This window comes from Drosophila pseudoobscura, chromosome 2 (genome assembly GCF_009870125.1).
Source record: "Drosophila pseudoobscura strain MV-25-SWS-2005 chromosome 2, UCI_Dpse_MV25, whole genome shotgun sequence".
Taxonomy (NCBI): Eukaryota; Metazoa; Arthropoda; class Insecta; order Diptera; family Drosophilidae; genus Drosophila; species Drosophila pseudoobscura.
In genome coordinates, this window is record NC_046679.1 from 324,200 (window position 1) to 445,948 (window position 121,749).

General features: G+C 49.1%; 7 protein-coding genes and 2 non-coding genes across 10 annotated transcripts; 5 read left to right on the forward strand and 4 right to left on the reverse strand.

The window, feature by feature from the left end:
- Positions 1-725: 725 nt before the first annotated feature.
- Positions 726-2,739, reverse strand: LOC4800401 (phenoloxidase-activating factor 1). The gene is made up of 4 exons (XM_001357647.4): positions 1,899-2,739; positions 1,740-1,836; positions 1,382-1,680; positions 726-1,317 (listed from the first exon to the last, which is right to left on the reverse strand). The coding sequence occupies exons 1-4, from the start codon at positions 2,407-2,409 to the stop codon at positions 968-970; spliced, it is 1,257 nt and encodes a 418-aa protein (XP_001357684.2). The 5' UTR covers positions 2,410-2,739; the 3' UTR covers positions 726-967.
- Positions 2,740-3,290: 551 nt separating this feature from the next.
- On the reverse strand, positions 3,291-13,784 carry LOC4800400 (serine protease 7). Of its 2 annotated transcripts, none has more exons than XM_015183276.2 (3): positions 13,730-13,784; positions 4,925-5,540; positions 3,291-4,039 (listed from the first exon to the last, which is right to left on the reverse strand). In XM_015183276.2, the coding sequence occupies exons 1-3, from the start codon at positions 13,767-13,769 to the stop codon at positions 3,445-3,447; spliced, it is 1,251 nt and encodes a 416-aa protein (XP_015038762.2). In that variant the 5' UTR covers positions 13,770-13,784; the 3' UTR covers positions 3,291-3,444. The 2 variants fall into 2 exon arrangements, with proteins under 2 accessions (XP_015038762.2, XP_001357683.2); XM_001357646.4 differs by lacking the exon at positions 13,730-13,784 and adding an exon at positions 5,892-6,018 and having other exon boundaries at positions 3,292-4,039.
- On the reverse strand, positions 7,257-7,336 carry TRNAL-UAG (transfer RNA leucine (anticodon UAG)). The gene has a single exon. It is a non-coding gene; the product is annotated as a tRNA-Leu (tRNA).
- On the reverse strand, positions 7,655-7,734 carry TRNAL-UAG (transfer RNA leucine (anticodon UAG)). Its single transcript has one exon. It is a non-coding gene; the product is annotated as a tRNA-Leu (tRNA).
- Positions 8,897-9,360, forward strand: LOC26533292 (uncharacterized). Its single transcript, XM_015183479.2, has 2 exons — positions 8,897-9,121; positions 9,186-9,360. Exons 1-2 carry the CDS (start codon positions 8,915-8,917, stop codon positions 9,321-9,323), a joined length of 345 nt encoding a protein of 114 aa, XP_015038965.2. The 5' UTR covers positions 8,897-8,914; the 3' UTR covers positions 9,324-9,360.
- LOC6896728 (uncharacterized) lies at positions 9,430-10,310 on the forward strand. Its single transcript, XM_002136905.3, has 3 exons — positions 9,430-9,564; positions 9,617-9,821; positions 9,872-10,310. The coding sequence occupies exons 1-3, from the start codon at positions 9,527-9,529 to the stop codon at positions 10,214-10,216; spliced, it is 588 nt and encodes a 195-aa protein (XP_002136941.3). The 5' UTR covers positions 9,430-9,526; the 3' UTR covers positions 10,217-10,310.
- LOC6896727 (circumsporozoite protein) lies at positions 10,808-12,087 on the forward strand. The gene is made up of 5 exons (XM_002136904.3): positions 10,808-10,926; positions 11,003-11,134; positions 11,197-11,247; positions 11,323-11,376; positions 11,441-12,087. Exons 1-5 carry the CDS (start codon positions 10,843-10,845, stop codon positions 11,978-11,980), a joined length of 861 nt encoding a protein of 286 aa, XP_002136940.2. The 5' UTR covers positions 10,808-10,842; the 3' UTR covers positions 11,981-12,087.
- On the forward strand, positions 12,391-13,381 carry LOC4800398 (uncharacterized). Its single transcript, XM_001357645.5, has 6 exons — positions 12,391-12,651; positions 12,711-12,818; positions 12,875-12,934; positions 13,004-13,036; positions 13,097-13,183; positions 13,269-13,381. The coding sequence occupies exons 1-6, from the start codon at positions 12,415-12,417 to the stop codon at positions 13,287-13,289; spliced, it is 546 nt and encodes a 181-aa protein (XP_001357682.4). The 5' UTR covers positions 12,391-12,414; the 3' UTR covers positions 13,290-13,381.
- A 23,619-nt stretch (positions 13,785-37,403) lies between the features above and the next one.
- Positions 37,404-120,422, forward strand: heca (hdc homolog, cell cycle regulator). The gene is given in 6 exon segments (XM_003736189.4): positions 37,404-39,691; positions 70,670-70,766; positions 116,655-116,843; positions 118,104-118,192; positions 118,275-118,374; positions 118,491-120,422. Coding segments are annotated over 6 exon segments (3,393 nt in total). The 5' UTR covers positions 37,404-38,363; the 3' UTR covers positions 120,081-120,422.
- Positions 120,423-121,749: the final 1,327 nt, after the last annotated feature.

The following is a 121,749-nucleotide window of genomic DNA, read 5'->3' on the forward strand; positions in this document are numbered from 1 at the left end:
GTCGCCGGCTGATAAACATCATGAATATTAATGCGGCATATCGCATATCGCACGCATCAACATCAACATCCACATCAGCATGGGTACTGGCATTAAATCAAATCCAACCCGTCCAAGAGTCAAGTTCACTTTCACTCCCGCCTACCATGACGCACGGATAAGATGAGCGGCGACTGACCACACAAGCTGCCCCCGCTCCTCCTGGCTCTGGCCGGCCAATTTTGGTCACTGGCACACAAATTGGCAGAGGGGGCTAAGCTTGAGCCCCACCTGCGCATCGCATACAAATGGATCGGTGGATCGTGTCTGGGGCTGGCTATTTTCGGCTCGAACGGAGGCCTGATGAATGGCCGGCATCGATTTGCATTCCGATTTGGTTTCGGTTTTGGCCTGGGAATCGGCTTGGATTGGCAGACATTGCATCATGGGCCCCATTGCCGCTGCTTTACGAGCTTCTTCGGCTACGTTTTTGAGTGCACGCGAATGTGGAGTGAAAGCAAAGTGTGGCAATCAATGACGACATCAAGACGAGACGGAGAAGAGACTGCATCGGCATCAGGTTTGACCAGCTGTTCAAAGAGAGGAGAAACAGCTGATGGCTCGCTGCAGAGGGGGCATCTGTCTCCAAGAGGGGCACTCATCAACTCAACAGATGAGTCATTCGCAATCTCTTATTCCAGCTTCAATGTTTCTGCCTCTCCGCTTCAATTGGAGTCAACGGAGTGTACATTTTTCAGTAGTTTATTTAAATAGAAACATGTTTTTCAGACTTCTGTTAGCGCACAGTCACAGTCACAGACACACACGCACACACTCACACTCGCACTCACATTCCAAGTAGCACTCACACTCATTCACTCCCACGCTTAGTCAAATAGTTGATATCTGTTAGATAATTAGCAAAATATGTACAAACAGATCTGGGCTGTCATTAGGCGCCAATTGTTGGAGCCCCCGAAATCTGACGTCAAGAGATCGCTGACTGCTGCTGCTGCTGCAAAACGCCAGCGATCCAATCCGTGTACTCGGCCACGTTCGTATAGACGGCGGGCTTTCCGGCCATGCCACACTGCGTGAATCCGTAGCTGACGACCCCATAGGCAACCCACCGCGAGTGCTGGCGATCAAAGTACATGAGTGGACCTCCAGAATCACCGGCACACGTGTCCTTGGCGTACTCTCCTCCAGCACACAGCTGCTTGGGGCCCAGACGCACCCCGAACATGTCCAAGATCTTGGTGCAGTTCTCGTTTGAGACGTAGGGGATACGTAACTTCAACTTTATGGGGCTGTGTATGTTGATGAAGTACTTGTTGACTGACGATGGAAGAAGTATAGATAAGATTGTGATCCATGCAGTGTAGGGATATTTAAAGCTTACAAAGATCCGTTCGGCCCCAGCCGGAGACGGAGAACATTTGGCCCTCTGCTAAGGGCAAAGGCGAAGTATTGTTCGGCAGACAGATGGGCATGACGAAGTGCGTAAAGGAGACTGGATGCTTCAGCCGGATGATGGCTATGTCGTTGAATTTGTAGTTAGAGTGCTCCTTGTACTCGGGATGCACATGAATCCGCTCGTATCCGATGTCCAGGGCAGCATCCGCACAGCTGAGATAATTGGGCTCCTCGATGCAGTCCGGTTCGGTCTTCACATTGAATTCCCCCAGACGAACGTGCTTTCTGAAAATAAAAATATGATGATAAAATGATCTGAGGACACGATCTATGCAACCACTCACAGGCCTTGCCGTTGACGCACTCCCTCGCCCTGGACACAGTGGGCGGCAGTCAGAATATGACGATCGTCGATCAGCGCTCCACTGCAACCGTAGTCATCTGTGGAAAATAAGAAAACGGGCTAACATCTGAAGTGTCTGGGAGTAGGATCAACGACTCACTTGAATTGTACACCAGGAGGGCCAGCCAGGGATACTCGTCCAGTTCGGCAATCTCTCCACCGTAAATGCGGTTCGTGACCTGCTTGCCACACTCGTTGAGCAGATTGAATCCCGTGCTGGGCTCCACCGTATGGATGCGCCGCTTCAGCTTCTTCCGCTTGAATCGGGCGGTGACGTCGAGAAAGCGGCGGTACTCGAACTTGGAGAACTGCAGCACCGGGAAGAGGTAGTCTTGCCCGTTAGCCGGGCAGCAGACGAGCGACTCATAGGATTCCTCCTCCCCGTGTATCTCCATTTCGCACTGCACCTTCTTCAGGAAGTTCACCTTCTCGGCGGGCAGATTGGTGACATTTCGCACCTGTAGATAGGCCGCGCACTGGCTCACCTGGACGCACACGCCTCGCTTCGTCTCATTGGGAATGTCGCAGGCCTGGCGCTCCGGCGCAGGGTGCTCCGCCTGCGTGGAACAGCAGCCGAGCACTGCCCACAGCGTGAGCGCTGCCCACTGCATCGGCAGTCAATCGATCGATCGATTGTTTATTGTTGACTGTTGACTTTGACTTGCGAAACCGCGTGGCGAGAGAGGTTTACTCTACGCAATCACAATCACAATCACTGTTACAATCGCAATCACTATCTCAATCCCAGTTCCAGTCCGCCGAGCCGAACGCATGCACAAATTGAATCCGCTCGCGTGAACGCTCAGCTGTGTATTGAATTTGAATGCGCAGAGCGACAGACCCAGTGCCAGTGGCAGTCCCATAGTCGCGGCCCCAACCGAAACCGAAACCGCTGAAGAGTCAGAGAAGTCGGAAGAGCCGAAGAGCTCAACCTAAAACTGAAGCTCAGGTGTCAACAAATGAGCCGTTAAACGGTATCGATGCTGCTGCTGCTGCTGCTGCTGTCGCCCCCGCTTCAGTCTCACACGAAAACGAGTCCAAAACTGCAGTCGGAAGGCGGCACTGAAACGGGAGCAGCAGCATCGCCCGATAACTGGTCCGGCTCGGCTCGGCTAGGTTATGCAATTCTTCAGCTGGTTTCACTTTCGTTCGGGCCACGACACGAGCGCCAGTTGGGAAGCGGCGAGGTAAAGCTTTGGCCCAGAAGTGTTGCCCACTTTTAGGAGGAGCTAATTGGCAGAAAGCTGTGGCTCACGCTTTGGCCAAAGTCCAAGCCGTTTGCAAACACCTGACACCGGAAGTTTTCTTGTGGTTTAGCCCATTAAAGCGCGGAGGCAATGTCAATGGCAGGCGCTTGCTTCGACCAACCGGCTGGCCTGGGAAATCCAAAGGTTTTTCAGAACAGTTCAATCACTTTTGGGGCGGAAAACAACACCATCGTTGAGGTTACCCTGTGATCAAAGGCACAATAGATATGAAATAGCAAACCAAACGCTTTTAACTCAGGGTTTATATTATTTGATTATAGTTTAAATATACTCGGATAATCTAAGTTAGGTTCTACATTAATCTTAGACAAAATAAGATCACATTTTGAGCTTTGAACTTATGCTAGCATCTGCTAGATACCCTATCCAGTAGGGGCTCTAAGCCCTCACATTCTGTCTGATCCAAATGTCGTAGGCAGTCACACTCGTATAAACTCCCGGCCAATCCTTGAGGCCGCACTTATAACCGAAGGAGACGATGCCCTCAAGGACCCAGGCATTATCGCGGAACCGCATCAATGGGCCACCGGAGTCACCGTCGCAGCTGTCTTGCCTAAAACGTCCGCCTGCACACATCTGGGTCGGCTCCACATTAATCTTAATCTGGGCGAACCTTTGCCGGCACCGCGCCGGCTCCACATAGTTCACGACCACCTTCTGCTTCACCGGACTCCTGGCCATCTTCAGGGTACGTCCCCAGCCTGCCACTGTGAACTCCTGACCTCCCTGCCGCGACTCCGGACCCACGACTCCAGGTAGGCATATGGGGCGAATACTGTCCGAGTAACGTACATTCCGCTCCAGGCGTACCAGGCCGATGTCGTGGATCTGGTTGGGCGACTTCTCGCTGTAGAGCTCGTGCACTCGGATCTCCTCGAAGCCCAGGCGCTGGGCCTCCGGAGAACAACCTCCTCCACCGCTGGGACAGTCAACCGCACTGCGCGTGTCGTGCTCGCCCAAACGAACCGAGGCGCTGTATCGAAAGAAAGATACACAGGAGAATGAGCATTTAAACGCTGATCATTAAACACTAGAATTAGTCTGCTAATTGGTGCTTGAGAACCAACCAAAATTAAGAGCGTAGCGTCAGAGTACCCCCCAGAACCCACTTTGGCGCCCTGCTCCATTCGATCGCTCCAGCTGATGGTGAATCATAACCAGCTAACAAGCAGCAAAACACTCCGGATCTGGTTTTCGGGCTAATTAATATTCTTAAAATTAGCTGAGAGTTGAACTAAAACAGCAATGCCTGCTTGGCAATGTCTTAGAGCTCTGGGGATCCCTTTGATCTTGATTATTACCCGGAGAAGGCATGTCGTTTCCCGGAATTAGCGCACAAACAATCGTGAATAAGCCACTTTCGCCCATTAACTGGAACTGGAACTGGATTGAACGGGAATAGTCATACGAGCATACATATATAGCAGGAGCTCGATTCAGCTTGATTCAGCAATAATTTGGTTGGAGTCGGGCTTTTCAACTACCACCCATTCATGAATCGGATCAATGGGTTTGTGTTGGATACTGAAATTCCCGCTTGGCAACGACCAAAATTCCAAAATTCACTTCGTCTGTTAAAATCATTAGAGTTCTTAAAACTGTTGACCAAAAGCGGCTAAAAGGTGGAAATCCCCTTTGGCCCTGCCTTAAAATTAGGAATCCCAAAAATAATTGCTAAAATCAAGCTTTACTTCAAATGCTAAGATCCTACGCATTTCGTAAACTTTCCTAGCTGAAAACCAGTCCAAGCTAGAGATCCCCTCTAAACCAATCAACAGAACTCTGGATTTACTTATGGAAACTACAACTTCATAGCAGGAATCCCCTCCTACAGGTTCATCTCCAAATGCACACTTACAGTGGTCCAATCTCCCTTTCGATGCGTCCCGTCAAGCAATGGGCTGCTGTCAAGACGTACCGCTGATTGATCAGCGATCCTGCGCAGCTGGTGGAGAGGCCGTTGCCGCTGCGTCTGCGGTACTCCATGAGCACCATCCAGGGAAACTCGTTGAGATCGGTGTCCTCGCCGTCGTAGATTCTGTTCTTTATGGCAACACCGCCGCAGGTGGGGGGCTGCGGCAAGAGGCTGGAGCCATCGCTGGTTATCGACTGTCCTCTCGGCTGTGTCTGAGCCGGAGTACTGTCAAATCGTTGGCCATTACCGCCAAAATTCCAGGAGCGGCGTGCTTCATTCGGAAATGCGAAATTGTTCGGCCTCTCCTCCCTCCAGTCCACACCAAATCCGTCATAGTCCGCAAAGGAAGGTGTGAGGCGCCTGTTTCTTGTGTAGCCCGTGTCCTGGGTGCAACAGACGAAAGGCCGGTTGTCAGTACCCATCCCACAAGCCGAGGCCTTGAGAAACTGCTTCTCCAGCGTCGAGAGGCTGGCCTGCTTCAAGACCGAGTAGAGGGTCTGGCACTCGTTGATGTGCACACAAAGACCGGCCCGCTGGTTCGGGTTCACACATCGGTCATCTGGAAGAGCAAGGGAAGAGAAAAGAGACACCATCAAAATCTTGTTCTTAGGGGAATCCCCTTGCGACATTCTTGTGGTCGACTGTCCAACTTGTACATTGATCATTTTAGAGGAGGGCCAATTCTGTGATTCAATCCAGCCATGCACATTTTGATCACTAAGCACTTCACTCTGGGCTGTACCCCACTTGAGCGTTGCGCGTGCACCGGCTTCGCCAACTGGTCCAACCGGCTCAATTAGAATTATTCACTACACTCTCTCGCACTTGTGCGATTCCCACTGATTTTGGGGTATTTCTAAAGCGATATCGCTATCCACAGACATTCCAACGAACTGGAGTTGACACTCACATTGGGCCCTTGCAGCTTTGGCAATCAGAATGCAGAGAAATACCGTCGCGAACACTTTCATTTTTGGGTAATAAATTGCACTTATTCACTTGGGATCGAACGATTCTACTTGACCCATAAAATGGACTGTGAGATTCCTGCATTTTACGCCAGCTTTTTATAGCCGCAGCATCAACTTCAGCTTCAGCAGCAGATCAAGCTTCGTTCAAGCCTCGTTTGTTCCGAAGCGCGGTTCTCGAGCAGAAGCCGAGGGCGCAGCGATCGGGTTTATCAATGAAGACCGTCTGTTCTCAGTTCTCTCCGGGGCGTAGTTTGCGGTTAAAGCATTTACTAGCATTCTGGTCAGTGACTAGCCATAGCCCGGAGAGATGCACGCCACTGGGCAACACTGAAGGTTTTCCATCGAGGCCGGACTACCGAAAAATTATGCTAAAGGGAAACATCCACAGAGGGAGCAATGAACTATACATATATAACCGATGACGTCTGCCCGGAATTCGAATCTCGTCACACATTGATTATAGAGGAAGTAGAGTTCCAAATAATATTTTTATAAACTATTTTCGTGGTACACTCATCACCCTGGCGTGCAATAAAAGTGTTCTACTATAAACTGCCGGTGCTAACGGCATCCCTTTAGGGATTTGCCCATTTGTCATGCATCATCTGCAATAGAATGTTTGTACACATTGTACACACATATATGCTCGAGCGATATCTCTAATGCAATTCGAGATCTTCTCAGTCATTCCCCTGTACGCAGTGTGATTTACCCGATCAACGGAGTGTTAAGTCTAACCAAGACTGGACTGCCCGTCGTAACGAGGTATCAGTCGCCGTCATCTTTTAAACCCGTTCCTAGTGCGTCGATTGGCCTGTGGTTCGGAAAAATTACACAAAATTTTCCATAACTATAAATACACTGTTAGTATTGAGCACAGCCGTACAGTTTCAGCGGCAAATCTTTCCCTTGCCATCATCCTGCCATTATTTGCGGTATCAAAGTCAGTGGGAGCTTAGAACTATCCACGGGGCTCGTCGGACATTTGATACTTTCATCTATTCCATTTCAAAGGTCTTTCCGCATCTGGGACCGCAAACCCTTTTAATTTCCTGACATTTCCCTTTCATTACGTTTCGGTCCGCACCGCGGGTTGTTAACGAGATCAACATGTTACCGCAAAAGGGTTTATGTTGAAAGCGGAGCACGCGGGAAATGTCAACGCCAGATAAACGTTGTCAGTGCCTGTAAGCGGGACCGGAGTCAGGGGTCTGACTCGTTTCGCGGTTGTTAATTAGGCGTGGAATATGGAAAATATAAAGCATCTCCTGCTGTTGCTCGAAGCAAAAAATCTCTTTCGTTTCTGACAGCGGTGGGATTCGAACCCACGCCCTTTCGGACTGGTGCCTAAAACCAGCGCCTTAGACCGCTCGGCCACGCTGCCGCCTGTCGCCGATCTGCCAGAGGATTGCTAACGCCTACGACAACAAATAGCTAGAACATTTTTCAAAGAATGAGAACAATTTTATCATCGCATCGCTGTTGATGTTTCTATTAAATTATACCAAAGTACAAGTCAAATAAGCAATCTGTGATATCTATGAACATTTCCATTTTTACCATATACGTGCGCATTCTTTCAACAATTTGAACTATATTAGTGAGCGTGATTTATTGTGACTGTAACTGTGTCTATAAATAGAAAGTGATAAAATAAAAAATGGAATTCAAAAAAGAAGAAAAAGAAATTACCACTCAGATGTGACAGCGGTGGGATTCGAACCCACGCCCTTTCGGACTGGTGCCTAAAACCAGCGCCTTAGACCGCTCGGCCACGCTGCCTCTGACCGTTGAGTGCCAAAAGCACTACTTAAGCGCACGGCAGAGCCCATACGGAATATGAATTCTGGCATAGTTTTGGGGATGATTTATGCAGCAGTGTTGCCAATGCTCTCACAGAAAAGTAGTAGAAAATAGTAGGAGGCATGCGCATGTAAATGGAATTCATTGAATAAAACGAATGTTTAAAAAATTTTTTTCGAGAACATAAGAATTAATGTCGCATTACTACATATGTACTATAGTGCGATAGTAAAAGCGGTAAAAGGAAAATACTTTACGACTGCCTTCGCCATCGAAGCGATTCTAATTCATTGACAAACGCATTTTGATTTGGCGATAATGAGAGTTGGGTTTGGAGTTACAGCAGGGCAGGACACCTTGGACTGTACTAACCCCTGTTCCTGTGCCCTTTCCAGATGTCGTAAACACCCCACGTGGTTGTTGGTTTACGATTTTAGCATTTCGCATTGCCGTAAAAAATGATTCTGTTGTTCCTGCTGTCACCGCTTTGTTTGGGTATAGTATACCCTAACAGCGGGTATTATAGTGTACAGATGGAATAATAATTTCATTAATTAAATCTAAAGTCAAGTCTATATGGCAAATATATTATTGTTTAATATGTCTAATAGAAATATTGATATATTCCTTTGGGCGATTAGCAAGATTTGATATTCCTATGTACTATTCCTATAATTTGGGGATTCTGCAAGAGTATTCGAAATTTCGTCCGCCAGTATAATCCCCTTCTTGTTTTTCCTAGACAGAACAGTAGCAAGTATTAACAGCAACAGATTTTATAGCCTTTTTATGTGGCCATAGTTTCGCTTCGCTTTTTACGAGTATTTTATAACTTGTTTACATTAGGCGAGTGAGGGATATAACCCCAGTGTCGCGTAACAGGAGTGCTGGGAAGCGTTTTATGCAAAAATCTATCGAATAGCTGGCGTGCTGAATAAAAATGGCAATAAATCGGGCCAAGGGCTGCGGGGATTCCTCTGAGCGCGACCAGCTGCCATTGACACATATAGTCGTATGGGCATTTCAGATCTGAGATTGAAGCACCGCAACGAACCGATTCTCCCAGTGGGGCATGGCCAATGGGCGAAGAAAGTCTATGGAGAATCGCGGATTAAGTGGATTAGGTTCTTGCCTGCGCGGCTTCCGTTCAAATCGGCAAATGGGTCATACGAGGCAGGTGAGTCCGACAGTGGCATCAATAATGGCCCTTTTCGCCCTGATGCTACTGGTCCACCAAGCCTCCTCCATAGCAGAGGAACAGCAGGAGGAGAAGCGCGTTGAAACGGCCATGCATCAAATGGCCAAGGATTTGGAATCCGGGCGACGCATAAGTGCGAAGCAGAGTCAGGACATCGTAAAGCAGTTTGTAAGTCATCTCCGAACCGAACTTCCTCACACTCAACACTCATATCACCTCTCATGTCGCGCAGGAGCATCTCGGGGAATATATAAAGAAAGAGGCGTCAAGCAAGAGGGGAATTAATCTAATCAACGGCAAGCCCGGCCAGGTCTACTCCATATATTTCGAGTTCTCCAACCGAAAGCACTCGAAACGAAGGAGTTCTTAAAAATCAAAGTTGAATAAACATCAGAGTGGAAGCTGCACTTTGTGTTCATTCAGTTAGCGAAAAAAACAGATTGCAGATCTCAGAGAATATCAGTTGGCATCTTTTTGGGAGTATTTCCCATCTATCCCCGGGTCAAAAATTAACTAAAACTCCTGCTCCGTTTCCGGGAATCTGGATCTGATCTCTGGTGGAGAGTACAATTGATGCCCAAGATTGAATGGAACACAAACGAGCTAAATAAGTAAATATTCACACTTTTAATCAAAGTTAGCCGCAACGAATCGATTTTCCAGGCAACCCCTAACCGACCGCAGCCCTCCTATGTGCTATGTCAATAGGAAGATGAGAACCGTTCAGGTAGTACTCGTAAAGTTCCTGCTGTCGCCTCTGCTGATTCTGGCAGGTGTACAGACATCGGAATTCCGCGATGCCATGAAGAAAATGGACAAAAACATGAAGATAGCCATCCAAATGGGAAACGAGTTGGAGAGATATTTTGTGAGTCAAATGAAGAGGCATCTTCCCGGCATTAACACAACTTTCTTCAGGACCAGGCGACGGGAAGTCCTGGCCAGAAGGTGTTCAACATCAAGCCGGCCAAGAACGCCTTAATCCGCTTCAGTTACTCCAAGCCACAAGGCCACCAGGACTCGGAAAGCACCAATGGCAAGCGGCGCCCGTCAGTATCCGCCAGCAGCGCCACTAGCAAGCGACGCCAGCAGCCAAAGTACTTCCTGAACTTTAACTTTAAAAACCATCGAAGGTCTAAGACGGATGTGGATCAGCCGTCGACCACCGTTCAGCCAAGGACGGGGCGGGCTCGTCAGAACAGACTTCGCAACGGAATGCCCAATCCCTTCAAGTATTTTCCACTTAAGGGCGAAAATATCTAGCAGTGACTATCATTTTTATTTACAAACCAAAATATTTACTCGCTGATAAGAAAATATTTGATCAATCGATTATACCCCGTCCAAAAAATCCCAATTTCGACGATTAGAATTTGCATGACTTATGCGATTCAAACTTAGTTAAAATTAGAAAAAAAGCTATTGGAAAGCTTTCCTCGAGTCTAGAAGCCTGAATACCCAAGGAGTATCCGAGATAGAAAATAATATAGAAAGGGGAAGGAAACATACCTCAGCATATATGTGTGTAGGTACAGTCTTAGCTTGATCAATACCCTTAAGGAAGTTTGTCCTCAATGCAACTTCCGATAACCGACCAGACGGAGAGCGACCACTATAGTTTTATCTTTGCAAAATTTGTAGTTGTTATCCACAAAATGAACGCTGTCTGGGGGCAACAATTATTAGCAGGAACGTTTGGTTCTAAAACGGATCGATCACTCCCACGCCTTAGATAAGAACTTTGACCAGACTGGAAATTTCGAAGTCGTGGCTCGACCTGCCCGTGGCTCAGTGCAGAGATACTCATATCGGAATTTATATCTTGGGTATATAAAGGGTGCAAAGCCCAAGAATATATTTAGTTAAAATAACAAGCCCGATATTCAACCATGAAGTTCATAATTTCCCTGCTGTTTGTGGTGGCACTGGTGGGTCAAAAGCAGACCAGCGCCAAGAGCGTGTCCAGTTCTCTGGTAGGTTGTCGTTGTCTCATCTTAGAGCTATCAGTTTCATCGGGAATTGTGCCTCACATGTACATTGTTTCTTTAGAGCAATTTGGGCAACGAGATAGGTCAGGACGCCTCAGAGTTTGGCCACGAATTGGGAGACGAGGGAACACAGTTCGGACACCAGGCCTCCAATAGCGCAATTAACTTTGGACACGAAGTATCCCAGGAAGCGGTAAGTCAACGGAATGCTAAAGACTGGAATTATAAAACGCAAGATTCTTATTTTTTTGCTAGGAACAAATTGGCAGTGATGAAATTGGTTCTCTCGAAAAGGAAGTGTCCTCTGTGAGTTTAGCAAAAATGAAATAGAATATATCCTGCAGAATGCTGATTTAATGTTCTCTTTTAATCTCATTGCAGTCATCCTCTAGCTCCTCTTCCTCGGATTCTTCAGCTACTTCCGCTTCTTCAACTGTTAGTGAATATTTGTTCCTTCTAATAGTATTTTATGCATCCATCTTTTGAATCCATTCTACAGAACTTCACAACTGATAAAGTCGCTGCCAGTACTGACCAGTCCACCAACAAGGTTACCACCTGCACCTGCAGCGAAAGCGTAGATAACTCTGGAAAGGATACTTCTACTGGTTCCAGCAGTGCAATTGCCACTGCAAGTGCTGCAGGAAGTGTGGCAGGATCCGCAGCCAGTGCTGCAGGAACTGTTGCGAAGGATGCTACTGGTGCTGCCGAGACAGTTGCCAAGGACGCCACCAGTGCTGCCAATAGTGTTGCCAAGGATGCCACAAATGTTGCTGGCGATGCAGTAAAGGTAGCTCACGACGCTGCTGATACAGCTGCTAATGTGGGCCAAACTGTTGCCAAGGATGCAGCCAACACTGCTAGCAATGTGGCAGGTGATGCCGCAAGTGTTGCTCAGAATGCGGCTGGAGTAGCTTCGAGCGTGGCTGGAGCTGCCACCAATGCTGCAGACACCATTGCCAAGGATGCAAGCGATGCTGCGAACACCATTGCCACAAATGCATCCAACCTGGCGCATTCGATTGCCGGTCTTTTTTAAACAGAAAAATAATGAAATTGACATCGATTTATTTACTCAAATATCGTAATGAGCATAATTAATTCCATTGCGATTCAAAATATATTCAAGTGCTTGCTCTCCAGATAGCCGCGGGGTACACCTTGTTTTGACTCCATTACACATGAAACAGTCTATTTTCGGCTCCCTGAGATTAAAAACCTCCGACACCCACTCGAGACTACAAATCCAAGTTCCTATAATACCACAGATAGGTGGGGAAATACGCAAACTTTAGTCAGATAACCAATTCGGCCATCAATCAAGACCGCCCGCCAGTTGGGCTGAATCATGCCTATTACTTGAGTCTGATTTTTTTTTGATACTCGTACCTCCTGCATTCTTGAACCGATAAGAGTAGACTATAAATTCAGCATTTGGCCCAGAACACAAACAGTACTTCATTGGTAAACAACATGCAAGCGACATTCAAAGCTTTCACTATTTTGGCCATCGCCTTAATGACCCACCAGGCCGCTGCGGGCACCCTTAGCTTCGGCAGCATTATGGGGGACGTGTCGCAGGTGGCTGTGGCCGGAGAAAAGGCTTGGCATCAGCTGGCGAACGCTGTCGGAGCCTCTCAACCCGAAATTGTTCAACCGGAAACCCTAAACATCCTCAGCGATATGGCCAATGGTTTAGGAGATCTGGCTGTAAGCCAGTCGATTCTTAAATAGTTAAAATGTATTTTAAGCAATTTTATCTCCCCTAGAATGCCATCACCAGCCTGAGCGTCGAGACTGATTATGTCCAACCCGAAGCCTCAAATCTTCTCGGGGATGTTCTGGGTGACGTGGGCACTGGGTTGGGTGATTTGGCTGTAAGTTTTGAATCTTACAGAAACCTGGACAGTGATCTAAAGCTTTCTATTTCTAGAATGCCATCACAAGTCTCAGTGTGCAAGTGAAGGCCGGACCACAGGCTCGGAGTATCTCTGTAAGTGATCTAAAAATGCATAACCTTTGACTGCTGACTGCTGACTAGTTTTGTGTGTTCTTTCCGTAGTCTGACGGTGCTTCGATCATAGCCGAAGGAGGAGTAAGTTTCCCTCTCCGAATTCCGCCCAAAGTTGTTCTCAAATATTTCGTTTATTTTCAGGCTGTGAGTGCCAAGACGATCGCCGCTGCCGCCAATGCTGCTGCCCCTTATATCAAGAAATTGAACGAGGGCCTGGGCGATCTGGCTGTAAGTGGTTCATCTTTCAGCATCGCATACCCGAAACAGTTGCTAATCAAATGAGTACTTCCTCCCGCTTCTCCTCTTCCCATAGAACGCTCTCACCAACCTCTGAAGAGACAGGAGGTAGAGGCAGTGGCAGAGGCTGAGGCAGAACTTTGAAGCAGTTCAATTAACAAATAAATATCCAATCGTTTGGTGAGCTTAGTGAGTGCCTCTTTTATGTTCCAATTTGGGGCGAGGTTTATCAACAAGTTGGGCATCAATTAGTTGGGTTGTTTTGAAATTCAAGAACCATAAACAAGGTCACCCCCAGATCCAGATGCAGATGCTGTCGATCCACAGGGAATCCGAATCAGTAGAGCCCAGGGAAGCAGCCAGAATGGAAAAGGGGTCAAATGATACGAGCGAGAATCAAACTCGAAACACGTGATTCCCGGCCACATTAGGGGATCAAATTACCCAAAATAAGAACAGCAAACAACAAGAAGTTTACACACATGAAAACTTTTAAATAATTTAGTGCACACTTGGAGAGGGTATTATAATTCTTACCAGAAGTTTGCAATGTATAGATGATAGCTTCAGCTACCATATATTCTACGGTTGATCAGCGGTGATCAGCAGGCCTTTCCAATCATTCAGCACTGCTCGCTTGCAGGAAAGCGAAATGCTGTTATAATATACATGTACATATGTACATATGTTTATTAATATATGTACATATATTATATGTACTAAGTTCACATAAAAGATCTGTATTGAAGTGTAGCTCTAACTTCGGCTCTGCTCCCAACGCTAGATCTTCTTTCTCCTGTTATTATTATTATGACAAGTAGGTTGCTTTTGTTCCCATTCTTCCCACTCCTCGAGCGACCGGAATTGGGTCACCGGCAAGGGAAGCTACTGATGATGGGGGTGCCTATGGGCAGGGCTGCTTGGCTTGCTGCTCCGGAAGACGTTGTCGGGGGTCGTCTTTATGGTTGTCGTAGTGCTGCCATTAAGTCGCTTTATTGAGCGGCAAAACTTGGATTCCCGACCCACATCCGATCTTGGGCTACACTCACGACTCTCCCACCGAGAGTCGTGCTAGCTGGGGACCTGTAATTATGAAAATTAACAAACATTTTGGTAATTAATTTCGGCAACCCTTTGCCCAGGCTCCGTGGCACACATAATCCCGCAGCAATTAAAATGCACGGACGCCATCCAAGTTGGGGCACGACCGAGTGCGGTGCGTGTGACCATTAGATGTTAATATTATAATAGAAAACCATTTTAATAATTTGTGACACTGTCAGCCCGTCAGCCAGCCAGTCAGCCAGTCAGCGTTTGGGCCATTAATTGGCGGTTTGACAGCTGGAAGACCTCAAAGCGGAATTCATTTTCGGATCGCCTCGCCGACAGTTGTGGGTGTGATTCGGTAATTGAATCACACACATCGAGCCATTGCTCACAGATTCATTCAGTCATGCCTATGTGTAGGTATCACATACATACATATATGTACGCCTATCTGCGCAGGTATGGGACTCGATGATAGGAGTTGGCGAGATGGCGGCTGGGAGGGGGTCTGCGGAACAGGACAGCCGCGTAAATCGGGTTTGCTCGACAACCGGTTTCGAGCTGTTTCTATGTTAGTGGTCAAGGTCTAAGGAGCAGCCGACAGACGGACACTTGGGCGGACAGATGCGGACAGATACGGACAGAGAGAATGCAGCCAAAGTGGAAAAAACAATAACAGCAGACTACAAGGTGGGGAACGGTGGAGAGCAGAAGACAGGCAAAGAGCTGCAGAAAGCCAAGCGAAAATACGTAAATGGGCAACAACAAAAACCACAAAGGCAGAAAACAGAACAGAACCAAAAGGAGTCACGAGAATTGCATAAACAATGTATATTTTGTATAAGAATACAATATGTGTGTGTGTGTGTGTTTGTGAATTGTATACATACAGCGGGTTATATACAAATGTACATGCATATGTTTATCAGGGAGGGAAAGATCGAAGTTCTACAAAGTTAGGAGGGTTCTTCACTCCCATATGGGATAAGTAATCGATTCCACGAAGGGAGATCCCACAGATATATTTATGTAACCCAGAGTGTACGAATGATGAATAAACACAAATAGATCGGAGGGATAGCTTATTTTTCCAAAAATTTTACCCCGTTCTTTTTGATAGCAGACTAAATGTGACTGCTATACAAGAATTTCAGATTTTCGATTATCGAAAGTCAACCTTGAATCACCCTAGCGACAGATGCAATGGGCTCGCACATGCATCATGCATCAGTGTGGCATCTAAACAGCCACTCACACACGTACAAACTGCATTTACTTTCATTACTGCAATGGTGTTTGTGTGTCAAAAAGGGTTGCCAAACCATTCGCCTTGCTATGTATACACGTTCATGCAACACGAGCACGAGTACATATGTACATATGTATGTACATACATACATATATGTACGTAGCCATGGACATGGACACACTCGGGACAGGACTGAGGCGCAAAGGAGCAGCGAAATCCCTATAATGAAGGTTTCTGTACTGGAAACTGGTTTTTGATTACGTCGTAGTCTCCGCTCCCCGTTCCCCGTCTCAGGCCCTGGCCGAAGCGAAGCCGAAGGTTGCCTTATCTGCTGGGACGCAGACACTTGACCAAAAGCAAAACCTCAGACCTTAGTTTCAGACTCAAGATTTAAATCAGAGGCCATCAAATCGCGGGCAAACGATGCGGATTGCGGTACCAATTCAGAGTTCCAACTGCAGCATTAATCGTCACAGTGCCGGCTGTCAGCTGTCACTCCGAAAATTTCCATCCGTCCCTCATTTGGGGGCTTATTGTCTGTAATTTGCGACACTTCACACGCACCACAAAAACTACTCGCACAGCAACAGCTTCATTAAAATTAATTAATGCCTAGGCACACACTGAACCACACTCTCTCCGACACTCTGCCACACCTCTGCAGGATCCAGGGTTCCCAAAAGGGGGCAGGGGCTCACATCATTAAGCTCGTATCAGTTTACAATGCTTTTCCTTCTTTGAGGCAGCCGAAAAAATATCCACAAATTAAATTAAATGAACTGAGTGTGAAAATACTGCAGGTTGGATGGGATGGGATGGGATGGAAAGCCACACAGCCTGCAAACATTAAGCCCAAACTCAACCGGCAGGGCCTGGTCAAAAGGAAACACGCTCAAGTGATTTTCATGCCACCAGCCACCAGCCACCAGCCGCCAGTCCCCTTCTGGCACCGCCCCTACCTGTGCCACCAACACCAACATCACCATCACCCCTACCCTGCGCCCCTGTCTGCCGCCTGTTGATGTTAAATCAAGATAAGCAAATTGTTGCCGAAAAATAGAGGTACAAAGGAAGCGATTTGGACGTTTTAATGATGATAGAGCATGACACAGAATAAATGAAAATAAAGTGGAGAAAAAAATTCATTTAAATTGTGGGGTAAACAGACGTTGACAGAGAATAAGAAGAAGAAAAACAGTTACACGGGGAAGAGGTCAGAATTACCAGGGAGCTAGGGAGGAGCTTATGTCGGAGAAGGATTTCACGGTACTCTGGGAAAGATCCCGCTCAATGACGGGCACAATTGCGATTACAGGCGAATTGAATGTTTCTTTTATGCATCAGAGCATCAGCCGAGTTCTTTCTTTTTTGATTCTTTAATTAAAAAAGACGACTACTGGGCACCGAATCCCACCACCTCACCTTCTTTATGCTCCAAACACATAGTGTTTGAGGAACATCTCAGTGAAAGAACACCCACAATTGGCACACGGGGGATGTCCGCCCAAAAGAAATATGGTCCAGACGAGGCCGCAACGTTGCCATTGTTGCGGCACCTCGACACATGTATTCACACTCTCGTATCCCTGGCACACACACACACACTCACACACACATACATACATGTGACTGCCTTGCAGACACATGGATAGGCAGGCATGCTCCTGCTGTTTGTCATAAACCAAATTTTCGATAATTATTATAATTCTGTTTTATGCGGTGTTTGTCTTCCTTCCTTCTCTCCTCCTCCCTCTGCCCCCCACTGATCCTCGTCGCCTCGATCGTCCGCCAGTCAAATTAAATGTCCAAAAATGACTAAACGTCAAGTGTGTGCAAATGGCCTTATGCCTATGCACACAGTGGCCACAAAAAGTCTGCGTACGATCCCCATTTTCAAAATCAGCATATCCCGAGACAGTCTCCCAGCTTCAATGGAATACCATTTTGAAAGCATCGGACTATCCGTGTTGTATGGAGAGGGTTAAACGGAAAGCTTCGGTACTCAGATATTCCAATAGATGCTTCTATACTGAAGAATGTGGAGATGGTATACAGACTTTTTCCCACCACTCTATGCATATAATATATATGCATGTATGCATCATTCTGGTACTTATCGTGTTCGCTCAACCTGTTTCACATGTTCGAAGTTCCCCCAAAAACTGCAAACTGCCCGAACAGTGGGCTGGCTTCATTATCATCAGGGTTATTATAATTATAATTTTGTGTGTGGTTTTTTTTGGGTTTCGGTTTCCCTCTTTTCGAGTCCTTCAGGAGAGGAGTCAGCGGGACAAGTGCAGTCTGTTTCCGTTTTTATTGACCCTCGAAAGTGTTTGGATTTTGAATTGAAACTGATTTGCTTGATTTGCTACCCAATTTGCGAGGGAGATGGCTTTCTGTCGTACCCCTAACCCCTTACCCCAGCCCACTGTGCGAACCCTTCTAAGCAGAGCAGAGCCGCTTAATGGGCAGCAAGGCGTCTCAAGGTCTTCTCTGTCAACTGATAAAGAGATAATGTGGCGCAAAAAAAAACGAAGAAATTATGCGAATATGTGGAACGAGAAGTCGGCGAGGGGGGGGAGACAGAAAGTGAAGTAGCAACTGTCTGACTGACACACACAGACACACAGAAACACACAGCCCCACACACATGGCAGGCAATGATATCATCACCGCAGAAAAGCAACAAAAAAGAAGCAGAAACAGAAAAACCGCAGAAGGAGAAGCAGCGGCAGCGAAGCTGACATAAGAAAGAGACGGAAAGGGAGACTCACTTGACGCTGCTCTCCTTGCTCCACCATATCCATCTCCAACACACAACGCACACACACACACACAAGTTCAAGTTAGACATCCAGGATCCCATCCCATTCAAGGCCCCAACAGCAGACAATTGCAGCAGAGCACCAGAGCAGAGCCGAAGAAGGAGAAAACACAGAGAGGGAGACTGAGAAATCGCAAACAAGTTTCGCTTTTATTTAGTGTCCCGAGCCCCCAGCACCAGCTTGCACGTTCCCCCTCCCCAGACAACCGCCATATTCATGTACACAAGGGTTTTGTCCATGTGTGTGCCATGCCCATATATAGAGAGAACAGGCTATATACCCGAACGAACGAACGACCGAACGAATGGTCCAATGTTGCCAGCATTACGTGCTTCAGCATAAAAACGAGAAAACGAAGACGAGCTTCGGGGGCCGAGCCAACAGTTACCCTTCCAGGTCGATCTATCTTAAGAAATGATGAGAGATTCACATACTAGTATGGTGAGGAATTCTTCAGACTTTGATCAGAATGGCCATTTCCAATGTTCTTCGCTGTTTCGACTCTAGTACCAGTTTCAAAGCTAACTTGCTCCTCAGAGGCGCACATACATATGTGATCTAGTTCGTACTACCTTCTGCAAGGGTATACAAATGGAGAAGGACAGGCGAGGAAGATGGGCAGCAACCAGCAACCAAAGGCAGCGAAGGCGATCGTACTTAATGCTCCACTGATTGCACAACGATCGCTGCTGCAGAAAGGGAGAATGCAATAGAGGGAGATGTGGGATAAGTGGTAAGAGAATGGGGAGTGGGGGGTGGTGAGGATTCCGCCAGCAGACACAATTGTATCTGCAGTCGGTGTCAGTAGGTAGACCCCATATCATCAGTGTGTGTTTGTGTGTGTGAGTATCTATGTGTGTCACAGCGAAAGGAGCTGAAATTAAAGTAAGGCAGGAGGTTTCTCGGCCTGCCACGACATGTGGAGTGAGAGCAGCTAGAAGCTAGAATGGGCTTTTAATTATTTAACTCTGCTGTGCCCTGCCCCTCCCTGTTCTTCCCAGACAACTTTCGACCGCGACTGTTGCTGCCACTGCCACTGCGACTGGGAGTGGAAGTGGGGGCCATGGTCAGTTCATATCATCTGATGCAACTTTGTTGCAATCTGCAAAATGAAAAGTGATTTCTCAGCCAGGATGCTGGATGCTGGGAAGCCAATGCTTTCGGTCCCTGATTAATCGCAAATCGTGCTCAGGCTATCGTCCGGGAATCACGTTCCGACATCGCCTCAACATGATGGTGTGTGTGTGTTAAAAATAGTTGGAGAACGAGTCGATCCATGGCCCGAGATATGATGGCTCTGGCTGCCTTGTGGTCGGTGGTCGGTAGGCGGTGGGCGGTGGGCGGGGTGCGGCCGTCAACGTCTGACGGACTGCAATGCCATTCGAGGCCCTGATTTGGATGATTTATTCCAAATATTTACACTTGCTCGAGTTGTCTTCTATATGTCTTCTATAAATCTTTCCCCACAAATGTTTTGTCACGCGATCCCCCAGATGCCCGGCTCTTCTAAGCATGTGGTTTTCATTCCATGTCATGCCACAAAGTCCGTGCCCCAAGTGTCAAGTTCTCGCACAGCTCAGCTCCAGCGAGCGCCATAAATTACGAACCAATTTCGAAAACATCTCAAAAGAAGCATCCACTCAAGACGCAATTCCGGCGAATGAAGAATCAAAGTATTTGTTGTATGCCTGTGGATCGAATCGAATATACAATACTTAACGGATGCTTGAGATCTCCTCTAAAGAACAATTTCAGGGTTCGACTGCATTCGCTGATAAGCACAGGACCTCGAACCTCTCGGCGACCTTCTATAAATCAAAGGCAAAATCCAAACTTATGGCCCCAGCCTCAGTGCTGACAGTGGCACAACCTTTAACCCTTCTCTAATTATTCCACGGCGCCAGAAGTATTTTAGCATCGTTCTGAGAAAAAAATCAAGCACAAAAAATATAAATAAATTTTGAAAAATTACTTCTTCGGCTGCGGGACGGGACAGAAGCCGTAGAGGTAATAACAAAGAGTCCGGCTTGATGGACGACACTCTGGGGAGCGTTTTGTCCGCCCATCTCTCCGGCCCCGGCCCCGGCTCCCGCTCCACCTCCACCTCTAGATCCAGATCCTCTGAACATGCCCAACAAATTGCTTACACAGCAAAATGCAAATCAAAATGACAAAAGCAATTAAATTTAACCCATTTCCAATGCGAAAAAAGTTTCACTTTTTGTGGTTATTTCATGTGGAAAATGTACTGCATCATGAACACGGGTTCGCAGCGGGATTGGGATTGGGATGGGGATGGGGTCGAGGATGAGGATGAGGATGGTTGCCAACAGTTGCAGGCGACCCACAAAAAAAAAGAATAAGGAAAAGGGCGCTTTTAATTATTGGCGCCTGCATGTGTCTCAATTTAAATTAGCTGCAAGGGTTTTCCCCCTGGCTTCCTAGGAAATTAAAATTCAATTTAAAAATGCCACGAAAAACAGCACAGAAAAACAGAGGAAAAGCTGAAAAAAATCTTACAACAAAAGTGGGCTAATTTTGCCATGGGCCCAAAAGGGGGATGGTTGTGCCCTAACCCCCGCCTTCAGGAGGCAGTTCAAAGGGTTGCCTCGGAAATTAGTTCTACAATTTATGGCTCGACAGAGGTCGGTGGCTAAAGGACGTTCGTTCAGAGCGGGGATCGTCGCATTTAGCGCGCCTTTCAATTGCCATAAATATGATTTATGATCGGAGCATTTAATAAGGACAATTTTCATTATTTTATTCCTCGACTGCCAGCCGTCTGTGCGCCACTGGAATCTGCATCCCATCTCCCATCTGCCGCCGCCTGGTTCACACCCGCCCCAATTAACACACAATTGTAGGCGAAAGGAGTCCCAGCCTCCATCTCACATCTCCCATATCCCATCTCCCCGTTTCTGCAGCTATTCATCCGTCATGCAATCGGTGCTGCCGCCTCCTGCCTCCTGCCGCCTCCCGACTGCCGACTGCAACTGCAACTGCGATCTTCAATGACATCGAAATGTGCAGTTGGCATGCCGAGATGACGGGATGCCGGGAACTTCCCACCGAACGACGACGACGACGACGACGACGACGACGACGACGACGACGACGACGACGACGACGACGACGACGACGACGACGACGACGACGACGACGACGACGACGACGACGACGACGACGACGACGACGACGACGACGACGACGACGACGACGACGACGACGACGACGACGACGACGACGACGACGACGACGACGACGACGACGACGACGACGACGACGACGACGACGACGACGACGACGACGACGACGACGACGACGACGACGACGACGACGACGACGACGACGACGACGACGACGACGACGACGACGACGACGACGACGACGACGACGACGACGACGACGACGACGACGACGACGACGACGACGACGACGACGACGACGACGACGACGACGACGACGACGACGACGACGACGACGACGACGACGACGACGACGACGACGACGACGACGACGACGACGACGACGACGACGAAGACGAAGACGAAGACGATGGCAGCAGCTCCAGCAACAACGATGAGGGCGGCCCCCACCCAGAAAACCTTGAAAGCGACAGCCAAAGGGCTGGCCCTCTGTCTCCGTCTTCCATCCTCTCTCTCTCCCATTCCGTTTCTGTCGCGGGATCAGCACAAAGGCGGCGTGCAAAGTAAACAGCACATCGGCAGACAGTGGTTCAAGATCGTAGGAATATTGGAGTCAAATGGAACTTGTTTTTGGCAGATTTAACCTCTGAGGATCGAAAGTGAAATAAAAGATGTACAGCTGGTGAGGGGGAGGGAAGAAACTTTCGGTATTAGAGCTTGTTCTATCCATTACATCCAGCATCCGCGAATCGTTGGGGTCAGTTGGCTCTTTTGCCAGTTTTAAGAGTCAGAGCTCATCCTCTCCTCGTTCCAGAAAGCTTCAGCCCATCTGAACCCACAGTACGGTGAGACGGGGAGTCGGAGATGCCTTGGCACGACGCCTGGCCAGAACAAACATTGTTAGCACTAATGTCGTCGTTGTCCTCTCCGCTCTGCTCCAGCTCCAGCCCTGCCCGCCCCACTCCCTTTGAACAATATTTACACGCGGTGCACGAAGTTGCAATGTGAATGTTGCTCGATGTTGGTCGCTGTTGCTGGATGTTGCTGGTTGCTGGGTGTCGACAGATACGCCAAGGCATTAAAGTATAAAAATAAGAACGTCTTCCTGCCCCATCCCTCTCTCTCTCTCTCTCTCTTGGCAATCCTCTTCATCTCCGTCGTGGGAGCGGGCCGCACTTGAAGTTGCATTTACTTGGCCTGGCCTTGAAAATGGCTCCAACAGAACTTCACTTGGCCCGAAGTAAGCGACAAACGAACAGAGCGAGCAGACCAGCGAATTTTGGGCCACAACTGAGTTGTCCAAGCCGTTTTCCAGGGACCTGGTGAGCACTTAACCCTATTGAGAGCCGCTTGCTTGAACCAAAATAACGTTAATGATGATAGGAAGATATTCGAGAGAAATTTCAAGAGATATTCACAGAATACAATATCGAAACTCTACAGAGAGTTGCTCAAACGAAGATATCCTTCCTTTGTGCACAGGCCACACTCTTTATTGCATACAAAATTGTATTTTTATTGCCGTTTTTAAACACGTGCAATAAAAAGTGCATAATAAAAGAGCTCAGAACTCGTTCTAGGGTTAAGACAAATACTCAATCCTCTGTGGCAGGCGCAAATATTTTCATTTAATGTCCTCGCCTGCCATGACACGACACAACCAGTCAAACAGTCAAAATGGAAGATGCAGGAAGATGGAACAGAGCTCCAGAGCTGATCCACAGAGCTCCCCGGGCATAAATTTGAAGTGTGCAATTTCTCTAATGTCCGAAGGGAGACAGAGAGGACCAAGGACCCAGCACCGAACACCGAACACCGAAGGGCCCTGAATAATGGCCAAGAAACCACTGACCAAAACGAGGCTAACCAACAAGGGGACCATTTCTGAAGAGAGGGTATTGCCATAAGGCGAAACCGAAGCACAGACGGACAACGTTTCGAATGCTGTTCTGGAGAGGGTCTGGTCTTGGCCTGGTCTGTTTTTGGTTTTGGCATGGGCTTGGATCCCTCGTCTGCCTGCATTTTTGGTCATGGCCTTTTGGCACTGGCCTGACACTGCTGCACATTAATTATTGTTTATGTCTGGCCAGACAATGCAACATGGCTTGACTTGTGGCCGTGTCAAGTTCAAGGGTTCATTAAAAAGGCCCCGACCATTGTCTGCGGCTCTGCCCACGCCAGAACCAGGGCCAGAGCCACAAGAAGAGGACCCTTCCTTCAATAGAGGCGAATGCAAAAACCTGCACCGGATGCATCGCAGATAAACTCAAAGCGAGACTTCCTCGGGTTCTGCCTCTGCCTCTGCGTCTGCCTCGGTCTGTATCTCTGTTTCGGGCCAAATTCGATTTGGCTTCTAACGAATGTATGGGTGTGTAGGTGCAGCGCTGGGGCATGGCAACTCTCCGTAATCCCGATTGTCAGCTTTGCATTGCTCTCCGATACGTGTGACCCTAATCCGCATCGACATGTCTCACAAATTAGATAATAAAGTTGTCTCTCTCTCTCCCCATGCGCCTCCCCCCCTGTAGCCCAGTCACAGTCACAGTCACAGTAACAGCCACAGTGCCACGGTCTGGGTCGGGGTCTTTCGCTTAGAGATTGTCAGACGTGGCGGCTGCTCCTATGACAACAATGCGGCAACGACCCCCAAGCCCCTTGTTGCACTCTTGCGGAGTAGATATCGTGCACAAGCCGAGAGTCGCGTCCAGAGTCGGGCCAAGCCGAGCCCAGTCGAGCATTATTTAATCCAATTAAAGTATGGATTTATGAACTACTCGTCTGTGTCTGCGTCTGTGTCTGTTGCCATACCAGAAGTTAAACCCTTTTTATGGCCAGTGCGTGCTCCGACTCCCAGGGAACGAGGCACTGCCAGGGGGTGATGGGGAGAGACACCCATTAAAGGCCCCAACGAGTTGCAAATTATCATCCAGCGCCTACAGAGCTGACAACTTTTCATACATCTGCAACTGCAACTGCGGCAAACGCATCTCAAGTGCACTCCACACGACGATGACAAACGGCGTGAAGGTAAAAGCAGGAGACCAGAGAAGAGGAGGAGCAGAGGAGCAGCAAAGCAGAAGAGCCCCATACAATGAAATGAAAGATAAACCGCAAGAGGCAAAAGTAATTACACACTCTCTCTCTCTCTCTCTCTCGGAATGGGAGCAGCCGCTGAGAGAGATAGCGAGAGTGACAGTGACAGTGGGACGACTAGAGATGGACGAGAGTCGTGACAGCCGAATACTTACGCTCGTGATTCGTGAAATATTACGATACGGAATCCAAACTTAAGCTTAGCTTTGCAGATAACGCCATAGATGGAACTGCGCCCAGTTCTGCTATTCTTTATGCAGAGCCACTACCCAGAATCTCCCATAACTTTCGTAAAACTGATCAATAATTGTTATAGAAGCGGATACTGGTACACCAAACGTTTGAGGTGATGGAGAAACTAAAATAAATACATATATCCCTAACGACTTGTGGATTTCACCTCTTCTTTTACCGACGGCCGCCACCCATTCTTTTGCCGATTCGTTACCCTTTCTAGGGTGCAGCACTCGAAACAGAGAACTTCACGTAGAATTATCTTCGTTATCTGGATAAGAAAACGCCTGCACACACACACACACAGCTACACATTGAGAACGTGTGTGTATGGGTAATTAGCAGGCACGCAAATAAATTGTTAGCATTTGCGGCATAGGATATTCACCCCCCACCACCCCATAGTAAAGCGGGGAGTAGGAGTAGGGGCACTGCCGCTCGATTTAACGAGCTGCGACTGCAGCAGCAACAGCAACGGACGCCGCAACGGCGACTGCGGCGTCGCAGTCAAAGGCTTTCATCAACGCGTCAGTTCTGTGCTTCGTCGCCATGCCCCGCTCCCCCTCTGGGACCCACCACACGCATTTGAGGAATTATGGGGCGACGGCAACGCACATTTCGCTGAAGGAGCAACAGCAACAGCAACAAATCTACCCCTACCCCTACCCCTACCCCTACCCCTACCCCACTTGGCTGCCACCCACCCCCTCTGTGGCCCTACTAACCAGACGTGGTGCATGCAACGTAGCGCTTCAATTTATGCGAAGTGATTCGTCATGCGGTTAACTTTAGAATCCGCACACCGAAAGAAAGGCCCAGTGCATACTTGAGCTACAGTGAGCACTCGCCACTAAGGGATCCCAAGCGTTAGATGCATCGGAGCCACATCCTTACACCGCCCTTTCGTGAGCCAGAAGAACGAATCCCTCTCCGAGACGCTGCTCTCTGTTCAGATGTTCTGGGCCCACTGTACTGGGCCCAAGTCGTGTGGGCTCCTCTCTTGTGAGTGTCTGAGTGTTTGAATGTGTGGCCGTATGGGTGCATGGCTGCACTGTTGCATGGTTGGAGTTGCTAGGCCCTCGGCTGCGTTTCAGTCTGCTGCTGCGGCAGGCAGCCGAGAGGCATTTGCATATGACTTGACTGCAGAGAGACTGACTGCGGGGGCATTGAAACCTAGACGGCGACGGCGACGGCGACGGCGGCGGCGACAGAGCCATAGCCAAGTCCAAGGCAACGCCGGTCGAGTGGGGTGGATGGGTGGCAGGGCGGCAGGGTGGCAGGGCGGATGGGGAGGTGCATACGGATACAGAGGAGGCATACGCGTACTCAACGAACGACTCAATTGGCAGCGTTGACACTGCCATTTGTTTCACTTTTCATGCCTTTTGTTTGGCCTTTGCTTTTTTCGCTGCATTCTCTTTGGCTTATCGTTTGCTTTGTTAGCTATGCTTGCCCCTGGCCTGTCCCTGCCCCCGCCCCTGCCCCTTGACCCTCCTTCCTTTACAGCAATTGTTGGAACTGCAACTGCAACATTTGCCATGTTTGGCCATGAAAAAGTTTAAACACCTCTCTGGGGTCTACAGCAATGTCTTTCCGCCTGTTCCTCTGTGGCTCCGAGGCTCCGAGGCTCCGTGGCTGCTCCTCGTCTCCTCTCCACTGCCTCTCCCCTTCCCCCTACAACAACTATTATTAGCTAATAGCCGGACGAGGCGGCTGCCAACTGATTAGCCATTGACTGCCCCGCCCTGGCATGCCCCACCCTTGTGTGCAGTAGGCCCATCCATCGCCACATCAATTCCCCGCATCGTTGACACCGAACAATTTGTCAAAAGATAATTTGTTTCTGCAGCTGTTGGCCAGGACCTGGGACCCCCGCCGGGCCCCCTACCCCTTGTAGGCCCTGTTCGGCCAGTGATAAGCGGCTAACGAAGTGCCCATTGTTTGCTCTTGGCCCGCACAGGCCCTGCCGGGCCTCGTTTGCTCAACGCCCAACCTGCCGCAGATTGTGGGCCGTTCAACCGCTCGTTAGCTTGGAATTCGCCAAACCAATGCGTTGCAGCATTTTAGGGGCAAGCAACTGCAGCACTCAGCCTCGGGAACGGCTAATGAATTCAGCTTCATCTGCCTCTTCTCTTTTTCTGCTACTCGCATGAGCAAATCACTTCCAGGGAACCCATTGCGGAGGCAAACAAATGCCACGAATTGATGGGCACCAATTGACTCTGTGGTCAGCCAGCGAAAAATCGCCAGCAGATCTGGACAGTCAGATAAATACATAGATAGATAGGCAGATGCAAATGGTCAGACACATATGTAGATACTCGTAGATAGATACAAATGTCTTCGGGTGTGCCTTATTTCATAACTTAAGGCTGATGACAATCACAATGAAGTGGAAAAGTGCCTTCAAATATCTGCAAATACATTTATCTGGATCTTTAGATTGGTTTTGTGTGCTGTGTGTTGTGTGTTGTCCCTAATTAATTCCTGGAAAACTCTCGTGTGACTCTCGCAACATGAGCACTCCCTTTCCCCCAGTCACATTTTTGGGGCACGCAAATTTCGGACATCTGGATAGCTGGATCGCTGGATAGCTGTACAGGCGGCACTTTGATTGCCTTAAGGCTTAAGCTACACGAAATCTATGGTCGTAAAAAATTAATAAATTCATATAAAAATGCCCACAAATACAAATACATAAATGGGACCAAACGCACCAAAGATTTCCGATATGTGCGTATGGTATTGGGATGGTATGGGGATGGTATGGGATGGGATGGTGTGTGGAGTGTGGAGCTTGAGCTCTTGGTGCGGTCCGTTTTAATTTGTTAATTTACCACAATGTCTGGTCGTTTTGCTCTTTTTTCCTTTTCTGTTCTGCTTGGATCGTCTAGGTTTTAATAGGCAGCTGTCTCCAAGGGCAGGGCTCCAGTAAAACGGCATTTTCTCATGCTCCGAATCGGAGTGCGGATCATCAGGGGCGTAGCCTCGGAATTCATGACGGGGGTTTACTACGACTCTTAACACATTCTCCCATTTAACTGTGCCCCTGATGGGTTTGGCTCTGCATACCCTTTCCTTCAACAAAGAGCTTAAATGCTTCAACGCTCTATGGGAAAGAATACCAAAGGCCAAGAGATGAGGGAGTGACGATCGCTTTACTAATGAATCTGTGAAGCCTTTTATTATCTTTCGGGTAACAAAATATCGCACTCTTAGAAAGAGTATTGCTACTTTGAGATGACTTCTGTTCCATTTTTCCGTTTGCTGTTTAGCATGTGAATGATTTATGTCCCAAATTTTTGCTTGGTTTCGTGTGGTTCGCCACTCCACTCCGATCCCGATCCGAGCCGATCCGATCCGAAAGCCGAATGCGTAGTTACGCATGCTGACAGACAGAGTCTTCCCGGGTGGGGGGTTACATCTTCCCCTCCTCCGCGTGGCACCCTGCTTCTTGTGCTTCCTCTTAATGAATAGCAACAATTTGGTTTCCATTTTTTAATGAAATAGACGGAGCTTTTGTGTTGGGGCGTGTTCCTGGAACTTAAGCGGATGTGTTGATTTATGGGATTCTTCTGGAAGGCTGGCACTGGGGGAGCATTACGCAAGTCGGCAATTGATGCAGCTCGGCAGCTCGATTCAGTCCAATTTCATGGCTACTCCTAAAAGGGGTAATCGGAATCCTGTGGGAAAGTCTCCCACTCCCGACGAGAACCTACGAAATAAGTGGAGAAAAAAAGCGAAAGAGAACAACGGACGGCGGTCATGGTCTAATTGCATTTGGGCCCTCCCTGCTCGCCGAAAGGGGTAAACAGACATGCAAAATTTGATCAACATCAATGGGTATTCGTATCCGTATTCGTATTCCCTCCCGAGGCGGGCCCAGCGAGGCGCATTAATCCAATTCCAATTGTGACATTCGCCCCGCCAGAAAGAGCCGTGGCGGATGTAACGGTCCGCAAGCGAATGACAAACAGTCGCATGATGTTCGTGATGCTTGTGGAAAGTGCAACAAAGGTCCTCCCTCCCATACCCATACCCTCCACCTAATTGCATGACAATGGAGCTGCAGAGTTGGATTTGGAGTTGGGGCTGGAGCGGGTTGCCAAAACTGAGTCAAGCCGATGCTTCTGCAATTTGTGCAGATGGGGAACGGGCTGTTGAGGGCTTGTTCGGGTCTGGTCTCATGTAATTAACCTGCTAAACCGCTGTGACGCCTGACTGGCCTGATGTTCATGTCGCAGACTGCACACACACACACAGAGGCACACAAATTGCCATAATAAATGACCAAAAATAAATAAATGAAATTTACGCAGAGCCCGAAGAGGGTGGTTCGTGGAGAGGGAGGCGTGGGCCCTGGTGGGAGGAGCCCCAACATTTTGTGGAGCTCTTTCTATATACCACATCCCATTGCCTTTATCTGCGTTGGGGTTGATAATTCCGTGTGTCTGTGTGGAGGCAGAACTTTCATTTTCATTCGCAAAAAAATGGTAAAAATGGGCAAAACACAGCAGACGGAAAAACAAAGGAAAAGGCAGCCAAGCGAATGACGTGGCACAGAGCAAAATTGTAATAACTTTATGGAAGGAGAGTGGGCTGTACAATGTGTACACTAGCCCAAGTATGGGGTTTGTGGTAAAAACAAAAAAAAGGGTTCAACAGGGCTCCAAGGGATTGGAGGAGTGTTTTGCAGGGAGCCAAAAGGGTGTACAGTAAATAGAACGTGTTTTAAGCCAAGATTTGCTTAAGCCATCACAGCTAGGACATGGAGCTTCGCAGAATAATAATATTTACACGAAGCATGAAACATTTCGATGCTCTTTCTTTTATTGGCCATGTGATGGTCCAAAGGAGCTACCAAATGTAGTCATTGCGATACAGACTGTACCACTCTCTACCCAGTGGCCCCATTCATCTCTCATTTTCTGCCCTTTTATTTTCGTTACTTTCTTCTATTCCCTTTTTACGTCCGGCTTAAGGCAAAGAAACTTCTGGTGGTGTTGGTGTCTTAAGGCCACAGCGGACAGAAAACGATTTCATGCTTCCACCCTACCCCACTCGTTCTTTCTTAGAGACATTTATGAGTCACTCGGACGACCGCAGAAATGTACATACATACATATGTACAAATACATACATATGTAAATATTGTATTGTAGGTACATATGTACATATGTGGCTCCCAAGATGTGATATCTACGCAACAAAATCCACAAAGTACGCAGTAAAAATAAAACTCCATAAACCAGAAGATCCCAACAGCCAAGCATCCAACCAACACCCAGGCAAAGGCTGTGGGAGAGGCCGGAAAATGCGAGTGGAAAATGCCCAACATAAAACACCTTGTGTCCCACTCCCGTTCCCCCGACGCGGCCCACTCTGGGCTACCCTACCCCACACATAGACGCGACCTCGGCCAAGCAGGAGAATGTTCTCAAACTTCTAACTCCAAAGAGAACAGAAGAGAAGAGAAGTGGCGGAGAGAGGAAAGAAAGAGAAGTGAGAGAAGCCAAATGAATGCGAGGCGCATTGAAAAGGAAACCCAAGAGGCGGAAAATAACGCAAAAATCCAAAGAGGAAAATAGAAAAATAGAAAAATGTTCCATGTGCAAGTGTGCACAGATATTCGTACAGTATTTCCATATTTATGTATGTGTAGGTGCCCTACACGTACATATCTAACAAGGTTCTATAGCTGAAGTTTGCACAACTCCACTGAAAGAGAAGAACGCAGAAGGAAAGGAACCAAGAACCTATTAAAATGATATTAAGAGTTGAAAATGTTTTCTTTCAGTTATGATATATAATAATCAAGTAGTTTTTTTCAGTGTACGGGCTTGAGATTCCCTTCGGCTTTGACGCACTGACGTAATGCGCCAAGTGCTGCGCCAAACTCCAACTCCTCCCTGCTCCCCCTCCCACTGACCATCACTCTCCCTCTCTCATTCTGTCTCCCATCTCCATCTCCATGCCCCTCTCTTCTCCTTGCACCATGCACACAACAATTTTTCAAGGTCCTAGAAAATTCACGATCAAGAACATGGAAAGTTCTGTTCGGCCTGCCATCCCCCCGCAGCACCGCAGCACCGCAGCACCACAGCACCACAGCCAACTCCATTCGAGGTTGGAGTTGGGTCGAGAGAGCGACACGCGCAAAAATGTTCAGCAGCAGGAAGAGGAGGAGCAGAGAGCACAAGTGGAGATTGGCGTGGAGCATGGGGTGGGGGGAGGAGCGGCAGAGGGAGGCGGAGTTGGCAAACGCTTTCGGTGGTGGATGTTCGAACAGCGCGCTAGCTGCGACTGCGCAGAGAGAGAGAGAGCAGTGAAAGGAAGAGTGGGAGCCGCCTGGAGGAAGGGGAACAAAGGAGTAAGCGGGAGGGAGAGTGAGCGAATGAGCAGGAGGAAGCGAGAGAGCGAATGGAGTTTGATGGACCTCCCGCTCGCTGTTGGGAGTGCCTTTTGTTGGGTCTCTGGTTGGCACTGACTCCTGGGTATTGGACTGGGGGGCGGCGATGTGGCGTGGGTGTGGGTTCGAACTGCAGTCGGAGCAGGAGTTGGGTTAGGACTGGGTTGTGTCTGTGTTGCCAGGGTTGCGGCCGAACTTGCGATTGAGGTTTATTTATGGCCCACGGCTTTTGGGCAAAATTTGATACCACGTGTTTGCTGCTGGCCTCCCACTCCCCTCCTGTCGTCCCACCAAGCCGAAAGGAGTTTGGGCCACAGGAAAACATTGGCATAGATAATGGCTAAAGGACAGGGAGCCGGGGACAGAAGAAGACCCGGGCCAGGACAAGGACCAGGACCAAGACCGACAGGCGAACGGTTGTAAAAAATAGAGGAAAACAAATGAGTCATTTGTTCCTGCCAAAACGGGAAACAGTAGAACACAAAAACATTTGGAGGGGAAAATCAATTGAATTGCGGTACACTGTAAGGGGGATACTTTTTACAGGCGAATATTATTCGAAGAGCTGGAAACCACACAGAATTTCATTTGAATTCAATAGAAAAAGTCCCTGTATTATCGAATTTCAATATAAATCTGTATAAATTTGCTTGTGGAAGGTAGTAGTATATGGATGTTTAGTCCCTTATCCACGTCTTAAACGGTCTAAACCTAATCATGATCTTCTAGAGAATCCCAATATCCCAATCCCAATCAAATAGATTTCCATACAAAAAAAAATATAAACAATATTCCATGTTCCCCCTCCTTGATATCCCGAACAAACCCATCTTCTCTGAAGACCCTTCGCCACAGCACAGATAACGAAACGGAGAGAAGAGAGAACATTTCATTCAATTTCGATACATAGAAATGTTGTCACAAAGGCCGGGCCCCAAAGACCAGAACACGTTTTCGGGCATTACATAAGCGGGAGTGGCTTCATGAGGGGAGGAGAGAGGATCGGTGGGGAAGAAAGTAAGGACAGAGCACGGGACACGGGGCAGGATTATGGGTCGAAAACAGGAAAGCAGACAAAACAAAAACCGGAAGAACAGGAAAAAGTGGGCGAAATGTCAAAAAGTGGGCAGAGCAGGAGGAGAAGCAGCCGAAGAAGGAGGTGGAAGAAGAGCCTGTTCTACGCTGCTGCCCACTCAAGAGTCTTCTTCTTCTTCTATCTCTTCTTCTGCCTCTTGTTTCGTGCTCTCCTGCCTCGCAAAAACAACAAACGAGTAGACGAGCAATAAAACAGAAAACGATGTGCACACCAATACCAATGCCCGAAGCTCTCTGTGCGCAAATAGAGAGTGCAAGTATGCATGTGGGCATGGGTGTATGGGTGTATGGGTGTGTGTCTGTGTGTGGGAGTGGAGTGAGAGTATGTACAAAAGCAGACGACTGCAAACCACGAGAAGAGCTGCTTTCAAGGTCTGGTCTCTCTCTCTGCTCTGCCTTCCAGAACCTGCTCCTCTGCTGGCGTTCTCTGCTGCAGTTGTATGACGTCGTTGCCCTTGGACTTGCACTTGAAAACCGATGGAGTTGCATGCCATTCTAATGCGCGCGCACATCCTCCTCCCCTCCCCGCGACAAGCAGCAACTCGAACAGCGACAGCGACGGCGGCAGCGACTGCAGCTGCAGCCGCAGCCGAATGTTGCAAATTTCGTTTTCATGTTATAAAATGATTCGCGTCCACATGTATTGGTGGTTCTCTTCGGCTTTGCTTATGGCTTTTGGCAAGTGTGTGTGCTTGTGTCTGTGCGTGGAGAATGTGCAGCAGGCCCTGGTGCCTTCTCTCTCTCTCTCTCTCACACTCTCCAGCAGCGCGCCGGCAGCAAATTGATGTTGAAGGTCAGCGTGTTAGCAAAAATTGCATTCAATTTACATGTGTGTGTATACATGTGTAAGCTGCCACGTGTGTGTGTGCAACTTATCAAAGTTGGTCACATCAAAATTTTAAAAGGGAGGGAGTTTGGCCACTTTTAGTACCCACCAAAATGACGAACGCCAACAGCTAAAAAGTAAAATCAGGACGGAAGAGAACCTCTCCGCTGAGAACAGTGGACCAATAATTTCGTCCTAATGAAGCTGGACGCTGTTCGCTGGTCGGTACTTAATCGATTATCTGTCTATTCAAAAGAACCGACTGATAAGCAATCAAATAGTTTAAATAGCGAAATTCCCTCTCCAAGTTTAGTTATAGACAATATTTTTTCATAAAAGTTATGGTCTTCCAATGGCTACTTTTGAGTTTCTCAAAACAGAAAAATCTCGATTTCACAAAGCCGACGCCATTTGTCTAATTTTCTTCATTTTCCCTTTCGTTTACTTCATTTTCCATCCAACCATCCAACCGTCCTTTCCTTCATTTTCTATTTTCCTCTCGTGTCCTACCTGGCGGACGAAACGTACCTTAAATATTTGAGACTCAGAGTCATCGGAGAGGGCGGAGTTTCTTCGTTTTCCGTTTTCCAGCAGATTCAATGTGAAAATTCAATGGAAATATTATTTCCACCAGATGGAACACCCTATATATTTATCGCTTATATACTACATATGTGAATACATATGTATACATATATGTGTGTTTTGTGTGTACCAGCATAAAAAATACCCCCGAAAATGCTCAGCCAGAAAGTAAGTGCGTGCGCCTCGTCATCCTCATCGTACCCTCCCTGCCTCCTGCCTTCTGCCTTCTGCCACCACCTACAGACCTCTCCTCCTGGTTCGTCCTCGCCCTCCACTCGTCGCTGTGGCAGCCACAAAGGACAAATGAAATTTCAGCTCACATTTGCCGTCTCGCTCACTTTCACTTGGCGCCGCAGAGAAAGGTCCACACAAAGGAGGCTACAGGGGAGGGAACAGTAAGGATACTCCTCTCATTCTGACAAAACTCCTTCATCGGGATGGAATTTGAAGGAAAAGATTGTTCTCAAATTTTCTATGGAGTGTTCGTATTTGTTTCGATGTAATCTGCAACTGTTGTGAGGTGTATAGCTTTCATCGGAAAGGCGAAGAGTGTCTTTCGATGCAGAACACGTTGGATTCGTTTGAGCTTCGTCCATTACAGCCCGTATAAAGCTCCGATCTATCCCGTTTCTGTGTTTCCCAGCCCCATCATTGACTCTTTCGTACGGACTCGATGCGGATAACAATCCCTTTCAGTACTTTATGCGAATATGTATGTCTATAGGGCGAATGCTGACTTCATTTCGCTTATGTAAGCAGAAGCAGCATGAATCAGACCCACATCTGTCCCAGGGGGGCGGGATGGAGAATGGACTGTGAGATGCGGGACTCAGATCTGACCCAAACCCGAATCCGAATCCGAATCCAAACCCGACTCTTTACTACTCCTCTCCCCTGAATCCAGGGCTCGACAAAATGGAGTTTGGGTTATTTTTGGCAACGAAACGAAATTACGACACCCTCTCGCACGCAGCACTCTCTCCCGCTTATGTATTGTGTGTATATGTATATGCATTATGTTTACCGTTATGTACTCGACTCGAGTCGGTTTGAGTCGGGGTTGGGTTGCCATAGCACCAGCGCGGCGCATGTAAAATTTCAAACCCTATTTTGGGTTTCAAAGTTGCTTCCGATTGGATAAATGCGGGAGTATGAGTAATTACAAATAATGCTTTTCTGCTTTCAGAATGTTGGATAGGGGGAGATGCAGATGGGTTGCGTGTGTGGATAGGGTGTGCGTAGGGGTATGGGCGGGTGGTCTGTACATCTGCCTGAAACACCCTCAGGACGCAGCACAGAACTCTGAACTGAGTCAAGAGAGAGGATGAATAAATGGTTGGATGGTAAATGCTTGACTGTTCTGTGGACTGAGCTAGGGGATTGTCTATCCTTACGCGAAATATCGAGTGAGAGTGAGAAAGTGTCTTGCTGATACTCTTGTGCCACCGCAAAGTTCCTTTGAGAAACACGCTTTCACACCCTGGAAACAGGAAGCCAGGAAACACGCAAAAACTTGGCAAGACCTGGCAGGCCTAAGCAAACCCCCAAAACTCCAAACCCTCAAGGCTCTTTATTAATTATGAAATTTTTCATGATATGATGTGAGTCGCCAAAGAGTTATGGCCCCTCCATGGACTCTCCACAGACTCCTCTCCATACACACGCACACACCTTCCACAGAATAAAGTCTCCATTATATCTGTCTTTTCTTCTGCTTCTTCGGTCCGCTTTGGTCATTAAAATTAGGTCAGATCGGTGAGCGGTGAGGCGAGGGCTGAGCGGAAATCCTTGAGAATTAAGCAACAACAAACTAGTTCAACTTTTGTAAGCTCTCTTTTGTTCTCTTCTTTGCACACGATCCTTTTAGCTAGAACAACAAACAACTCACACACACACACACACACTCATGCATGCATGACATGCACACATATTACGCAATGGCTATGCTACCCTGGGCCTTCGATCTGCCTACCTGACTGACTCTTAATTATTATATCAGATCCAGTCCCTCTCTTCCTCTCTCTCTCTCTCGGCAGGTAGCGGAACAAAGGGCAAAGCAGGACGAGAACTACGCAGTCGTCTTGCCCCCAAGGCAGGCAGCCACTGCCACCAGTTGGACCTTGACTTTGCACCAGACCCAAAACCAGATCCAGATCCTTGCAGATCCTATAAGAAGTCCTGACGATCCAGCTGGAACACGGTCCCCCTCTTTCCAGTCCACACGTGCCCTTATTTGGCTGATTCTTCGTCTTCTTTTGGTATTCGATTCGTGTTTTTCATCAGGCAACACGCGCAGCGGGAATTTTTATATAAAACGATGAGAGAGGGTGAGAGCGGGAGCGAGCAGTACATAGAGGCTGTCGAGGGTATATCGAAAAGGCCAAAGGGAAAAGCTCCGTTCGGCCTAAAGCACATTTGAGATACCCTAATTCATAGGAGAAGCTTAGGGAATGATTATAGTCGATCATCGACAAGAACCCAACATATGATATTTGAGTAAAGAAAATAGGCATTTGGAATAAACAGCTTTTAATCTCTCACCATGAATAATTTCCAAGAGTGTGTAGGGTGATCCCGCTTCGAGGTGGCCTGTTTTCTGTTTTCCTGCTTTCCGACTCCTCTTCGTTTTGTCTTTGCTGTTGTTTGGGTATTTTTTAATGCCTCTTTTATTGTCGACATTCGTTCGGCATTGTGTGAGTGTGCAAAAGTGTGTGTTTTTGCACACATACGGGATTATGTACAACTTGTATGGAGCGGGACAAATATGTACATATGTATATATGTATACGTTTCAGACCTGGAACAGTTATTTGGGTAGAATCATTCTCATTCCCTACCGAATTAACAGATTAACGATGGAAAGCAAAAGTGAGCTGAGCGCGCTTCGCTCCCCACTTTGAGCCACTCGACAACCCTGCACATGTTTACTTTTTTGCCGGTTTTTGCACACACACACACACACACACACATAAAACATCTCTGTCGACCAAAGCACGCAACGCAGACGAACATGTTGGAGGGGAAGCTGGCAGGTCGAACGCAGCCAAGTCGAGTCGCAACACGTTGGGATGAAAATGTGCAATATTTTGTTTCGAACCGACTGAAGTATGTTTTTCACATGAACTGAACTAACGGGGCAAGAAAAAAATAAATATACATACCTACAAACGGTTTTCATAGAAAAACAATGCCAACATAAAAGAAAGGAAAAAACTGTGATTAAGACTGTATATCCTTATTGATTGTCTCATTGGATCGCGTCTGTAAAGAAAAATGTTGTGTTTTCCATAAGAATTCCATTCCTGTAACATAATTTGGAAGTAGGATTCGTCTCAGACTACAATCAACCCCCATTCAACCCCCACACACAGCAGTGTTTTAGCGCCAAAAACATTCTCCAAATTTTCCTCAAATGAAAAACAAGCAAATAACTTACCGGAGGGGGAAAGTGAAAACCAGCCAACCAAACGTTTTCAAACATGTTTGAAAGCAGCCCGTCGAGCTCATACTTGATACGCAAAACTGAGTCTAGAGAGCGTAATTTTGGACTTCATTTCATTTTCAACCAACCTTTTCGCTCTCCTTGAATCGTCTTTCTTTTACGTTATGCTCTAACTTCAATTTCTCTCTCTCTCTCGTTTTCCCTTCTCGCTCTCTCTCAAAACACCCTGCTCTCGGACGATGCACGAGCCTGCCTGCTCGGAATAAATAAATAAATGAACAAACAACATGTCTCAGCATGTCTGTGCATGTCTCAAATGTCTGCCATTCGTTTTTCAACTTTCGACCAGCGCGGTCTCTGTGCTGCGTCAAGAAAATAAGTTCAGAAGTTGACAACTAACGTATTTTCGCGGACGAGACAAGAAGTAGTTCAGGAAAGGCGGTGATATAGCCCACAAAAATATCCAGATTGATATTTTGGCGAAAAAAAATATCAAACAAAAAATATATATACATATTTATATATCAGCTTTGAACATTTTTCTGGTTGTGTGTTTTCTCTACTGTCTGTGGTCTGTGCAGAACCACAGAATGCACTTACGAAGTTTTACCAAGTTTTTGTAAATTTTTCAAAGTCCGAGCCGCCAGAATAATCGTGAAAGTACAAGTGTCGTGTTTTTTCGGTCGTTTCCTTCTTCCTTCTTGCCGGCAAAACAACAGCAGAACAAACGGTAAACAGCGAAGAGCGAAAAAAACCAGCGTCAGCGCGTCTGTCTCGCTTCCGCGAAAAGGCGAAGAAAAAGCCTAAGGAAAAATGTAAAGAAACGCCGAGAATGCCGCCGTGTGTGTAGAGAGCCATCAAATGAGAGATAAACAATAAAAACAATTTTTGATACTTAAAAATTCTATACAATAAAACAAACAAAAAAACTCAGCTCAGGAACAACAAAACAAAAAAGAAACCACAAACTACCGCAAAAATAGACTGCAAAAAAGGAGAAAAACCAACGAAACACTTTTGGAAATATTTTTATACACGAGAAAAACCCAACTTTTGGGCATCCTAAAATTTACAATAAAAGAAATGAAAAATTGTCCAAAATGCTGCTCCGACGTAGCGGTAAATAGGACAGAATAAGCACAGTTAGCGGCAATCACTCAATCCGAGGGAGCAATCACAAAACGATTCTGATCGATCCAATTGTACATCCTTAAGCCTCTATGGCACCACGTCGAAACAGCAATATCAGCGGCAATCCTTCCCAGCAGCAGCATCCACAGCAGCAGCCACAGCTCCAGCTCTCGCTGGCACAGCAGCAGCAGTCACAGCTCCTCCACTTTTTCACCGAAAGCAGCAGCAACAGCAGCAGCAATCCTCCATCCAGCAGCAGCATGGCGCCCATGCAACTGATGCAGGGCTCCAACGTACAGCTGGTGCGCTGCTGCTACCCGAGCGGCGAGTGCCGCAAGCTGGACGCGCTCATCGCCCTTACGGAGACGTCGTTGGCGGACTGCGTCCGAGTGCTGTGCAACAATGAGAACTGTGGCGCGGGGCAGTACATGCACCGCGAATGCTTTGAAGTGTGGGAGGCGGGCGTTTTGCAAACGCTCAAGGCGAGCGGGCGGGCGCGCAGCTGGTCGGAGCGGCAGAGGGCCCAGCACCTGTGGACGAAGAAGGGCTACGACCTGGTCTACAAGGCGTGCAGCTGCAAGTGCGGTCGCGGACAGCTGCGCAAGGATCTCGAGTGGTCGGTGCCGGCCTCCAATGGCGGTCTGGTGTTCCTCAATGGAAATGGAAGTGGCGGAGGGCGTGGATCCATGAATGGAAACCTCAGCGAGGACGACGACAAGAAGAAGGCCAAGAAGAAGCGCAATCGCAATGGAAACAGCGGAAACTCTGGCTCAGGAGGCGGCAACCAGAAGAACGGAGTGGGAGTGGCTTTGACCCCACTGAGCACCAACAATAGCAACGGCTACGGCGGAGGCTCCAACGGACTCACCCCGAACCCCAATGTGGGAGTGATCGGATCCGGGCTGCCGCACAACACCAGCAGCAGCAATGGAAACGGGAACGGCAACAGTGGCGGCTCGGAGGGGAATGGCTTGCAGCCCAGCGTGGTGGCGACCCTGAGCAACATCCTGAATCCGAACAACGTCCTGGGCCTCGATCTCCGTGCCCGGGCCGGCAGCCTCTCCTCCAGCGGCGCCGGCAGTGGCTCGAGCTCCCCCTCGGCCTCGCAGTCCAGCGCCGACATCTCGCTCTCGCCGGTGCAGCAGCTCCTCCAGCAGCAGCAGCAGCAGGCCTCGCTCCTCATGCAACCCCTGGTGGCACCCCCAACTGCGGGCTATGGCGCTGGCAACAACGCCCTGCTCCTCCAGAACGGTCTCGGGCTCGCCAAGAATCTGCTGGCCCCCCAGCAGTCGCATACCCCGGCGCTGCCCGCCCTGGCCAACATCAGCAACTTCAAGCCTTTGGTCAGCTACGAGCAGCAGCAGTTGGTCCAGCAGCAGAAGAACAAGGAGGTGGAGCTCTACTCGGAGCGTGTGCGGTAAGTTCCAAAAATGAGATGAGACTGTGCAAAATGTGTGCGAATGTGTGAGAGAGTGAAATTCCCCAACATGTGGTCGGGCGTTCGTTCAGCAATTCAAATATTTATTCAAAAAAGTTTTATCAATTACACTGCGCAACAGGGAATCGGACGAAGAGTGCTGCTGGACGAAAGTGAATTGAAATTACTTGCGGCTCTGATTAGGGAAAATTTAAAATATTTCCTATTTCATCAGAAAATTTCATATTAGAATCAAGTTTTTTGCTGCGCAGTGTAATCGACAATTGCTCGAATCGCTTATATAACCTTGATATTTCCTTTGACTAATTCTCGGCTGGGGCCACAGCTGCGCGAATGAAACGTATTCGATATTTGCACAAATATTAAATAAAATATTCTTGTTTATTTGATTTTGCCTTGTGCAAAATTCTCTTTTAAGGAAGTTCATTATTTTAACGGTTGATCGTTTGCATTTTGTGCGAGAGGGATGGGCAGACTGGGAGATGGGACAGACGACGACAGACTGTCTCTGTCGGCAGTCCAGCGCTCCCGCTCCTTGCGGTCCCTTTCCGTCATGTGCATGGGATAGCTCCGTCCTGCCCGCTCTTGCTGATCTGATCCACGTTCTCTGCTCTCTTTCTCACTTTCGGGCTTGCTTTTGCTGTTATTTCCTTTTTCGTTTTGCGAGTTTCACTTTTATCCATGTCAGTTTCTTGTACCCTTCGCAAAGAGCTTAATGATTTTGACCAGATGCTTGCGCTACAATGCAGAGAGGAGGTAATGTATGTATGTATGTATTTCTGACCCCATAAAGTGTGTACCTTGAGATTGAGCACCCACAGCGGAGTCTTATAGTATAGACATGTCCGTCGGTCCGAAAAAGTTTCATCAACTGCACGACATTAATGTCTTGGGAAGGGTATCATTAGCCTCGACTTTCGAAGTTGGCCCTTCGTTCTTGAGTTTTTTCGCTTGTTCTTCTTCGTTTTGCTTTGGGTCAAGGCTTTGGGTCTTGTCTCGTCTTGTCTGCCTCCACTGTCTGTTCTCTCATTGTTTCTGATGCTGCATAAATCATAAGAAATGAAAATTATTGAAATTTATTTGCTGCCCTCCCCCACATATCAGCAGACACATATCGTATGGTGGAATTTACGTACACATGCATATATGTACATATGTGTGCATGTATGTATGTGTGTGTTCTTTTATTTATTTTATGCCCAATTTTAATATTTCCGTTTCCAAAAAAATCCACGAACGGGTGGCAGCGGCGCTAGCAAAAATATTATTTATTCCAGTGCGATAAAAATACATTTGCGCAAAGAAAACAAAAACAACTGGCGGCAGAAAAAGAAGAAGAGGCAGAAGAACGCCGAAAAGGAACGAAAACAAGAATTAGATCGGTTTTTCGGTGTTGTTTTGCTTTGCTGTTTCTTGTTCTTGTTTTGCTTGAAAGCAATCTTCAGGCTTACAGCGCTCTCTTTCACTCTCTTTATTGCCTTCTATGGCATAATTCATTCATTCTTTAGCTCTCTTCCTCTCGCTCTTTTCTGCTCTTATACATGCAGGCATATGTGTGTACGTATGCATAGTTTTCTGCTTTCAAGGCCAATGCTAATTTGTGTGTGTGCGTTTGATCATCAACGCTTTGGTCTCTCTCTCTCTCTCTTTCTTTCGAATGCTACCCTGCACTTACATATATTCCTCCGTGGAGTGATGCATTCCCCTTATCAGCAGGAGCGAGCAGCAGCGCTGATTCGTGTTTTATTCAAAAATAAACTGCCATTAAAATGTTTATCGCCTTTTGGGTTTTTTTTGATGGTATTTATTTTAGTTTATTTTTAGCGCCACACGCGGCCCATTTTTATATTTCTTCTCTTTTTTGTTGTTGCACTTTTTATTGAGTTTCGATAAACAAAAACTTGAGTTACTTAAGCTTGAAACCTGGAACGGTTCTTTGCTCTCTCTTTCTTTAATGAATGAATCTGATTGTACTCTCCAGCGCTCCTCCTTCCATCTCTCTCTCTCTCTCTGTGTCTCTAGCTGTTGACTTGTTTTGTCTGCTATGCCGGCTTATTTACTTCGCTGTTTTTCTGGTTGTATTTGCCGCCCAATGTCAAGGTTAAGATACAACATTTTATGTATTCATTATTGGAGGGCGATGGTCGATGGGTGGAGAGCAGACGGTAGGCTGTTTGTTTTTCTCGTTTCCATTCTTCCGCCTCCGCGTACGCCGCTGCCAAAGCTAACTGTTCTGCAGAAAGCTCTTCCTGCTTGGCTCTCTCTTTCTCTCTCGCTCTCCTGTCTGCACATGATTTGCGGCAGCTGTGGGAGTGGGTGGACGTCTAATCCCCGACTCAATCTCTCTGCGGCGGCGTTGGCATAGGCCTAACACACACTCGTGGGTGTTCCCATCACACCTCCCCTCCCCACCCCTCCCACGAACTCCTCTCCCCCAGCACTCGCCCAATACTTTCCCGAACATTCTCGTTCTCGCACCAACAGCAACAAATATCGCGCGCGCAATTGCAAATAAATTGCGAAAGGCACGACGAGAATAGATCCAAAAACAACAACTACATTAGCAAGTCGGCATCGCAGGAGCGACGCTTGCGGTAACAGCGACGGCATTATCGCAGAGTAACAACAAAGTCTTAAATTTGCATACCCCTTACACGCTGCGGAGAGAAAGAGAGGGCTGCCATGGGTGTGTCCGGTGGATAGAGCATATGTAGCGGGAGAAATGCCTCCGGCGAGAGAGTGGGAGGATGGAAGAGACGAGCTACGGCCGCACTTCTCTCCAGCAGAGTACCAAGGCAGTGGGGCCAAGTAGTTGCCATGCCAGGCAGCAGTCTTGTGGAGCAATTCTCGGCCCTAAAGCCGAGTCAGAGGTATCCCCCAGTCGTATTCCCACTTTCTGTAGTTTATTTTGTTTTTAAATTGTTAGAATGAACATTCTCCCGTCCCCACAGGCGGCATCTAGCACTGCGAATGCGGTTTTTATAGTGTGAAAAACAAAACTAAAACACAACAAAAAATTAACAACTTTCGCACGACTTTTGTTGTTGTGCCTGCCAGAGGAAGAGGCAGTGGCAGAAACAGATATGGATAGAGGCGGGGGGCACTATGTTATGTCTGTCCGCGTCCATATCGGTGCACACTTTATCGGGGTATGCGGCATGGGGCGGCATGGGGCGGCACGGGGCTGGGGCGCACTCTACGAATATGACTGAATTATAGTCGTGAAGCATCGCAAAATTTCATTTAAATTGTGTTTTTGTTTTTCTCGTTAGTATAGCCGGGGGCTGGTGTCCAACTCTCGACCCCTCGACGCCTCCACGCCGCAACCCACCAAACGCCAGAGCTGTGCGCTAATTGAGCACGTTCCAAAAACTGTCGTCTAGACGCAAAGCATAAATTTCTGCACTGTAAAATTTTTATTATCGCGGAACCCCCATTACAGCGACGTCGATAGCTGTTGTTTCCGATGTTGTTTCGGGTCTGTACGGAACGTATTGGAATAGGTTCTGTTCTGGCGGGGATCATACATAGCATGCGAGTGCACACGTACACACGTCAAAAATACATATAGTATGTGAGGTTAGGTTTCACTTTTGTTTCACAAACGCGGGCTGGGAACGGGGGCCAGCGAAGCATGAAATGAAATGGGTCTCGGACTGCTACTTGTAGTGTACATATGTACATATACATATATAGCCATAAACATACGTACATCGCTCATAGGGGCCGACAGGGCAGACCTTCGAGGGGTCGGAGGGGGTGGGGTCCTCTCGTAGAGCAATTAACGAACTTTTTTGGCAGTCAAATTGAGGAAACATTAAAAAGCGAGTTCTGACACTTTGGGGTCGGGGGTGACAATGGAACTGGGTCTGGACACGGTTCAGTTCCTGGTTCCTGCTTCCTGGTGGAGTGTAGGCCACAGCCAGAGCCCACTGTAGGCACTAAGCGCAAAATCTGTAACCGCGAGGCCCATTTGCAAATGAAGGCACATAGTGTGTGGGCGGAGAAGAGGAGAGGGAGGCATGGGCTCACCTTTTGTTGAATATCAAATCAAGTATGCATTGCAGAGTACCCCCCGCCCTCTGAAACCACAAAAGCTATTAATGAAATCTTTACCAAAACGGTACACGCACACGCACACGCACACGCACACGCATATAGCTGCATTGAAGCAGTGCCACCCACCCACACCCGAATCCACACACAGAAACATGCACATGCACAGGGCGCATATCGAACGGCGCATGCCTCTGTCTCTTCCTGTGCCGGAGAGCGGGAGAGCAGGAGAGCAGGCGGAGGTCCCTCCGCCGACGACGTTGTCAGCGTCATTATTGTCGTATTTTCATTGTCAACAGACAATGCCAGGGCAACTCTACTCCCAGCCCCACCTCAGTACACACCCACAGCCACAGACCCACTCCCGTACCCAAACTAAAGCCCACAGATGGAGCCAGAGCCAGAGCCATGGCCATGGCCATGGCCATGGCCGTGGCCATCAAGCACACATGTGTGTGCATGTGGAGCCCGGCTATCCGTCCTCAGGCTTTTTGCCAACTTAAAAGGCTTCGTTGGCTCAGCATTTTCCATGCTCTGCTCTGCCCGGGCCTCTAACCCCCCCCCACCTCCGTGCGCGCTTCACACACGGCAGAACTTTCGTTCCTTCACTGCTTACTCCTCCAGCGCCTACTCCACTGCTTGCCCGCCCCACTGCTTCCTCCTCGTACCAGCATGATGTCGTCTGACGTTCATAAGCCAAGCTCCTCTTGTTGTGCCCATGCATATGGGTGTGTGTGTGCACTGCATTGTGTGTCCATGTGTGTGTGTGTGAATGTTTATCTGTCTGCCTGCTGCGCGCGTGTGTGTGTGTGTGCTTTTAGGCTTTTGTGCCGGGCCATTCAGCCAAATGAGAATGAGAATGCGAGAGGACAGGAGTGGAGAGGAGTGGAGAGGAGAGGAGACCCTCTCTGCCCCTCCCTTTGGACTCCACTGCAGGCTGGAATTGCAATCAATATTGTTGTTTCTGTTGTTGTTGTTGCTTTTGTTGCTGTTTGTCGAGCAGCTGCCAGACAACACAAAAAGGAGAAAGAAAGAGTGGCAGCAGTAAAAACGAGCCTGCACCATGACCGAGAGGGGAGGGGGGGGGGGGGGGGGGTTTAGTGGGGGGAAAGGACATACAAGTTGAAAAGCGAAAAGTAAAAAACAAAAGCAGAACAGGAACAGGAACGTAAAAAAAAACATGAAATGTTTGTGGAAATAAAACAAAGCTGTTGTTGTTGTTGTTCCCTGCCTCTCCTTCCACCTTCCACCTTTGGCTCCTATCATTCTTCTCCGTGCTCCTCCTCCTCCTCCGCCTAGTTGCCGGGGAGTGCAATTCGGACTGTAGTTCGGACTGGTCCCAGCTGGAGGTCCTGCTGCACTGGGATCCTGTTGGATTGTGGTTCCATCTCCATCTCCGTCTCCCTCCTCCCCGCTCATGCATGCATGCTTGCATGCCATTCCATATTGCAACTGTACATGTGCATGATGGCGTGTGCATGATGTCCGCGTGTGTGTGGGAATGTTTGTTTTGCTCCCTATTTGATATCCATTAAAACGATTCCACATTTGGCGTCGTCTGTCTGGCCCTGAACCTGCCCTGTCTCTCACTCTCTCTCTCTCCCTCTCTCTCTCTCTCTGTGCTTTCTCTGCTCTGATTGGGAATGCATTCAGCTATCCTGTGTCTGTGTCTGTGTCTGTGTGGCTGCGTGTGTGTGTGTGTGTCTGTCATTCTGTTCATTTGGACTGCAATTTGTGTCGCTTGCAGTTCCTTTTTCCTCAACTCTGTTTTTCATGTTTACTTTTTTATTAGTTGCAATTTTCATTTGTGTGTTGCCGTAGCGGAGTGGGGAGGGGGGCAGAGTGGGGGGTAGTTGGCTTCCATTCATTCGTTCTTGTATGGAGAGGGGAGTTTATCTGGCGACTCCCCCCATGGGGGACTTTGTCGTAACATTTGACACCTACTCAATCACAGTCTCTTTACTCTTTTCCGTTCGCTTAGCCATGTTCTATGCTCTATGCTCTATTCTCCACCTTCCCCCCCTCCACCTACACCCCTCTCTCCCCACACTGGCTGTAGCCAGACAAGAGAGCAACAAATGAAGCTTAAATTTTAATCGTCACTCTGCCGCCATTCGCCTGACGATAATGCTGATGATTCTTTTGCCGCTTCGCTCGTCTCAGCTTCAGCTTCAGCCTCGGCTTCCCTTCCCTTCCCTTCCCTGCTCTTCCCTTCCCTTCCCTGCGGTTGATTCTCGTCTTCTTCTTGCATCCTGTCAAAGGACAACAAGCGTGGAACATTTCTTTCGTCGTTCAAAGTCATTTGGTTTTATGATTATTAGCTTGTTTAGTTCCCTCTCTCTCTCTCTCTCTGTCTCTCTGTCCCTCTGTCTATATCTGTTTTTCAAGTAGCTATGCTTCCACCCCCCTCTCCTTCTAACTCTCGCACTTTCTGTGTCTGTGCTGTGTCTGTGTCTGTGCCTGGGTGTGTGTGTAACTGGAGGGCAAACATATTCTTTATGCTTATATAATATCTATTTAGTTGCACTCAGCCAAGTGCTTACCCCGCCCTCGTGCTTGAGTCTGACGCCTGTTTGTAGCTTGTTTGTTTGTTTGTCTCTTTCTCCTCTATCCTCTATCCTCCGTCCTCCATCCTGTATCCTGTCCTCCACTCTTCTGCTGTTTCTGCTCCTGCGTTACGACTGATTGCGCTTGTTGTGCGATAACCGTTGCCATTTGTATCTTTTCCATCTTTTGGCCATAACAATTTGACGCTCCATGACTTTGGATAGGGACAATATGCCACATCGGAGAGGAAGAGAGGTAGAGTGAGAGAGAGCGACTGCAGTATCTGTATCTGGGGGGCAGTGTCTGCTTCTTTCGTGTTAACAACAATTGCGTTTTGTTTAATTGAATAAGTGCTTGGGCGGTCCGGCGGCAATGTCAATGGCTCCAAAAATTGAGGCTGGGGACTCCGCAGCCCCCTTGCCCTCCATCGATATCCCCCGACATGTGGCGTTGATTTGCGGATTTGTTGCGCCCCAAAAAGGGCACACGGAGAGGTAGGAGACGGAGCTGACGAGAGGAGGGGAGGGAGCAGGGGTAGAGCAGCATGACGAGGACATAAAACGCATTAAGTTTTCCCTCTCCCTCTCTGCTTTTTTTTTTTTTTTTGCCATTTTTGGGTGCATGCAACATCTCGGCGGCAACAGCGGCAACATCGGTCCGTGGCAGCCCCAACATCAGCATCATTTGCCCCGTTTTGGGCAATAAAAGCAAATTATTTTTACGATCAAACCGCCGCAAATAAATAAATGCATTTTTGTAGGTTTTCTCTTTACCTCCGCTCCCTCCGCTCTCCTCCTTTTCACCCTCTTCTCCTCTCCTTTGTTTCCCCTCCCTTCCGTTTTGCTTATTTTTGGAGGCGACGACACCAAGTGCATTTTTATGCCCTCGCCCTGGGGCGTGACAGATCATTAGCAGAGGGCCCGAAATTCCCCCAATTCCAAAAAAACGGAAAAAGAAACCAAAGATAAAAATGGAGAAAATGCTATAAAATATCTCAACAGAGAAGACGAGAAGAAGAAGAATGGCACAGAGTGTGGAAGGGAATTAAGCAAATTGCAGGATAATCAAACGAAATGCATTTCCTGTGGCACTCCGTTCCGCAAGAGAAATGGAGAAACGGACAAATGGAGAAAGCGGAGAAGCGCAAGCGACTTCTTGACTTTAAAGATAATTACTTGATTCCTTACAGAAGGAAGATTGGCATCGATCGGCCAACTAGAGAGTTGCCCCACTATCTGGGGTCAATCTAGGGTCAATATTGATAGTTTACCCTTCCTGAGAGGGGGAGAGAGAGAGAGCGGAAGAGAGGAGCACTCCCACCGCAAACTTTCTCACGGCGTAATCATTTTTCAAGTAATATTTTGCCGCACGGCTGCCGCCGAGCAACCCAATCACCGATATTTGTAATTAACAGTAACAGCCACACACACACACACACACACCATGTGTGTCCATGTGGTTGCAACAACAGGCACGTTTTGGGGCAATGATCGCTGCTGACTGGCAATGGATCGCTGCTCTGATATCCGATGATGGGATCGGATCGGATCAGAGCGAAGCGGAGCGGAGTGGAGTGGAGCGATGGCTTCATTGTGGCGGCATTTGTTGAAAGGCCCCCGTTGCACACACTCGAAAATTGCAACGTATCTATTGCGGCATGCCACACAGTGGCAACAACAAGTACAGTAGCAACAAGTTTATTGAACTTGGGGCAGGCAGGCGGCGCCATCAGCAATTAAAACTAACTGTTAAATGTTTGGAATCGATGGAAAAAGAGAGAGGGTAAGAGCAGGGTAGGGGGGGAGCGGTACAGAGGGATACAGAGGGGCAGTGGGGAGGGGATTCTCCCCTTAAACGGACAAAATGTTGTCGCTGATTCAATTAAAGCAGAAAAACTAATCGAAGAGAAGGAGGAGGAGGAAAGGAGGAGGAGGCAACAATAACAAAAACCAGAAAGAAGGAGCGAAAAAAGCTAGGCCTCAATCGAAGGCTAATGAAAGATATGGAGCGGCGATAACACAAGAGAGACAGAGACGGAGACAGAGAGAGGCCACAGCGATCGAGGAGACCATCAGACCGTGTGTGTGTGTGTTTGGGTGTGTGTGTGTGTGCCCACATATGCGAAAGAGTGCCTTAAAAAACGTTAACTTTCACTTTCGCGAGCAAACTCCTTCGTCATCCTTCCCCCCCTTGGCAGCACCTGATGACAACCGACTAACAAAATGATAATAAAAATGCAACATTTATTAAAGGGGGGACGAGGGTAGAGGAGGAGCACAGCGAGGCAGGGGAAGAGGCAGGGGCAGAGGCAGGGACCTTGATCAACTTTACTTTCGTTTCGTTTCGTTTATTAACCGCAAAACTGCAAAACTGCAAGACTGAAATGGCGAAAAATCGCATTTGCCTGAGATTTAAATCAATAAAAAAAAAAAAACATAAACTGAACATGATCAAAGCGAAAGAAAGTGACACCGAAAGAGAAAAAGAAGAATGAAGAGGCGGTGGAGGCGGAGGAGGGACAGCAGGGTAAGCAGTGCAGTAGGAAGCAGTGCAGTGGCTTACGCGCTGCTGAAGGAGAAGCAGTCACCGAATGAAGCCTATAAATAAACATTTAAGGTTCGCCCATTCCCCACCCTACCCCTATCATCAGCTCAACTCCCCCCTTGCCACCTTCCTGCACCTCCAACTCCCCTTTTGTGCGCCTCTTCCTCCTTCTCCCCGTTCCTGTTTCCATTCAGAGGCGTTTCTGCTTTCTTCATATGCCGATGTCTTTTAGCCACCTCTCTTTTTGTGCAGGTCAAGCTCCCAAGGAAGAAGCTGGCTGCTGGATTGATGGAACCTCCTCGCAAGCAATGGATCAGCGAGGGTATCAAAAGGTTCCCCTTCCCCTGGCCCTCTTTTCTCTTCTGTTGTACAATAAATAAATGCAAAAATTGTTTACCCTCTCGGCCATTATTTCGGCCAAATGTCCTGCAATAATTTTCGGTGCGGGCACTCGACTGACAGCAACAATAATCCCCATGGTGCGGGCGAGTGCGGCTTGCAGTGCAGACGAGGGGCAGAGAGGCTGCTGCACATGACCGTGTTGCATGACTTTGTTTCTGTAAACCTGAAATTCACTTCGGAGTTGATTTCGTTTCGTTTTTTGTACGTTTTTTGTAGTTTTTGTTGTCCCGCATCTTGTTTATGCACGCGATAAAATTGCTGCACAAAGAAAACGGAGTAAAAAACCGAAAAAGCGAACAATTTTAAACGTAAATTCACCTTTTTTTGTTTTGATTTTTTGTTTTGTTTTGTGTAAAAACAAAAGCCTTGAAAATCCCTCCGTTGCCAGGTTGTCGTGGAGCCTGTTGTCTGTTGTCGTCTGGGGCTTAATCTTAAAGGTGGCATCTGGGCCTGGGACCCGGCCTGGTACTCGCCCTCGGACTCGGCCTCGGTCTCGGCCTCGGACTCGGGATGGAGCTTGCTTTTGTTGTGCTATACCCTTGAGAGCAAGACTGGCAGAGGGGAGGAGCAGGAGTGCTTCTTATCATCTGTTGAACTTGTCAAGGCTCCTACGGGGCGGAGGCCTAGGCTCATAAACAGGGTCCAAAAAGGGAACGGGACTCGGGACGGCCTTAACCACTCCCCCCACGCGTATCCTTTGGGGATACGAAGGGAAATAAATGGTAATTCCCCTGCATTCCACTCCTTCCTTCCATTGAAGTCCTCATTTCTATCAAGTCTCGTACTGTAGATCGTATTTTATCCAATAACTATATATTCTTGAGCTCCTCTCAAACGTTTTCCATCCATCCAAAACTAATCTCGAATATCTCTCTTTCTCTCTCTCTCTCTCTCGCTCTCTTTGCAGGTAAGTGAAGAGGAAACCGAATGAAGATGCTCCCCTATCCGTATCCATATCCGTATCCCAATGCATCCGTTGAGGGGAGGAAGCGTCTGCCACGAGTGTTGCAAGCGGGCTATAAATCGCGGCAAGTGGCAGACAACTTTTGCTTTATTGCGCAGGTGAGGGGGTGGAGTGGGTGGGCGAGGCGGGTTGCTCGCTCTAAGGATCTGAGAGCGGTCTTTAGGTCCCAGCATTATTTGTCGGCGCTTTAAGTTAAACGCTCCCCGCGGCGCCATAAACAAGACTCTCGGTTGGGCCATGGGGCATGGGGCGTGGGGCACTGGTGGGAGGCAGAAAGCGAGCATTTAAGCGCAGTTTAATGGTTCAATGACATAATGAATATGCAACGCCCTGCACCGGATGGAGGGAGGCAGGGAGCGAGGGGGAGAGGGAGGACCTAACAAAAGAAGGAGCAAGCGGGGCAGAAGGCAGAGCAGGAGGCATGCCCCGAACAGGAGTCGTCGCCGTCTGTTGCCTGCTAATTAGCTGCATTCATAATTTCGTGAACATTATTTACATGCTAAGCAGTGCAGACGGAGGAGCGGAGAGAGAGAGCCGGCGAGGGGGGGAGGGAGGGAAAGACAGACAAAGCCAACCGCAATGTGGTTGCACCTCGGCTCCTGCCACCGCCACAGCTACAGCCACAGGCTCCTTGGGCGGCTCATTTACAGTTTGGCTGTAGAAGGGGGATGGGGGAGGAGGGGGGAGCCAGCATTCCTTGCAAGTGGCAAGAACTCTTACAACTTCCAGCGCGAAAAAGAACAAAAGGAAGGCAGGAGAAAGAAAAGTCGAAGAGTGGCGAGAGACAGAGAGAGAGGGACCGAGAGAGAGAGAGGGAGAGGCACAGAAGAGGTGCCAGCGTGTTGCAAGTGAAAACTTTTTTAATTGAAAACATTTTTCAAGTTTATTTTTATTTTTATTGAACGGCGGAGCAGCCAGCAGCCAGAAGTTTCTTTAAGGTTAAGTGTGGCACAGAGGCGCAGAGAGGAAGGGGCAGAAGAGAGGAAGGAGAGACGGAGTGGAATGCAGAGAAGACAGAGGCGTAGGGTTACCGCCGCCTTTACTGCACTTTGGCTTAAAGCCTTCTTCAAGCTAACGCTCTCCCTCTCTCCGACTCCGACTCTGCCTCTGCCTCATCCCCCCTTGTGGGGCTTCCCTCGCGCAGCGGGGTGGCCATAAGCTGCACTCCCCCTTCAACCCCTTCGCTTCGCCCTACAGCCCCCTCCCAGACCGACTTTGACTTTCCCTTTGAGCTGCTTACTCCCCCACTCTACCGTGGCCACGCCCCCCTCCCCGCTGAATCGATAAAATATATTTAAATGCCGGCAATCAATTTCCATTTCCCCCGTTCACCCGCTGCTCTGAGGGAATTATCCTGGCGCCATCTTGGCGCTGCCGCCCACTGCTCCGCCTTTTGTATTGTGATTTATACAGGCTCGGGGCGGGGCAGAAGGTCAGACACGCTAATTAGCCGATCAACTCCTCCTTGACCTGGCGCGGGACGCTCCCCGCCACTCGGAGTGCCACTCGGAGCGCCACTTGGAATGGCGGGGACATTCCAGCCACGAGACATTTCATTCACTCAACTTTATGGCTAGCCCCTGCCCCTGCCCCTGCCCCTGTCCCTGCTCCTGCCCCTGCCCCACTCTGCTGTCTGGCTAATACGTAACTTTTATTTTTCAATTTTCCCTCTGGCTGGCTCGTTCTCTCTGGCTTCCATGTTTTGTCAACATTTTCCGCTTTGTTTGGCTATCTGTCTGCCATTATTCTGCCCCCTCCTCCCACCGGACGGAACGCGGCTTTGTCCTGCCACTGCCACCGGATTACAGTTGCATTTCGGCTCGTGGAAGTTGCATCCACAAATCAATCGGACATTTGCCCCGCGTCCAAGCTCATTTATTCCATAATTGTTTATGTCGTCATCAATTTCGGAGGAGGGCTGTCATAGTCCCCCCCTCCCCCCGCAACGCCTCCCGCATTTGCATTTGCATTTAGTCAATGGAAAACGGAAAATAGAAAACGGGCAAAAAATAGCCAAATCTCGAATTCGGTTTTTGTGGCCATAAAAAGCTTTGTTTCGACCGCCACTTGGCTGCCGTCGCCGCTGCCATTTTTTTCAGTTTTTCAATTTTCAGCTTTTTTTTATCTGTTTGTTTCATTACGCGGCCTGTCAAATTAAATTTGACTTGCAGTTTGCCAAATTCGTAGGAATACCAAAAGCAACAAAGCCCACAAATGCCCAAAACAAAACAAAAACAAAACAAACTAAAAAACGATAGAAACAGTCGCGTACGCAGCCCGCTCCACGATCGGAGACCGCCGTTTCGGACTTGGGACTTCGGATTTGGGGATTGCTCTCTGGCTTTTAAAGCGATTTAAATGTCCGTTCATTTGGCCAAGACTTCGTTTAATTATTAACATTCAATGGTTGATCGCTTACTTTGTTTTTTTTTTAGCCACAATTGTCTGCAAATTTGAAACATGAGTTTTTATTGTGCGATTTAGCAATTACTTTGCCATAAAGCGTTTGGTAGAATTCTTCATTTAATTAGAAATCTGCCTCGGAGCAGTCTTCCTCTTTCACAGAGTAGCTGCGGGTAGCCGAGGGTTGCGGCCCGTGTGCCGCGGCTACTGGCTTCCCATTTCATTAGACATTTAGACATTAACATTTCTTCCAGCTGATGAGTCATCACTCCCCCACTCCCCCTTCTCTCCACGCAGTTGCTGCATTTAATTACGTTTCTAGCCACAAAGATATTACTCATACGACAGAGAGTAGCCCCCTCCCCCCTACCGTTTGGGCCTGATTGCTGAAATTGGCAGCGCCGAAGCGAGGTGCTCGCGCGACCGAGGGAGCTGGAACATGGCACATTTGTGCGTGGCTCTCTATGGTCTCCTCCCCTCCCCCTCTGTCCCGCCCCCCCCTTCCCCAATGTAAGCGATTGCATGAAAAAACGTGCCACGCATTTGACAGTGAGTGGAAGTCAATCACACGAGCGTTTTGTGTGTGTGTGTGTGTGTTTTTTTTCTGGTTGCACTTGGAGGTAAATGCACTTTGCACACGCCCCTCTCTATGCAGCCCCCTTGCCCCCTCCCCCGTGCCACCGCACTGTGGGGCACACAGGGCAGACGGCCAACAGAAATTACATAAAGCAACAAAAACCCAAAACCAAAAACAAAAAAAATCAACAAAAATGGCAACAATTTTGATGAAATGTTCACATTGCATTAGGCGACAATTTATGACTTTTAATTAACTAAAAAAATGGTCAAAAAGAAAAACTTTCAGTTTTCAATCACATTTGCATATTGATTGAAGCGCTGAAAAATATCGCAGGGAAATGGGAATGGAAAGGGGGGGGGGATGGCACGGTAAAATGTTGTAAAGTGATATTTGAAAAGGGGGGAAGAGAGTGCCGGGAAATCGCTCAATTTGTTATTGGAAAACGTTTGGGACATAAACTCCACCTCTGCCAGACTCCGCCGCTGATCCATCCATTCAGCTGCCAGTTTCCAGTTAGCAAAAATCCAAGGAAAAAATCCAGAAAAAAACACTAGATAAGCACTGGAAAGGTTCGATGAAGGGGGGGGAACGAGGCCTTGGAACGTGCGAGGAATGAATGAATGAATGAACGAAAGGAGACACAAAAGCAAAGCATTTGGATTTCGTGGTCTACCGTCAGTGCCATCGTTCCTTCCTCTTTACAACTTTGCACCTCTCCCCCCTCCCCTTTGTCTCGAGCGGTCGAAAACTTGAAAATTAGAAACGAAATGCAGACACACACACACACACACACACACACACACACACACACACACACACCTCTCTTTCTCGCTCCTACACTCTACCCTCCTACGACTCTCTTCCCATCGGCCCTAGGTACCGTTCTCCCCACCACTCCCCTCTCCATATATGCACGTATGTAAGCTGCTTCTTCCAGTTTGTAATCCTATATTTTCCCTTGTTGCTTCTGTAACCTTGACGCCTAGTTTCATCGGGCATTACACTCCTCCAACTTGTACCCGTACCCGTACCCATACCCATACCCGTTCTCTTACTCTCACTCTCACTCTCTCACTCTCTTACTCTTGCTCGTATTTGCGGCTCTGTGTGGAGTGAATCGAGTCGAGCAGCGATACGATATCACTGTCAATATTACGCGTACGCGCCGTGTAATTCTATTAATTATATTTAAACATTATTTCACACACACACAGACACAGACACACAGAAACAGTGAAACAGAAACGCTGTTGCACACACACACAGATAGATTGCATTCAGACGTTGTTGTAGCCGTTGTGTTGCTTTGTTGCTTTTCTTGCTTTTGTTGTTGCTGTCGACAGTTTGCACATTTTCAATGAATCTGTCCTTGGCAAAGTGCATTGCCGGCAGCGCGTTGCATTGCCGCGAGAGTGTTGCGGCTGCCCGTTCATTCGCCTCGGTTGTAGGCAGAAGTTGCTGCTGCTGCTGCCGCTGCCGCTGTCGCTGCTACTGCGCTGCTCCGCTCAGCTGTTGCTCTGCCGCTGCTTGCGTTTGCTTAATTTATTGACTTTTCGCTGCTGCGCCCGTAGCTGTGGCAATTTATTTGCCAACCGACTAAAAACTTCAATTACGACGCACGCACTTTCTAAAAATACAACCAAAAATAAAAAACACTCAAAAAAAAGTCCCAAAAACTGTTCGAGTATCGGTTTCAGCTTCAGTTTTCTCAACGTTGCTGCAAATATTTATGAAACAATCTTGGGGCTCGGGGAAAGGCAGGGAGGCACAAAAGAGTTGCATTGTTATTGGCCGGGGAGATGGGGGATGGGGGATCTGTGAAAAGGAAAGTGTTGTTGTTGTACAAACAGGGGGCTAAGTGGGTCACTTGAAGAGATCAGCTGTCAGGCATGTATGTCATATATGTACGTTCGTGTGTGTGTTGGTGTGGGTGCATGAGTGAGTGCGATTTTCAGGCTCAGGCTCAAGGCTTGCGCACAGCGCTGCTTGATAAGCTCGAGTGGTGGAGTCGGAGTGGGGGAGCCGATTTGGAGAGCTTTATCAACGTTTTCCTGCAGCTGCAGCTGGCACTTGGGCACTTGGGCAAACACTGCCAGTTCCTGGGGGCCGGCCGCCTCTTATCAGGACTCAACTTTGACTTTTGTTTCCCTCCAAGACGGAAAGAAAGAATCGCTTTCATTGGGACTGAGACTCTTCCCCCGCCCCTAATTAGAGAATATTATTGTATATTGGGAATTGTTCAGAGTGTGTCAATGCCTCTGCTTTGTTCTATTCTGTTCAGTTCGGTTCTTTGCTTCCTTCATGTCTTACTCATTCTTTCCCCGCTCAATGGCGCCATCTGTGGCTGATCTCGGACTAACCTTTGCCGTGGTCGGAGGACCGGCGGACCACCCACACCCGATCAGATCATTCACATGGAACTGAGATAATCATCCGCCAAGCGAAACTTTCGGCAAATTAATATTCTCACGGCTTGCATTTTACATTTTACATTTTACTTTGCAGTTTCGTTTTCAATTGCATTTTGCTGTTGATTTCCTGCTCGCTCTCTCTCACCCCCACCCTCTGCTGATCCCCCTCCCCCTCCGCAGTGCGCCATTTGGTTTTTGTTTATTGCGACGACGACGACGACGTCTGACGATTTTTGTCAGTTGATCTTTGACACATTTCTGGGTGCGGCCTGGCTCTTCAGTCTCTTTGCCTTTGCCTTTGCCTTTTCCTCCTCTTTAGCTTTGCTTGACTTTCGTACATACTCTTCGCGTAGAGCGGCGGGGTACCGTTCATTTGAGCAGTCCGAAAGGGACTGCTTTCGGTACCCTAAAATATGGACTAGTCGATCTGCGAGGGTATCAACGCGTCGATACTCAATGAAGGCCTATTTTTGTTTGGTAATGTTGTTGTTTTTTGTTTTTGGCTTACTTCAAATTGGGTTTGTTTCGCCTGACTTTTCAGCTGTTGCTGTTGTTGTTGTTGTTTGATGTTTGATGTTTATCATTCGCTTCGTCTTCTTCTTCTTCTTCTCTTTCATCGAGCGACATGTGCACGTACAGAAATTGTTGTTGTTTCTGTATTGGCAGCATGTTCCGTTCCTTTGTGGCGGCGGGCGATTAATTGCATATTAATTTTGTTTATTTTCTGAGCAGTGGTGGAGGAGGAGGAGGAGGAGGGGGGAGGGAGGAGTGAGGTAGCTGGGGATCCGATCTTGGCACGTTTCCTACGGTAAGTGGGTGAAAATACAAAAACAACAACAACGAAAAAGGCAAAACCGAAATCATCCACATAATAACAATAATAGCAAATAAAATGTGTTTAAAATTTCGTGCGCGTGTGGCGAGCTTTTTTAGGTTGCCCTCCGCCTCCGCTCTCCCTGCCACCCACACAGCGTGAGAACAAAACAGCCCTCGGTTTTTGTTTTATACGGTTTTTCCCCATCTATTTCCCAAAGCACCTGTCAACCCTGGCCACTGCAACTGCCACTGGCACTGGCACTGCATGGCACTCTGCTGAAATGGAAAGCGCTTTCGGTTTCAATGCAATTCTGGTCTCTGCCTCTCCGCTGCAAGGGGCACACGCCCACTTCGGGCTAGCAGCTGCCAACGACCGTTATTTCTATTACCTTTTTCGCTTTGTGCAACATCATCTTCATTAGCAACGCCCCCTGGCGGCTGCGATCCGATCAGCGGCATCAGCGGCAGCCTCACCGGCAAAATGTTGCCAATGTGTCCGGGGCACGGCACAGTGGACGGGATTGGGTGATTAGTGAAGATAAAGCCATCTAGAAGGTATTTGTTTCTTCTTCATATTTTGCCCACTGTGCGCTTGGCAGAGAGAGCGAGAGAGAGACCAGCTCTGGCTCTGCCGCTGCCTCTTGTCTTAGCCCCTGCCACTGCTGCTGCTGCTGCTGCAATGGCAAATGAATTCATTTGTTGCTACCGTTAAAGTTACTTAAACAATTGCCCATTTGTTGTTTTTGCACAATTTGCGTTTGTTGAACCTGGCTTTTGCTGCTGGCTTTTGTTGCTGGTTTTTGATCTCTTGCGATTGTTGCAAAATTAATTTTGAAGTAGAAAGCTCACCGAATGAGGAGTGTGGTGTGGTGTGTGTGTGTGTGTGTGTGACGACTGCCTCTCGGGGCAACAAGTGGGCGTGGTCTTTTGTTTGTGCCTCGCTTTGGGGCTGTTGCTGATGTTGCTGCTGCTTTTCTTGTGTCTAATTTGTGTAATTATATTCAAATTTAAAACTATGTAAATTTCTTACAAAATTATTTACATTTAAATTGCCTTAGATGTGGCTGTGGCAGTGGCAGTGGCAACGAGAGGAACAGAACGTCATCGTTAACAATTATTGTAAATTACTTGGCACAAAACGGAATCTCTTTGTGCTCTCTCTCCGTCTCCCTCTGCCGCTCGAAAGCAGCGTAATTGAGCTTTTCGCCGCCCACACGACGCGAGAGTGCGTTCTCGTTGTCCCCCACTCTCCGCCGAATGGCTGACATCATTCATTCTCATTCCCATTCTCTCTCTCTTTCTCTCTCTCTCCCTGCTTTGCCGTTTGTTTTGGCTTGCATTTAGCTGGAAATCTGTATGCACTTTCAAGTGAACCAAGTCGCTGCTCTAACAGTAAAGGCGATTCAATCGAGTGATTCATTCAGTCGGCGCTTGCATAATGTCCATAGCTGCAAGTCGCATCCCACTTTCCCGCTCTCCCGCTCTCCCGCCCTGGCTCCATCTCCGGCTCGCACTCGAATGCCCAAGAAAGTCGCAAATGAACCGTAATTAATGGACTGTCTATTGGAATATCGTTAAGCGATCGTTTATTCGTTCTGATCGTTGCTCGGAAAAGGTGCGATGCGACGTACAGATACAGATACAGATACAGATACGGACATGTGATTGGACTTAGATGCAGTTCTAATTGAATTACAATATTCTAATGCTTCGTAATTTATGGGATTTCATTGAGAGTGTGGGCTATTTATAGCGTATTGCGGATCGGCTCTAGTGAGGCTGATGATGACATTGTCTGGAGTCTGGGATGTATTCCAGATCTCTCCTCTCCGCAAGTGTAATATATAATGTTTCTCCTTTTGTATGCTCTCTCTGGGCGCTTATCGGCCACCCCATGGCCCGCTTGGCACAGGCCTAATCTCGAAAGGGGTTTCTTCTTCCAGAAATTGCACAATTCCCAAGCGACTGGCGATGGAAATCTGTGTTTCCTCAGCCTCAGCCTCAGCCTCGGCATTGGCTTTGGCTTCAGCTTTTTATTTAGAGCTCATTTTGTGCCATATTTCTGGACTCTTTCTGTGTCTTTTGTCACGTTTGTTTTGTTTTCGGTGTTTGTGGTGGCTCTGGCCCACCTCTCAGGTGGTGACTGGTCTACCTCTATCTTAATAGGAAATCTCGTAGGCCTATAAATAACCCTCGAGCATGTTGTGGTCTCAACACACTCGGCCCTTGTCCCTTGTCCCTTGTCCCTTTCTCCGGCCCTCACTCTCACCCTTTTTCCAGCACTTGCCTCATTTTCATAGGAAATATGCCCGGCTTTGCATACCCTTCACAAAAATGGCATTGCGGTTGCGGTGAGGAGTTTGTCAGATGTGTTAAAGAGCAGAAATATCACCGATTGAATGAGATCTTATGGAAGTATCTGGTAAATGTGCTCTTAAAGATCTCTGCATCAGTCATGAATGCCTTAAAGGGTATTCCCTGCTTCGATTTTGGCGTATTTCTCACCGTGTTAACTCATTTGCGTGTCAGCCCCTTGTCCCCTGGCTCCTCTCTTAGCCACAATTCACCAAAAATGGGACGAGCGGGCAGTCTGGAGTGGGGAAGGGGAGGGTGTGGGTGTGGGAGGTCTTTCAGAAACTTTAAGGACATCATCATATTGAATCGTATGCCGGTATACAGATCATCCTCCCAGAGTCCGGAGTTGATTCCATGGGGAACCGGCAAGATCTATTGCCCCTCCATGTGTAGCGTTAGTTTTGGTCAAATGGTGGTGCTGGTGGGGGTGGGACCCTGACTCCCCTATTTCTCGCAGAGTTGTCAGCGGGTGTCGGCGGAAGGGTGAAGCGGGAGCCGGGGGGAAGGGTCAACGATGCGGTATCTGGCTTTGTTGTTGTTGGTCAACGTGTTTGGTTTTGGTCTAATTACTGCTGCCATGTGGGCTGTCGGGGGGTGGGGGGCTATTGTTTCTGTTGTTAAGTGAATTGCCGTTGCCTTTGGCTTTCGCTTGTGACTCGACTAATTTTGGCTTTCGACTCAATTTTCCCCCGTTTTTCGACATTTTCATTCGCTAATGAATTTTAATTGCAATCTGGCAGGGAGTGCACTCTGACCCTCGGCGACAGCTGAGGGAAACTGATTGCTGTGACACGGTAGGGAGGGGGGGGGAGGGTGGAATATCATCGGGCTACTGCGCGAACCCACTAATTTTCCTCGCATTTTTCCAAAGAATTTTCACGCCAACGCCCACGCCCACGCGACGAATTGTTTCGATGAGGTGTGGGGTTCAGGTGATGACTCAACCCGCGGAGGGGGTGGTGTAAGAGTGGGCGGGGGGCGGGGGGCGATGGCTGACCACAGACAACAATTACACAATTATAGTCTATGGCGGTCTACGGGGGCTCCGAGCGTGCCATAAAAGCCTTGAATTAATTAAAAATCTAAGCCTAAGCTTTGGCCGTCATAAATAAGCCAGGCAACAGCCGCAACAATGGCAACAGCAACAATAACACTTGCAACAATGCCACTCCACTGGACAGCCAGCCAGCCAGCCAGCCAGCGAGCCAGCCAGCGATAATATTGTTCAATCCCCAAAGAAGGAGGAAGGGGGAGAGAGGAAAGAGTACACACATGTACATAGAGCCATTAAAAAATGATTTTGTAACGATGCAGCATAAGTACTGTACGAAACATGAATTCGGAGTCTAGGAAAAACATTTATAGCAGGTGTTTTCGTTCCTCTCTGTCTCTATTTTGGGGATAATTGCAATTAAAGTTTTTAAAGTTGCTGCTGCTTCGATTTGCAGGAGAGAGGTATTGTACAGTGCGTGCCATAGCTACAGGTGCAGCCATGTGGGGCTGTGGTTGAAGATTGGAAGAAGGACATTTGTTGAGGATGCAGTTCTATCGAATATGGACTATCGAATCGAATCGTTTCATTTGTAGAGTTCATGGCCCTCTTTTGTGGTACGCACTGTAGCTCTGCGGTTAATTGAATGAATAAATCAAGCGTGTGCACTCGATCGGAGTAGTCCCGTGTCTCGTGTCCCGCCCTGCGTGCACCCCTCATCGCTGTCATGTCAAGTGTCAGTTACAGAAAACTACGCTGAAAATGTGGAATAAACTGGGTGGAGTTCTCGAGTTCGAGTCGTGCTCGCAGGCAGGCCAGACCCCTTTGTCGTCTATCGGCATCCCAAAGAAATAGTTGAGCACAAAAAAATCGCATAATTACAAACAAAAAATAACAAAAATCAGAATAGACTGCCACAAAAATCAACAGAAACCGAAACCGAAACCCAAACCGAAAACGAACAAAATACACAGAGAAATATTGCCAATTAGAATTAATGTGAGCACTCGAGAAGAGATTTCGGCTCAAAGTCGCAGCCGCAGTCGCAGTCGCACTCGCAGTCGCAGCCAGGGCCTCGGACATGTTTCCAATTATTTTTGAATATTTCTGCGCTATTTGCACTTGTCGGTCGGCGTTGGGTTGGGCTGGGCCTGGGCCTGGGGTCCGCCCAAAACAACGAGAGAAACACTTTGATTTATAGAGGAAGTTTGCCCGCCGCTCAAAGAGTCGCCGCTGACAGCTCAATTTGTCACGAGGGAGACACACAGAAACGATACTCGAAGACTCACAAATCGGAGTCGGAGTCGGACTCGGCTTCGGCTTCGGAGGCTGTGCCTCGGCCTGGCCTGGCCTTCTCCTAGTTGCTATTTGCCTAAAAGATCTTTTTACCAGTCTTACGCATGGGAGACTTCCACTGCTGTTTGCTCTGCGAAAATATTGATGGAAGATCGGTTCTGCGAAATGTTGGAATCGACACGGCGCTCAAAAATCGTTATTGTGTCAATGTTTTACTTGGGAGTTTGTGCAGTGGGAAGTACATTTATTTACATCATGCTTAAGCCGATCCGAGATGAACGCCATTTCATGCTTGCTCTTGCTTTTGCGGCCTCTCTCTCTCTCTTTCGCAATCTTTATTTCGTCTACGATACGAGCAATACACACACGCACGCACTCTCTCTTGCGCTCTCAGTGCTTGCTGTTGTTGTTTTTGTGCATTCTGCATCGGGCGAGCGCTTGGCTTATCTCTCGGCCCATCTATGGGCAACGGGCAAAGCAGCGGCGAACATGTCCGTTCGTGTCTGTTCTTCCATTCCTATTTCTATGCAATTTGACGAAAAGACCACAGGTAGCCTTTGTCCAATAAATATCCCACAAGTAAATACATACGCGGTGCATATCGATCGGAGAAAGAGACTTCAATTTCTGAATATGTGTTTCTACGGGGAGTGGGCATTGGAGCTATTTGGGGGGGTTAATTGCAAAGCAAAGCAAAGCAAAGCAGAGCAGAAGAAGGCATTAATTAAGCAATACTGGAAATAATATCATAAATATTCGGAGGCATGTCTGGGCCTGGCCGGCCTGTGCCTCCATTTCTCGTTGCTTTTTGGGGTTTCTTCTATTGAAAAAAGCAAATGCTGGTTGCTGGCAAAAGTTGTGGCAATTAATTTGACGCCTCTGGAAAAATATACATATGTCGCCACATGTGTTGCCAGCAGCTTTGAGAGTGCTGCAAACTCCATTTTAATTGCAACAAAAAACTGTGCGTGTGGCATAAGAAATGAAAAGGGATCAAGTCACACGAGGAGGCGAGGAGGCATGTTTGTAGTTTGTAGTTTGTAGTTTGTGTGTCTCTCAGAACTTGCCACCGCAACACGCGAGCAGTATGACCCTCTCTCTCTATCTCTCTCTCTCTATCTGTGTCTCTCTCGTGTCTGTCTGCCGCAAAATACTTGGCAACTTTGCACATTTGCCTCCTCCAAGCCCCAAGCCCCAACCTACAGCCTCCATCTTCCATCCTCTGGGGCCTGGCGACTCGCACTCGGACCCCAGCCCCTCGGATCACATATTTGTCCAAAGTAATGAGACTTTTCACAGCTTTGCCCCCTTGGCCGCCTCCTGTGCCCCTTGTCCTGCCCCTTCCGCTTCCCTCTCTCTTTTGTGCTGCGCTCTGGTGTGGCGTCGTCGTTTTTAGAGCTCTGGGGCAGACCGCGCTGGGAGCTGGGAGCTGGGAGTAGCGCAGCGTGAAGTTGTCTCCTAGACGGCGGCCAGCCTCAAAATGCATTATGGGAATTTTGTGGCATTTTCATTAACAGCTCTGTGTCTCTCCCCCTTGCCCCTCCAGCCTCCCCTCCCCCTTTGCCCCATGTGTGAGTGTCTGTGTGTGTCTTGCTTTTAATTTGTTTGCGATTAACACGCGAGCGTAAAAAATATTTTCTAGTTATAAAATTTGTCATGAGTCATGGGGCGGAGACGCGAGTGGTGGGGCACATATGCATGAATGTGGCTTGAATGTGGGAGGAGGGGATTAGATAAGATTTGTCGTGGATAGAGTACAGCGAGAGAGAGGGACAGAGACAGAGACAGAGACACATGGTATAGAAAGGGGATACAGGGGGCACCCTGTGATTTGCATACCCTGCGAATCATAAAGTGATCGATGGACCTGCTCTTGTCTACAAAAGCCAACATTTATCTCTGCTTTAAGATGGATTTTCTTCTCTCCTCGGAGTTGAGTAAATCTTAAATTTCGCGCCCCAACAGCTGCCTTTGATTGCTGCTGGCCGCCGCCGCACAGCTGCTGGCGTTGGCAAATTTATAGGACCCGCTCCGCACCTCCTGCTGCCCCCCCACACCGCCTCCTGCTCCCGGGGTCCGCCTGACCGACCGCTCCGCTCCGCTCGCAATTAATTAGCGGCAATGAGCTGTTGCCTCTGCCGTTTGCCGTTTGCTGTTTGCCGTCTGCCGGTTGCCTTTTGTGGCTGCCTTTATGGCTCGAATGTGCGTCGTTGTTGTTGCCTCTTTATGTTGCAAGCAGCCACATTATTTGTACGTTTCTTGCGCTCGTCTGGCTAATTTTCTATTTATTTGACCACACACACACACACACACACGCACACACACGCACGCGGATAAGGACTCGGATAAGGTTCGACTCTCGGAACACAGACCACGGACCACGGACCAGGGACTGGCTCTAATTTATGGGTTTCTTGCACTCTCGCTCTCAGCCTTAAAGACCGTCCCTGTGGCCACTGGCCAGCCGTCTCTAGCCGTTGCCTGCATTCTCTGGCTTAAAGTTTGAATTCGTGTCCAGGGAGACAGCAGAGCCGCCGCAGCCGCAGCCGCAGCCGCACCCAGCCCCAAGAGGTCCAGGTGGGGGTCGGTCTCCTCTCGAGAACTAGTTTACTTTCAACGGGTGTCCAATGCGCTCGGCGCTGCTCTGCGCTCATCAACCTGATTTGACTCTAATGACATTCACGACTCCGACTTGGGGGCCCAGCAGCTCCATTGAGTGCTTCAGTGGTTCAGTGGTTTAGCGGGGGCATGCCACACACTCGCCCCACTCCACTGACAGTCGCTACTGGGCTTAAAGTTCAGTTCAGCTTAGACCAAGTCGCGGGCTTAGTTCATGCGTGGCCGGGGCCTGGCCTGGCCTAGGCCTCTCCTACGTCCCCCGTCCCCTATCCCCACCCCCATCCCATTCCATCCCATCGACTTGGCCTTTGCTTTGAATTCCGAATCGGAATTGCTGTAAAATGACTTAAAGCCATGATTTATGTTTTCACGTTGCGCTTCAAGTGCAATAGTTTTTCCCACTCCACTCCACTCCACAGGGTACTGCGAGGGTTCTAGGGTGTCCCCGCTTTGTGGTGATCTATGTAACAGATTGAAAAGGGAAATGGTTTGCGCTCAGGTCCTAGATGGGGGTATCACCCACCTGGCAACCGACTCTCATTGCATTTCAGCCGGGATCACTTCCCCCTCGCTATGGGACAGGTGTCCCCATTGCCCGACGGACTAATGGGCATCGCCATGGTCGAGTATCCTCTGGCCACAGCTTGCATGTGGGTCGGTCTGCGGGTCGGGCTGGCCTTTGTTGCTGCTGGTTCCATGGGCGGCCTGCTGCCTTAATTAGCTCAGCATTGTTTGGGCTCACTCCGATTCGATTTGTTTCTTGTTTTTCTCCCCGTTTTGTGCGAGTATTTTATTAATTAATTCGCCAGCTTCGTATCTCGTACTTTGGGTCATGCCAGTGCCAGTGGCGGTCCCGGTGGCAGTCCAAGTGGCAGTCCAAGTGGCAGTGGCAGGGCATCGAATGTGTGGCAATAAATGGGTTTACGAGTGCTCGTACGAGCAGGTCGGTTTCTTCATTTGTTTGCTGCCACCAGACACAACCCACATGATTAACATTTGCGATTTCCATGGATTAAATCACAGTACTCTGCCCCCCTCCCCCCTCCCCCCTCCCTGGCTGCCTCTTGGCCAAATTTGCGCAATTAACTTTGGCTAAAAGTTTAATTCCACTCGCGACTAGCGACTGCAATTCGAGATCGTTTCGGGAGATCGAACAGATGCGATACTGCCGTACGATGATGGCACGGAGTCCGGGGGCGAACGCGGGGGCGGTGGAGGGGGCGGTGGAGGGGGCGGAGGCGGAGGCTAGTAACCCGTTTAGTTTTAGTTGCCGTTTAAAGGCATCAACAACAACAATTAATAACAGCAACAGTTCATGGAAAAGCGGTTGAGAGCTGGAAAATGTTTTAAATACTTGGCATCCATTAATCACTTTGCACTCTGCCTCCCGATTCCCCATTCCCGATTCCCGATTGAGTGCCTCCGATTCGCGGGTCAGTTTCAGTAGAGATTCCAGTACAGTGGGTGACCAGTATAAGGACTCCCCCAGCCGTTCTTCGAGTGATGCCAAGCCAGCGCATGGGCGGGCATTCCTCTTTTCGAGTCTCCACTGTACCTCCCTCTAGGGGAGTGCAGTGGAGATCGCGGTATCGCATTTCATATATGTATTTCGTAATTTGTTTATTGGGGGAACGGGGGGCCGGGGGCCGGGGACCCCAACATGAAAATACATTTGCATGTGCCGCTCCCTTCTCAGTCCACCCCCCTGCCCCAACCCACCCCACCCCACGGGAGTCGGGTTGTTAATTTGGAAAAGCGATAAGAAAAATTCGATTAGGTTTTGGATTTTCTCACTGAACGGATTGTTGGGTGCGTGGCTTGTTTTCGGGGATCCTGCCACTGCGATGGGAACAGATCGAAGACCGACCGCCGCACCCACTGACCAGGCGGGACGGGTGGCAAGGGGATGGGGGAGGGGTGCTGAAGGAAAAAATGAAAGTAAAATCTTGATGGACTTTGGAGATGGAAACCCATTTCGAATTGATGGTTTTCCCTGGCGGTGGTTTCCAAACTTTGCCATTTCAGAAAACTCACCCCCCCTCCCCGTCTCCACTCTCCCACTTAGCCCTCCTTTTTCTCGCCAATCTCTTATTTGCATTGATTTATCTTTTCTTTGTCTTTCGCCTTAAAAATTGGCCGAAATGTCTGTCTGTTGGCCTGGCCCACTGCAGTTTTTGTTGTTGCTGTGTGCGGGGAAAAGTTCAATCAGACAAATGAAGGGGCGGGGCATGTGGCAGGTTGCCCGGGGAGGTGGCAAATTTAATCAATAACCAGAAGCAGCCGCAGCAGCAGCCACAAAAGTCATACACTTATTTTGGTAATATTTAAAATTGATTTTCTGCAATAAAAAAGGTGTTTTCGGTGGCAAGAGGCAGGAGGGGGGGCAGGGGGGGGGAGGCATGGCCCACAGTTATTTATGGGAAAAACGTGATGCACGAAAACAGTGTACCGCCTGTGTATCGCTCGTCTATTTACTTTTTGTGGCCACTTTTGCATTTGTCTCGCATTTTGGGCAACGTCTAATTTATGGCAAGGTGTGGCAGTCCCCCATCCCCCCCTCCCCCCGCCAACAACAACAACAATAATAATAATAATAATCAAATTATCAGAAATACAAATCTCCCCCCACCCGCGGGACAGTCGGTGGGGCGGAAAGAGGAGCTCGAGGAGTCACACAGAAAATGGCAAGTGGCGGCGGCGCCCAGAATTTCTGTCTGTCGATTGCTCGATTGCTCGATTGCCGGCGACATTTGGCTGGGACTCGAGTGGATGGGGCTCGGAGTGGATTGGAGGCCAAAGCAGTCCACGACGACGACGACGACGAGGCGGAAGACGAAACCGCGTCGAGATCTGCATTCAAATGCAAATCAGGGGCGAAGCGATCGAGGCGACCGAAGCGGAATCCGAGCCAAAGTTTGGACGAACATCAGAGCCATCGAATCCGATACACTTTCGATTGTTGGCGCGGCAAAGCTGGCGAATCTATTAATAGACGCCTCGAAATATGACCACTGCAGAGGGACAGTGGGACAGTGGGTTTCATCGAGATAAGTCACCGCCAGAGCGGGCAGATTCCAGACACATCTATGCGATTGCCCCTCGATTGGACTGGCATCCATCCTCCCCCCCACATCGCCTTGAACTGTGCCTCCCGCTGGCTTATAGTTTTGACACGCACTGTCAATGGGGCGCGCTGTATATTTGCATAAATTAAACTAATTGGGCGCCAAAGCAAAGTCACCGCAAGTGAATTTACATAAGTCCGAGGGGAGGGGGCTCTGCTGGGGGTCTGGAGGGGACACAGGGCCCGCTCCAGACTCGCAGGGTCCCAGAGTCGAGTATTGTGTGGCAAGACTCGTACCGATGCAATGGAAATTGAAACATTTCACATTTTTAATCTGTACGTGATAGGGCAAATAGTTTGCCACTTGATGGAGTGACCCCCTCCGCCCCACCGCCGCCCTGCTTTGTGGCACGGAAAATTATGCAGCGCACAAATCAGGCTCCTTCGGGCTGCCGATTCCGATTCCGATTCGTGCTGCATGCTAACGTGGCAGACAAATCGACTCTCCGTCTGGCAGCACTTAGCACGTGATTGAAAATTGCCCCGGAATGAAGTGATTGGTGGATTTATCTATGGAGGGGACTCCCCCCAACACCCCTCCCCCCTCCCCACTCCCTTGGTATTCCGTTCGTAGTTCTGATTGCCACCAATTTATTTTCGTACTCCTCTCCGAGGGGGGGTGGGCAGGGGGGGCGGTAGATACTGGAACGTCCACAAGTATTTCGCGTTGGACAAACAATTTGCTCGGAACTTTGCTCTTTTCGGGCTTCGGTTTCGGTTTCTTCTCCTCTTTTTGTCTTTTTGTGTGTTTGGTCTTTGGCTCTGTCTTTGTCTTTGTCTTTGGCATTAAAAGCAAATTTACAAATTAGTGTGAAATTAGGGCCAAAACAGGAAAAGTACACACAGCGGAAGGCAAACACAATCAGAAGCCATGGCTCCGGGGAGTAATCGACCGACGGACACCCTCTGGAGCCACTCCAGAGCCAGAAGTAGAGCTCCATCTGGTGCCCACACCACAGACCCGTCTTCGTAGAGGGTATGCTCTCTGCTCCACACCAGGCCGCATAACAAGTTGGCTTGTTTTCGGCCAAACCAAGGTCAAAGTCAGCTGCTCGGAACCGCACTCCCCACTCCACACTCCCCTCTCCACACTCCCCTCTCCACACTCCCCTCTCCGCGCTGAACATGGGGTGATGTTTGGTATTCCGATTCCGATTCGGATTCCGCCCCGCCTTTGTCTTCGCTCGGAGCTCGCTCTGACAGCGACGGACGGAAGCGGAGCCGCCTATAAATTACAGAGCTCCCGCCGCCGCTCCCCGCTCCTCCAACCTTCCATTCAGATCTCAGGCAAAGGCGAACCCGCAGTCGGACAGGAAGAACACTGACCACGGACCAATCGAATGCTGACTGATTGTTCCAATGACAGCTATCGGCTAAAGGGGGTGGGGGGCGGTCTAGGGGATTGACAGGAGGCGGATGTGTGACTCGCGAATCGAAAAAGCTGAGGCACGGCTGAGATGAGAGTCTGCGGAGCGGGTGGATACCACAATAAGTGAAATATGAGGCAGGAATAGCAAGAATGGGTTCCTTCTTATCAGTGGATATACATATGATTCATACATGATTCATTCTACGATCGTAAGATTTGATGGGATCACGTCTGCCCCTAATCGCTCCATCTGCGCCCCAAAGAAGGGTATCGGAGTGTACAAATGGGAACCACTTCTGATCCGGGACAGACACTCGCCCAAGTGTTCGGGCCAAAAAAGAACAATAATGGGAATGGGGAATGGAGAATGGGAGAATGGCATAGCATTTGGGCCATTAAAATTCATTGCCCGTCGGACACATCTCGATCTGGAGTGGTGGCTGGTGCGGGATCGATCGGATCGATCGGATCAATAAGCAAACAATAAAGATCGCACCGAGCGGGCCAGCTGCGGCTCGGATCGGATCGGATCGTATTGGATCCAAATTATAATTCATATTCCCCAAATTAGCAGAGTCTTGCCGGGAGGGAGGGGGCGAACGGAGATCAGTGGGTGGCTGTTAATTAACCTTTTTGTTCCACTCACTTGAAGATTTGCCACGTCCCCGCCCCGCCCCGCCCCGCCCCGCCCTGTAATTGTTTCAGAAAAGATATTTACGAATTTCGCTCGGTTCCGCTGTCGTTTGCTGTTTAGCCGATTAGTCGGAATGACTAATCGCCGGAGGGAGGGGGAAGGGGTGCGCGGGTGAGACGGTGGGGGGACGAGACAGCGGGTCTGCCGTTTGTTTGTGTTATATAATCAGAACGGAGCAAAACGAAGCAAAACGAAGCAAAGGTGCAAATGAATAACGCGTATTATAACATTTTTATGGTCCCTAAAGCAAGGAACCAGCGAATGAGAGGGCGACGAATAGGGCGACGTGTGTAATACCCTCAAGGAACAGATCGATCTACATATATGTAGATATAGACATACCCTGTATACGATGGGAAAGACTCTCTCGGGAAGGGTGCACAGAGTGCTGGCCATGGCGAGTGTTTTCCAAGTGCTTTATTTCGTTTAATTTATAATTTTCTAGCAGATAAGTCGGAATTCCTCATGAGCTAATGGCAGGCCCCTCCCCCCACAAGCCCCCCCGCGACCAGCTGATAAGACTGCCCAAGGAGAGAGCGAGCGAGAGAGGGTGCGCTGCAAAAGTAAATAAAATTAAAATTAAAATTAAAAAAAGAAAAGAAAAACTCGAGAAAGAGAAACACACAAAATAAAATCTATTCAATGTCAAGGTCAGCCTGTGGGACGGCGACAACAACAACATCGAATGTTTTTTTCATTTTTTCTTTTATTTTTTCATTCTTTTTGTCTCTTGTCGTTTCTTGTTTTTTGCTCTCTTTCTTCTGGGTTTTGTTGTTGCTGTTTGTTTCGTTTTTGCAGTCTTTTTTTTGCACATTTTTTGTTTGCTTTCGTTTTTGTTTTTGTTTTGTTTTTGTTTTTGTTTTGCTTTTTGTTGATAACTTTATTTGCTCTTTTCGACTGTAGGCAGAGCACCGACGATTTTGATACCCTAGAAGATCGGATCAAAGTATTCCGAAGTAATCCACCAATTCCATCTATCGTCATAATCGTAATGCCCTCTGGCTAAGGGTACAATAATATTTATAAGAAATTCTCGGTACCACGTGCCACAACCAAAGAGGGAGAGGCAGAACTCCGCTTGGGGGAATTATTTTCAATTTTATTCGTTTGAATTTTATGCATTTTTTGGCCGTTCCGTTTGTTGTTTCTTAAGCTCTTAAGGCTTTCACGGATTACTTGTTGCTTTTGTTTTAATATTTGTATCTGGCGGATGACGTAAGAGCCGAAGAAAGAGAAAGCATGAGAGAGAGGGGTGGGGAAGTGAAATGAAAATGGAAGAGCGCGGTGTGTCGATCCAAAAGGAACTCGAAAGTCACGTAAGTTCTACAAGTGGAATACAGACAGTACAGTGGAACTGCCACGAGGGGAATAGAGTACGGATCTCCCCACCGGTGCACCGGTTTGACTGTTGCATGGCATTCGATTTACATAAGTTCGACTGCGATTCGATTAGTCAGAGGGGAAACCATTGGACAGCAGCCAGTACGTGGCCTAAGCCGGCACTACGTACACATATATAGGGGGGAGGGCCAAATCCTTATCATAACTCACTCGCCCCCCTCGCCTTGCCCCTCCGACGGCTTGCAATTTCCGTTTTGCCTGTCAGCTGCCACATGCAGTGCCCCCACCGAACACCGCCCACCCCCCACCGCCCCGGCGTCTGAGCGCTGTCATAGAATGTAAATTTTTACTCGACGAATGGAATTTCGCATTCTGATTCACATTTTACCGCACTCCCTTATCTGTTTACTTACATCTATCTCCCTGTCTGTCCCCCTCTTTGCAGCTCGACGTCTGGTTGCAACGGCATCTTCTCACGTCGCTTGGACTTCTCGGCGTTCAACAAGCTGCCGAATACGCGTTTGAATTCTTATCAAGTCAAGGTGAGTAATAGATATACGATGTATCTTTAATCTAAGCTACCCAAGCCATCCATTCATCGGACATTCACTCACTCACTCAATCACTTATTCACTCACTCATTCACTCGCTTCGCCCGCAAGCCTCAGCTCTGCAAACTTTGTTTCATTTTTCTTGGAATTGTCAACAAAAATCTGCCCGATTCGCTAAACTTGCCATTGGATATGGCCGGCCTGGTGTTATGTGGGACCGAGGCCGGTGGGGGGGCTGATTAGATAATTTTCAGCTGTTGTTGGAAGTCTCAGCCTCCGGTCCGAAGCTCACACACAGAATTCTTGGGAAAACAGTGGAAATATTCATCGCCCAAGCTGTTTTTACAGTCACATGAGCGGTTCCAGGAAGTGGCAGGAAAATAGACCAGAAAATGTAACAACAACAACGAAGGCCATGCATATCCGATGGAAAAGCGTCGGTGGAAAGCGTATCGTATAGCAGAAGCAGCAGCAGCAGCAGCTGTACTCCTTCTGATCTTCTTCTAATCAACCCCCCGCCTCCCCTTTCTATTATTTTTTCTGTTTACAGTTCCAATAATAATGCCAACGCAGGCAGAACTCGACTGCTTGCTCTGCTTGCGGGCCCAATACCCAATACTGCTTGCTGTGCAAGATCGTTCCTGAATGGACGGGTGGATGCCAGAGGGAGAGAGTGCCTCGATTGCGGTTGCGATGATGCGTTGGAGTGGGATCGATAGGCCCCTTGGAAATCCCATCGATAATGCTTCGCTGGCGTTTCTTCTTCTGAGTAGTTTTTGTTGCATTCATACGATTGTTTGTGAGGGTCTTGCGGTCTATTATTTCGAGCGGCTATTGAACCATCGAGGAGGCTGAGACCGAGGCTGAGCTCAGGACTGATCCGGGACGGGGGACCACCCACAAGATTGCTTCAAGTGGCAATTAGCGAGCCCCGCAAGCAATCAAGGGCCAAGTTCTCCATTTGCGGTTGCAGGGGAGGCCAATCCTGCCACAGGCCACAGGCCGCAGCCTGCAGACCGTGCCTCATGAAATCATAACCATGTGGCAGACAGACAGACAGATAGACGGACGGGCACGTGTGTGTATCCTTTGGATGCAGCAATCCTTGGAGTTCGCCTTGAATATTTCATAAGGAGCAGACGGGGAGCGATTGCACGGCAGGACACGGATACGGATAAGTGGAAAAGGGACGGCAGAGTAGGGGCACCACAACAAAAGCCGAAATACTCGTACACGTACCCGTGCCCTCACCACCTGTCCCCGTTCCCCTACCCCGTTCCCCTTCCACTAATGCTGCGAGTGAGCTTTGAATATGTTTTGCGTGGATGCCGAAATGCTTGTGTCTGCCAAATGTATCTGTATCTGCAGCTGGTACGCTGGGATTCCCCTGCCCCTCCCGAGTAGCGTATGAGCCACAGGAGAGACAGAGAGAGGTGGAGGGGGAGGGGGAGAGATGGAGCTGGATTGTCTGGGAGAGAATTGCTTTTAAAAACTTTACAATTCAATTTGTTGTTGCTGTGGCAGGATCCCTCTCCCTTTTTGGCAGTCTGCCGCGCTGGCATGCATTCCAAATTGCATTCGGTATTGAATTTATAAATATTTAATGCCATTCAAAATGCCATGCAACCCCCAAAGCCCAAAACAGAACCAGAACCAGAACCAAAGCAATGCCAAGCGTTGGCGTATTAAATTTTTGGTCTAGAAACCCGTCTAGGATTTGCCTGGATTTGGCTGGAAGCAGCACTATCTGGCCTCGAGAATCTAACGACTACTAGATACCCGATACCCGATCCCATCTCTGAGTACAGTCACACCGAATGGGCTATGGCCCAGACACCATCTTAGACTACGTGAAGCTCCAAAGTAGACCTCAAAATCAGTCCACCCTCCGCGCTAGGGCACTGCAGGCAGATACTGAAAAATTCAGCGGAAAGTTGCTCGAGCAGACGAAACTTTTTTCCATTGCAACGGACAAGTTGCCGGCTCGAAAGTTTTCCGACCGACAGGATCTCCCACTGTTTGCCCGAAGGATTTTCCTAAGCCCAAGCCCAAGCCCAAGCCCAAACCCCCGTCGATGCGGAATGCCGAATGTTGAACCGCGGAACCGGTTCGTCATAATCAAGTCCCGAGTCAACTTGTTAATCATCCAGCAATTTGCCACTCGATTCCCGAAAGGGTTGCTGCTGCTGCCGCTGCCGCTGTTGTTGTTCCTTCGCTGCTCTTTAAGCCGCCTCGTTGATTTTTTAATCAGCATATCATGGCCATGGCCCAAGGCCCGTCTGACCCCCAGATACCCCCGAAATCTCCTCTTCAGCTGTCGACATTCTGGCCGTCGAGGGATTTGCGTCATCCAATAAAAAAGGGATACGCTGGCTACGGGGGCTTTAATCAGCAATAATTATAATTAACAAAGCACCGAGGATTCCGATTCTGATTCCGATTCAATCCGCACATCTGCTAATTGTTGTTCTGGTCCTTCCTTAATCCTTTAAAGGGCCGCGTGGCCCTTCTCCATACAAACAAAAGATGATTCAAAGCAGATCTGCTCCGGTTTCTGTTTCTCCTCGTTTTGAATGTTCCAATCAATCTTTGTCGCTGCCGCAACGAAACGAAACGAAACGAAATTCTTGTGCAAAAAACAAACTTTTAAGCAGGAAAATAAGTTTCGTGCATAAATGATTGATGAGCACTTGCCCACATGTCTCTCTCTCGCTCTCCCTCTGTCTCTCTCTCTCTCTGTCTGCAATGGAATCGGAGCTGAAATTTGAATGGAAATAAATGTTTTCTCTTGTTTTGTTCTGTTTGCTCTGCGATCGTTCTCTTTTTTTTCATTCTTTCGCCTTCAACGTTTTGCTGAACTGACATTACATTTCCCCTCTCCATTTCCAGCGGGGTGGGGGTGGTGGGGGATGGGGGAATTTCCCGAGACGGAATCTCGTGGATTCGGTTTCCGTTTTTCGCACTTCTCGCCGCGGACTCTGGACAGGCGACACTTTCCCAGATTGATGGCTGAACATTCTCCCTGTCCCTGTGCCTCTCCCTCTCCCTCTCGAAGCGCGACAATCGTAGATACCCTGTAATAGTCTGGTTTGGGGCCTCACCGCTGAAGCAAGCATATCCTAGGGTATATCCTATTCGAGCCCCTCGACGCTCGCGAGGCCTCGTTCCGCCTCGCAAAAGAATGGATTGCATTGAAACGACGTGCAATTCCGTTGATAGGCGCCACTGGCAGGCCCAGCATTTTTGCAGACGCTGGCCAGAGCAGAACATCGTATCTGGACATTCGCTCCCCCCACCCCTTTGCCCCTGCCCCTGCCCCTGACAGACTCGGGTCATGCATCAAACATGTGTGACAGACTGGCGCTGCAGTCGAAAATTCCACGCGATATTAAATTTCTTTAAAGGCGACAAATTTATGCAAAACTTTTCGCTGCTCCGTTCGTTTCTCCGTATTCTGCGCCCACACTCAGGTGGGAGTGGATTCAACTCGAGGTCTGTTCGGGGCTTGGGGCCTTGTCTGTTGCACGAGAGAGAGCAGGGGAGAGCGGAGAGCGGAGGGCGGAGTGATGTGCGTCGCTTGACTGCCTTAAACATGACATTTATTGTAACTGTCTTTCGTTTCCTTTCCCTCGGAAGGATAGTGCCTTCTCACCTTCCTCTGTACTTGCCACGCCACGCACTTGGGAGTACCACTCGAAGCAGCCTCCTGCCGCCTGCCTCCTGCCTCCTTTGTCACTCTGTTGTTGCCACTGGCGGCTGCATCTGGCAGATAGAGATAGATGTTGCTGTTGTCATCTGAGCATTTTGATATGCATTGTGTGGTGTGTCTATAAATGCACACACACACACACACACACACACATACACGCACAGATATGCAGATACATCTGTGTGTATCCTTGTGTGCGCTTTCCATTTGGCCAGACGGCGCCGAACAGTCGACAGTCGACAGTCGGCAGTCATTGTCATGGCAACATGTTGCAGACACTGCCCTGCTGCAACGGACACAGACAAACATTGAGCACCCGCTCCCCTCGCCGCCTCCCCCAGATGCTATGTTGCAACTCCCCTCCCCTCGCAATGGTCCCCCCCCTGGCCGTGTGTGTGCCATTTATTTCAATCTATTGCGTGGTGCAAATTGCTGGCAATCTTCCGCCGCTGCCGCAGAAGAGCCACAAAATTTGCTCAAGTGGCACGAAAAGTGCGCAATGAAAATGAATAATTATGTTGCCCCCTCCCCACCCACCACTCTGTGGCACCCCCTCCGTCATATGTCATCTGTCCTTTTCTCTGTTTGCAGCTTAATTAAATGCCAGCGAGGCAATGAACAAAGCCATATTTCTAACAAGCCAGAGCTGGGCCCCCACTTTCTGGGGGGTTCAATGACCCCCCGCACAGCTTAGGTCCCTTTTCGGGCAGCAGCAGATTTTGAATGACATTTTGTGGAAAATTTAATTTCAATTTTCTCATCACCCCATCACCCCCCCTCCTGTTTTTGTAGGTGATTTTGGTATTTCCCGTCATTAAGTTTGCCGCCTGCAGGCACAGGATAATGCCGGCGCCGATGTCCTTGTCCCTCCTCCACAGACAGGGGACAGAACCGCACCGGAGGAGCCGCAGAGCCAGAAACAGAGACGAAGACATATTCCGACAGACATTAAGAATGACAGAACGTGTAGAGGGAGAGAGGGGGAGAGAGGGAGGGGGTGGGGAGCGATTGAGAGTGAGAGGGAGAGTGATGAGAAGGCAGACCCAGCGACCGACATTGAAATGTTGTTGAACTTTCTGTTGAGCTTTCTGCCTGCCGCAAGCACACACACACACACACACACACACACGGCAGCCCTGAAGAGGCAGGAGAAGGGGCGGATGAAGAGGGAGTGGGGAGTGGGGAGGGAGAAGCTCAACAGAGATATCAAGGCTTCAGAGGTGTCTCCTGTCCAGCTCGTCATTTCATATTGAATAAATATTCACTTTCTGGCATCGATTACCTGCCCGACAGCGCACAGTGGGGCAGGTTGCTGAAAATTTCGATACAAAAGAGGAGGAGGAGGTTCCAGCTTGCAGCCCACTTCGGGCCTTAAACTTTAGATTGTGCCAGTATCGAATGTATCGATAGCTATCGGTAGTGGTGCTTCTTACCCTCGGATCTTGGGAGTAGAAATATAATATATGTTTCTTCAGATAGCGTTCTGCTACGACGTCCCTCTTTCATGTTTAGGCTTCAGTTTTGTTTGTTTTTCTTCTGTTTTGTGGCACTAGAAATGTGTTGTATGTTTTTCGTTTGCCCCGCCCCACTGTGCGCACTCTCTCAGGGGGCTCTCAGGGGGAACGCGCTAATTACAACGACAAAGCAAATGCGAAAAAGGCGCGCATTAAACAAATTTAAAATGCATTGACTTTTGATGTTAACGAGCATTCGCACACACACGCACACACACACGCACACGTACCACTCAATAATGTATTTAACCTAAAAAATGGCACAAACACTTCATACACTGCCCACACAGATGCACGGATACACAGATACATAGATACTCTCTCGCGGAGTCAGAAGCAGCGCGTCACTTGCATTGCCAACAATTAAGCATTTGTTTACAATTCACAATCAACAATCAACAATAAACAGTTCACAATGAAAAATCAGAGTGAGAAAATCATCGAAAAGCATGAGTTCCCCTTCCCCCCCCCCCTCCCCACCCTCCTGTGTGTGTCACCTGTGGGCAGGCGGCACCCTTCTTCCTCCTCCTCGGGCCCCTCTCTCAGCCAGGTGGCGGCTAGTGTTAATCCCACACCCACACCCGCCACACGTTGGACGTTGTCTCGTCGCAGTTTTTTATGATTTCATTTAGATATATCGCACACAAAGGCATTCGCAGAACGCACACACACACGCACAGATACACACAAAGATACAGATACAGATACAAAAGTCTGGCTTTGATGGAGGTGTCAGCGGTGTCTGGGTCTGGGTCTGGTCTGGTCTGGTCTGGGGCTACGATTCCGAGGCCTTTATGAACATAAAATCGAAAATGTTTCAAACGCTTAAAAGTGCAGCAAGGTCGATCCGATACAGGGAGGGGGAGGGAAGGGGGGAAGGGGAGACTGCTGTCAGTCTTGTGTGGCATGGCCTGACATTTCGTTCCACAGCTTCCACTTGAATCTCGTTGCCCCCTCCATGGGCTGTCTAGGAATGAAATTTCAAAAGAAAAACTTTTTCGATAATGATTCGACGATAGTTCTTACGCAATCGATTGATTTGGTTGGTAATCGGTTATTGGGGATCTGTTCAAAGAAGAGACCTACTCGAGATACCTTCTCTTCAGTTATGGCACGCACTGTATGTGGAATCCCCTCTGGAAACGAGACTGAAAACTCATTAAAACATTATTTTTATAGCATTAATGGAGGGATTTTATTGTGAATGCCTTAATTTCCATTTTAAATGTTTTTTCTCTTCTGTTTTAAATTTTTATCCGTTTTTTTTTTGTTTTCTCTGTCATTTTCCGCATTTCTTGCAGTTGTTTTCTCGCTCGAAAGTTAATTGAAATTTTTAAGGCCCGGCCTGGAATTATTTTCGATGTTGCAGCAGCGATGATGTTGCAGTGGCAGCCGTTGCAGCTGCCGCCGTTCCGTGTGAGCCACTGAACCGCGACGGGTTGCAATTTTCGTTGGGTTTTGTATCTCCATTTTTTGTGTGTTGCCTTTTTTGTTTTTGCGAAGTTAACGCTTCATTTGCCTGGAAGAGAGAAATTGGCCAAATGAGAGTGCCACTGCTGCTGCCACTAAAGGGGGCAGATGGATGCAAGATGGGCATGGGGTACGGGTACCCGTACCCGGGTGCAGCCTGCAAAATGTACGTGTATTTTCCGTACGAGTAATTTATTTTATTTGAATTAATTTCGGGGATTGTTTGCTGGAAACTCGAGAAGCGACAAGTCCAACAGTTGCGCTCCTCTCGGGGAACGAAGGGGGGAGGGGAGATGGGATCAAAGACAGCTCTGACTCGTTGTATGACAGCTGCCTGACTGACTGACATAATGTCCGTTGCCTGCCTAATGACGATCATCACTGCGCTCATTACGATCATTATAGCCATCGTCATCATCAAGTGTCAGGCCCCATTTGAAGGCGCTCCTCGGCGAGGCAACGACGGCGGTGCACTCGCACGAGTGCATTGGGAATTATTGTAATTCAGACTCAGATTCAGATGGAGACTCCGGCACCCGACCCCCCCAAACCGGAGCCCCGCTCCTTTGCCCCAAAGAAATACACATTTTAATTGAATCGATTTCGCTTTCGGTCTGCCTGGCGATGACATAATTCCCATCCATCGGACGCTGTCTCGCTACTGATTCTCCACCCTCGACGTGAGGCACAACCGAACACCCCCTGCCCCCTCCCCACTGTATTGTGGATCTATAAATCTCCAAAGTTCAGCTCTAGTTTCGCCTAGTTCTGGCGGTCTCTAATGTTCGTTTTTCGTTTTCATTTGACTTTGATTTATGCATCATTTTCCCGCCGCTTAATTGTACTTCGTTTGTGTAGTTTTTCGCTTGTTTTTCACGCTTTTCCAATGGAGAATATCCACGCACACACACAGATGCGCAGACACACACGTATGTGTGGCAGAAATTCAATTTTTTCAGTGATTTTTCTTCAATTTTTGCTGTCTAATGGAGGAGGGAGGGGGGGGGGGGGGCGTGGTCACGCTTGAGGGCAGCAAATTAATGTTTCTTTTTTCGAGTCTTTAGTTTTATTTGCGTTAATGAAAATAAATTGCTTAATATGTTTTTCAAAGTAATTTGTTCTTGTTCTGTTGCTTTTCTGTGTGTGTGTGTGTGTGTGAGTGTGTGTGAGTGTGTGTGTGTGCCACAAAAACAACAACTAGAAGGCTGCTGAGTGCATAAACAAAGCAACAATTAAGTGGAAAATGGAAAATGTTAATTGTGCTTCTGTTGTGCACCTGAAGAGTGCTGCCACAGAGTGCTGTAGATACAGATACATTGAGGCAGAGGAGAATCCTCTGAACTGAGCGACGAACTAAAGCTGGATGGAATATGGAATATCCTGCCTTGGTCCCTGCCTTTTTCTATTGTAATCGAATCGTATCTAATCCCGGCGATCGTTGAGTGGCTTCTGCTTATGGAGAAATAATCGAACGATAATGCTGAGCTTCTATGAGCCCGTCCAAAGCTTTTTTATGGCCAATTCCTATGCAACAGCACGAGGACGACAACAGCTCTCCCGGTTTATCCTTGTTTGCCATCGATGTGCGATGGAATTGCCAATTTCTGGCCATAAAATCAAAGAGAGAACAAGTTGTCTGTCCCCTCCCCTCCCCCCCTCCCCGCCACACGCTCCCTGCTAGTGGCAGTTGCCACTTGCAACCTCGGCAGCAGCAGTCATAACGACTCTTAAACTCACTTTATGTTGGCCATTATGGAACCGAACAGAATGGCAGGGCTTCCCCAGCATCCTGCATCCTGGATGACTCCTAAACGATGTTTCGCGGGCTTCTGCTCCGCTTTTGCACACTCTTTTTGAGGGCATATTCGTTTGGACCAGAAATATGGAAATATGGAATCGATTGCCCCCCCAAGGGTATCCTTTACTTCGGCCATCGCTTCCTTATTCTGTTATTGTTGACTCTGCTCTTTTGGCGGTTTCCCCCCCTCTCTCTCTCTCTCTCTCTCTCTCTCCCTCCCAGGCTCTTTCGGACTCTGTCTACAAAGTTGCCAATTAGGCAAAAAGTTTTTAATAACAGCAGCTGCTGCAGCGGCAGCTCGAACTTCATTTCCATTTCTGCTCTTCTCTTTCCCTCTGCACTCTTCACTCTGCACTCTGCACTCTGCACTCTTCCCTCCTCTTCCTCATCCTCCTGTTCCCTGCTCGCTGTCCACTTTCGCGCTGTCCCAGCCAGTGACCCCGTTCGATTGAGCTGCCGCTGCCGCTGCTGTTTCTCCGCCTCGATGAGCAGTTCGTCCGACACCTGTCATGCGAGGATCAGGGGGTGCGAGAGGGGAGGGGGGGGGCTTGGTCTGGAAATGCGCTTTGAACCTGAAAAACGGATAGAAGAGGCAGAGAAACCAATCAATTTTATGACAAAGCCAAGCGGCTGTCGGCTCCGTTCGTCTCTTTCTGACTTTATTCCCAAAAATTTAAATATCAAATATTTACAGTTAAAGGAGTGGAATGGGAGGAAGGGACTTTATTGGCCAGGAGCGGGGTCCCCTATATTTATTGTCTGCAGCAGGTTCAGGTTCAGACACCTTTTATTATTTTTATTCCTTCGATATTAAATTGTGTCTAGAGCGCAATGCCATAAAATCCCCACTTAAAGCTGCTGTGCGGCATGCCCCTCCGCCCGCCGGCCCCCACGCCCGAAATACAGATTTTCCCACGCATATATCCCCCCTCATGCCCCATTCCCCATTCGACCCCTTCTCTGGCGTCGACCTTCGCCTTGAATAATATATAAACGCGTCAGACGGTTTTTGGGGGCCAGAAAGTCTGCGTGCCGCACATTTCCCAAATAACTCCCACGAGAAGGAAGGAAGGAAAGAAAGAGACGGGACAGTGCCTGGATACAGAGAGAGAGAGAGAGAGAGAGAGAGAGGGGGGGCAGAGGTAGATAGGTGCAAGGACAAGGTCAAAGCACCCGGCATGAAAATCATTGCCATCAGGGAGGAGGCGAGGGGCAAATGGATAGGCCTGCGCACGCCCTCGAGTGTGCAGCTTCAGTTTATTAACATTTACGGGCTCCTCGCCACCCCCTCCGCCCCACTCGCTCCCATCACTCCCACTTCCTACCGGCAGGGCGGGGGGTGGGGGACAGCGTGTATCCTTGTGCCTGCGCCTACGCAAGGGCAAGTGCAAGGACAAGGACAGCCATCCAAACAGAGTGAGAGAGAGAGAGGGAGAGGGAGAGGGAAAGCACTTCACGGCCATGGCCATGGCCATTGTCACGGCCGCTCCAGGGCCAGGGCCAGGGCCAGGGCCGTGCGAGAGAGAGCACAGAAGCAAATGCCGGCCGGCCTGCTCTCTTCGGGGAAGAGCTTTGAGTAGGAGCTTCGGAGCCTAGAAAGCGCCTGCGTCAAGTCTGCTCTCCCCACCCCCCCACTGGCCGCTCACGGGTTTAATGTCCTTTGCAGCCCATGTGTAGATACAGTCGCTGCCTGCTTTTCCGAGGAGCTTCGGCCCGGAGCTCGGGGCTCGGGGCCTCCGAGAAAGTTTGCGCGCCTCCGAAATCCCCCATGACTAATGTGCCGACTAATGGCGTGCCGCCCGTCGGGTCCTGGCCTCCGTCTGCCGTCTACCGGGGGGTAGTGGGGTGTGCGGTGTCCGGTGTGCGGTGTGGGGCTTAGGCTTGTCTATTTTTGAAATACTTTGCTTTTTTATGGTATACTTTATGGCGTTGGAATTGCTCCGCTTAACGGCGCCTGCTGTCAGGAGGAGGTCCTCCAGAGTACGCGAAAGAGAGGGACAGAGAGAGAGAGAGAGAGAGAGGGGGAACGTGGGAATGTAGGCTGGGTTCGTGAATTCCCAATGAGTGGCGTCGCCACTGGGTTTGCCCCATGAATAGGGGGAAAGAGGTGGGGGCCCTGGGAATGTTTGAAATCTTTTGCCTTTGCATGGAATGTTGATTGCGGAACGAAGACGTATTCATTTGAGGAACTTTTCCAACAGGGTATCCTCTGACCCATCATGGCTTCTCCTCCTCTCTATTGCTCTCTGCTCTCTGCTCTCTCATTATCTCAGTTACTTAATCCCTCTCATCAGGCAACGGACTGTGTGCGGGTATTGCTGCATTTACCGTTATCTCAACTGCAAATCATCATCATTCCCCTCTCTCCCGCTCCCCTCTCCATCCCATATGCTCGCACAAAAACTGCACACGCGACAATCCGCCCTCCCTCCCCGCTGGCTCTCTTTGTCTGCGCTTGTAATGATTAATGTCAAGTTTTTTCCCTCTTTCCTCTCTCCTCTTCCCTCGTTTTACTCTGTTTTTCTTGTGTTTTTACATCATACCCTTTTGGAGTGGGAGCGTATTATTATTTCTCGTCGGAGGACTATTCTCCGCAGAGAACCAAATCGAATAGAGAGCATAGCAATGCCTTCGAGAGGGTATCCACCGTTTCGACTTTCGCCGCTCGTCTTCTTCGTCTCTTTTTGTATTTGAGTTTTCATTTTTCAATGTTTTGTGTTTTATTTGCTTTGGTTTTTGTGCAGCTCTTTTGCACTCCTCCTCCGTCACCCCCCTTCCCCCCCTACTCTCCTCGGGCATCGGCGCTGTCTGCATTTTAATTTCGCTTAATGAAAAATTGCAAGTAAATCGTTCAGCAAGAGAGGAGTGCAGCGCAGGAGGGGGAGCCGGAGAGCGAATGAGTCAGAGGCGGCGGAGTCGCTGCAGTCGCTTCAGTCGCTCCATGAGCGATGAGCGGGAGAGAGAGAGCGAGAGAGAGAGAGACGGCCATTTAATTGCCTTGCACTGGCACTGCGCTGTGGGAAGAAAGTGAGAGTTTTTGTCGGGGCTCCGACGGGGAGTGGAGTGGGTACTCGTGTCCTTCCCACGTCCCTCGCGAACAGTTTTGCTCTGTGACAAGTTTTTGGTGCTGCCGCTCTTACATTTGGCGATGATTAATGGTTCATGTTCATGTCAGTCGGGGATTGCGGTTAAAAAAACGAACAACAACACTTTTGGGAAAAAAGTTTAAATGATTTTTCACACAGAAAGAAGAAAAAGAACAATGGTGCACCACACCGCACCACCCCGCACCACTCCGCACCGCCCCGCACCACAGCACGCAGTTTCCCCCCCCCCTTTGGGAGAGGGTGTGCGGCGGGGAGGGGGCTTCAGGGGATCTGCTCAAAATTAATGAGCCCCTGGGAGCAGTTCCCATTTCTGTCCGAATCATTTATTTCGCGGCCACAAAAAGTTATTAAACGAGGAGGAACGTTGTGAGTTGCTGCGGACACCGCAACTCTAAAGTTATACCCGATACTAAATCAGTATATCTCTCCTCCGGCAGACGCCGCTAATATTAAACGACACGACAAAGAGTGCGTGCGAGAGAGACAGAAAATCAGTCTGAGCGTGACGTCACGCGCTGCGTAGCCACTGCAAATTGATTTGTTTCCTTTGGCTATAAAAATGATCTGATCTGATCCAGATTCAGCGATCTGATAGATATGGTCATTATCTATGATTCTGCGTTTTTAGTTTTCTCGAATCTGCAATATTGTGGATGCAACAGATTTTCGTCCTTTGTGGGGGCGGATGGGGGTGGGGCGAAATTCTGAGATATACGTTTTATAGTGACATCTTAAAGGAGTGTGTGCACCAAATTTGGTTACTCTAGCCTTAATAGTCTCTGAGATTTATGAATATCCCCAGATCTGCATCCTTTGCGGGGGCGGAAGGGGGTGTGGCGAAATTTTGAAACAAACTCGTCTCGGTCCGATATATTAGGAGTGTGGATACCAAATTTGGTTGATCTAGCTTTTATAGTCTCTGAGATCTAGGCGCTAATGTTTTACTCTAAGCAAAGCCGCCTATGCTACGTGTGTGTTAGAGAGAGACAGGGCGAGAAAAAATGAAATTGTTTTCTTGATGCTGGCTATAATAGTAATACGATCCAATTCAGATTCTGCAGTCTAAAAGATATGGTCATTCTCTACGATTCTGCGTTTTTGGTTTTCTTGTATCTTTAAAATTGTGGATGCCACAGATTTTCGCCCTTTGTGGGGGCGGAAGTGGGCGGGGCAAAGTTTTGAAATATTTTTGGAGCAGTGACATATCACAGAAGTCTGGATCCAAAACATCGTTGCTCTAGCTCTTATAGTCTTTGAGCATTAGGCGCTGAAGGGGACGGACAGACGGACAGACGGACAGACGGACAGACGGACGGACGGACAGACGGACAGACGGACAGACAGACATGGCTCAATCGACTCGGCTATTGATGCTGATCAAGAATATATATACTTTATGGGGTCGGAAACGATTCCTTCTGGACGTTACACACATCCACTTTTACCACAAATCTAATATACCCCAATACTCATTTTGAGTATCGGGTATAAAAATCATTTGATATGAGAGAAAAAAAAAACAACGTTTTTTCTTTATTATTTCATTATTTTTTTTTTTAATATTTTTTCTTCTTTCAATTTAATGATTTTGTCAAAAAATTTTGTCATTTATTCAAATGGAGATGATTTGATGACTTTTTGATAGAATTGCAACAGAGTGGCAGACGCCCCAAGAAGGGGCAGAGGCAGGGGCAGGGACAGGGGCTGGGGCAAGGCATGAAAGGTCAGAGATGTACGATAATTAATCATTTCGTCCCACTGTCAGGGATGTTAGATGTTCGAGCACTTCCTGGGCCCACTTTTTATGCGGTTTTAATGAGTTTGCCCCTCCCCTCCCCTCCCCGCCCCTCCGCGGCGCTCACCTTTGCGGCACGGGCCGGGCTTTCCACACGAGTCTGTCTTCCACTTGAGCGACGTCTTCCACTTTGATGCATTCGCTGCCTCGTCACCTGCGATCTGAGTGCATCCATCATGAATGAATGAGTGAGTGAATGAATGAATGACTGACTGACTGAGTGAATGAATGAATAAAGGGAAATGCTCTCAAGTAGAGGATGAACCTGCCGCTGCAGGCTGCAGGCTGCAGCTGTGGAGAAGAGGCGTTGGACTGTGAACCTTGAGATTACCATTCCCCCCTCCTGCCTTTCCCCTCTGACCGTCTCTGCAGCAGCCCTTTGAGAGCTGAGTATTTATAGCGTTTGCAGGGTACACCTACGGAAGTTCCCCTCAGCTCCGGGAAGATGGAGGATCCAGCGAAGGAGAGTGTACTAGTCAGGGCCTGGCTGCTGCTTTGCTGTGTTTGAATATTTCGTACTTTTTGGGTGTTTCTCGATGTAGATGTGGATGTGAGATGCGTGTTTGCCTTTGAGCTTTTATCCTGGCATCTGGCAAACAGCTCCTTGAGCACTGCTCCCCTCCTCTCTCCACCCCCCTCCATCCCTCTCTTTATGTTCTTTTCTTTCCAATTCAAGTCTCGAGTCGACAGTCACTTAGATTGCCATTTCAGCAGCTCATTTCTCGTGTTCTCTCGGGTTCGTTGTCTCCTGTTTTTCTGTTTTCTGTCTCCTGTTTGTCCTCACACGTGCAAATCAACAAAAGGAGCAAAACGCTTCGGTTGTTCCACTGCCATTCATCATACGCACTGTTGTGCACCCATATACGAGTACATTCTGTATTCAAAGCCAAAAATTGAAGAGTTTCTGCTGTGGGGGGCCACATTCTGATAGAGAAAAAGGGGGCAGCAGGGAGACCCGCTTTGACCACATGCTGCTCTGTCCTTCCTCTATGGCTGCCACTGCCACTGCCCCTGCCCCTGCCCCTGCCCCTGTGCTTGTTCCCCGTGCTGTTATCTTCAACAATTTAGTGGCACTTCCCTGCAACAGCGTCGCCGGTCGACAGTGGCAGCAACAACAACTTGCCTCATCAAGAGCAGTAGTCAGAGCAGCAGTGGCAGTGGCAGGGGGCAGGGCCAGCGGCAGCACCTGAGGTTCATTGCTCGTTAAGTTATTGTCACCTTTATAGCCGCTCGACCCGACTCAAGTGTCTGGGGCACAGGACATAGACTTGCAACAGCCAACAGCCAACTGGCAAGTGGCAAGTGGCAGTCCCCGCCCACACCCACCCGCTGTGTGCATAAGAAATTTGTTCGTAGTCTGACCATTCCCTCCCCCTCCTCCTCTTCCGAAACTCTGATAAAAGAGGACTCGACGGATACTCGACTCTCGCTTCGATTTCTTTTCTTTCGCTGACAGTTTCTGCAGCAGCAACTTTTCGATTAGAAAGGGGCAAGGAGCGCTCGTCCGTTGTGTCGCTGTCTCTGTTCGGGACTTCCGCTGGGCGGAGGAGAAGAAGCGTTTATGCTCTTGAGAAGCACCTTCCTCGTCCGGCAACTGTTGCAGCAGTCCGCAGTGGAGTTGCATCGTCTAATGCATCGTAATCCCCAATGTAAACGAAACTAATTCGATTTGTGGCAACCCCCTCTCACCCCTCTCCTTGTCCCTCTCCTTGTCCCTCTCGTAATTACATTGTATTTACTTAGCCAATTAAACTCGGGGATTCCCTGCTCTTGAAGGACCAGTCCTCTGCTCTGCCCCGCTCTCTGGGAGTGTCCTCCATTTGTGGCAATCATTTGTGGTAAGCCACTCCACGAGGATTCTGTTTTTATTTAATATTCCAAAGCTCAACTTGCAAATCAATTTCAATTTTGGCTTGGCCTCTCCTTTGACAGCAGGGGGGGAGGCAGTCGTTGACATATGAAACTACTTGCCACTACAGTCACTAGAGCCACTTGCCACATGAGTCAGGCTGCCTCGGGCTGCCGCCTGCTTAGCTGCCGTGGCACGTAGAAAGACTCCACTGGAGGCATGTGGCATGGGGCCCCTCCTCGGAATGGTTCAATAATAAATGCGCTCCTCTGTCGAGGATTATTGTTTCCAGCATTTCCGAGAGGAGTGGAAACTGCAGTCCAGGAGTGGACTGCCAGAAGAGGAGAGCAGAGGAAAGCAGAGCTTTTCCGAATTAATTAAAGCTCCCCGTACTCCTCGTGGGGCGCCTCTTAAAGCCCGAGGAAGTGACGAGGCAAAAGAAAAATGTTCTGGTGGGCGAGGGGCGTCGGGCGATGGGCGGAGGAGGGAGGGGGGAGGTTGCCACTTCCTTGGCGTGTTTCCGATTGCTTGTTAGACACACTCGAGGAGAGTGCCAGACATGCATTTTTCTACTTAGTTTGCTGCCACATGCCACATGCCCCATCATCGGAGACGGAGATGGAGACGGGGATACCAGAGACCCCGCCCCTCCCTCCACCAAACAGCGTGTGCCCCATGTCTATGGCAATTTTTATGGCAAACTTTTTATTTGCACCTCATAAAATGCGGCAAATGCGCCATGTTCCATGCAACACAATGCGAAAGAAGGACTTTGTATACCAGCGTGGCTCTCTCTCTCTCTCCCTCTCCTTCTACGTGTGTGTCTGCCACAAATGTGATATTTATGACGCTCGCCCTGGAGTCCAGACAAAGGCCCCGCCTCCTCCTGCCACATGCAGGTGCCTCGGAGAGGAGCAAAAACATTTGATAGTAAAAAGAGTTTATGTTAGTTACGACCACCCCCATATGTACATACGTGTGCGTGTATGCGTGTGTGTGTGTGCTCATGTGTTTGTGTCTGTTGGGGAAAGTCCTTTTCCTGTCCTGGAAAAACTTTCACTGAGTCCAATGCTCCTCTTATTTGGTTTTCCCTTGCTCCACCTTTGACCTTTTTGTGGCTTGTGTCTGGACGCAAGTGTAATTAAAATTTCATTTTCCACCTCTCGGAAGAACAAGAAAATCCTCTTTAATTGATATTAATTTCATATGTTTCTCTCTCTCTTTCTCTCTCTCTCTCTCTCTCTCGTTGCAGGTGAGTTTTTCCATCCTTTCCATTGCACTCCCTTTCGGGGAAAGTTGTACTAAATCTTGGGTTCTTGGGTGAGTTTTTTCTTTTGTTTAACTTTAATTCTGATTATGTTGCATGTGGCATATATGTATGTGTCTCTCTGTCTGCTGTGGATCCTTCTTCCGAGCCATTGACTTGGGTTCTGTTGCAAGAAGGCTCCTTAGGTGGGAGAAGAAATCAAATGTATCTATCGGATGCACTCTCTCCTTGGCTACCTCGAATCTTATGGATGCCATCCATCTAGGAGAACCCATCCAGGAGGCACCTTGGACACTGCGCTGGCCGTAGTCCCCGCACGTCGCGGACATTCAAAACTTTTATGGACCAAATTGTGTCACTCTGCCCCCGCCCCCGCCCCCGCCCTTGTCCCTGCGCCCCCCCTCGAGGTATGCAATTTGCCGAGCGCGTAATTTTGGCTTTTTATTTACAACGCATAAATGCGCTTAATAAACACGTTGCACATGGGGCACGGCTGGGCTGCACGTTGCACCGAAAGAGTTGTAAAACTCTCTGGCGGATGCCTCTGCGAATGCGAAGGCGAATGACGACTGAAGCAGAGTTCCGCTGCATAAAGCAGCAGCAAAAAGTTTATTAGTTGGCAGCTGCTTGGGGCACTGCTGGGGGCACCACCAAAGCCAAAGCCGCCCCCCCCCCCACCCTCCCCCATGCAAGCGCTCCATTGCTCATACGACGCGTTGCCCCTAGCTTTTTCTCCTGCCACTGCCACTGCCGCTGCCGCTGCCGCCGCCTTGCCACTGTTTCTGCTGTTTTCTTGTGGCAGCTTCTGTTGCTGCCTCTGCTGCTGGTTTATGTGCAGCGGGGCACATTTTATTGGCTGAGATGCCCAACAATGGATGAATTTGTATGCTTTTATTGCCGCTGTTTGTTTGCGCTGCTCGCCCGAGCTGAAAAGGTGAACAAACCGCCGCCCCTCCCCCAGCTCCCTAATCCCCCCTCCCCACTACCTCGGCTTGGTGTCGTCTCTATTTGCGTCTCAATTCGATTGTTCGGGCGGGGGCTTATCTGCGGTGTCGAGTCCTTTATGGAGCTGTCACTTTGGAATCCTCGGAAACTACGCATCGCCAGCCGTCACCCCGTTCCCTCCCGAATGATGTGACTGTCAATCTGAAGGATCAACCAACTGCGCATTCATCCAGAAGCGGCTCTAGGGGAGGCAGAAGGATCTGAAGGAGCAGAAGGAGCCGCTGGAGGATAGAAGACGACGCAATTGCCAACTGCGCAGGCTCGAGATCCGCACGGAGCACCCCGAAAACCCCTCTCGAGTCACTCCAGAAGTCAGGATCTGGACGGAACAATGGGCGATCATCGAGTAACGAAAGGAACGACCGAATGAATGGCAGCCCCGAAAGCAAACAAAGGGGAAAATCAAGTTAAAGTCTTTTCCATTTGCCTGAACCCTTTGTGGGGTGCTCCCTTCTTGGAAACAAAGGAGGTGGAAACTGCTTTCGGAGACACCTCTATCAAGGCCTCACTGTAGCAGCAGCCGCAGCCGCAGCGGCCGCAACAGCCAGGGGTGGCTGCAACCCCCTTCTGCATCCTTGCCTCCGCTGCAGTTGCACTTATCCTCTCTCCGGCCCAGACACTCATTTGTTACGTTCGAGTTGCTGGCAACTCGTTTTTTAATTGCCGCACGGCCGTGCCCCTGCCCGGGCTGCAACTGTTGCAAGTAGCTTGCAGGCGGTAGTTTTGTGCCTTAATTGCTGCAAGGAGATGCAGATCCTGCCAATTATGGGTCTAAGCTGCAGCTCCCAGACAGACAGAACGTCGTTCTGGGATTAGCTGGTGTCCAGGCCCTGCCCCCGTCCTGCCCCCGCCCTGCCCCTGCCCCTGTGCCACTGCCCTTGTGTCGTGCCTGCTCCTGAAGGAGACTTCGTGCAATTGCAATTCTCGCATTTTGCATACGAAATTTCCTGAAAATTATGAATTTAAATGGCGGCTAATAAATCGCCGCAAATAATCATATTTTTGCACATTTTTCTTACACTTTTTACTGCCGGAGAGCAAAGCTCCTCTTGGGGCAGGGACATCCTCTTGCAGATTGCAAGTCGTTGATAAAGTGCATTGCTGCGGCTCCTTCTGCTGCTCCTTCTGCTGCTCCTCTGCTGCTCCTCTGCTGCTCCTTCTGCTGCCCCTGTTGTCGTTGCAAATGACGCAAAACGACAACATTTCAACTGGCTTTCCTTCCTTCGGAGGGGAGAGTCCTGTCCTGTCCTGTCCCGTCCCGTCCTGGTCTGGCCTGCCCTGTGCTGCTCTCTCCTTTGGGGACTCCTTCTTGCTTCTCAGAAATCGTTGCAGTCAAAATAAGTAAAAATGGCCAACCGCACTTTCCTTCTGGTGGCGCTGCTGCTTCTGCCGTTGGCCCTCTTCCCTTTTGGGCTTTATGCAAATGCAAAATGGATTTAAATTGGCCAGACATTGGTCTGCTGCTGCGAATGAAAGCCAAACAAGAAGCCAAGCAAAAGCAGCACTAAGGGAGAGGCAGAGCAGCGGCAGAGCAGCGGCAGAGGCAGTGCCTTTAACAGACTTGGCTTTAAACATTTAGCCATCGAAATGTTAGTATTTTCAGCTGGAAAACCGCTCAAAATGCAATGAAAGGCGGGCCGTAGCGTAGGAGTCGCACAAATTGCGTTTTACACTCGCTTTAAGCCATAATTTGCGGCAATTATTCCCCGGTTAATGCTACTCCCGTAATGGGATTGAAATTTTCAATTAATTTTAAGCTCTTTTTCCCATTTTTGGATATGGAAATTTGATTTATCAATGGATTTATCGGAGGAGCGAAAGGGTTGTCCAGGACTCGTAACTCTCAGCGGCTTAGAGGCAGGAGAGCGTGAGGCATGTCCCGACTCGCCACTCGCCACTCGCCACTGGAGAAGCAGCCCGACCGGAAGGACAGAGCAGCAGATACTTGCGGCATCTGTGGAATGGGAAGGGACTGTTCCCGGGTATCATTAAAGCTTCGCTGCTGCTGTCCATAAATTGGAATTATCTTTTTTTGCTTTTTATAATTTCCCTAACGATGACTAATCCCCCCTGTCAAAAAGGGTTGCAGGGCATTTCCTCCTCATTCCTCATTCCACATGCCTTCATCCTTTTCCATTTCCTCGATGGAATGTCTCGCATTACATCGACAAACAACAACTTCTGATTGTTCCACAATCGAATGGGAGGATATTATTGGATTGGTATACGATATTGCCTGTAATTATCCCCGTGGGTCGGGCAGATCGGCGCTCGCCCCCTCATTGGCAATGCACGCCTCCGGAATATCCCGAATATCCATGTACCGACCGCAGATATCGTAACTCAGGCCCCAATTTGTATGGCCAGGAGCCAGGAGCCAGGAGCCGCCTCGGCTGTCGGGGCTGTTACCTGCCCCGAATTCCGTTTGTCGTCTTAAATTTCCACGCAGGCCGGCCCTCGGCTTCGGGCAGAGCAGAGACAAAGCCAAATGTCGGCTCCAGCTCCAGCCAGGGGCACAGATAAAGTATCTCGTGAAGCAGAAGCAGAAGCCGCCGCACCACTTTTCGTGTCCTACCTGAATCCGAGTTTCAATCTGAATTGTGGAACTGGAATTCATTTCGGATCCGAGATCCGAGATCCCAGTTCGCATTTCCCATTGTTCATTGATCTGTCGTGTCGTCTGCCCTCGACCCTCACTTCTTTCTGAAGAGGGTCTTTCGGATCTTCTGGGATCTGGTGAATGCGTTGACAAGAGGCACAACCGCAACGCAACGCAACGTAGCTGATCAGATTACATAATGTGACATAATTAATCTCGAAATTTATAAGAAACGAGGGGCCCTCTTTCCCCCCACCCTCTTTCGAGGCTCTCCCCTTGTGGCCCCTGGCTGCGTGTTAGACGGAATCTGTTGCTCCTAGACCTGGTTGTTGTGCTAGTTAGTGGCCCTATAATCACATTTGGGTCATCAGACGCACGTGTAAACGCGTTTCCAGCTAATTTTCAGCTATCGCCACCAAGAAGATCGCCACGACCACGGCCACGAGGCGGAGAGCGGAGCGTGCAGCGTGGAGCGTAGCGTTGTATCTGCCAGATACTCGCACCATCCTACAGTCCTACTTCTTTTTTGCTGCCATTTGCTGTAACTCAAGCGAGGCGTACATATTTCTTTTGTCGCCTATATCTGTCGGAACATAAATCAGACAATTGCCCCCAGTCCAGGCCCCAGTCGCCGGTCCCCAGTCCCCAGTCGCCAGTTCCCCAGTTCCCGGGTTCCCCAGTTCCCGAGATATGTACATACCACATGTGTGTTCCACTTTGTGGGCATGCTTTGTATCTGGTATCTGCTATCTGCTATCTGTATCTGTAATAATTTTATTTTATTTATCGCAGAAATTGTATCGTCTTCTGCGGGGGAGACAATGAGAACCTAAAGAGTGGCAAAGGGGCAGGGACAGGGCCAGAAGACAGAAGACAGTTGAAGGTTTAAAATTTCCAACTTTCGCTGGCAATCGAAAGAATCTCCCGAGCAGATAGGACTATCGATAGAGAATGAGATCATTCCTCGAATTGAGTCATTGCTGATTGCTGGGCGATATCTTACTCGTACAGTGCCCAGGCCCCCTTGGAGGAATTTCAAGATTAAAGTTGCCATTTAATGAGAGACCTTTCTCTGGTTGTATCTCTATCTATCACTCACTTTCCCTCTCTCGCCCTCGCTCTCTGTGTGTCATCCGTTGTTTGGTTGCGTGTCAGCGGGGCATTAGGGAACTGCATTAGTCCAGTCTAGTCGGTTCTAGTCTAGTCTCGTCGCCCCCTTTCGGCCTTGGTAACCAAAAACAAAGCCCTGTTGTTCTCTTTCGGTTCCTCTTTCAATTGAGATGCAAATGATCAGAGAGCAGCACTGCTCTGTACAGTATAGTAGTTCTGTTTATTGTTTTAACAATTCAATTTGCATAAAAATTCAACCACAGATGGAGATGCATATAGAGAGAGGGAGAGAGGGGGCAAGCAATAGCCAAATTGCGTCATGGCATTGTTTAATTTATTGGCTATTCCATGGAGAACCGCTCGCTCTCTCTCCCTCTCCCTCTCTCTAACACTATCTCTGTTTCTCAATCTTTCGCTTTCTGTGAGAGCTTTTTGCGACCCAATTCGCAACAAACTGCAAATTCCTTTGAGGGGGATTTTCAGTGCTGTTTCTACTTGTTGATGATGGCATTATGTCCGTCCGGCTGTCCGTCCGTCCGTCCAACAGTCCAACCGATAAGGTTCAATCAGCCACAACTTGAGCTGCTCTCAAGGATGCGAGTGCCATAAAATCCCCAACAATATTTACCATAAGTAATAAAAATGCGAGTAAATTGCTTTTTTAAGCTCAAGTAAATCAGAGACTGCGGCAGCGGCCTGACGATGGCTCTCAGAGACGACAAAGAAGTAGACTTCCCAGATACCCCTTACGGCATGCCACAAAAAGGGGTAATAAAAGTGCCATTGGATCATTACGATTATTGCTAAATCTTCAGAGAGACGATCTTTCCCTCCCTTTCGACATGCCACCGCATACACATAATACCCATTCCAGTACCATTCCAGGGTATGTACATATATTGTACAATCTGCAAATGGAACGGACCGATGGGCTGGGTGGGAATGGGGATGGGGATGGAGCTACAATGTTCGATAAGGGGCAGTGCCCCGTCTCGCCCCCTGAAGGTTGTTCGGAACCCAACGCCCCGTCCCGTCCCGCCCAGTCCAGTCCAGGCCAAACAATATGCGAAATGTACATGCAAAAAATGGTTAATAAACAACTATATGCACATATACATACATATGTCGAAGTGGAGCGGTGGCGGGAGGCGGGAGGCGGAAGGTAGGCGGCACCTCCCTCCCAGACTTATGTAATTCGAAATAGGGGCCATAAATAATCGCGGACGGAACGGAACGGAACGGATTCCATTTGTGATCGGATCTATGCTGATGCAGCCAGGACGTGACTTATGCGCGGTCCGAGCTTCCTTTTAATGTGTGTGTGTGTGTTTGTGTGCGAGTGTGCGTGTGTTTTCTGGTTTCTGTGTGTGGGATCGGAAAAAAACAAAACCATAAACCTTGTCTGGGGCGCATAAAAACCTCAGGTTTCCCGCATGCCCCACGGCGAGGGCGTCTGAAAGCGAAACATTCACTTCGTTTCAGATTTTATGCACTTTTCAAATGCATTTCGGACCCGGGTTCGCTTCGCAATGTTGTTTTGCTATTAAAAACTGTACAATAACAATAATTATGACTACCCCGGACCCTCCCTTCTCTACCCTACCCTACCCTACCCCCGCTCTCCCCTCTCTCCGCTCTCCACTGCCTTGGGTATGCTTTTGTTTTTGTGCATCTTTCTGCGTTTTGCGCTTAATTGAGTCGTAAAAGTTCTTAGCATAATTGTTACAATTGTTTTTTGTTGCTGCAAATGGCATAAAGAGTGAAATAGAGAGCGGAAGAGAGGTGGTATGCGGAGTGTGGTGTGTTGTGCCACATCGTTAAACAATTGACTGGCGGCGATTGTTGTTTTTTTGCTGCAGTTGTAGTTGGAAATGCGTTTCCATTTCCCATTTGGCAGCCAACAAAAGCCAAAAGCCAAAGGCAGAGGCAGAAGCAGAGGCGGGTTCATCGCTCCAATTCAATGCTGCCTGCCGCATCTCTCTAGAGTCTAGAGCGGCAAGAGGGAGGGTGCAAGGGAGGTGCCAGGTTTACCTGGCCAAACAGATATGATATATCTATAGATGTTCTGCATGCAAATATATGCATATATCTGGAATAGTTTGTGCTATTGACTTTTGGCCGAGGGGTATGCCGTTTGCCGATTGCCGAGTACCAGCCTTCACTCAACACGAGGCGCTGCCGATGCCGATGCCGCTGCCGATCTCTGGCATCTTTCGGATACAGTGCCGTCCAACAAAACACTCCCCACCAATGTGTGCTTAATTATTGACTGATTTGCCGATGACTTCATTACAGGGTCATTTAATTAAATCATTACGAGTAAACGCGATCATTAATCATAAATTACTTAAACTGTTTCGTACTTAATGAGCCTTGACTGTGACTCATTGCTTTGCGCTGTTGTTGCTGCTTGCTGCTGTTGTGCCTATTCAAATAGCGGGCACTGTGGCTGCTGTGTCTGCCAGCTCCTTATCGAATTCGAATTACAATTTTCGTGTGCCAGATCTTTCCATTCAATCAACTCTCTCCCTCACTCTCGCGCACATGTGCGAAAATGATGCCAAACATCCGTTGTGCCGAAAAAAAACGAATCACAGCAAAAGTCGAAGGCAAAACAGCAGCAGAGACAGCCGCAGTAGCAGTAGCAGCGACCGCGACCGCGACTGCGACAGAGCAACAGATATAAAACAATGCAAATTAATGTCAGCGCAGAGAGGCACCATTAAACTACATTCGGTAGTCAAGATGGCGATGTAAGGGGGGAGGGAGCCGCTTTCAACATTAGCAGGAGTCAAGCAGCGCCTAATTACGAATTGTAGCGGCATGTTGCACACAAAAGACGACGAGAATCAACAGGAGCAAACACCTCCATATTGGCAGTCGACATCAAAAGTAGCAGCAGCGACACACTCATGTCCATGTCTCTATCTCTGTCTCTCTCTCACTCTCAATGCAATTAGTCAAATTTGCTTGGCAGCGAATGTGCCTTTGGTTGTTGTTGCATTATTTGATTTGCCAACTGTAAACGGCCAAGAGCGTGGCAGAGGCAGCGAAGTCAGCAATGAGGCCGCCGTCCGTCAGCGGCACTGGCCGAGTGCAATGCACGACGCGAGCGGCAAACGAAATGCAAACATTGTGCGAAGGAGAGAGAAATGGGTTGGGGGGAGAGCAATAGATAGATAGAGATAGTGGCAAGGTACATCTACAATCGTGGGTAAGGTATTAACAGGTGACGATCTCAATTTGCCTTAGATCTGCTGCAGCTCGCAGCCCTACTGCCCCTCACCTTCTGTCGAATATACCTTGGATAGTGGGAGAGAGGTGACTGTGAGCGCCGCCAGCTGACGTTTTGTAGTTGTAAAACAAAAATGAAACTGTTCCGCGCTCTCTCTCACTCGCTGTCGCTCTGCTCTGCCCCCAGCTGTCTGTGATAGCAGCAGCAGCAGCAGCAAAAGCAGAAAAAAAACGTAACGTTAACGCTGGCGACTGCCCAATAGCAAAAAATGTGCGATAGGTCGGAGTTTTGTGTGCTTTTTTGCTGTTTTTTCTTTCATGTTTTGTATTTTGCATGTTTTGTTTTGTTATTTGTTGCTGCCCGCGTCTCTGCTGCCGCTGCTGCCGTCGCTAATTGTTTGCGCGGACTGCAATTTGCATGTGTCGCCGCGAAGTTTATTGACCGCTCGGCGTGGGCAGCAGCCAGCAGAGCCAACGACTGCAACGGCAACGGCAACGGCAACGACAACGACAGCGGCAGCGCAGCTGGCATCACGCCCAACTATTTATAGATAAGAAAAGCGACTAAAAAAAGAGTTGCGCAAGTCAGCGGCGACAATTGCTCTGAGGAGGGAATATTCTAAGAATTTTTAAAAGTGCACTTTTCTGCAGGGATAATTTACGAAAAATGTAGAAACGATTCGGGGAAATTCTTACAGCGGAACAATCCGAAAGCTCACCTCGCATTTGTATACGGTTCATTGCGGTACTTTGCCAGAGAGACTAATCGACATTTTGGCAAACTTTTCGCCTCCTCTATTCCTCATCATCCCCCATTCGAGTTCCTTCCCTCCAACTCTCCCTCCCGAGATGATCTTTTCCGCCAACTCAAACAAGCAGCAGGCGAAGATGTTGCTGACCGGATGTTGCACATTGCAGCTGTTGCAGTTGTTGGTGTTGCTGCCGCAATCATAGCGCAAATGAAGCAAATATTTGCTGTTAACAACTTAATGCGCTTGTCGCCATTGCCATCGCCGTCGCCGTCGCCTCCATTCCTTCACTGTTCTCTTCCCCACAGCCCCCAAGCTCCATCACTCTCCGCCGCTGATTATGCGCCTCAATCAACAGTTACAACAACTGCAGCAAGAGAAACAGCAACATTGCCGTTGCTGTTGCTGCTGCTGCTGCTGCACTTCATAATTTCTGCTATCTGAGCTTCGCTTTTTATTTCACTTTTAATGCAATTAACTTGCCACTTGTCTGACTATCCGTCTCTGTTTCTCTGTCTGTCTGTCTCGTTGTCTCGCTGTCGTCTGTCCCCAGACAGAGTTGTTGCCGTCTCACCATTGGCGACAACCCCCCTTGACGACGCCTCCCCTGCTCCCCTGCTCCCCTGCTCCCCATCCATCTCCATCCATTCCGGCCATGACGAGTGGGCTGGTGGCTGCCTTAGTTGGTCTGCTTTATGGCCAGCTAATGCTGTTTTTATCTGTTTTTCTTGGCCAAGATTTATTTTATTGTTATTGGAAATGCCGCTCTGCTTTGCTCTCTCTCTCTTTCTGTCTCTCTAGCTCTAGCTCTCAACAAACAATCTCGCGAGTGTGTGGAAACTTTCAATAAAAGTTAGTCGAAGAACCCGCGGGAGAGAGAGATAGAGAGAGAGGCTGAGCTAGCGCCAGAGTTGTTTGTCTGATTAATTCGCCATTAAACTGTGATTAATGTTGTTTATTCTGCGCAAAGTTATTAGCTAAATGTGTTAATTATGAGTGTCGATTGTGCGATTCTGTGATTACTCGATTACTGCAGATCAGGAGGATGGGCTGTCACGCCATTAGCACGTTTTTTTTTTTTTTTGTTACCCTAGAACCTCTCAATGACTGTACTTTTTTGTGCCCGCTTCTGATGACTTAATTAACTCTTAATTATTATTCATATTTTTCGTGGGTTCGGTTCTCCCCCCAAACATCAAGATATATGGCGGCAATTATGACTGTCTGTTCGATCAATGATCACCGATCGCCGATCACCCACCGGCACACTCACAAATACTATATATTCTCGAATAAATCAGATTCAGTCTGCGACTCAGACGAATCATAGACCGTCGTCCTTCACAGTTTTTATGGCAATTTGCATTTGCCATTTTTGTCAGCATTTTGTAGTCACATTTTCATCAGTTTTCACACCAAACATTCAAAGGCGAAAATCAATTAAAAAATGTTTGCTACGGGCCAATGGTGGGGTGCGTGTGTGTGGCAGAGAGGCTACATCGAGGTTTACATGGTAATGACCGAAACGACCGAACGACGACGTCGACGAGCAGCTTTTTGGATGGCAACAACCGCGAACGGTGGAGTGTCCCTGGCAAAAATGCATAAATAACAAAGGCAAACAAATGATGGAGACAGAATAGGAGGGAGACACAAATAAGAAGAGAGAGAGGGAGAGAGACAGAGTATGCTCTGTGGAGAGACAGAGAAGACAATGATAAACGTCAGATGCTCAGAAATCATTTGAACAAAAGAGTTGACAGACAGATCTCTATAATTAGAGTCAAAGTCTGGGCCAACTCGAAACTAATAAATGAACTCCATCTCTTCGATGGAGAAGTTCTTTAATACTGAGTGTTTTGGAAGGGTAATATCGATTCGATATCATCGAAGTTAAGATATTCGACTCCACATTCTGTAGAGTGCATACGGAATACAGTGTGAATAATGACAGTACGACGAACAGTACCATAGCATACTGAAAATTGCGTTTCCGAATATATCTAATATGTAATGTGATCATTAAACGAATGAATAGTCAGAAAAAACGAACTCTGCTCGATAATTAGTAGCCACTTTTGTCTGATTTATAGTGCTGATACGCGCTGTACATAATTATGTGCCGGGCATGACATTATCTTGGCAATATAGTGGCAGCATTGACTTGGTCACGACTTGGGCGACATGTGACACCCACAGAGCAGAGCAGAGCAGAGCGAGCGGAGAACGGATCGGATCGGATCGGATCGGACCTGAACAAATTGAAATTCTTTTTACGAGCGCTGCAGCGTTTGTTCTTGAAAACTTGCAAATGTCTGGCAGCAAATTAATTGCCAGGTTCTCTACTGCGATGCGATTTAGATATATGTATGTACATATATGCAACGGGGAGTGCATAGTAGGGGGCGTGGCTGCATAATTATTGGTGCTGACAGGCGACAAAACGATATATGACTATAATTTGACCTTAATGAGGTTCGGGGCGCCGCTCAAAATTAATTGCACACGTGGAACATGCGCTGAAAGATGGAGAAACACCGAGAATCGCGTTAGAGGGTCCCTCTATTTGTGGCAGTCCTCGTAGTCCTTCGATTCCCGCTCTCAATCTCTACCATTTCCTCCTAATTTAGACATTTCTGCCATTTATGAGGCCGCCTCGTAAATATGTTTGCCTTTGACTGGTTTTTGTGGCCAGCTGATGATCGCCGCCGATTCGAGCGTTAAATTTATGACGCGCACTGTATGGGGCAGCGCAGTAAGAGCCACAAACAACAATTGGCCACAAAATGTGTTTACGACGCCGCTTTGCCCGACTTGGCTCTCGGCCCGGCCGCTACCGTATCGTCGCTCGTTTCGGATCTGGACCTATAAAAGTCCGACTTGGCCAGCGGCGGCTCTTGGCCAGCTGGGAGCCCCTTGTCCGCGTCCGCGTCCGTGTCCGGCGCTATCTCCGTCGGCCATCGCTCCGTGGCTGCTTTGGGCATTTGTCAAATTGATTGCGAAATAAATTCGAGTGCGCGGAATTGGGATTTCTTCATTATTCGGACTCCGACTGCAGTTGACATTGTCCGAAGATGATGCATGTGCCATGCGGCATGTGGCATGTGGCAGAGATCTGCATAAGTTAATGCTGAATTATAGACTTGATAAGCACCGAGGGGAGCAGGTGGACGCTAATTAATGGCTGCATAAATTTCCCCATTCTTTTGCGGCTAAAAAGATTCCTTAAAAGGAGACTCGCTTCTGTGGGTTAAGCCATGGATGGGGGGGCCTACAGATCTTCCTACAGAGCCGAGTCTCAGTCTCTCCTTCACTTTGCCACTTTATTTCAGTTTTAGTCATCTTGAACATCTTGGAATTCCTCTAAGACTAGAGTTATTGCAGTCCTTTCAGACCAATGACTTCTTAAGATCCTATACCTTTTATAGCGATTCTCATTACGACCCCCTCTTTTAGCCCCTCAATATAGATTGTATTGTCTTGGAATTAATCGCAAAATTCTCGTTCTTATCTCATTGCAGGTATGTAGAGACACCGACTTCCTATATAGAGCACATGCCTCACATATGGGTGGTTCTATGCAACAATCGTGAGTATAACACAGCAGCAGAGCAGAACAGAGCAGCAGACCAGACTAGGCCGAATCGATGGAACCCGTCTGATGCCCACACTCTTTCTGTAGCTTGGAGCTCGCCGTCCGCTGTCCGCTGTGTGGCGTTTCCCATCTGTGGCTAATTTGCATAATAAGCGCACAGCTGTTAATTAATAACGGGGCAGCTGCCTAAATAAGAGCCGCGCACACACACATGCGACAGACCTTCGGCAGCAGATCAAAGCAGACAATGAATCGGAATCATAATCGGAATCGAAATGAGAGATTTGTTTTGGGCCCAAAATCTACTCGGGGATCTAGAGCGCGTTTTGAGTGGGTGATTCAATACCCAAGGCATTTCCGCCTTGGAGGAGACTGCAGCGTATGGGAAAGAGGAAGGAGGAATGGGGAGAGGGGAGAGGGGACTGGGGAATCCGATCTAATGGCTGTGGCAAATCACTTAGCTGACTGCAGACAAGCCACGCCCCTACACAGGCGGCAGCAGCAACAGTTTAGATGTTGTAAAGCATCGGAGGGGGGCACGAGGAGATGAGGTGCAACCGGCAATTTTCAAATTTGCGATCATCGACGGGCGCCACCAACGCGCGGCCTGCCCCAACAACGCTGTCGATTTGCGATGCAGCCACCTCTTAGGGAGGGGAGGAGGAGGTGGATGGGGATGGGGAGGGGGAGAGCAGAGAGACAGCCAGCCAAAATAGGCGGCAAAATGGAAAATGGCAAAATGTTTTGCAATTTTCGCTGCATTTGCAGACAATAAATTGTTGGCCATTTAATTTGGCCGTAGCCATCGCCATCGCCGTCGCACAAGGTGGGGAAAGGAGTGGGAGTGCCCCAAGCAATGTGCAACAAGCGGCAGTTGCACTCTCTGGCTGTCTCTCGCTCGCGCTCGCGCTATCTCTCTCTCTTTCTGTGAGCTGACTAAATTGATTTGTTGCGGCTGTGGAAGGCACGCAGTCAATCAAGCGTGCCACAATCCAACAGCAAATCTCGGTTCCCCATCTAAAGCGGTGGAGAGTGGTGTGTGGGGGGGTGTGGGGTGCACAGAGCAAGGAGGGGGTGGTGGTGGTGCAGATGCCACTGCAGCGATAAGAAATGTTGAGCAACATTGTTGCCAAACGACAAGAAATTGCACTTAAAATTCGCGCTAAAAAGCAAAACAGAAATAAACAGAAATGCTTGTTCAGCATTCAGGCCTAACATTTCAGCCTTAGAGCTTTGCCAAAGCCCCAGGCGCGCTGAAAATGCCAAAAGCTGAGCCGCCATACCCTGTACAGAACACGGGGTGCATCGGCTGGCGGGTCGGAGAGTGGGGAGCGGAGAGCGAGAGAGTGACGGAAACCTTTTAAAAATGATCAAATGACTCCACACTCCGCACGGAGTGCATTGCACATCAGAGTGGCCATGCACCTGGAATGGGATGCAGTTGAGGAAGCTCTAAATGAGAGAGATCAAAAAAGGGGAGAGGGTACATCAGTTCGGCCACCCACGTTGTCAGAGTCCTCTTAGAAGATATCCGTCGGAAAGCGTAGGGTATGCCAAAGCGCAGCACATCCACCGCCTTGGGGGGGAGCACGAGAGATCGTTTCGTTTGTCACCATTATTACGCACAGTTAGTGCGTCTGCAGTGGCCTCCTCTTCCGTGCACTGCTCCCCCCACTCAGCCTGCAATTTTTGGCATCGTGCGGTGTCATAATCGCCCATTGCTGCCCATAGTCATAGCAATAGTCGTTTACGTACTCGTTGTCTGCCGTCTCTGTCTCTCTCCCTCTCTCTTTCTCTCTCTTTCAGGCACGTACGTGCCAGCCGGCACAGGCAACGGCAGTGCAGCGGCATAGAGTGCACGCCAACACATGCACGCTCTGCTGCAGTCGGCGTCGGCTGTTGTCGTTTGGCCGCCATCGTAATCTAATGTCAGATAGTTTTGCGGTCGCTAACCCGCCTCGCTTCGGCAGTGGCAGCGACTGCATGGGAGCGAGCGCCATGCGAATGTGAGAGGAAAGAGGAGAAGCAGCAGTAGAGAAATAGCACAATGCATGCACGCACACACACACACACACTCTCGTGTGTTTCCATCTCGCATGCTCTCACACACATTGTGCAATTAGTTTGTGCGCTGATGAATGCAAATTAGAATTAAACCAGCACCGCACAGTGGGACGCATATAATGCGCTATCGAGTGGAGGGGATGGGTGACAAAAGCTCTCGCAGGCTGCTCCACGGTTCAGACTTGGTGTGTCTCATGTAAGCGATATTTAATCTGCCATTTGGTTGCGTCTCTCTCGCTGTTTGTGGCAAGAATGTTGCTGAGCCTGGCCATAAAAAGCAAACATTTGTTGACATCTGCCACACGCTTTAGCTTCGTTCTCCGCTCCGCTCCTCTCCTCTCTCCTCCCTCCCTCTCGTCGTTTCCTTTCGTTTGTCAGCTTGTCAATCAAGTGGTCGTCGTCCACAATTATCCATTCTAATGACAGAGAAAGAGACAAGGACAGGGACGGACGGAGGGACGGAGACAGCAGGTTCAAAGATGGCTTGCACATGTTTCGCTTTGACAAAATGCCAACAAAAATGCCTGCCAGTCAGCCCCAGCATATGTCGCGCGCACTTAAATAATTCTCGAAAAAGCTAAAGAAAACACACAGAAAACGGACAAAAACTAAGAAGAAAAAAAATAAGAAAAGGCAGAAAGAGGAAAAAAAACAACAGCACAGAAAACCCCCAAAACAGAGTCGAGTCTAAAAGACGTCGCACACACAGATAGTTGCTATTATTTCCCAATGCGTTACTTTGCTGTTTTTGTGCGTGGAAAATATGTTTAAAATAAATAAACCCCCAAGTGCTACAGTGCTACAGTGGTGGATCCATAAAAAGAGGCTGACGCGAGAATACTTTTGCTTTCAGGCTACAGTTTTTATTGCTGCCTGCACCATAACCTATGACAATAATTAGTTGGGCAGCGAGTAAGAGCGAGAGCGGGAGAGAGCAAGTCGGCAAATAGAAATGGACTGACCGAGAGCGGAGAGAGAGTGGGTTGGTTGGTTGGTTGGTGAGTGAGCTTTGCTCTCCCAACTGCTGCCTCGAAGCAAGGCATATCAAAAAAGGTATGGGAGCTGCGCTAATCGCCCACTTAACTTTGGTTACGCTCTCAGACACTGCCTTACTTTATAATTGATATTAACTGAAATCTAACTCTCTCGCTCTCTCCCTCTCTCTATCTCTCTGTCTGGCTTGGGTATTAGGGAAGGGCAGCCGCAAAGTAGGCAACGCTTTTGATATGCACATATTTGAGCAACATTAATTTGAATCGAATGACAGCAGCGGCAGCAACAACAACACTTGCCACAAGTACAAAAACAACAATTGCAGTTCGTTGACTCGCAGCAACATTTGCCGCCCGCCTCGTGCCGCTCTTTGCCACTTGCCTGTCGTGCCTTGTTTGACTTTGTAAATTTGAATCGACTCGACTCTCGGGGCTGGCTGCCTGGCTGGCACGCTGGCAGCTTTCCATTATCTGGCTTCGGCTTTGGCTGTGGCTGCGGCTGCGGCTGTGGCCAAAAAAGGTTGTGCAACGCCCTCCCTGGGGGGTCAACACCTACCACTTGGCGGTAAGTAAACGTTGCTGCCACTGTTTCAGCCTGATGGATTGTGTTTGGCTAAGAGGAGCACCATTATCATCATCACCAGCACCGTTTGCAGGGAAAGAAGGAACCGCTTGAACTTGCGCCTGCCCATGGGACGTATGCGTAATATTTCACCGAGTCAGTCTGCTAATTAATAATGCTAATCGCTAGAGATCAGAGATAAGTCTACCTCTTGCCGCTCACCAGTTGCACGTTGCAACAGCTCAATTACCAACTGCAGCAGCAGCAGCAGCAGCTGCCACTGCTTTGGGGCACAGCCACGATCGTGGGGCAAGCCTTATCGGGTGCAGGCAATCAGCGAAACGAAGCGAACGCCCACTTGCACTTGCACTTCCCCTTCCCTGTTGCACTCCCATATGGCAGTGTGCCCCCAGCAACAGACTCTAAGACTCTTGCCTCTAATTAGTTCAACTTAACGAGTGTGCACTGTTTTAAGAGTTTGTCATGCCTCCGTCCAATTTGCAGTTGCAGTTTCAGATATTTAATGTTTTCGGTTTCGTTTGGCTCGTAAAAAAGCCTTAAAATAGCAGCGAGAGAAGATGGCCCAAAGGGCGGGGGGAATCGCATCGCAGTCTGCCAAAAAACTTGCACTTGAAGTGGGTCTGGGAGTCGAGTTCCGTTGAGTTCCGTTGAGTGTCTGCTGCTGGCTGCCATTGATTCGTTCATTCATTCATTCATTCATTCATTCATTCATGCATTCATAAGCGGTTGTCGAAACATTTTTGCATGATGTTGAAGCCGATGTTGATGCTGATGTTTGAAGTGTCTTTGATGCTCATTTCACTGCAGGAGAAAGAGAGTGCGAGGGAGAGGGCAGAGAAATGTAAAATGTATTTTAAAATCAGAGAAACGGGGAACGGGGAACAGGGGGCATGGAATTCAGGAACATGGAGAGCCTGGTCCGCCTATTGATTTTTACGAGCAGCCAAAGGAAAGGTTCATCGAACCGACCGCCCCTCAGACTGCCCCTCCGACTCTTCACATGCACACATGCACACGTGCACACATGCTGGGGCATGTGGCTCCCTACCTGGACCTGGAGGAGACCCTGGGATATTCACATATATTTTTTCATTAATTTTTCACTGCCAAAAGCTTCGAGTTAGCACCAATTAGTCGCATCCGTTGGCTGCTCTCCCCCCCTCTCGCTCACAAAATAAATAAATTTTATTTCATTTTTTCGTGTTTTGGCAAATCTTCAACTTCAATTTGGTTTGTTGGCCGTCCGTTGCCAGACTTTGTAGAGTCATTGACCAACTTCAATCTTTTTTTCTGGTTTTCTCTTCGATTCTCCCTAAGCTTGCAGTGCTCCCCCCCCTCTCCCCGACTCTGGCAGTGTCTCTCCTTCTCCCTTGTGTCCACTTTCTGTTTTCTGTTTTTTTTTTTCTGTGGGTTTTGCGGGCTGTAGGGACAGTGGAGCCTTTCATGTCTGTTTAACTTATTTGACATGGGTCCGTAGAGTCCTGAGCTTTTCACAAATATTGCGGAGAGGGGGAAGGGAGAGGGGACCCTGTCTATGGCTCTGTCCCCGTCTCCGTCTCTGTCCTGGGGCAGTCCATTATGTCCTGGCTTATTTGTTTTAATATTCGCTGCTCGTTTTCCAGCTAGTTTCGGCCAAGAGTCCTTTGCATACCCCCCGCCTGCTCTGCTCTGCTCTGCTCCTTGGCTTATCGTTAACAGCACATTAAAGGATTTCAATGCCGTCGGCTTCGAGCAGCAGAACATTGTGCACCACAAACATTTTGCTTATTGACTTTGTTGGCACTTTGACGCCTTATCGCCCATCTACATGGCTATGGCCTGGCTCCACTTTCTCCTCTTTCTCCGCTTGTCTGGACTTGTTTGGGCCATAGCCAGACGGAGAACGAGGCGGGGGCAGAGGCAGGGACAGGCAGACAAACATTTCCGCTCTGGTGGCTGCCTATGGCCGGATGGTCCGACGGTCGGTCACGTGCGGCTTTGGCTTTGGCTTTGGCGTTGGCTTCAACTTCGATTCGATTCGATCCGTTTCGTTTCGTTTCATTTCGATTCGTTTGGTTTGGTTTCACTTCCTTCGGCAGCCTCAAGGACACAATGTGGCGAGTGGCAAATCAATAAACTTGGAAAGGCCCTGAAAGGAGAAAGGGAGACACTGTGTGAGACATCTTTAAGGATCGGAGCGGATGAGTAGCCTTCCAGGATTAAAGCTTAAGCGTGGTTCCTCCGCTGCATGGCTGCATGGTGCCTCCCTGAGTTTCATTAAACTAATCCATCAACATCCTCTGAGGGGGACTCCTCCCTTCATTGTCTCTTCGCTTGTCTGCAATTCAATCAAAATTTGCCTTGGCTTTGCACAAAAACAATTGAGTTTGTCTCGAGAGAAGGCTTCTCTCCCACTTCCCTCCCGCCTCTGGGTGATTATTCTCTGGCTATCCTCTAGTCTCTATCTGCCCGCCACCTTCGCCCCCACCTGTTCCGACACTTGCTCCTGCCCCTGCCACTGCCACTGGTCCTGGACACGCCCCAATTGTGTTTTTGGCATTGTCGCGACTTGGCTGACAACATCTCCCAGCAGACGACACTTGTCGACGGTCTCCTCCTCCTCCTCCGGGGGTACAGTGGGTATTCCTCGTGGAGGCAAACACTTGCTCTTGGACTCTCTACCTTCTGTTTAGTGTCTGGGCGTCTACTGTCCCCCGTCCCCCGATCCCGTCTCCCGTCTCTTGTCCCTGAATTTTCCCGTCCCCTTTCCTTCTCCCTCTCGTTTGTGCTAATGTCTCTTGGCAAACTTTCGCTGTCGCTGCATCGTCGTTGCCATCGCTGCTGTCATTGTCTCTGATGCGCCTCCTCTGGATGCGGCTCCTTCTGATTGTCCTGCCCTCATCTCGTCCTCCTCCTCCTGCTCCTGCTGGTCGTTATCTATGGCTGGCAACGACAGGCAGCATTGATTTAATGACGTTGATGGGGCGCCACTCGTGCCACTGCCACTGCCACTGCCTCTGCCACCGCTCCACTTGAGCTTCTCCGCTGATGCTTTATTTATTGATTTAACTTTGCAATATCGCCAGAGAGCGAAATCCTTTCTCTGTGCTCTCCCCTCCTTCTCCTCTTTTTTTTTTTTTTGTTTTTTCCTTTTTATTTGGCGCACTTAACGCGTTTTTGTATCCTTGAATGGATTTCCTTTTTATTTCTGCAGAGCTGGCGAAATTTATGCGCTTTGCCCCCGCCTCCACCCCCTCCACCCCCTCCGCCCGGCTTCTTTGAGGCGCCTCTAAGCTTCTTTTAAATAAATAACGCAAAAAGGAAGGAAAGACGTGTACGAAGAGAAAAGCAGAGCTGAGCAGTGCATTGAACTCGGTCTCTTCCCCGAAGCTCCTCCTCTCCTCCTCTCCTCCTCCACTCTTATTGCCTTTTATTGGTTTTTGATTTGTCTTTTACCTTCTGGCATATATCCTTTAGCCCCCTTCTAGCCCCCTCAGCCCCTCTGGAGGGCATTGTTTGCTCCTTTTGTGTTCATTACCCATAAGAAGCTCAAGTCCTTCATCCTGAAATGTAATGCACGACTGCAGGGCTCCAAAAAGGATCTCCGAGTGGAGCGGGATGGCACAAAATTAATTATCGAGGTAGTAAGCCACGCCCCCACCGCCGCAAGACGCCCTTTTCTTGTTTTGTGTCTGCAGATTTTTGCAGATTTTTTTCATGTTTTGGGAATCTTATTACCTCTCTTCCTCGCTTCCTCTCGGGGTCTCTGTCTGTCCGTCTGTCTGTCTGTCTCTATTTCTCTGTTGAAGTGTAATGAAATTATCCTGAATGAGGGCTCAGAGCTCGACATGCGTGCCCCCCTCCGTGCCCCAACCGCCTGCCGCACTCGGAACAAGTTCAAAATTCGTCCTTCAATCGGATCCCAGGTCCCGGGTCCAAGGTCTGCCCCAAAACGAAGTGGAGGAGGCATCGGAGGAGCTTGCAATTTAATTACTCTGCGGTTTGCTGTTTGGGAAAACCCACACACATGTACGTGTATATGTGTGTGTGGCTCTTGTGGCATGCCTCAACAACAACTGCACCTGTGTGGGGGGAAGGAATTTTGCTTTTCATGTCTGGTCTGCGGACTCTGGCCACTCCCCCTCCCCCCTCCTGCGTGCAATTTGTAAGCATTTTTCCACATTTGCTCCTGGGCTCCACAACTCGAATGTTCATTAGTTTGATTACCCAAATGGAGTCGGGCCCTGCCACCCCATCCCGCCGCCCAATGTGTGCAGTGCAATGAAAAATTCACAAACGCAATCAGAAATTGCCAGGCCAAAAGTGCTGCCTCCCGCTCCCGCTCCTGCTCCTGCTCCTGCTCCTGCTGCTGTCCTTCTGCTGGTGACGGCCCTCTCTGAACTCGAAGCCATTCGAAAAGAACATGAAAAACTTGACAAAAGCTTTGGCTGCGGAGAAAAACAAGCAACAAGAGAAAGTTTTTTAGTTTTCTTAGAGGGGGGGAAAGAGTAGCTCTAATCTGAAACTCTTGGGGGAAAGTGCCGCACACGGGACACGGGAAGGGGGAGGGGACACTGGAGTGGTATATCTCCCTAGTCCTAGCGCTAGCATGTGCTTTAAATCATTTTCACTCTCGTTTTCCGTTGAGCGTTGACAGCAGCTGTTCGTCCTCCAGAATCCCGGTGTCTGGGATGGTCATTGTCCTGCGCTGATTTCTGTTTTTGGCTGTTCAACTTGTGGCCTCTCTCCACAAATCCTTCGGAGTGTCTCGTGTCTCGTGCCCCACGTCCTGTGTCCTGTGTCCTGGATCCTGCGTCCTGCGTCTGAGCGAGCACTTATCGCACCTTGTTTTCCCAGTTAAACTGTCAACTCGGCGGAGGAGCAGTTTTTTAACCCGCGTGCGTCCTTTTGGACCCTGATTAATTGCCGTTTGTGTGTGTGCGTCGCGCCCCCAAAGTTGATGAAGTTTTTAGTGTCCAACAAAGTGCTGCTGCTGCTGCTGGAGGGGGGACGGGGATGCGGCGGGGTCCGGGCCATGGCTAATTATTAATGTAAATGTTTTCACTTTTAATAGAAGCTTCGTCGCCGCCGCCGCCGCCGCTCCTTCTGTCTGGCTTTGTGGGCGGAAGGAGGAGTCGCTCTCTCTCTCTCTCTCTCTCTCTAATTGCCGTTAAACATGCAGCTTACATGGCCAATGGTCAAAGGAGGAGAGAGTGGAAGGGGAAGCACTTTCCATTTCGCTGATCCACTCCCTTCGCTCCCTCAGAGCTCTCTCCCGTCTCCCGTCTCCCGTCTCCCGTCTCCCGTCTCCTGCCTCGCGTCTGTGTGGCAGGTGTCATTATCCTTGCCGCTCATACGCTGCTCTTTAATTAGAAATGCTAATAAGGACGAGCACCTCCACAGCCAGCTCCTGCTCCGCCTTTGGGTCCCTCGAAAGCTACTTAGCGATGATGTTACTGACACCTTGAAAAGTGATTCAGCCATGGGGCACGGGCCATGGGCCATGGGGCATGGGGCATGCGGAGCTGTCTCAGTTTTTGTTCTTTTGTGGCACGATTAGCGCCCTTGATGAGCACCAGTAAGTATTTGTGGCAGCAGCGGCAGATCACATATCAGCATATCTGCGATGTGCGTTCCACGTGTGTCGGGGATTACGTTTCAGAGGGGGAATGGCCAGGGCACCACAGAAGAGGCAACACTGGAAACTTTTTGGTGATTCTGTGACTAGAATTATCCTCCCTCCAGCACTCTCTGCAGCCAAACCTTGAGGTTCTTGAGAGACCTGTGCCGGTTCTGTTTAATCGAACACGCCAAGTTCTTCGTCTCTTCGGAGCCGCGCACCGTGCAACCACATCGAGGACTCACTTTGGGGTGCAGCTCAAGAAGGACTCCTCCATTGCCACTCGTGCCATTTATTGGCCTTTAAAGCGGTGTCGAGTGCAGTGGCTTCGTTCTGTCTGTCTCTCTGTCTGTCTCTTTCACTTTCTGTTTGTCTGCGTCTCTGTCTGCCTCCTGAAAGAGTGGTTGAGGGGCGAAGGGGAAGGGGAGCGGCAGGAGATGAAGTCGAGGATTGGGGGTTTTTAATGTCGTGTTTATTTTGACATTTTCATTATGTGCGTATTGTGTGGGTGTGTGTGTGTGTGTGTGTTGGTTCATTGTCTGCGTCTGGCTGTGTTTTTTATGCTTGCCACCTTTGCCCACGCCCCACGCTACATGCCACACCCCACACCCCGCACCCCGCACCCCCCTCCTTGCGTTGGGGTCTATAAACTGCTTTTGTTTGGGGCAAAGCCCAGAGCAAAGCCCGCTTTTTAATTATATTATTTTCGGGGAACCTTTAACCTGAAAATGTTTAAGTTTTCCCATCGGTTTCTCGGTTGCATTCGTTTTGGGGGAGTCCCGAACTTTGTCTCGGCGTCTGCCTATCGCACGGCGAGTGAGTGTCCTTTTGGGCTTCAAGAAAAAGTTGTCTCTCGTTTTCCGTCTCTTTTGTTTTAATCAAAACTTTCTCTCACTCCCTCCCCCTCCCCTGTTGCGCTGATAACTTTCCACTGAGGTTAGAATTTCCACGCTTTTGGGTCTGCCATTTTCCTCGTTTTGTACTGTAATTAAAATCCAGACGGCTCTCTCCTTCTGCTGTCTCTCCCCTTGCATTTTCCTTAGTTTTCCCTGGTTTCGCTGCTTCTTTTTTTGCATAAGCTTTTCTTTCCAGCTTGGCTTTTCGCAATTATAAAGATATGCGCCCCGAACGAGTGCCATTCCCTGCCGCTTCTCGGGGCAGAGATAAAAATTGCAGCAGAAGGAAAAACGGCAAAGGGAAATGTGAAGTGCGGGAAAACCAGTGGCGGAAAATTTAATTTGGTTCAACTGCGTTCCCTCTGGGGTGGCACCCATTCCTCAGACGCTTTAGACGCCTCGGACCCCTCTTCCGCCTCCCTCTTCCGCGTTCAACGATCAATTGGTGGCAAATGCAGTTTGTTGACTCTCGCACTTGCCTGCCTCTTATCTCTGCGGCACTCTCTCCACCTCTGGGGCAGAGGCAGAGGCAGAGGCAGGGGCAACTATTGCACAAAATGGCAAACATAGAGGCCTGCCCTCGCGGCTCCGTTGCCTATTTCTGTATTTCTGTTGACAGCGCTTATCGCCGCCGCAGACCCCACGCTGGAGTCCCGCTCGGTTGGGGTTCATTGATCCGTGTGCTCGATAAGAAGTGCCAGGGCCCCCTCCCCAAAGAACCCTTTCTCGAGAGCAGTGCAAGATCTTGCTCTGAAAGATCTCCCTCTGCTCTTCTCCTCCGGTTCTTTCGTCTTCAGGAATCAAAGATCCATCTATGGGCTAATCGGTGGAACCGCATCCGTGTCTGTGCTTCGACACACATAACTCCAATACTCATACGCACCGTTTGCCGGTTGATAAGCCACGACAAATAAATAAACAGAACACACATCCATGGAGGAGCGGAGGGGGCCTCCCACGCTCCGGTGGGGCCTCGCACACATATGTTTGTGCCCCTTGAAGCGAAAGCAAAGCATCCGAGGGGGGATTAAGTTAAGTGGAAGAAATTACACCAAAGAGGATACACTTGTACACGCTGCCCCCTCGGTGCTCCTCGGTGCCCCCCGCTGCCCCTTGGCGGAAAATGGCTTACAGTTCGTTTAGTTTCCGACTGCTAATGGGGGGATCGTGGGGGATTAGGTTCGAATCAAAGGAAAGCAATGTACTGTGACTCCGTAAAATGCACTCCCCGAAGAGCCAGCCGGCGGGGCCCCAGAAGGAGGGCGGAAAGGAGCAGAGCCTTGAAAAATAATTAAACAATTACGTTCTCCGGGCATGGGCATGGGTTCGGGGGTCATAATAAAACTATTAACCAGCCAGCAAATGCATTTAAATTGCTTGCTTAAGGGCCAGCCCTGGAGGCGAATGGTGAGGGCGTGTCCCGGCATATCCTTCGGCGGATCCAATAACCATCAATGTCTGGCGAATGTCTGCGGGCGAATGCCGTTCAAATTTGCCTTTTCGCCCTCTTGCTTTTGCTCTTCATATAAAAATAATTGTTATGCTCGGGAATCGAGTTTAAAATGGAGAATCCTCAAAGGAGGAAAGGCAGGAGGCAGGCAGTCAGGCAGGGAGAGCCCCACAGTCCCCGCCGCAGGATGCAGTTCAATAAACTGCGAAAAAAGGCAAAGCATACTTCAAGGCGAACAAAAAATGAAATTGGAAATTGCATTTGTTTTTGTTTTTGCTCCAGTGCTCCCCCTGTGCTCCTCCCTTGCGTGTGTGAGTATATATCGTACGAATACGGGGCGCATTGGCCAATCGAATGCCATTATGCCACAGCACATTGACTGCCCCATAAATAACGGCCGAAAGGAGGGGGCATGGGGAGAGAGAGGTCCAAGAGCCCGAGCAGAACAGAAGCTCCTCGAAGAAAAAGGGCAAACACAATTTATTTGCAAATTGATATTTAAAGGTCAAGGCGAAGGGATGTCCGAGCAAGAGCCGCTTGAGGGGGGCCGGCAGTGGTGGGGGGGAGTGGATTCCGAAGAGCATTTGGCTAATGGCAAATGGCAAATGCAAAAAAATGCAAAGAAGGAGCTGACTGGTCGGAAAACGAATTAAAATGCTGGAGAGAGGACACGAGAGGAGACGGGAGGAGGAGGGGCTCCTGGCTGAAAGCGAAACTTGCTTATGACAAGCCAAAGGACATGCCCCGGACTACAAAGGACGGGGGGCACTGGATGACAGACAGCCCAGAGATGAGTCCTGCATAAAGCAGTTCCTTGAACTGCTCTCCGGCTTATCAAACATTTCTGGCTGCGGCCTAATGAAGTTACAGCCCGAGACACAGCTCTGTCGCTGTCGCTGTCGCTGTCTCTATCCCCCTCCCCAATCCCCACTCCCCCCCACGTAGAACCCCCTTTTTGTTCAGCAATTGTGTCGCGCATTTGAATTAAGTGCAAATGACATGAGATTTTCAGTGGAAAACAATGCGCGGCGCCCCTCATTTTGGGGCTCTCCGCTGCAGCAAGAGCTTTTAAGCCACTTCACAGTTGTACGACGGAGTGGAGCAGAGTCCCGGCCGGAGTTTCCTCTCCCGCTCCTGCCTTTGACTTGGCTCCTGCTTGGCACTCCTTTGGCTTGTTTTTCCTCAGCTGTGTTTTTCATTGTCTGGCGCTGGCTCTGGCGCTGGCTCTGGTTCTTGGCTGCTTTTTGAATTTATTGAAATGTTTGTTTGTCTGCCATGTTTGCTGTGGCTGGCTGTCCTTGTTGCTTGGTTGCATTGTTGGCAGCCCTTCCTGCTCCTCCTCCTGCTCCTCCTCCTGCTCCTGGGGCTCCTTCAATCCTGCCGCAGCTGCGTCGGGCTGTATGCAATGCTTTATCCCTCCTTCCGCTCTCTCGGCTCCTCCGATGTCATTGTTGCTGGTGTTGCTGTTGCTGTTGCCTGGCTGCTGCATTTGTTGTCGCAAAATATTATTACTCCATTTCATTTATAAAAGTGCCCCCATCCCTCCCTCCATCCCGTCCGCGCCTTTGGGGAGGAGGATCCGCCGGAGGAGGAACTGCCATTTCATTTCATTGTCAGTGTTTCAGTGTCGTGTTGTGTACGCCCTGCCCCTGCCCCTGCCCCTGCCCCTGCCACATGCTTCGTGCTGTGTGCCGCCTCCTACTTACTGCCATTGTTGCTGGCTTGTCATTGGCTTTAACTCCTAATCTGCCAGCCAGGTCACATCTGGCCCATTGATCAAAGTGTCTTGTCTCTCCTGCTCCATCTCCGCCGCAACGTGGCGATGTGGCAGCGTGGCAGCGTGGCACTGCGAGTGCGACTGTCAACTTGCTTAAATTAAGCACCTAGCCGCCACGCCCATCAGCCCACCAGCCCACACGGGGAGTGTGGAGTGGAGTTTTCTCTTTGACGATTTTCAAATTTATTCTGCAATTTCTTTTGTCTTTTGCAACGCCTACGGAGTCTCCTCCGAGACCATTTAATACTCGCTTTTCCTGGACAATTTTTCAATTTCCACACACAATTGTCAATTGAGAATGACGGGGTGTCGCCCCGTGCCCCCCCCCCAAAGAAAGAATAGTTTTTCCGGGTTAATAAAATAGTTTTCTACGCCCACGGCAGAAGTTCTGCCGAAGTAGCAGTTGGGGCAGCCTCCTCTAATGAGGATTTTTCCAGCTGCCTTTAAGGTGAGTTCCAGGGGGGCGGGACAGAGGGGCTGCCATGTGTTTGCCTTCCGTCTGCGCAAACACTCATGAATACACCCATGCACACACCCATGCACACACGAGAGCATCCATTTATGAGTGGAACGAAGACGCAGCGGACAAGGGGCCGAGAGACTCCTCTGCAGATGCCAACAAATGAATATTGGAATATTAAACACTTTTATTAACTTTTGCGTAAGCAAAGGAGGAGCCCGAAAGGAGGCTGAAAGGAGTCTGCGGAAGAAACAACAATCCAGGCGGAGGCGGGCCGGAATGGGCGACATAATTTAGTGGATAGAAATGCTCCGAGTGAGAGATATTTATGGCAAGCATTTTTAATGGATTAGCAGCAGCTTCCGCAGCACTTGCCACACCCACGCCGCGGGCTGGAAGGACAGCCCCACGGAGAGGGGCCGTAGCCGTAGCCGCAGCCGCAGCCGTGCAGACCTTACCATCGAAATGCCATTTAATTTAATGTGTTTATGAAAAGCAAAGCACTTTGAATCGAAGTGAAATGGAATTGAATTGAATTGAATGGAATGGAATTGTAGTTGTAGTTGGAGTTGGAAGGGATCGGAAGGGCAGGGGGGGGGGGACACCATTGTCTTTCGGTGCGGGTTCGGGGTGTGGCCAGTGTTCCCAGCAACCAAGTTGAAACCTTTTTGATTTGTGGCACAGTTCGGGTGTTGATATTTACAGGATGAAGGACAAGGGGGAGGAGGAGGAGGATTGGAGGAGAGGATGTGCTGCCAGCGCCGCCTGATTTATGCGTCCGATGCAAGCCAAAGGAAATGACAACTGAATGGCTTCATTAGTGCCACTGCCACTGCCACACTGCTACTCCACTCCTATCCTGGCTACAGCCCATGCCGGGATGCTGGATGCTGGATGTTGGATGCTGGATCTGTTCTGTCCTCGAGTTTATTGCACTTCGACTTTTGACTTTTGCCCTCTCTTTCTCTCCCCCAAAGAAAGAGCGAGAGAGAGAGAGAGAGAGAGCGGGAGAACCATGAAAAGTTGGCGGTAATAATCACAATTCAGCAATAATAATTTCATGCTTATAATTCTGAGAAGTTGCAATCCCCCTGCCTCTCCGCCCCGTTGCCTCTCCGCCCCTTTGCGGTGGCTCCCTATGAAAATTCCCCGAAAACTTTCCACACGCGACTCTCATAAATTATGAAGAGTATTTCGGGGATGCCTTCAAGCCTTCAAGCCTTTGCCTTTGGCGCAGGCCAACGACCGTCCGTCCTCATCTCCGGAGGAGCCGAGTCGGAGTCGGAGTCAGAGTCTGCCAGAAAGCCAGAAATTAGCAAATCGTCACGTAGCCTCCATGATGGAGGGAAATGTTTATCGGTCATGGGCAAGGAAAGGAAAGGAAAGGAAAGGAAAAACCCCACCGAAGCACGGGGAAAGAGAGAGGACTTTGACGGAATGCATGCATGTGCGTGGCATGTGGCATGTGGCATGTGGCCTGTGGCCTGTATCCTTTTGGCAGGCAGCCGATTGGTGCCGCTATCTGGGTTATTGTTATGGCTATTGTCCGTAATCCTAGACACGCAATTGTGTTCCATGGCTGGCGATGCTCCTCCTCGAGCACCACACACTGACAGATACTCTATCTATCTACCTTTATCTATCTCTTCATCGTCCATCCTCCTTCAGCAATCAACTTAATTGCTTTTCCCCCTCGCCGACGCAGAGATTCTTTTGTTTAATGAGTGAAAATTGTGCTCGATATCGCTTACCAGGCGATGTCCTGGCATCCCCCCTGGTTTTGAGTGAACAAACATTCATTAATCGAATCTGTTGCTGCAACATTGTTGGGCCCGAAGGCTGAAAGTTGAGTTTATTGTTGCCAAGATTTATGAGCCTCGGCCCCAAGAGCCCAAGAGCCCACCGCCCCCTCGAGTGGAGGCAAACAGAATGGGGGCTAAGACAATTGCAATGGCCCCGTGCAAATATTAATTTGTTGATTATTTTCCCCCGACTTTGTTTGCCGAAGAAGTGAAGCAGCGGGGCGGGGGCGGGGGCCGAGTGGCAGAGTGTCATCTTCAAGGTGGAGTCTTCGCCACACTCATCCCCACCCCCAACTTTTGTGTCTGTGTGTGTCTGTGTGTGTGTGTGCCGCAACAAAAGTTCTTGGCAAATATTGGCAAAAGTTGGGGCAGAGAGAATTGTTTAGCGAAAGTACTTGAGTTTTCTGGCTTAAGCTGTGGATTACTCTGCAGCTCAAGGGTTGCCTCGTCCCCCATCCCCTAACTACCGTCTACTCTCTCTCTCTCTCTCTCTCTCTCTCTCTCTTACTCTCTCTTGCCCGATCTTATTAAAAGTGCATTAAACTTGTCCCAGAGACATTCCCGAGCTGCAATTGATTGGGGCTACGTGTCCTTTGGCTTTATTTCGTTTCATTTCACTAAATTATTCAACTGTCTGTCTCTCTCTCTCCCTCTCTCTCCCTCTCTCTCTCTCTCTCTCTCTCTGTCTGGCTGTGGCTGTGGCTGTGTGGGTGCTGTTATTCCGTCTGGTCAGGTGCAGGGCCAGCCGAATGATGCCACAAATACTATTCCCTCATCATTGGGTTAGCTGGTTATTGGTTTGGTTTGGTGGCCCTGTAGGTCCCATAGATCCTTTCAACACCTTCTGGCCTTAGCTTTTTGACGGCTTTATTACACGCTCCTTCAGGCAGAGGCAGGACTGCCATTGATGCCGGAAAGGGGCGGGCGGAAGGGACGCGACTACTGGCTCGCCATATTGATTATCGATTTGGGAATTGGCCTGGTCCTGGTGGTGGTGGTGGTCCTGCTCCTGGTCTTACCTGGTACTGTGCTTGTGCTCGTGTGTGTGCATTCAATTTGGCCAACGTGTTAGCCACTTTGGCTTAGACAACGGATCCCGCCTCCATAACCATTCCGCCCCCACCCCCTCCCCCGTTGGGTGGCAGAGCACGTTTGGATTTTATGGTTCATTTGTTGGCGCTTAGACTCGTGGCTCGTGGGTCCCACTGCACACACAAATATTGGCTAAAAATGTTCAGTGGACGCCGCCACCTGGCCGCAGTGGCACCTCACGAGCGTGGGACAGTGGGGGAAAAGCAATGTTCGTTGCCACTGCGCGTGGCATGCCACTGGGAGATCCCTAAACAATAAATATAAACAAAACAAAGAATTATACCCGCTTTCGGCTGCCCCGTTTGGGTTGACTAAACTTGCAACATCTCGCACTATAACATTTTCGATATCTTCTCTTTCCAGATCGAGGACGAGGGCAACCATGGAAACGACGAGACGCGCCTCTTCATCCTCTCCTCCCTGGCCACGTCGCACATGAGCCGCGTGTCCTGCATTCTGTGCGAGGAGCCGCTGCTCGTGTTCGACCGCTATCCCCTGGTCGATGGCTCCTTCTTCCTCAGCCCCAAGCAGCATTCCAGCGGCTGCATTGAGGTGAGTTATGATCTCCGCCCCTGTCCCGCTCTCCCCCGCACTGCTGTCCCTCTTCATCATTTGTAATTGTCAAATGTGGCTGATGTGGCACCCACACAGCCACACTGCCACACTGCCACGCTGCCACGCGGCTTTCACTCGCCCACGTGTCTGAGCAGCGAGAACTTTCAGATGCAATTAGAGCGGAGAGGCAGCAGCTCTTCCATCTCCATCTCCCTCTCTGGCTGCCACTCCTTTCTGGCTGTCTCTCTCTCTCTCTCTGCCTCTGCCTCGGCCTCTGCCTCTCTTTCTGTGCAATTTATGACCCATTTAAGACTCCTTGGCCATAATTACGCCCGGCCAACTGCAGATGCAGTCTGTTGCATGGCGGAGTGCATCAGTGTGGCAGGCACCTACGCTTCTATGGGCTTTCCCTAGCCCACCCCCCCCTTGCTATGCCTAGTTTTTTTCCTCTGCTGGGCTTTAGTTTAAGCCTGGATTTATAATTCATTGCCAGATGCCGCACCTGGGATTGGCTCCCTCCTTGCCCTGGCCCTGGCCCTGGTCCCTGACTGTCGGGGAGTGCTCCTCCTCCTCCTCCTCCTCCTCCTCCTCTGACTTTGACTCTGCCTCTCTTTGTGGCTCGTGGGCGACTGCGGCTGTGGCAGTGGCAGCCATCTCCTGGCCAAGTTTATGCATTTTGCATTTTATTTGAAATTATTATGTCGCGTCGCATTGCCGCACTGCCACTGCCACTGCCTTTGCCTTTGCCTCTGCCTCTGTCCTTTTGTGTGGCATGGAAGAATGCGCTCAATTCCAAAAGACTTCCGCAGCCCCAGCCCCGCCCCGCCCCGCCACGCCCCCACTGAGAAGAGTAGAAAGTTGGCGCTACTGACACACGATACCCTAACAAAAGGGAGAGTTTGGCTCCGGCTGGGCCCTGGCTCGCCAGGGAATGCATTCAAAAGAAGTAAAGTCTTTGCAGGATTGAAAGGGGGCGGTTATTCTGTCCATTCTATACGGATGAATGGGGAAAGGGTATTCCCGTGTTCGCCTCTTTCACAGCTCGCATTCTCCTTCCGCCTGCAATAATTTCTCATTGTTTGTGTGTCTGGGCCCCTTGGCGTCTGTTGAATTATGCGGCTGGTTCCCACCAGCCCCGCCCGCGAGCCTCTTACGCCCCGTTCTGTCCGTCCGTCTGTCTGCACCTTTTGCCAGTATAGCTTCCCAGTTTTCGCAGTACTAAACTTCCGTTTCCGCCCTCTCTCCCCTCCCTTGCAGGTCAAATACGAGGGACGCACGCTCTACTTGACCTCTGTGTGCATGAGCTGCCTGGACGGAACCTCCAGCAGTCGCCTCATCAGCTGCAGGTAAGCATTGGAGCATGGGATGGAGGCACCGTCGCGGACACTCTAACACCTCCTATCCTCCGGTCTCTCCCCTTCCCCACAGATTCTGCAAGGAGCCCTGGGATGGCTCGAGCCTGGTTCTGGGCACCATGTACGCCTACGACATCTTCGCGGCCATGCCCTGCTGCGCCGAGCGGTTCAAGGTGAGTCCTAGGTCTAAGCGAAGCAGTGGATGACCCCCCACTCCTGTCCTCCATCCTGTTATCCGAGTGTAATTATTCCGCCGAGTAATTTCCGCCTTCTGCCACTCCCTTTGCAGTGCAATAACTGCTTCAAGATGCTGATGCATCCGCAGCAGCGGCTGAGCTTCTACAGCGACTACTCGCACGGGGTGACATGCCCCTACTGCAACACCCAGGACACGCACTTCGTCAAGCCACTGAGCTTCTGCTACGCCAAGAGCTCCGCGACACGGCTGCCGACGCTCGCATAACATGAGGCCCCGTTGGAGTCTCCGGCAGGCACGGCAGCCGCAGCAGCAGCAGCAACAGCCAGTGCCCCAGGTGCTCCAACGGCCTCCTCGACGGCGAAGCAGCCGATCTTCAACGCGGCCATCGACTACTCGGCCCCACTGCAGCAGCAGATCAACCCTGACCTAATTGGCGCCCATCCCCATGCCCAGCAGCACCAACAACAACAACAGCAGCAGCAGCAGCAGCAGGGGAGGCAGCAGCAACAGCAGCCGCCACAGCAGCAGCAACCGCAGCATCAGACAGCTCCTACCCATAGAGGCAGCGAGGGAGGGAACTACCGCATCAACAACTTCCACCATCAGCCGCAGCAGCAGCAGCATCAGTCTGCACCAGCTCCCGCTCCAACCGTAGCTCCAGCTCCCGCTGCAGCTCCTCAGAAGGTGAGCAGCTACCAACGCAACATCATGTCCGTGAACGATGTCTTGAGAGATTACCAGCAGCAACAGCAACAGCAACTGCAGCAGCAGCAGAAACAGCAACAGCAACAGATGGGGCATGATGCAGGCGCCCTCCTTTTGACCAACGGCAACGCAAGCAACAACAACAACCATTCAAGCCACTCTGGCGTCGGCAGCAGTATTAGTAACTTATTAATTAGCCATAATTCGAGCAGCAGCAGCCACAATCACATTAACAACAACAACATCAACAACAGCAACAACGCCCAGAACAACAGCCAGAAGCTGAACGGGGCCTGGGGCCAGACGGACACCATATCCGCCCTGTGGGGCTGCAGCAGCAGCAGCGGCTGCTCCTCGGGCAGCGGCTCCCAGCCGTCGCTCAGCCCCACCGCCAGCAGCCACAGCAAGGAGATGCTGCTGTGGACGGCCCAGACTTCGCCCAGCAGCCAACCTCTCAGGGACAGCGGCAGCTTCAAGGAGCTGCAGCCGCATGCCGCCTCGCCGACAGCCTCGCTGACCAGCTCCTCGGGAGCCTCATCCACCTCCGGCTGCTCCACCTCGAATGGCTGGAGCACCGGCGGCGGTGGCGGCGCCACGCACTACGGCAAGCCCAACATCTGGGAGCTGCCCGGACAGTCGGGGCAGCGCCTCCAGGCCCACGACATCTTCACTGATCTCCTGTCCAACCTGAGCATCAGCCAGGACAGCGGCAGCCACAGCCACATCCAGAGTCACAACCACATCCAGAGTAACAGCCAAAGCAGCCAGGCCAAGGCGGATGCCTCGGACGTCAGCTCCAACTCGTCCTCCTCCGCGGGGGAGCTCCTGGAGATGGGCAACATCTGGCGGCACAGTGTCAGCGGCCTGGGGGGTCGCCAGGCATCGCAGGCCCACACTTTTCCCCAGATCTACGAGGAGCCGACAGGAGGCGCCGCTTGCATGCAGCTCTTCAACGATTATCTCAACATGCACTAGACACGAGTGCGGAGAGGAGCAGAGGAGCAGCGGATGGAGCAGCGATTGTTACTCTAGAGAAATTTAACCCTAGAAAGAGTAAGAACAGAGAGAATCAGAGAGAAGAAAGGAGCAACATTTTATGCGAAAAAAGAAACAAAATTTCCAATCAATTTTTAGAGCAGACTTGAAACGGAAACAAACGTTGAAGTTTGTTTCTGGTTTGCGAATAGTTTTAGATCGTCATTTGATTTTTATACACCCACGACACACTCATTCATACACCTTTATACACACACACACACATACAATCACTCCTACACTGAGAGAAAACAATGCAAACTAAAAACAATTTTTTTGTTATTTTTGTTGAGTTTTTTTTATATTTTTGTTTGTTTACACATCTAAACAAAAGCAATTTTTAGTTTTATTTTATATAAAGGAAATTTTTATACATATTACCTACCAAAAACAAAAAAAAAAAGAACAGCAACAAAAAGCGAAAAGTAAAAACAAACAAAACAAAAAAAAGGGGAAGGAGAAAAAAAAAGAAGAGCGAAGAGTGAAGGAGAAGAGAAAACATTTACATCACGACGAAGGACAGTTTTATTTAGCGAAAATTGAAGGCAAGGCATTAAATTGTTTAAACAAATCACGAGAAATGCTGTGCTGCTCAATAACAAAACAAAAATGAAGGAAAGAAAGAAAATCCAGAATAAATTAGAGGCCGAGTAGGCGATGAAGGCGAATAGAAGGAAGGTAGAAGAAACATTTGCTACAATTTATGAAACGTAAAATTACAAAAAAGAATCAACTAAATTTAACAAAAAACAAAAACAACAATATCGATAAGTTGCACATCTTTACCTAAGCGATTGGTAATTATTCCTAGTTTTAGTGAGCGAAACGAGAACCGAACCTCCAATCGAATAAGTTCTCTCTCCATTGACGATTCAGTTAGACCCCCACCCACCAGCCCCCCTCCCACTCGCACAAACAACAAAATAGAAGCAGGGCAGCGCATGCAACAGAGTCGCTCCACTCCACTCCCCCCTCAACAGGTATTTCAAGCAATCAGACCCCCATCCACGCCCCAAACCCCAAACCCACTCTCTCTCTCTCTCCTTACAATGTAAGTTACCCCTGACCCCACACCCCCCCCCCCCCCCAAAAAAAAAAATCGGAAAAAGAATTAAAAATTTCGGCGCAGCGTGATCATTTATTTAGTTAAGTTTAAGGATATATAGGATATATTGTACTATCTTCATGTACGTATGTATGTTTGTATGTGTATGTTTAGGGTTTCTCCTCTCTTTGTCGTTACGTAACTAGCAGAGCAGCCGTGTGTGATGGATCTCTAAAGGTGGGGTGACAGCCAAGCACCCATGCGGGCACTCGCCATCGATAGGTTTAGTAGGTTTAAGATGGTTTTTTCTAAATTTAAACAAAAACAAAAAGGGTATGCAAACATCCAACAATTTATAGAGCGGTTCAATGTTTCCTGTTTTGTGTTTATTTCGTGCATAGAAAAGTCACCAATACCCTTCCCCCGTCCCCCTTTCCTCCCTCAACTCCCCAACTCCTCTAAATTTTATATTTCATTCCTTCTCCCTTCTCGAACCTGTGAAATTTTAATCGAATTGAAAGTAAAACCCCCTTGATATGACCCCCAACTGTGAAGGCATGTTTA

Bases quoted from the DNA above. Each gene is read 5' to 3' on its own strand.
- LOC4800401 (XM_001357647.4), bottom strand. From the start codon at position 2,409: ATGCAGTGGGCAGCGCTCACGCTGTGGGCAGTGCTCGGCTGCTGTTCC. The intron at 1,837-1,898 runs GTGAGTCGTTGA...TATTTTCCACAG, and splicing joins CCTCCTGGTGTACAATTCAA to ATGACTACGGTTGCAGTGGA. The intron at 1,681-1,739 runs GTGAGTGGTTGC...TTTTATTTTCAG, and splicing joins GTGCGTCAACGGCAAGGCCT to AAAGCACGTTCGTCTGGGGG.
- LOC4800400 (XM_001357646.4), bottom strand. From the start codon at position 5,952: ATGAAAGTGTTCGCGACGGTATTTCTCTGCATTCTGATTGCCAAAGCT. The intron at 5,541-5,891 runs GTGAGTGTCAAC...TTGCTCTTCCAG, and splicing joins CAAAGCTGCAAGGGCCCAAT to ATGACCGATGTGTGAACCCG. The intron at 4,040-4,924 runs GTAAGTGTGCAT...CTTTCGATACAG, and splicing joins GAAAGGGAGATTGGACCACT to CGCCTCGGTTCGTTTGGGCG.
- LOC26533292 (XM_015183479.2), top strand. From the start codon at position 8,915: ATGGGTCATACGAGGCAGGTGAGTCCGACAGTGGCATCAATAATGGCC. The intron at 9,122-9,185 runs GTAAGTCATCTC...CATGTCGCGCAG, and splicing joins AGGACATCGTAAAGCAGTTT to GAGCATCTCGGGGAATATAT.
- LOC6896728 (XM_002136905.3), top strand. From the start codon at position 9,527: ATGCCCAAGATTGAATGGAACACAAACGAGCTAAATAA. The intron at 9,565-9,616 runs GTAAATATTCAC...TCGATTTTCCAG, and splicing joins AACACAAACGAGCTAAATAA to GCAACCCCTAACCGACCGCA. The intron at 9,822-9,871 runs GTGAGTCAAATG...AACTTTCTTCAG, and splicing joins ACGAGTTGGAGAGATATTTT to GACCAGGCGACGGGAAGTCC.
- LOC6896727 (XM_002136904.3), top strand. From the start codon at position 10,843: ATGAAGTTCATAATTTCCCTGCTGTTTGTGGTGGCACTGGTGGGTCAA. The intron at 10,927-11,002 runs GTAGGTTGTCGT...TTGTTTCTTTAG, and splicing joins AGAGCGTGTCCAGTTCTCTG to AGCAATTTGGGCAACGAGAT. The intron at 11,377-11,440 runs GTTAGTGAATAT...TCCATTCTACAG, and splicing joins CTACTTCCGCTTCTTCAACT to AACTTCACAACTGATAAAGT.
- LOC4800398 (XM_001357645.5), top strand. From the start codon at position 12,415: ATGCAAGCGACATTCAAAGCTTTCACTATTTTGGCCATCGCCTTAATG. The intron at 13,037-13,096 runs GTAAGTTTCCCT...GTTTATTTTCAG, and splicing joins CGATCATAGCCGAAGGAGGA to GCTGTGAGTGCCAAGACGAT. The intron at 13,184-13,268 runs GTAAGTGGTTCA...CTCTTCCCATAG, and splicing joins AGGGCCTGGGCGATCTGGCT to AACGCTCTCACCAACCTCTG.